At 37.9% G+C, this 144,179-nt stretch overlaps 5 protein-coding genes across 10 annotated transcripts in view; 2 read left to right on the top strand and 3 right to left on the bottom strand.

Moving 5' to 3' along the window:
- Window positions 1-21,581, bottom strand: part of zgc:77375 (uncharacterized protein LOC402927 homolog) — a 28,415-nt gene extending 6,834 nt beyond the window's left edge. Inside the window, exons 1-5 of one of the 2 annotated variants that reach the window (XM_062052720.1) lie at window positions 21,221-21,581; window positions 9,444-9,647; window positions 9,243-9,355; window positions 9,058-9,151; window positions 3,843-3,876 (exon numbers count right to left, since the gene is read on the bottom strand). In XM_062052720.1, coding sequence (XP_061908704.1) covers window positions 3,843-3,876; window positions 9,058-9,151; window positions 9,243-9,355; window positions 9,444-9,647; window positions 21,221-21,331 — 556 coding nt within the window. In that variant the 5' untranslated portion in view covers window positions 21,332-21,581. The remainder of the gene's footprint in view (window positions 1-3,842; window positions 3,877-9,057; window positions 9,152-9,242; window positions 9,356-9,443; window positions 9,648-21,220) is intronic. The other variant, XM_062052721.1, reaches the window with a different exon arrangement.
- A 270-nt stretch (window positions 21,582-21,851) lies between these two features.
- LOC133653452 (CCHC-type zinc finger nucleic acid binding protein-like) lies at window positions 21,852-39,788 on the bottom strand. Of its 3 annotated transcripts, XM_062052723.1 has the most exons (6): window positions 39,652-39,667; window positions 33,631-33,693; window positions 28,859-28,985; window positions 28,643-28,708; window positions 28,372-28,570; window positions 21,852-22,805 (listed from the first exon to the last, which is right to left on the bottom strand). In XM_062052723.1, exons 3-6 carry the CDS (start codon window positions 28,980-28,982, stop codon window positions 22,688-22,690), a joined length of 507 nt encoding a protein of 168 aa, XP_061908707.1. In that variant the 5' UTR covers window positions 28,983-28,985; window positions 33,631-33,693; window positions 39,652-39,667; the 3' UTR covers window positions 21,852-22,687. The 3 variants fall into 3 exon arrangements, with proteins under 3 accessions (XP_061908707.1, XP_061908706.1, XP_061908708.1); XM_062052722.1 differs by lacking the exon at window positions 33,631-33,693 and having other exon boundaries at window positions 39,652-39,788; XM_062052724.1 differs by lacking the exon at window positions 33,631-33,693 and having other exon boundaries at window positions 28,865-28,985; window positions 39,652-39,788.
- Window positions 39,789-48,817: 9,029 nt separating this feature from the next.
- Window positions 48,818-87,729, top strand: raf1a (Raf-1 proto-oncogene, serine/threonine kinase a). 2 transcript variants are annotated; one of them, XM_062052718.1, is made up of 17 exons: window positions 48,818-49,259; window positions 56,923-57,149; window positions 57,243-57,355; window positions 57,435-57,537; window positions 57,607-57,764; window positions 57,841-57,930; window positions 65,611-65,764; window positions 67,598-67,622; window positions 67,691-67,800; window positions 68,131-68,248; window positions 74,111-74,195; window positions 79,992-80,168; window positions 80,229-80,275; window positions 84,049-84,167; window positions 84,235-84,366; window positions 87,089-87,223; window positions 87,291-87,729. In XM_062052718.1, the coding sequence occupies exons 2-17, from the start codon at window positions 56,949-56,951 to the stop codon at window positions 87,429-87,431; spliced, it is 1,908 nt and encodes a 635-aa protein (XP_061908702.1). In that variant the 5' UTR covers window positions 48,818-49,259; window positions 56,923-56,948; the 3' UTR covers window positions 87,432-87,729. The 2 variants fall into 2 exon arrangements, with proteins under 2 accessions (XP_061908702.1, XP_061908703.1); XM_062052719.1 differs by lacking the exon at window positions 48,818-49,259 and adding an exon at window positions 67,381-67,500 and having other exon boundaries at window positions 56,937-57,149.
- Window positions 87,730-95,878: 8,149 nt separating this feature from the next.
- syn2a (synapsin IIa) lies at window positions 95,879-124,898 on the bottom strand. The gene is made up of 11 exons (XM_062051947.1): window positions 124,416-124,898; window positions 114,875-114,932; window positions 114,680-114,771; window positions 114,461-114,617; window positions 114,314-114,403; window positions 114,194-114,256; window positions 113,988-114,130; window positions 109,038-109,112; window positions 108,869-108,971; window positions 105,019-105,165; window positions 95,879-97,446 (listed from the first exon to the last, which is right to left on the bottom strand). Exons 1-11 carry the CDS (start codon window positions 124,736-124,738, stop codon window positions 97,312-97,314), a joined length of 1,386 nt encoding a protein of 461 aa, XP_061907931.1. The 5' UTR covers window positions 124,739-124,898; the 3' UTR covers window positions 95,879-97,311.
- A 9,173-nt stretch (window positions 124,899-134,071) lies between these two features.
- Window positions 134,072-144,179, top strand: part of LOC133653449 (transcription cofactor vestigial-like protein 4) — an 18,132-nt gene continuing 8,024 nt past the window's right edge. For both annotated transcript variants that reach the window (XM_062052717.1, XM_062052716.1), the window contains exons 1-2: window positions 134,072-134,229; window positions 134,627-134,979. In XM_062052717.1, the coding sequence (XP_061908701.1) occupies window positions 134,694-134,979 (286 nt within the window). In that variant the 5' untranslated portion in view covers window positions 134,072-134,229; window positions 134,627-134,693. The remainder of the gene's footprint in view (window positions 134,230-134,626; window positions 134,980-144,179) is intronic.

Here is a 144,179-nt window from a genome sequence, read left to right as displayed (position 1 = left end):
GTTCCATGACGGGTATGTCCGTAGAGCCACTTCTTCCGGAGAGTGAATTCACACTGCCCCACTGCCCTTGCTTCCAGAAACTTTTGCTTTGATATCAGGTCGTCATCTTGCGGTGGAGCCGTCGCTTTTTCTTGGCTGCTCTTCTGCGATGCTCTTCTGCGATGTTCGTCAAACCCAGTTTCATCCTCAGGCGTTCTGGTTATGATCTTGCTTGGTATAAATGCAGCCATGGCGTCTTGCAACAAGTTAGTGAGAGTGGTGCAGATTGTTTCAGGATCTTCTTCCTTGAAGACACTGGACCAATTCATGGAAGTTAGGTACCCTCTCATTTCCCAGAACTGAGCTTTGTCATAACTCCAGACTCTGCGCTTGTATGGCTTATCTCTGAAGACTAGTAGTTTTAGCTATATATTTACAAGGGTTATGGTCCCAGGAGCCAACATTTGCCAAAGTCTTTGTAGTTTCTGGGGTGTCTGATAGAACCCACATCTGCGGTGCTCTCTGAGGTTTCTCATTGTGCCCATTGGGTTGAGTTTTTTCTTGCCCTGATGTGGGATCTGAGTCGAGGATGTCGTTGTGGCTTGTGCAGCCCTTTGAGACACTTGTGATTAAGGGCTAAATAAATAAACTTTGATTGATTGATTGACTGATTGAATGAACTAGTCCATCACAGAGAAGGTGTTTCTGTCGAGGTAGTCTAAGACTTCATTGGAGGCACTTGGGGGGCGGTAAACAGCATTTATCAGCATCATCCTGGTCTTCAGAGCAACAGTGAACCACATAAGCTCAAAGTTTTCAGGGTCTTTGGATGGATTGTGGTAGATGGATACACCTTCTAGACAGTAGACTGATATACCGCCTCCGGCCGCCCCAGTGCCATCTCTGCGACAGCTGAGTGAGTAGCCAGGAATCTGCATCTCATCTGCCCCGCCTGGAATGGTGAAGTCCAGGAATGTCTTTACCAAGATGACATTCGATAGCTTCTTCTCTGAGCACAGGTTGGAGAGGTCCCCAATACTGCTGCCTAATCCTCGGATGTTAACTTCTACGATTTCCAGGTTATATTCGCTAGGTCGTAGACAGTGTTGGGTTAGTTACTGAAAACCGGTAACTAGTTACAGTTACTAGTTACTTTATTTTAAAAGTAACTCAGTTACTAACTCAGTTACTTACACCAAAAAGTAATGCGTTACTGTGAAAAGTAACTAGTTACTTTTTTTTTTTTTCTTCTTTTTTTTAAAGCTCCCATTAATGCCCTTTTAGCCTTCATTTCAGTACTGTTATTGCACTGGAGAATAATACAATCTGTTGATAAACTTGACATGCATTTGCATCACTGAACTCAGAAAGCAATGTGGTCTACATACAACACACAAAGACAAAGATATGTTTCAAAGGGCCAATTTATTTCAGGCCAGAACAAATTGACAAAACTATTTTAAACAGCTGCAACATAATGGCACTTTAACTTTAACTTTAAGTAGATAGGATCTTTGATCCAAGACACAACTTACATTTAACTAAAATGTTATTTTTTTTGTGCTCAACAAAAGAAAAGTATTGAGAATGTCTACATGTTAAGAAACTCGACTTCTGGCTTCGCCATGATGTCTTGTTAATTGTTATGAGAGTAGCGTATGTGTGTGTGGCCCTTTAAGATATGACAGCATGTGAGGTGAGTGACATCAGTGAGTGAGTGGGCGAGAGAGGTGAGGGAGCGGCGACAGTGTAACACAATAGTCCCAACACTGGTCGTAGACGAGGTCAGTGCAAAGGTCAGTGTTGGGTGGTCTGTCCGGTTCGAGGATTTCTTGTTAGTTTCCTAGCATGGGGTTGTCAGCAACAGGGGGAGCTAGTCCCTGAATCCTTGAGACACACCTGAGCAGTGCGGCACAGTTCAGTGCATACATGACCTAGTCTGAAGGTATCTTGCATGTGCAGAGGACTCACAACGGATCGGATTTCAGAAGAAACCACTTGGCCAAGGACGGGATGATCACACTATTAATGATCTCGACTACACGCACAGGTATTGTTATGTCTGTTACTACATTATACAGTATGTGTATATATATATATATATATATATATATATATATATATATATATATATATATATATATATATATATATATATATATATATATATATATATAACACTTTAATGTCACTTTTACATTCATGTACTAAAAATGTAACTTTAAACACTTTAATGTCACTTTTACATTCATGTACTAAAAATGTAACTTTAAACACTTTGATGTCACTTTTACATTCATGTACTAAAAATGTAACTTAAACACTTTAATGTCACTTTTACATTCATATACTAAAAATTTAACTTTAAACACTTTAATGTCACTTTTACATTCATGTACTAAAAATTTAATTTTAAACACTTTAATGTCACTTTTACATTAATGTACTAAAAATGTAACTTTAAACACTTTAATGTCACTTTTACAGTCATATACTAAAAATTTAACTTTAAACACTTTAATGTCACTTTTACAGTCATGTACTAAAAATTTTACTTTAAACACTTTAATGTCACTTTTACATTCATGTACTAAAAATTTAACTTTAAACACTTTAATGTCACTTTTACATTCATATACTAAAAATGTAACTTTAAACACTTTGTCACTTTTACATTCATGTACTAAAAATTTAATTTTAAACACTTTAATGTCACTTTTACATTAATGTACTAAAAATTTAACTTTAAACACGTTAATGTCACTTTTACATTCATGTACTAAAATGTAACTTTAAACACTTTAATGTCACTTTTATAGTCATGTACTAAAAATGTAACTTTAAACACTTTAATGTCACTTTAACATTCATGTACTAAAAATTTAACTTTAAACAGTTTAATGTCACTTTTACATTCATGTACTAAAAATGTAACTTTAAACAGTTTAATGTCACTTTTACATTAATGTACTAAAAATTTAACTTTAAACACTTTAATGTCACTTTTACATTCATGTACTAAAAATATAACTTTAAGCAGTTTAATGTCACTTTTACATTCATGTACTAAAAATGTAACTTTAAACACTTTAATGTCACTTTTACGTTCATGTACTAAAAATGTAACTTTAAACACTTTAATGTCACTTTTACATTCATGTACTAAAAATGTAACTTTAAACACTTTAATGTCACTTTTACGTTCATGTACTAAAAATGTAACTTTAAACACTTTAATGTCACTTTTACATTCATGTACTAAAAATGTAACTTTAAACACTTTAATGTCACTTTTACATTCATGTACTAAAAATGTAACTTTAAACACTTTAATGTCACTTTTACATTCATGTACTAAAATGTAACTTTAAACACTTTAATGTCACTTTTATAGTCATGTACTAAAAAATAGTTTTAAACACTTTGTCACTTTTACATTCATGTACTAAAAATGTAACTTTAAACACTTTAATGTCACTTTTACATTCATGTACTAAAAATGTAACTTTAAACACTTTAATGTCACTTTTACATTCATGTACTAAAAATATAACTTTAAACACTTTAATGTCACTTTAACATTCATGTACTAAAAACGTAATTTTAAAAATGTTGTCACTTTTACATTCATGTTCTAAAACGTAATTTTAAACACTTTAATGTCACTTTTACATTCATGTACTAAAAATGGAACTTTAAACACTTTAATGTCACTTTTACATTCATGTACTGAAAATGTAACTTTAAACACATTAATGTCACTTTTACATTCATATACTAAAAATGTAACTTTTAATGTCACTTTTACATTCGTGCACTTAAGTAAAAGTTTGATACGGACGTAAGAACAGAAGATTTCTCACCTTCAACCTTGGGAAGTTTTCCTACAGGACTGGCCTGCAATGGCAGCAAAGAAATATAATATTATACAAATAATAAAACAAATATATATATAATATTTATCGGTGTGTGCGACAGTAAGCATAACTCAGATATATTTACTAGCAAATAAACGCAGATGCGGTCACATATTTCAAATATTATCACACAAAAAGTAGCTTGTGTTTGGAATTGTACAAACTTTAGTAAATGTATTCAACATTTTTTCATGGATATTCAAAACATGATTTGAATAAAAAAATAGGCTGCAAAAGCGTTTCTTGAAAATAACATTGTCATAACTATCCTGTTGTTCATCTTTTCTTTTAAAATGACAAAAATTTCTTATTTTACATATATGAATACATGTGGAAACTAATGCAAATACAGATAGGAGTAAATCTCGAAATTTAGTAAACAAACGTAGAACAAAAAACAGGTATCATCATTCATATGTCCTGTCAAATAATGATCTCCATGTGTCATAATAATGATCTTCATGTGTCATAATAATGATCTTCATGTGTCATAATAATGATCTTCAAGTGTCATAATAATGATCTTCATGTGTCATCATTCATATGTGCTGTCAAATAGTGATATTCATGTGTCATAATAATGATCTTCATGTGTCATCATTCATATGTGCTGTCAAATAGTGATATTCATGTGTCATAATAATGATCTTCATGTGTCATCATTCATGTGTGCTGTCAAATAGTGATCTTCATGTGTCATAATAATGATCTTCATGTGTCATCATTCATATGTGCTGTCAAATAGTGATCTTTGTGTGTCATAATAATGATCTTCATGTGTCAAATAGTGATCGTCATGTGTCATAATAATGATCATGTGTCATCATTCATGTGTGCTGCCAAATAGTGATCTTCGTGTGTCATAATAATGATCTTCATGTGTGAAATAGTTATCTTTATGTGTCATAATAATGATCTTCATGTGTCACAATAAAGATCTTCATGTGTCATCATTCAGATGTGCTGTCAAATAGTGATCTTCATTTGTCATAATAATGATCTTTGTGTGTCATCATTCATGCGCGCTGTCAAATAGTGATCGTCATGTGTCATAATGATGATCTTCATGTACCATAATAATGATATTCTTGTGTCATAATAATGATCTTCATGTGTCATCATTCGTGTGCTGTCATAATAATGATCTTCATGTGTCATCATTCATGTGCGCTGTCAAATAGTGATCGTCATGTGTCATAATGATGATCTTCATGTGTCATAATAACGATATTCTTGTGTCATAATAATGATCTTCATGTGTCATCATTCGTGAGCTGTCAAATAGTGATCGTCATGTGTCATAATAATGGTCTTCATGTGTCATCATTCATATGTGCTGTCAAATAGTGATTTTCATGTGTCATCGTTCATGTGTGCTGTCAAATGGTGATCTTCGTGTGTCATAATAATGATCTTCATGTGTCAAATAGTGATCGTCATGTGTCATAATAATGATCTTCATGTGTCATAATAATGATCTTCATGTGTCATAATAATAATAATCTTCATGTGTCATCTTTCATAGGCGCTGTGAAATAGTGATCTTCATGTGTCATAATGATATTCATGCGTCATCATTCATCTGTGCTGTCAAATAGTGATCTTCATGTGTCATAATGATGATCTTCATGTGTCATAATAATGATCTTCATGTATCATAATAATGATCTTCATGTGTCATAATAATGATCTTCATGTGTCATAATAATGATCTTCATGTGTCATAATGATGATCTTCATGTGTCATAATAATGATCTTCATGTGTCATCATTCATGTGTGCTGTCAAATAGTGATCTTCATGTGTCATAATAATGATCTTCATGTGTCATAATAATGATCTTCATGTGTCATCATTCATGTGTGCTGTCAAATAGTGATCTTCATGTGTCATAATAATGATCTTCATGTGTCATCATTCATGTATGCTGTCAAATAGTGATCGTCATGTGTCATAATAATGATCTTCATGTGTCATAATAATGATCTTCATGTATCATAATAATGATCTTCATGTGTCATAATAATGATCTTCATGTGTCATCATTCATATGTGCTGTCAAATAGTGATCTTCATGTGTCATAATAATGATCTTCATGTGTCATCATTCATGTGTGCTGTCAAATAGTGATCTTCGTGTGTCATAATACTGATCTTCATGTGTCATCATTCATGTGTGCTGTCAAATAGTGATCTTCATGTGTCATAATAATGATCTTCATGTGTCATCATTCATATGTGCTGTCAAATAGTGATCTTCATGTGTCATAATAATGATCTTCATGTGTCATCATTCATGCGCGCTGTCAAATAGTGATCTTCATGTGTCATAATGAAGATCTTCATGTGTCATAATAATGATCTTCATGTGTCATCATTCATGTATGCTGTCAAATAGTGATCGTCATGTGTCATAATAATGATCTTCATGTATCATAATAATGATATTCATGTGTCATAATAATGATATTCATGTGTCATAATAATGATCTTCATGTGTCATCATTCATATGTGCTGTCAAATAGTGATCTTCATGTGTCATAATAATGATCTTCATGTGTCATCATTCATGTGTGCTGTCAAATAGTGATCTTCGTGTGTCATAATAATGATCTTCATGTGTCATCATTCATGTGTGCTGTCAAATAGTGATCTTCATGTGTCATAATAATGATCTTCATGTGTCATCATTCATATGTGCTGTCAAATAGTGATCTTCATGTGTCATAATAATAATCTTCATTTGTCATCATTCATGCGCGCTGTCAAATAGTGACGTCATGTGTCATAAAGATGATCTTCATGTGTCATAATAATGATCTTCATGTGTCATCATTCATATGTGCTGTCAAATAGTGATCTTCATGTGTCATAATAATGATCTTCATGTGTCATCATTCATATGTGCTGTCAAATAGTGATCTTCATGTGTCATAATAATGATCTTCATGTGTCATCATTCATGTGCTGTCAAATAGTGATCTTCATGTGTCATAATACTGATCTTCATGTGTCATCATTCATGTGTGCTGTCAAATAGTGATCTTCATGTGTCATAATAATGATCTTCATGTGTCATCATTCATATGTGCTGTCAAATAGTGATCTTCATGTGTCATAATAATGATCTTCATGTGTCATCATTCATGTGTGCTGTCAAATAGTGATCTTCATGTGTCATAATAATGATCTTCATGTGTTATCATTCATGTGCTGTCAAATAGTGATCTTCATGTGTCATAATAATGATCTTCATGTGTCATCATTCATGCGCGCTGTCAAATAGTGATCTTCATGTGTCATAAAGATGATCTTCATGTGTCATAATAATGATTTTCATGTGTCATCATTCATATGTGCTGTCAAATAGTGATCTTCATGTGTCATAATAATGATCTTCATGTGTCATCATTCATATGTGCTGTCAAATAGTGATATTCATGTGTCATAATAATGATCTTCATGTGTCATCATTCATATGTGCTGTCAAATAGTGATCTTCATGTGTCATAATAATGATCTTCATGTGTCATCATTCATGTGTGCTGTCAAATAGTGATCTTCGTGTGTCATAATAATGATCTTCATGTGTCATCATGCATGTGTGCTGTCAAATAGTGATCTTCAAGTGTCATAATAATGATCTTCATGTGTCATCATTCATGTCTGCTGTCAAATAGTGATCGTCATGTGTCATAATAATGATCTTCATGTGTCATAATAATGGTCTTCATGTGTCATAATAATATTCATGTGTCATAATAATGATATTCATGTGTCATAATAATGATTTTCATGTGTCATCATTCATATGTGCTGTCAAATAGTGATCTTCATGTGTCATAATAATGATCTTCATGTGTCATCATTCATATGTGCTGTCAAATAGTGATCTTCATGTGTCATAATAATGATCTTCATGTGTCATAATAATATTCATGTGTCATAATAATGATATTCATGTGTCATAATAATGATCTTCATGTGTCATCATTCATGTGTGCTGTCAAATAGTGATCTTCATGTGTCATAATAATGATCTTCATGTGTCATCATTCATATGTGCTGTCAAATAGTGATCTTCATGTGTCATAATAATGATCTTCATGTGTCATCATTCATGCGCGCTGTCAAATAGTGACGTCATGTGTCATAAAGATGATCTTCATGTGTCATCATTCATATGTGCTGTCAAATAGTGATCTTCATGTGTCATAATAATGATCTTCATGTGTCATCATTCATGCGCGCTGTCAAATAGTGACGTCATGTGTCATAAAGATGATCTTCATGTACCATAATAATGATCTTCATGTGTCATCATTCATATGTGCTGTCAAATAGTGATCTTCATGTGTCATAATAATGATCTTCATGTGTCATCATTCATGTGCTGTCAAATAGTAATCTTCATGTGTCATAATAATGATCTTCATGTGTCATCATTCATGCACGCTGTCAAATAGTGATCGTCATGTGTCATAAAGATGATCTTCATGTACCATAATAATGATCTTCTTGTGTCATAATAATGATCTTCATGTGTCATCATTTGTGTGCTGTCATAATAATGATCTTCTTGTGTCATAATAATGATCTTCATGTGTCATCATTCGTGTGCTGTCATAATAATGATGATCATGTGTCATAATAATGATCTTCATGTACCATAATAATGATCTTCTTGTGTCATAATAATGATCTTCATGTGTCATCATTCCTGTGCTGTCATAATAATGATGATCATGTGTCATAATAATGATCTTCATGTACCATAATAATGTTCTTCTTGTGTCATAATAATGATCTTCATGTGTCATCATTCGTGTGCTGTCATAATAATGATCATGTGTCATTATAATGATCTTCATGTACCATAATAATGATCGTCATGTGTCATAATAATGATCTTCCTGTGTCATAATAATGATCTTCATGTACCATAAAAATTATCTTCTTGTGTCATAATAGTGATCTTCATGTGTCATAATAATGATCTTCATGTACCATAATAATGATCTTCATGTGTCATAGTAATGATATTCATGTGTCATAGTAATGATATTCATGTGTCATAGTAATGATCTTCATGTGTCAAATAGTGATCTTCATGTGTCATAATAATGATCTTCATGTGTGTTGTCAGTAACGTCCTCTCACCGGCAGTTTGGGTCTGCGGTTGTGGTCCACCATGTCCAGAAGTGGGAAGGACTCCCTCAGCATGTCCACACTGATGACGTTCTTGAAGCCCAGACTGAAGACCACATGGATCACAAACATTTGTCATCGCTCATCGTGTCGACCAAAATGCACGTCTTCAAGTCAGTGACAAAGAAAGAAAATACTTTTTAGCAATTTCCAGAACTGGTCCTTGTCCGGACACCAAGACACACTTGTCATGGAACTTCTTGAACATCCTCAGTGGACTGTGAGACATGATGACCTGGTCCTGGCTGACCTGCAACACACACGTGTCATCAAGTACACCTAGTACTCGTGTGTTGAAGGAGTACACCTAGTACTCAAATAGTACACCTAGTACTCACTGGTACTCCCAGGATGTGAGACAACTGGTCTGCCTTCTTCTGTCTCAGACAGTTCCCAGCGTTGGTGACAAAGACCAAGGGCACCACAAAGTCTCCTCCTGGATCCACCAACTTCTGAACGGCCTTCTTGGCAGCCGGGATAAGCATCCTTCCCCGCAGCAACACTCCGTCAATGTCCAGCAGCAAACCGAACTGTGGCTGCGGCTGGAACACAACACACTTTGAGTGTAAGACGCTTCATGGTTATTATTATCAATAATATACAGTATTTAATTATATGAGTGTAAGACACTTTATGGTTATTATCAATGATATACAGCAGTGGTCCCCAACCTTTTTGTAGCTGGTCAATGCTTAAAATGTATTTATTTTTTTCATAAAGAAATACAATCATGTGTGCTTACGGACTGTACCCCTGCAGACTGTATTGATATGTATTGATATATAATGTATATATTGTGTTTTTATGTTGATTTAATTTAAAAAAAAAAAAAACATTTTAATTTCTGGCACGGGGCCGCGGCCCGGTGGTTGGGGACCACTGATATACAGTATTCAATTATATGAGTGTAAGACGCTTTATGGTTGTTATTATCAATGATATACAGTATTCAATTATATGAATGTAAGACACTTTATGGTTATTATCAATAATATACAGTATTCAATGATATTAGTGTAAGACACGTTATGGTTATTATCAATAATATACAGTATTCAATCATGAGTGTAAGACGCTTTATGGTTATTATCAATAATATACAGTATAACACTCATACCATTGAATACTGTATACTATTGATAATAACAACCATAAAGCGTCTTCCACTCATATCATTGAATACTGTATATTATTGATAACAACAACCTTAAAGCGTCTTATGCTCATATTATTGAATACTGTAAATTATTGGTAATAACCATAAAGCGTCTACCATTTATATAATTGAATCCTGTATATTATTGATAATAACAACCTTAAAGCGTCCAATGCTCATATTATTGAATCCTGTATATTATTGATAATAACAATCTTAAAACGTCTTACATTCATATTATTGAACACTGTATAATATTGATAATAACCATAAAGTGTCTTACACCCCTATCATTGAATAATGTCTATTATTGATAATAATAACCATAAAGCGTCTTACACTCATATTATTGAATACTGTATATTATTGATATTAACCATAAAGTGTCTTACACTCATATTATTGAATACTGTATATTATTGATAATAACCATGAAGCGTCTTACAGTCATATTATTGAATACTGTATATTATCGATAATAACCATGAAGTGTCTTACACTCATATTATTGAATACTGTATACTATTGATAACAACCATAAAGTGTCTTACACTCATCATTGAACACTGTATGCTATTGATAACAACCATAAAGCGTCTTACACTCATTGAATACTGTATATTATTGATAATAACCATGAAGCGTCTTACACTCATATTATTGAATACTGTATATTATTGATGATAATCATAAAGTGTCTTACACTCATATCATTGAACAGTGTATATTATTGATAACAACCGTAAAGTGTCTTACACTCATATCACTGAATACTGTATATTATTGATAATAAAGTGTCTTACACTCATATCATTGAATACTGTATATTATTGATAACAACCGTAAAGTGTCTTACACTCATATCATTGAATACTGAATATTATTGATAACAACCGTAAAGTGTCTTACACTCATATCATTGAATACTGTATATTATTGATAACAACCGTGAAGTGTCTTACACTCATATAATTGAATACTGTATATTATTGATAATAACATAGTGTCTTACACTCATATCATTGAATACTGGAAAATATTAATACTAATAACCATAAAGCGTCTTACACTCATATTATTGAATACTGTATATTATTGATAATAACCATAAAGTGTCTTACACTCATATTATTGAATACTGTATACTATTGATAAGAATAGTGTCTTACACTCATATTATTGAATACTGTAAATTATTAATAATAACCATAAAGCATCGTACAAGCATATCAATGAATACTGTATATTATTGATAATAACCATAAAGCGTCTTACACCCATAATATTGAATACTGTGTATTATTGATATTAACAACCATAAAATGTCTTACACTCATCATTGAATACTGTATATTATTGATAGTAATAACCATAAAGCGTCTTACACTCATTTCATTGAATACTGTATATTATTGATAATAACCATAAAGCATCTTACACTCATACCATTGAATACTGTATATTATTGATAACAACCATAAAGTGTCTTACACTCATATCATTGAATACTGTATATTATGGATAATAACCATAAAGCTAGAACTCAACACACTTTGAGTGTAAGACGCTTTATGGTTATTACTATCAATAATATATTGTATTCAATGATGCGTGTAAGACATTTTATGGTTGTTATAATCAATTATATACAGTATTCAGTATTATGGGTGTAAGACGCTTTATGGTTATTATCAATAATATACAGTATTCAATGATATGCGTGTACGATGCTTTATGGTTATTATCAATAATATACAGTATTCAATAATATGAGTATAAGACGCTTCATGGTTGTTATTATCAATAATATACAATATTCAATGATATGAGTGTAAAATGCTTCATGGTTGTTATCAATACATTATCATGACCAAAGCCTGTAGAAGCAGCAGAATGACACATTTATTGTACACTCGCCATGCACCAAAACAATGTGAACGTATTTTTGTTTTTGTTGTTGAAACAAGCACAAACAAAAGTCTTGTTCATCAGCCATGACACAGGTGTCAAACTCAAGGCCGGGGGCCATCTCTGGCTCACCACATCTTTGACGTGGCCCAGCTTGTCATTTAACATAGTTTAGTTTGACCCAATTATATGAGTGTAAGACACTTCATGGTGTTATTATCAATAATATACAGTATTCAATATTATGAGTGTAAGACGCTTTATGGTTATTATCAATAATATACAGTACTCAATAATATGAGTGTAAGAGGCTTTATGGTTATTATTATCAATAATATACAGTATTCAATGATATGAGTGTAAGACACTTTGTTATTATCAATATTATACACTATTCAATGATATCAGTGTAAGACACTTTGTTATTATCAATAATATACAGTATTCATTGATATGAGTGTAAGACACTTTGCTATTATCAATAATATACAGTATTCAATGATATGAGTGTAAGACACTTTATAGTTGTTATTATCAATAATAAACAGTATTCATTGGTATGAGTGTAGGACGCTTTACGGTTATAATCAATAATATACAGTATTCAATGATATGAGTGTAAGACACTTTATGGTTATTGTAAATAATATACAGTATTCAATAAAATGAGTGTAAGACGCTTTATGGTTATTATTAATAATATACAGTATTCAATTATATGAGTGTAAGACAGTTTATGGCTATTATTAATAATATACAGTATTCAATGATATGAGTGTAAGACACTTTATGGTTGTTATCAATAATATACAGTATTCAATGAAATGAGAAAAACACTTTATGGTTGTTATCAATAATACACAGTATTCAATAATATGAGTGTAAGACACTTTATGCTTATTATTAATAATATACAGTATTCAATGATATGAGTGTAAGACACTTTATGGTTGTTATTATGAATAATATACAGTATTCAATAATATGAGTGTAAGACGCTTTATGGTTATTATTAATAGTATACAGTATTCAATGATATGACTGTAAGACACGTTATGGTTGTTATTATGAATAATATACAGTATTCAATAATATGAATGTAAGACTCTTTATGGTTATTATCAATAATATACGGTAATCAATTATATGACTGTAAAACGCTTTATGGTTGTTATCAATAATATACAGTATTCATTGATATGAGTGTAATACGCTTTATGGTTATTATCAATAATATAAAGTATTCAAAAATATGAGTGTAAGATGTTTTATGGTTATTATTATCAATAATATAAAGTATTCAATAATATGAGTGTAAGACACGTTATGGTTGTTATCAATAATATACAGTATTCAATGATATGAGTGTAAAACGCTTTATGGTTATTATCAATAATAAACAGTATTCATTGATATGAGTGTAAGACACTTTACGGTTATAATCAATAATATACAGTATTCAATGCTATGAGTGTAAGACGCTTTATGGTAGTTATCAATAATATACAGTATTCAATAATATGAGAGTAAGATGCTTCATGGTTGTTATCAATAATATACAGTATTCAATGATATGAGTTTAAGACGCTTCATAATTGTTATCGATAATATACAGTATTCAATAATATGAGTATAAGACGCTTCATGGTTGTTATTATCAATAATATACAATATTCAATCTGATCTGTTGTGTAGGACTAGATGTTACAATCCCCTAATGCATACTTGAGACACCTATGCGACTTTGTGGGATGGTCAAGTGAGTGAAGGCATCCTCTGGGTTATCAAGTGGGCGCCCCCCATCCTCAGTGTTTCGCTGATAGGCCCACGACACCTCCAGAGGGTTCAGCAGTGAGTCCCAGCGTCCCAGGATCACTCCCTAGATGCCATCACTCACTTGAAAGCCCAGGTGGAGTCCCTTCGCTTGACCCACAGCCACTGACTCCCCTTTTCAGCGGCTTTTGAGAGGTCTTTCACTGCCTGCCGGTGGGCCTTCCCTCGCACTCCCATTTCCCTGAGGAGCCTGGATGTTGAGGTGGCCACGAATCCTCTGTAGCCTACTTCCACTGGGCGTACCCTCGCTTTCCAGCCTTGTTGTTGCGCATCGGCTGCAAGCTCAGTGTACCTCAACTTCTTGCGCTCGTAGGCCTCCTCCATTGCACTCTCCCAGGGCACCGTGAGCTCTATGATGTACACGAGCCTGAGCGAAGCTGACCACAGAACAAGATCTGGCCGCAGGTTGGTGGACGCAATGTCAACTGGGAAGCAGAGTCTCTGGCCCAGGTCTGCCAGCAGTCTCCAGTCCCGTGCCCCGTCTAGCTGTCCAGTGTCTGGTCTTGTGGGGGTGAGGTTGGCTTGACCCTCGCCCTCCCGGACAAATGTTGTTGCTTGCCAACGGGATGACGAAGGAGGAAGGGCATTGACACTTGTCCGTCGACTTTCCGGCACTGCTGCAAGACACTTTAGCACCTGGTTGTGCCGCCAGGTGTAACGGCCTTGGGTGAGGCTGGTCTTGCAGCCCACCAGGATGTGCTTCAGTGTTACTGGACTCGGACACAGAGGGCATGTGGGGTCTTCACCATACCACTGGCTGAGGTTTTTTGGAGAAGGCAGGACATCGTAAGGCAGCACTGATGGTAAAGCTTGCCCTGAATGCCTCTATCTCCCACAGCTCTTTCCAGGAGATCTTCCTCTTCTCTACTCCTTCCCATGTCATCCACTGCCCTTGTTTTGCCTGCGCCACAGCTTGTGCGCACCTTCTTGCTTCTTCTTCCCGACGAATCTCCTGGACCACCAGCTTGCGTCTCTGAGATGGAGTGGCCTTGCTCCAGGCTGGTGTACTGGCCCCAAGGCCAAGACCACTCCTCCCCTGCTGTACTCGGCCCACAATGTCTCTGTGCCTGAGTGCTGCTTTAGCCTGCTCCGTTGCAGCCAGTGGGGTCCACTTCCTCCCAGTAGCCAGGATGGGGGCAGCTTGGGCTACAAATGGATCACTCGAATCCAGTAGCATCATCTCCAGTCTGACTTTGGCGCACTTGAACTCCTCTGAGAGACTGGAAATGGGCAGTTCTAACATTCCTTTGCCGTAGAGTCCAATACTGCTGAGGCACCTGGGAAGGCCAAGCCACTTCCTTGCATATGAGCTAACCAGTCTCTCCAGCTTTTCCACCTTAGAGAGCGGGACTTCATAGAGGGTTAGTGGCCACAATGATGAGTGTAAGATGCTTCATGGTTGTTATCAATATATTATCATGACCAAAGCCTGTAGAAGCAGCAGAATGACACATTTATTGTACACTCGCTATGCACCAAAACAATGTGAACTTATTTTTGTTTTTGTTGTTGAAACAAGCACAAACAAAAGTCTTGTTCATCAGCCATGACACAGGTGTCAAACTCAAGGCCGGGGGCCATCTCTGGCTCACCACATCTTTGACGTGGCCCAGCTCGTCACTTAACATAGTTTAGTTTGACCCACCACATCATTTATTGTGGATGTCAATATCATGTATGTAGTCTGCCACATCATTTGAACTTTGCACCTATAACAGTCTGGATGGTTCTTTTCCTCTTTGGTCCGCAGGACACGACGTCCAGTTTCCAAAAACACTTTGAAATGTGGACTCGTCAGACCACAGTCCATCTTAGATGAGCTTGGGCCCAGCGAAGCCAACAGCGTTTCTGGGTGTTGTTGATAAATGGCTTTCGCTTTGCATAGTACAATTTTAACTTGCACTTACAGATGTAGCGACCAACTGTGGTTACTGACAGTGGTTTTCTGAAGTGTTCCTGAGCCCATGTGGTGATATCCTTTACACACTGATGTCGCTTTTTGATGCAGTACAGCCTGAGGGATCGAAGGTCACAGGCATTATCGCTTACGTGCAGTGATTTCTCCAGATTCTCTGAACCTTTTGATGATATTACAGACCGTAGATGGTGAAATCCCTAAATTCCTTGCAATAGCTGGTTGAGAAATGTTGTTCTTAAACTGTTGGACAATTTGCTCACGCATTTGTTGACAAAGTGGTGACCCTCGCCCCATCCTTGTTTGTGAATGACTGAGCATTTCATGGAAGCTGCTTTTATACCCAATCATGACACAATCACGGGGGGGCGTGGTGCAGTTGGGAGAGTGGCCGTGCCAGCAACCTGCGGGTTCCTGGTTCAATCCCCACCTTCTACCCACCTCGTCACATCCGTTGTGTCCTTGAGCAAGACACTTCACCCTTGCTCCTGATGGGTCGTGGTTAGGGCCATGCATGGCAGCTCCCGCCATCAGCGTGTGAATGTATGTGTGAATGTGGAAATAGTGTCAAAGAGCGCGATACAAGTATAACCCATTTACCCACCCGTTCTAAATTAGCCTGTTCACCTGTTCCAAATAAGTGTTTGATGAGCATTCCTCAACTTTCTCAGTCTTTTTTGCCACTTGTGCCAGCTTTTTTGAAACATGTTGCAGGCATCAAATTCCAAATGAGCTCATATTTAAAAATAAAAAAAGTTCTGCAGTTCGAACCATTAATATCTTGTCTTTGCAGTCTATTCAATTGAATATAAGTTGAAAAGGATTTGCAAATCATTGTTTTCTGTTTTTATTTACCATTTACACAACGTGCCAACTTCACTGGTTTTGGGGTTTGTATATGGTTCGCCACTTCAATTATTTGGCCTGTCACATCATTTTACGTGGTTCGCCACGTCTTTTAAGTGGCCCGCCACATAATTTACGCGGCCTGCACAAGTTTCGCTGCAAAAACTGAAATCTAAGATGAAATATCTCAAATAAAGGTGATATTTGCTTATTTTCTGTCTGATAAGATCATTCTTCTCACTAAGCAGATTTTATGTTAAGAGTGTTTTACTTGTTTTAAGTGTTTTGGTCCTAAATGATCTCAGTAAGATATTACAGCTTGTTGCTGAGATTTGATGACCTATATTGAGTAAAACATGCTTGAAACTGGAATATCAACTGTTACGTTAACATACCAGGCACGTTCTCAGTTGGTTATTTATGCCTCATATAACGTACACTTATTCAGCCTGTTGTTCACTATTCTTTATTTATTTTAAATTGCCTTTCAAATGTCTATTCTTGGTGTTGGGTTTTATCAAATAAATTTCCCCCAAAAATGCGACTTATACTCCAGTGCGACTTATATATGTTTTTTTCCTTCTTTATTATGCATTTTCGGCCGGTGCGGCTTATACTCCGGAGCGACTTATACTCCGAAAAATACGGTAAAACAGATGACAGCCAAATGGACTTTGTTGTTTTATTTTTTTGATTGATTGATTGAAACTTTTATTAGCTCCCGCCATCAGTGTGTGAATGTGTGTGTGAATGGGTAAATGTGGAAATACTGTCAAAGCGCTTTGAGTACCTTGAAGGTAGAAAAGCGCTATACAAGTATAACCCATTTATCATTAGTAGATTGCACAGTTCAGTACATATTCCGTACAATTGACCACTAAATGGTAACACCAGAATAAGTTTTTCAACTTGTTTAAAGGCCTACTGAAACCCACTACTACTGACCACGCAGTCTGATAGTTTATATATCAATAATGAAATCTTAACATTGCAACACATGCCAATACGGCCGGGTTAACTTATAAAGTGCAATTTTAAATTTCCCGCTAAACTTCCGGTTGAAAACGTCTATGTATGATGACGTATGCGCGTGACGTCAATCGTTGAACCGGAAGTATTGGTACACCATTGAATCCAATACAAAAAGCTCTGTTTTCATCTCAAAATCCCACAGTAATCTGGACATCTGTGTTGGTGAATCTTTTGCAATTTGTTTAATGAACAATGAAGACTGCAAAGAAGAAAGTTGTAGGTGGGAAGCGGTGTATTAGCGGCTGGCTACAGCAACACAACCAGGAGGACTTTGACTTGGATAGCAGACGCGCTATCCGACGCTAGCCGCCGACCGCACGGATGATCGGGTGAAGTCCTTCGTCGCGCCGTCGATCGCTGGAACGCAGGTGAGCACGGGTGTTGATGAGCAGATGAGGGCTGGCTGGTGTAGGTGGATAGCTAATGTTTTTAGCATAGATCTGTGAGGTCCCGTTGCTAAGTTAGCTTCAATGGCGTCATTAGCAACAGCATTGTTAAGCTCCGCCAGGCTGGAAAGCATTAACCGTGTAGTTACATGTATATGGTTTAATAGTATTGTTGATTTTCTGTCTATCCTTCCACTCAGGGGTTTATTTATTTTGTTTCTATCTGCATTTAAGCACGATGCTATCACGTTAGCTCCGTAGCTAAAGTGCTTCGCCGATGTATTGTCGTGGAGATAAGTCACTGTGAATGTCCATTTCGCGTTCTCGACTCTCATTTTCAAGAGAATATAGTATCCGAGGTGGTTTAAAATACAAATCCGTGATCCACAATAGAAAAAGGAGAGAGTGTGGAATCCAATGAGCCAGCTTGTACCTAAGTTACGGTCGGAGCGAAAAAAGATGCGTCCTGCACTGCACTCTAGTCCTTCACTCTCACGTTCGTCATCCACAAATCTTTCATCCTCGCTCAAATTAATGGGGTAATCGTCGCTTTCTCTGTCCGAATCGCTCTCGCTGCTGGTGTAAACAATGGGGAAATGTGAGGAGCCTTTCAACCTGTGACGTCACGCTACTTCCGGTACAGGAAAGGCTTTTTTTATCAGCGACCAAAAGTTGCGAACTTTATCGTCGATGTTCTCTACTAAATCCTTTCAGCAAAAATATGGCAATATCGCGAAATGATCAAGTATGACACATAGCATGGATCTGCTATCCCCGTTTAAATAAAAAAAAATCATTTCAGTAGGCCTTTAAGTCGGGGTCCACGTAATCAATTCATGGTATTGTTTTCAATGAAACAATAGAAAGTACGTACTCATATAGTGGTACAGTTGTTATTAGTGAGAATATACTTATTTTAAGGTATTTTTGGGTTCATTGCAGTTAGCTGATTTTACTTGTTTTGGAAAGTCTTGACAAGTTAAAATTTATTGTTCTATTGGCAGATAAATTTGCTTAGTTCAAATAAAATCCCGTATTTTCCGCACTATAAGGCGCACCTAAAAACCTCTAATTTTCTCAAAAGCTGACAGTGCGCCTTATAATCCGGTGCACCTTATATATGGACCAATATTGAGCCACAACAGGTCTCGCAACTACGGGATGCATAACATAACCCCAGCCTCTACTATAGCGTCTATTCTATGCGCCTTATAATGCGGTGCGCCTTATATATGAACAAAGTTTTAAAATAGGTCATTCATTGAAGGTGCGCCTTATAATCCGGTGCGCCTTATAGTGCGGAAAATACGGTACCCTTCATTTTTGTATTTTTTTTTCTTGTTTTTGAACACTGACTTTTTGCAATGTTGGAAATAATGAAGCAATTTCTTGCTTATTGTATTTGTTCTGTGAAAATGTTGACAGAACAATGTAATGCCTGCATTAGCATATGTTCTCCCCTTTAATATTTTCCGATTATGCAACAAGCATTTCTCTGTCGCGGTTATCAAAAAATTAACAAATATCTGCTTGTCATATTGACTAAATTAGAAAGCAAGTAATCTATTACTCTGTTCATAAAAAATACAATCATGCAAACAGTGCAAAGCTTTGTGTTCATAGAGCAGGGGTGTCCAAAGTGCGGCCCGCAGGTAATTTTTTAACGGCCCCGCGGCACATTCTAAAAATACGATATAAAAAAATTAAAAACATAAAAAGTGGTATAAAAGAGCAAACAGGGGAAATGTAGCAAGAACATGTTGCAATATTTACTCTAATAACACAAAGCTGCCATGCAGGCTGTTTCTTTCTTTAAAAAATAATAATGAATCAAAATCAATGTCATTATGAATTATTAACCTATTCAAACCTCCAATTACGTCACATTAAATATTCCACCTTGGAATATTTTGTGTCTGCCATATAAAAAACTAAGCTGTTTTGTTTAAAGGGCCTAAAACGAACAAACAAAAAACAAACAACAAAAGTTATAATTGACGGAAAGATATGAAGTTGATCTTGAGACTGTGTTAAAAGTGAAAAAAAAGTATGATTTATTTTTTATTACTTTACTGAGCAGGACCCTTTTGGATCCCCAAATAATTTTAGTGGGACTTTTTTTTTTTAAGTGTCTATTTAAGTTGCTCAAAAATAATACTGAATTGATGTTGTTAATGAGTTATGCTATGAACTCCAATTATTATATAATCTCAAATATTCCACTTTAAAATGTTATTGGGGGAAAATATTGCATATTTTGTGTTTTTCCTATAAAAAAAACTGGGTTTTCTTTGACAGAAAGAGCATACCACCTAAATCTTGAAAAAAAACACTTTATATTGACAGATAGACCTAATGTTGATCTGGAGATTTAGACCTTGAATAATAATAATACTAAATGTCACATTTTTTATATTTTTTTTACCTAAATCCTTTGGGGTCCCCAGGATGAAGCCTGAGTGGAGGCCTAAATGTATATATTTTTATACATATATTGTATTGTTTTTTTTTTTAAATAAATCTAAATCCTTTGGGGTCCCTAGGATCAAGCCTGAGTGGATGCCTAAATGTATATATTTTTATACATATATTGTATTGTTTTTTTTTAATACATCTAAATCCTTTGGGGGTCCCCAGGATCAAGCCTGAGTGGAGGCCTAAATGTATATATTTTTATACATATATTGTATTGTTTTTTTTAAATAAATCTAAATCCTTTGGGGTCCCCAGGATCAAGCCTGAGTGGAGGCCTAAATGTATATATTTTTATACATATATTGTATTGGTTTTTTTTTAATAAAAAATATAATGGCCCCGGCTTGCTTTGATATTTCAGTGTGCGGCCCTCAGTGGAAAGAGTTTGGACACCCCTATCATAGAGTATAATCACTGCTACCAATAGCGGCGTGGCCCCCATTTAAAATGAGTTTGACACCCCTGACAAACAAGCTGTGACATCTTCAAGTTACGAGCAACATTGAACGCAGCGGCAGGAAATTCAACTGCATTGTCAACAAATATTGTTTTCCAGTATCATACCTTATTAGTTCCACAAAACCCGCAGCGAGAACCGACAACCGCAGCGCTCGTCCTGGCGCGCCCGGTGCCCCCGGAGCGGAGGCCCCGGTACAGCGGGAAGAGCCCCCTCATTGCCCCGACGCCTCGCTAACCTTTGCGGGGGACAACTGCGCTCGTACGAGCCGGTGAGTCGCAGGTACCGGTTGCCTCCCTCCCGACGCTTGTTGGCTCTCGGAACGTCTCGTCTTCAAGCGACGCGGCCTGGTGACGTCAAAGAAGGCGGGGCTTCGCGCCTGACGCAGTTTGGTGACGACACAAGGGGCGGGGTCTCGTGCTGCGTCGGCAAAGTCGGAGCTGCCATTTTAAGACTGATTTTATTGTCTCAAAAGCAACTTACGACGCCGCCACGAAGCATACTAACCGTCTCCTTTTGTCACAATAATATACTCCCAAGTCGCACGATTATCTGCCACCGAAAGGTTAAGAGTCAAGCGGCTTCGACAGGGTTCTCCATTTTACTGGTTTGCCGCAGGGCAGCATGAAACGTGAGTCCTGTTCATTGCTCCATGGCGGCCTAAACACTCGCCTTCACCCCTTTTAGCCCCACGTGTGTGGCGTTATCCTGCAAAGGTGACAAAGAATTCGGACAACGTTCTCCCCGTGCTCCTCCAGCTTTATTGATAGTTTAAAATTACATTTCTATTTCCTAGGACTTCAGTTGCACTTTCCTTCCGACTTAAAAACTGAGTACAAGCAAATGGTATTTATACAGTAGTCTAAGTGATATTGTACAAAAATAACATTTTGATTTCTGTGAAAACATCTCACTCCCAAATAACTCCAAATTCTGCGTTTCTTACAAGTAGTCACGGCGTTTTTTATTTTGCCAAAGTAAAACAAATCCTATGCCTTTTTTTTTTTTTAAAGGAAAACGTACCTTGGACAACCCAAGTGACTTTGAAATTGTAAACAAATTTCTATAAAACAATTTTCTTCAATTCCTCAAAGAAATTTATCCTAACTGGAAACTGTCGTTTGTTGGTGCCCGCTTTGTGTGCATGTAGGACTGAAATGCATTATGATAAGAAATGTTTTCATGCCATTCTCCCTTGGCCAACTCATCCCACTAAAACCAAAATACCCAAGTTCGGTTTCCTTTCCTCCCTTCGTTCCGACTCACTTCCACAAGGTCAGAGGTCCTATAGATCCCCACACATTTAGTCCCATTTATTCATCTCTGATCGCCAGTGGCTTGGAAAGGGGGGTTCTTTAACAAAGCATTATACATAACACCGCTACCAAACTAAAACATTTTTGTATTGAATGCAGAAAGATTTTTTTCACCCCTTTCATTGTATTACATGTCGAAAGGCTCACTGGCCTGGGACTAGCCTCCGTTAGCCAACAGTTGGCCAGTGAAGAGGATTCAGAGAAAATAATACAACCAACCATCAATCTGAAAAAAGGAGGGGCAACAGAGGGCACTGATTATGCGGTGGCTTCGATGGTGCACTCTTTCGCCAGGTGGCCCGCCTTTCCACAGTTGTAGCAGTTGGTCTCGCTGGTTTTGGTGCAATGCACGGCGACGTGACCGATCTCGCCACACCTGCGGGAGACAATGGCGGCGTCAGAGCCCAGCAAGACCGCCACTCCAAAATCGGTTCACGTTCCAATCGCTCATTTTCAATCATCCCGATTCTAAATCGTTTCAAAAATTGATTTTCCCTAAAGAATCAACTTTAAAACACATTCTTAGACTAGATATAGCTTTCCTGACCTGTAATATGTTTTAAAGTTTCATTATAATTATTATAACAAATAATACGACTATCATTTCGAATGAAGAACCTGAAAGTTGCGAAGCGGTTCCATGTTTCTACACCAGGAAGTGTGTTCACATGCTAATAACTTGTGTAAGGGTCAAAATGTAGGCTTTGCAGGGTTTAACATAGAAAATTAGCAAAAGGACGACTATTATAAAAAGTTAGCGTACTTCCAAGATGGCACGCAGTATCAAAATCCATGTTTTTTTTTGTTTTATACAAATGAAATGAAATGTGCAAAAAAAGCCAGCATAAAACGTTAGCATTCTAAATCGAAATTGATCGAATGAATCGCTAATTTTCATTCATCCCGATTCTAAATAGTTGCAAAAATGTATTTATTTTCTCACAAGAGTAAACTTTAGAATACATTTTTAGACCAGAAGGAGCTTTCCTGACCTGTAATCTGTTTTGAAAAGTTTCCTTGTAATTATTATAACAAATAATACGACAACCGTTACGAATGGAGAACCAATTGTCGGGTCCATGTTTCTACACCAGGAAGTGTGTTCACATGCTAATAACTTGTGTAAGGGTCAAAATGTAGGCTTTGCAGGGTTTAACATAGAAAATTAGCAAAAGGACGACTACTATAAAAAGTTAGCGTACTTCCTAGATGGCACGCAGTATCAAAATCCATGTTTTTTTTTGTTTTATACAAATGAAATGTGCAAAAAAAGCCAGCATAAAACATTAGCATTCTAAATCGAAATTGATCGAATGAATCGCTAATTTTCATTTATCCCGATTCTAAATAGTTGCAAAAATGTATTTATTTTCTCACGAGAATAAACTTTAGAATACATTTTTAGACCAGAAGGAGCTTTCCTGACCTGTAATCTGTTTTGAAAAGTTTCCTTGTAATTATTATAACAAATAATACGACAACCGTTACGAATGGAGAACCAATTGTCGGGTCCATGTTTCTACACCAGGAAGTGTGTTCACATGCTAATAACTTGTGTAAGGGTCAAAATGTAGGCTTTGCAGGGTTTAACATAGAAAATTAGCAAAAGGACGACTACTATAAAAAGTTAGCGTACTTCCAAGATGGCACGCAGTATCAAAATCCATGTTTTTTTTGTTTTATACAAATGAAATGTGCAAAAAAAGCCAGCATAAAACGTTAGCATTCTAAATCGAAATTGATCGAATGAATCGCCAATTTTCATTCATCCCGATTCTAAATAGTTGCAAAAATGTATTTATTTTCTCACAAGAGTAAACTTTAGAATACATTTTTAGACCAGAAGGAGCTTTCCTGACCTGTAATCTGTTTTGAAAAGTTTCCTTGTAATTATTATAACAAATAATACGACAACCGTTTCGAATGGAGAACCAATTGTCGGGTCCATGTTTCTACACCAGGAAGTGTGTTCACATGCTAATAACTTGTGTAAGGGTCAAAATGTAGGCTTTGCAGGGTTTAACATAGAAAATTAGCAAAAGGACGACTACTATAAAAAGTTAGCGTACTTCCTAGATGGCACGCAGTATCAAAATCCATGGTTTTTTTTGTTTTATACAAATGAAATGTGCAAAAAAAGCCACCATAAAACGTTAGCATTCTAAATCGAAATTGATCGAATGAATCGCTAATTTTCATTCATCCCGATTCTAAATAGTTGCAAAAATTTATTTATTTTCTCACAAGAATAAACTTTAGAATAAATTTTTAGACCAGAAGGAGCTTTCCTGACCTGTAATCTGTTTTGAAAAGTTTCCTTGTAATTATTATAACAAATAATACGACAACCGTTACGAATGGAGAACCAATTATCGGGTCCATGTTTCTACACCAGGAAGTGTGTTCACATGCTAATAACTTGTGTAAGGGTCAAAATGCAGGCTTTGCAGGGTTTAACATAGAAAATTAGCAAAAGGACGACTACTATAAAAAGTTAGCGTACTTCCAAGATGGCACGCAGTATCAAAATCCATGTTTTTTTTTGTTTTATACAAATGAAATGTGCAAAAAAAGCCAGCATAAAACGTTAGCATTCTAAATCGAAATTGATCGAATGAATCGCTAATTTTCATTTATCCCGATTCTAAATAGTTGCAAAAATGTATTTATTTTCTCACAAGAATAAACTTTAGAATACATTTTTAGACCAGAAGGAGCTTTCCTGACCTGTAATCTGTTTTGAAAAGTTTCCTTGTAATTATTATAACAAATAATACGACAACCGTTTCGAATGGAGAACCAATTGTCGGGTCCATGTTTCTACACCAGGAAGTGTGTTCACATGCTAATAACTTGTGTAAGGGTCAAAATGTAGGCTTTGCAGGTTTTAACATTGAAAATTAGCAAAAGGACTACTATAAAAAGTTAGCGTACTTCCAAGATGGCACGCAGTATCAAAATCCATGATTTTATTTTGTTTTATACGAATGAAATGTGCAAAAAAGCCAGCATAAAACGTTAGCATTCTAAATCGAAATGGATTGAATCGTTATGTGCATTTAAGTGAGCGCCCTTTGAGAAAAACTGACGTAAAAAAGGAGGAAAATCGCCACCGAGTGCTGCCACGCAAGCCCTGAAAGAAAATGTAGAAAATCCAGACTAGGGCTGCAACTAACAACTAATTTGATAATCGATTAATCCGTCGATTATTACTTCGATTAATAATCGGATAAAAGAGACAAACTACATTTCTATCCTTTCCAGTATTTTATTGAAAAAAAACAGCATACTGGCACCATACTTATTTTGATTGTTTCTCAGCTTTTTATTTAAATGCTGCAGTTTATAAATAAAGGTTTATATTAAAAGGAGCATAGCATAGATCCAACGAATCGATGATTAAATTAATCGCCAACTATTTTTATAATCGATTTTAATCGATTAGTTGTTGCAGCCCTAATCCAGACTTGATTTGCTACAAGGGGGTGCATTTCTATATTATATTTTGATTTATTCTCAAATACCCAACCTCTTTTGGCTGTCATTTTGTTTTAAGTTTTTCCAAGTAGATCATTTACGCACATTATCATCATTGAAAATGTCTAATTATGTAACATGCGTGCAAAGAAGGCAGAAAGTTTGTAGCCACGCCCCCTCAGGTAATATACAGTACAGGCCAAAAGTTTGGACACACCTTCTCATTCAATGCGTTCTTTATTTTCATTGTAGATTGTCACTGAAGGCATCACAACTATGAATGAACACATGTGGAGTTATGTACCGTATTTCCCGCACCATAAGGCGCCCCGTGTTATTAGCCGCACGTTTAATGAACGGCATATTTCAAAACTTTGTTTACCTATTAGCCGCCCCGTGCTATTAGCCGCACCTACGCTACGCTAAAGGGAATGTCAACAAAACAGTCAGATAGGTCAGTCAAACTTTAATAATATATTACGGCGGTATAGCTCGGTTGGTAGAGTGGCCGTGCCAGCAACTTGAGGGTTGCAGGTTCGATCCCCGCTTCCGCCATCCTAGTCACTGCTGTTGTGTCCTTGGGCAAGACACTTTACCCACCTGCTCCCAGTGCCACCCACACTGGTTTAAATGTAACTTAGATATTGGGTTTCACTATGTAAAGCGCTTTGAGTCACTAGAGAAAAGCGCTATATAAATATAATTCACTTCACTTCACTTCACTTCATTACAAACCAGCGTTCTAACAACTCTGTTCACTCCCAAAATGTAATGTGCAAATGTGCAATCACAAAAATAGTAACACTCAAAATAGTGCAGAGCAATAGCAACATCAATAACTCAACGTTGCTCATACGTTAGTGTCACACAACACACAAAATAAACATTTAAAACTTACTTTCTGAAGTTATTACTCATCTACAAATCCCTCGAATTATTCTTCTTCGGTGTGCTTCACTTGTTTTTTGACACCATCGATGATGTGGATGCGCATGCAGTCGTAGATCAACAGGAACGGCGCTGCGTTAAAAAAGTCACCCGGTGTCTTCGCGTAAACGTCTATCAACCACTCGCTCATCTTTTCTTCATCCATCCATCCCTTCGAGTTAGCTTTTATGATGACGCCGGCTGGAAAGTTCTCTTTTGGCAAGGTCTTCCTTTTGAATATCACCGTGGGTGGAAGTTTCTGGCCGTTAGCATGGCAAGCTAGAACCACAGTAGGACGACTTCTCATTCCCTGTGGTGCGAATATTCACCGTACGTGTTCCCGTTGTATCCACAGTGCGGTTCACATGAATATCAAAAGTCAGTGGAACCTTGTACGCGTGTCTCTTAGTAGGAGACATTTTGTTGTCTTTACAGAAACACACAAATGAAATTAAATATCCGCGAGCTTCTTCTTCTACGGGGGCGGGTGCTCACCTTGGCGGTTGCTTACAGTAGAAGAAGAAGCGCTTCCTCTTCTATGGGGGCGGTTGCTTACCGTAGAAGAAGAAGCGCTTCCTCTTTCACGGGGAAAAAAGATGGCGGCTGTTTACCGTAGTTGCGAGACCTAAACCTTATGAAAATAAATATGAATATTAATCCATATATAAGGCGCACCGGGTTATTAGCCGCACTGTCTGCTTTTGACAAAAATTGTGGTTTTTAGGTGCGGCTTATGGTGCGGAAAATACGGTACTTAAAAAAGGTGAAATAACTGAAAACATGTTTTATATTGTAGTTTCTTCAAAATAGCCACCCTTTGCTCTGATTACCGCTTTTGCACACTCTTGATGAGCTTCAAGCACACCTGTGAACTGAAAACCATTTCAGGTGACTACCTCTTGAAGTTCGAGAGAATGCCAAGAGTGTGCGAAAAAGTAATCAGAGCAAAGGGTGGCTATTTTGAAGAAACTAGAATATAAAACATGTGTTCAGTTATTTCACCATTTTTTGTTTAGTACATAACTCCACTTGTGTTCATTCATATTTTTGATGCCTTCAGTGACAATCTACAATGTAATAAAGAATAAAGAAATGCATTGAATGAAAAGGTGTGTCTAAACTTTTGGCCTAAAATGTCAAATTCTGTAACATGCGTGCAACGAATGCATAAAAAGTTTGTAGCCACGCCCCCTCAGATTACATACATTTGGTGACCTCTGTTTACAATAAGTCGTGTCAAAAATGTACCTTCTCGCTGGCTACTAATAAATTGGTTGTAATCATCCAAATATGACAAGCAGCAAGTTGTGAAACAAACGAAGGCGAAAACAAGTAAGCCAGCTAAATTATGTTAACTAGTGAGCTTGTTTTTGTGTTCCTGCGGCTGAGGCAAGCGTACAACATATTTTGTTTCGATGCCATTTTTTGACATTTCATTGAAAAAAACAAGTGATATTTTGACGCAAAAATGAATGTTAAAAAAAAACACCCTGATTTCTGCATTTACGCGGCCATTTCACAGGGCAGCAGACACTTACCTGTAACATTTCACCTTGTCACAAAGCTTCTGGATGTGGCCAAAGCCGCCACAGGAGTAGCATTTCTGCTCGTTGGCGTGCTCGCACTCGCGGGCCATGTGACCGGCCTTGCCGCAGTTGTAGCACAGCTGCTCCCGCTCCCGCTTGGGCTCCTTGCAGTCGCGGGAAATGTGACCGCTCCTGTGGCAGTTGTAGCACGCTGGGGGACACAAAAGAGGTGAAGACACCTTCCCGACAGGAGCCGGTGTGTGTGTGTGCGCCAAATGCTCACCATCCTCAGTTTGGTCACAATCCCTCGCCATGTGGCCTGGGTCTCCGCACCGATAGCAGAACATCTCTATCAACACATACAGCCGGGGTAAGACGATAATACTAACCTGCAAGATCCACCAGCAGTTCTTTACGTTAACACACTAGCAAAACACCAGGTATCGCAATAATGGCAGACAAATCGGATGGTGGGTGTGGCCTAAATAGTATGTAGTACCCTTGCCTCGTCCCCTGCCTCGGCCACGTCCCCCCCGTGAGCTGTTAGCACTGGGGCAATCTTTAATCCAGTGCCCAGAGCGGCCACATCCAAAGCACTCGTTGCTGCTGCTGCTCATCTCCATTACCTGGACAGACAAACATAGCGTGTCCATGCTATCACCGGGTTCACTTGCACAAGGGTCATGTCAGTCAAGTGCAGCAACGAGGTCCCCCTTTGGTTATTCTGATTGGCCAGCTTTCAATCTAACACAGCTGTGGAACGCCCATGGCCGAGCAAAATAGGAGGAATATGTTTTCGTAAGAACTTTCATATACTAGAATGTCATGCCTTATTTGACTACCTTTCCCTTACGTTTCCAAACAACTGCGCAACTGATCAAGTCATCAAAACTACAGGATTGCTAACGTACCAACGCATCGCAAATACTTATATCGTGCAAAATGTATTTTATTTGATGACAGGATGATTTCACAGTCAATGCGTTGACTTACTCTTTTGTACAATATCAAACCTGACAAAATGTAAGTTTTTTTTGTTAGCTGTAAACTACAGTAAGAAAAACACATTCTTGAAACATTTGACTGTGTCTAATGAACCTAAAAGCAGTGGATCTTTACCGTTTGGGCCGCACAAAACTTTCTCAGCTCAGTTGTAATACACATTTCCACCACTTGTGGCGGTAATGATATCAAACAGACAGAAGTCTGCAACTTAAAGGCCTACTGAAATGATTTTTATTTATTTAAACGGGAATAGCAGATCCATTCTATGTGTCATACTTGATCATTTCGCGATATTGCCATATTTTTGCTGAAAGGATTTAGTAGAGAAAATCGACGATAAAGTTCGCAGTGCTCGCTGATAAAAAAAAGCCTTGCCTGTACCGGAATTAGCGTGACGTCACAGGAGTTAGTATTCCTCACAATTCCCCATTGTTTACAATGGAGCGAGAGAGATTCGGACCGAGAAAGTGACGATTACCCCATTAATTTGAGCGAGGATGAAAGATTCGTAGATGAGGAACGTTACAGTGAAGGACTTGAGAGGCAGTGATGGACGTATCTTTTTTCGCTCTGACCGTAACTTAGGTACAAGCTGGCTCATTGGATTCCACACTCTCCTTTTTCTATTGTGGATCACGGATTTGTATTTTAAACCACCTCGGATACTATATCCTCTTGAAAATGAGAGTCGAGCACGCGAAATGAACATTTAAAGTGACTTTTATCTCCAAGACAATACATCGGTGACACACTTAGCTACTGAGCTAACGTGATAGCATCGTTCTCAAATGAAGATAGAAACAAAAGAAATAAACCCCTGACTGGAAGGATAGACAACAATACTATTAAACCATGTAGATGTAACTACACGGTTAAAAATTCTCAGCCTGGTAAGGCTTAACTATGCTGTTGCTAACGACGCTAGGGCTAATTTAGCAACTTAGCAACCGGACCTCACAGAACTATGTACTCTCTCCTTTTTCTATTGTGGATCACGGATTTGTATTTTTAACCACCTCGGATACTATATCCTCTTGAAAATGAGAGTCGAGCACGCGAAATGGACATTTAAAGTGACTTTTATCTCCAAGACAATACATCGGTGACACACTTAGCTACTGAGCTAACGTGATAACATCGTTCTCAAATGAAGATAGAAACAAAATAAATAAACCCCTGACTGGAAGGATAGACAGAAGACCAACAATACTATTAAACCATGTACATGTAACTACACTGTTAAAAATTCTCAGCCTGGTAAGGCTTAAAAATGCTGTTGCTAACGACGCTAAGGCTAATTTAGCAACTTAGCAACCGGACCTCACAGAACTATGATAAAACATTAGCGCTCCACCTACGCCAGCCAGCCCTCATCTTCCCATCAACAGCCGTGCTCACCTGCATTCCAGCGATCAACGGCGCGACGAAGGACTTCATCCGTGGGTTTGGCGGCAAGCATCGGCTAGGCGTCTGCTTTCAGGGTAAGTAGTCCTTGTTGTGTTGCTGTAAGTATTGTACTTAGCCGCTAAGACACCGATCGATCACACCTACAACGTTCTTCTTTGCAGTCTCCATTGTTCATTAAACAAATTGCAAAAGATTCACCAACACAGATGTCCAGAATACTGTAGAATTTTGTCGAAGAAAACAAGAGGCTTTTCTATCGGGTCCAACCACTCCCGTTGCTTTTGTGACGTCACGCGCATAAATCATATCCAAAGGAGTTTTTCAACCGGAAGTGTGGCGGGAATTTTAAAATTGCACTTTATAAATGTCCAGCCACACTTCCGGTTGAAAAACTCCTTCGGATATGACTTATGCGTGTGACATCACAAAATCCACGGAAGTGGTTGGACCCCATCGGACCCGATACAAAAACCTCTTGTTTTCTTCGACAAAATTCCACAGTATTCTGGACATCTGTGTTGGTGAATCTTTTGCAATTTGTTTAATGAACAATGGAGGCTGCAAAGAAAAACGTTGTAGGTGGGATCGATCGGTGTATTAGCGGCTGAGTACAATACTTACAGCAACACAACAAGGACTACTTACTTAGCAGACGCCTAGCCGATGCTAGCCGCCAAACCCACAGATGAAGTCCTTCGTCGCGCCGTCGATCGCTGGAACGCAGGTGAGCACGGCTGTTGATGGGAAGATGAGGGCTGGCTGGCGTAGGTGGAGCGCTAATGTTTTTATCATAGTTCTGTGAGGTCCGGTTGCTAAGTTGCTAAATTAGCCTTAGCGTCGTTAGCAACAGCATTGTTAAGCCTTACCAGGCTGAGAATTTTTAACCGTGTAGTTACATGTACATGGTTTAATAGTATTGTTGATCTTCTGTCTATCCTTCCAGTCAGGGATTTATTTATTTTGTTTCTATCTGCATTTGAGACAGATGCTATCACGTTAGCTCATGCTACAGAGCTTCGTCGATGATGGGTGTCCGTCGCGCCGTCGATCGCTGGAACGCAGGTGAGCACGGCTGTTGATGTAACCGTGTAGTTACATGTACATGGTTTAATAGTATTGTTGATCTTCTGTCTATCCTTCCAGTCAGGGGTTTATTTCTTTTGTTTCTATCTTCATTTGAGAACGATGCTATCACGTTAGCTCAGTAGCTAAGTGTGTCACCGATGTATTGTCGTGGAGATAAGTCACTTTAAATGTCCATTTCGCGTGCTCGACTCTCATTTTAAAGAGGATATAGTATCCGAGGTGGTTTAAAATACAAATCCGTGATCCACAATAGAAAATGGAGAGAGTGTGGAATCCAATGAGCCAGCTTGTACCTAAGTTACGGTCAGAGCGAAAAAAGATACGTCCATCACTGCCTCTCTAATCCTTCACTGTAACGTTCCTCATCTACGAATCTTTCATCTTCGCTCAAATTAATGGGGTAATCGTCGCTTTGTCGCTCCGAATCTCTCTCGCTCCATTGTAAACAAAGGAAAATTGTGAGGAATATTACCTCCTGTGACGTCACGCTACTTCCGGTACAGGCAAGGCTTTTTTATCAGCGAGCAAAAGTTGCGAACTTTATCGTCGATTTTCTCTACTAAATCTTTTCAGCAAAAATATGGCAATATCGCGAAATGATCAAGTATGACACATAGAATGGATCTGCTATTCCCGTTTAAATAAAAAAAAATCATTTCAGTAGGCCTTTAAGAGTAGTTTTTTTAAGTGCAAAATTTATGACTAAACTGATGAAGTTGTATTTTCATTTGCACTTCATTCTATTGACAGTTTAGTTGAGAAACATTGATTATTAAAATTCCGTCAGTTACTTATTAGTCCTCGGTAGTAGATTTACTTCCTATGTGCCTGGATGAATTATCTATGGCCCCCGGGATGATATTAGATTAGTATTAAAACTGGCCCGCAGGCCACAGCCGCCTGCTGCAGTTTTGTACGCACTCCATCAGTGTTGGCGTTAGGAATTTTCAAAATGGGGTTCCAGGGACCCCATCAGGTCATAAAAATGGGGTCCCACTTTCTTTGTAACTGCTTTGAAAACAAATCATAAATGTATGCATTATCCTGTTACATTTCACATTCTACATTGTGTTTTGGAAAAAGGTTGTCATAAACATTAATTCATTACAAAAAATTATACAAAAGAAAACATTTTTATGCATATGTAAATTTATTCAGTTATTAACATTCATTCAGTTTCTTCTTTTCTTCATGGGTCTACGCTTACATGGGTTTACAGCTGACTGTATTTTTTCTGTATTTTTATAATAATATTTTCAGAATGTGTTTGTTCTATTTTTGGCCAAAATAAGACAAAGAAAACAATCTGAAGTTCTTTTTTTGTTCCATGCGGCCCCTGAGCTAAAATGAGTTTGACACCCCTGGTTTAGTTACTTACATTTCCAATCAGCCTGACCTAAGCCTAAGGTTGATGTTAAATCATCTTTGTGAAGAACACATGCTTTCATAACATTTGACAAGGTTGTAAACTAAGTAGGTTAGATATCATTATTGAATAGGATTCAAATCAAAAGTAAGATAACTAATTCAGCGTTAGTATTAGTGGGTTCCCAGGACCCTGTGTAGTGGAAAAGTTGGGGCCCTTGGTGGAAAAAGCTAAGAATCTCTGATCCAAAGTGAACAACTGAAATGAGCTTTGAGATATATCAATCAGGGAGCACATCTACAACTTGGGCAAAGACTTTCTAGTCGACTATGACATCCAGTGAAGAGGATTTTAGGAGAGGGAGGGGGGGGGCTTTGTTGGCATCTACAACTACTACACTAACTTACATCATGTTCCCAATGGAATCATGCGGTGACCGCCAATGGCCAAACTTCACTTTGCTGCCGGTGCTGAAGACATCAAGTGGTGAAGAACGCAAGTTAGTCAGTCGGTACGTGACAATCGGACGCTGACCTACGTGTGCCCATTGCAGCAGTGGCTCGTGCAGAGGTTAATGACATTTCTCGGAAGTGCCTCAAACTTGGAAATTCCCGGTGTGTTTTTTCATCGTGCCATTAATCACCATGCAAAATGTTACATCTCGAGATCATACAAAATTATACCCAAGGGTACGTCTGCAACGCTTTACTTATAGTTTAAGATAATTATATACGTATCTGTCCTCATAATCCTGAAATATGAAGTCAATCTCAGCATTGGAATGTGTTTTTTTGCTAAAACTGTCTAGGCCGCCACGAAACCCACAAATCGTTTTAAGATTTATCCAGAAAACTCCACTATGGTCAGATAGTATCATATTCAATCATTCACTCTAAATCAGACCTGGTCAAAATACGACCCGCCGGACGTTCTACATAATTTTTTTAGACCTTTAACATCTGTTAACTGTCGCCGCCATTATGATGTGCAGTGCCGTTTCTAAAGGACTAAGTCTTGAACTATAAAAAGTATTTCAGTGGTTGAAATCAGCACTTTTTTGAGTGTTATACGAGTTGTTACGGTAATCTACGTCACAGCAGCTCAGACGAGGAACAAAGCAGAGTTTGTTTTAGGAGCAGCCAGCCCCAAAGGCGTGTGTCATGAACAGATGTGGAAGCAGATTTTTACAAGAAATTTCTGCATAAAAGTGGTAATATATCATATTGTAGATGTTTATTACACTTTGCTCTTATATTTTGCCGTTTGTTATAGTTTAGTCGTGTTTTGCTTGATTTTAAAAGATACACAAACTATCGAGGAGTTGGTCTGAGAAGTAAAAGATGTTCATATGTTGTTAATATTCAGTGTTTTATTGTTCATAGTTAATATTGTAAATCCCACTCTATTTATTTTAATGTACCGTATTTTTCGGAGTAACCGTATTTTTCGGAGTATAAGTCGTACCTGCCGAAAATGCATAATAAAGAAGGAAAAAAACATAAGTCGCACAGGAGTATAAGTCGCATTTTTGGGGGAAATTTATTTGATAAAACCCAACACCAAGAATAGACATTTGAAAGGCAATTTAAAATAAATAAAGAATACTAAACAACAGGCTGACTAAGTGTACATTATATGAGGCATATATAACCAACTGAGAACGTGCCTGGTATGTTAACGTAACATATTATGCTAAGTCATTCAAATAACTATAACATATAGAACATGCTATACGTTTACCAAACAATCTGTCACTCCTAATTGCTAAATCCCATGAAATCGTATTCATCTAGTCTCTTACGTGAATGAGCTAAATAATATTATTTTATATTTTACGGTAATGTGTTAATAATTTCACACATAAGTCGCTCTTGAGTATAAGTCGCACCCCCGGCCAAACTATGAAAAAAACTGTGACTTATAGTCCGAAAAATACGGTTTATGTTGGGTGTCCCATTCAGCAAAAAACTGTAAAGTTCTATTTTGTTTCTTATACACACATACACATTGGCCCCCCAGACATTTTTCTCTCTCAATGTGGCCCCCGAATTAAAAATGTTGACTATTTCTAAGGTATGCTCTTGCCACTAATTAATAAATTAATCAAGTTTTTATTTTTTTCATTAAGTGTTTTTCTTTTGGTTACTTAACTAATCCATGTGCTTTTTATTTCATTTCATTTAAGACACAGGTATCAAACTCAGGGCCCAGGGGCCAGATCTGGCCCGCAAACACTTGGGAATGAAATGTGTCAATAAAGACTTAATATTTTCGCACTAAATGTAATTAATTTTTTAAATTTTGACACAAAAAAATATATGTACTGCTTGAAATTGCATACCTTTGAATCTTTAATAGTATCTAATATTGTAACAAATATCATACTTTCCAAACATGCTTTTGTCTAAGCAAAAATATTTAACTTTACAGCAAACTACCCATCAAATGAATAAAAATGACAATGCATTTTACATTGTTCTTTACAGAATATTGAAAAAAAACTACTGTTAAAATTCTGTTGACTGAGCTGCCGATTTTACAGTCAAAAACGTACGCTTTTTTTAACGGTGTATTAATGTAGATGGAAAGGCGGTACGTTTGTTTTTACAGCAGAAAAACTGGCAGCTACTCAGTGGCTTAGTGGTTAGAGTGTTCGCCCTGAGATCGGTAGGTTGTGAGTTCAAACCCCGGCTGAGTCATACCAAAGACTATAGAAATGGGACCCATTACCTCCCTGCTTGGCACTCAGCATCAAGGGTTGGAGTTGGGGGTTAAATCACCAAAAATGATTCCCGGGCGCAGCACCGCTGCTGCTCACTGCTCCCCTCACCTCCCAGGGGGTGAACAAGGGGATGGGTCAAATGCAGAGGACAAATTTCACCACACATAGTGTGTGTGTGACAATACTTTAACTTAAGTTGCCAGAATAAAAAAAGAACTTGTACTGTTTTTCCATTAACAATATAATGTTGTGAAAACCAAACACAAAAATTCTGGCAACGAAGCTGCCAGCTTTTCCCGTAAAACCCCCCACTAACCCAAAAAAAACAGTGGTACTGTTTTTCCATTCACCGTAAAATGTTGTAAAAAAACGAATTAACTATATCTAACAGTAAAATTTTGTAAATGTTAAGTTTTTTACTGTGAAATCGACAGTTCACTAGTGATGGCAACACCGATGCATCGACGCATGCGTCGAGCTCATAGAGCAAATCCCTGTGTCGGTGCGCGTACCGCTTTTAGAAAGTCACGCGACCGATCATGTGCTGTTTCGGTCACGTGACCGAACTGTGTCGCACTGACGCCTCCTCTGTGCCCTGTGAGCGGGTCTTTTCTACAGCCGGAGAAATAATAACTAAGAGAAATCGTCTAAAATGTAATACGTTGGAAAAACTCTTTTTTTAAATAAAAATTTGTAAAAATAAAAATCATTTCCCAGTCCACAAGCATCCTTATTCACAACACGTTCTCTTAGATTTCCATGTTATGATACATGTTCACATTATTTATTGACTGTATCTAAAAAAAGATAAAAATATATTTTTATTTAAATGAAGATATGAAATAATCCTAAATGAAATACAATGACTTGGTTTATATTATTGTATATACTACGTCCAGGCATGTGATTTGACCACAATGAAAAAGACTGAAAACATTTCCGGGGGTCTGGGGGACGAAGGCCAGGTCCAGGGCGGTGCCCTGGTGGGGGGGACAAGGGGGGCAACGCTCCCCGAAGCTCCTGGGTTTTCACCAATTTAACATGCTAAAATTAACAAAGACAGCACCATTTGAAGAAAATATTTTAGTGTTTAAAGACATGAAAACATCATTAATATAACATACATAACCCAATTATAATAATGAATCACTGTATATGGTTCAGTCCCAACAGTATTTAGTCACTAATATTTACATCTTGTGTTCATTTCACATCCACAGGTCTCACATTAATCAGTGATATTATCTACAGTTTATTTACAGTATTACCACATTACTTCAGTTCACTTCACACATTAGCTTTCTCGGAGAGCCCTAACATGAGCCTTCCTTGCAAATTTCTGAGCAGCCTGCATTTTCCTTTTGGTCTCTGCTTTTGTAGCTTCTTTTTTTGGATTTTTGGATAAATATAACAAAATACCAAATGTAAACATTTCATTATTTTCGCCAAAATAGTATATAAATTTATGAAAATAATTAAACATGTTTAGTATTGTTTACTCATATTTGAAAATAGGAAATAATAATGTGAGGACACTGACATATTGCATGAAACAAGTGTGAAAATATTTACCTTCAAGATTGTTACACCACTGACAATAGTTTCAAGAGACTACATAAGAACTTAATATTACAAAATAGTATTATATGCAAATTTATTTCAAATAAATTGTTAACTGGATTCAATAATGCGACTCTTTGAATTTCTGTAATTTCATAATATATTTTCACGTGGCTTTTTATTTTTAGAAAAACCCATTTATATTTCGCAAAGCAATAATTGGTTAATATTTAAAACAAACATGCGTATTTCGCAAGCAAATATTTTTTAGCTTACCTCATTATTAACAACCCTGTCTGCAACTGAAGTGGGTTGTGGGTGGATCTTTCCTCTCCATGTCACTTTCGGTTGACATCCAAAAGTACCAGCTAGTGAAAAGTTTGTTTTCCTTGCTTCAAGTTGTTTCATATGTTTTTGGCGTTTCGCATGTACTTCCAAAGCCTTGAAACCTTGTGATCCATAGTCAATATTATCATGACACCACGTGCACAAAACCTTTCCGGGACGATCGATTTTCCGAATAAAATCACCGAACAAAGTCGTAACTTCCTTCTTCCCAACAGTATCAGTGATTTCCCTTTCCATCCAGCCCCATCGAAACTTATTTTTGACATGTTTATCAATTTCTTTTACTCGTAAAGCGTCCTTTCTCTCGAGAACCGACATCGCTTACATATGGAAAATGGCGGTATGATGACGTTATTAACGTCATCATTCATTACATATGTCCTGATTGGTCGATATGTTCCTTGTGACCAATTAACTACGGCGTAATATAAACTATGTCTCGAATCTTGATTTAGGGTCGAAAAAAAAAACGGAAAAAGGGAAGTTTGTTTTTTTTCTTCCCGAGATTAAAAAAGACGGAATTCCGACTGTAGACGGAAAAATCACATGCCTGTAGGTCATAAAATCAGTGTCAGTTGAGTCGGTCCATAGGTTGCCTGTAGGGATTTTTCATGTCCAGCAGATGTCAGTATTTAGTGACACAGTATCGATACAGTTTTGCAATGTGTCAAAACGCTTCATGACGCCTCATCAACCCATCACTACAGTTCACTTAAAACAATTTATATAATTAATAATGAAATCCAGAGGCAAATTCATACATTATTCGCTGTTACAAGCGGCCCTCTGATGGCAGCCATAACTGCAATGTGGCCCTCAATAAAACTAGTTTGACATCCCTGATTTAGGACAATAAATGTTTTGAAGTTATTAAAGACAAAAATGCAACTGATTTTACACTTCAAAAAATTGGTAGTTGGCAACGGTTCAAGTACCATTGGAAAGTTTTTCCACAGGTATCAAAGATATTTTGCATGATATATAGTTTGTGCCGCACCTATAATATGTTATCAAGCTCCTCATGAGAAAATACTTGCCATTAACGAATTAGCCTGTTTATGGTCAGAGAGCAAAACGCAACTTGTTGACTCAAATGCGCAAGTTGGGCTAAATCTGGCCGACTGCAACGTCACAAATGTGGCAAAGAAGTTTATTTATTGAACAAGCCCTTTATAGCATGACAGCATGCCGTGGTTGCAGTATCAAACACACGCTCGCACGTGAAACTCGACGTCTTTGCCTGGACCAAAGGCGCCTTTGATCACTTCCAAAAAAAGTCCCTTTTGAACGATGAATGTGACAAAGAAGCCACCGGAGTGTGTCCAGAATGTAGAATTTACAAACAAAAAAAAAAGGTCGAGCTAGGACAACGTCGGCCTAGTCACGTTGACGCTCCTGCGCAGGCGCGAAACGCCATCGCTACATGCTCTACGACGCGCTAGCCACATGCTAACCACGCTAGCGCGAACAACAAGCGCGGTTCAGTCGACGATAGAACCCCCGTCTTCAACGGGAACACAGTTCCGCCTGCACAACGAGCAATACGCCGCCATAACGCATAGTTTGCGATGGGCTTCGGGGGAATTTGGCGGCTAAAATGAAATTTCCCGCGCAGGGACAAACACGCCGAGGTGGTTGTGACGGGCCTGATACTCCGAGCAGGCCGCGACGCTGCCGGATAAAAACCCTTCCGAATGGGAAATACTCCTGGGCAATTGCTTCACCCGCGTCATACTTTCGACATCCATTTGTATGAAATGTGCATAGAAATAGTTTATGGTGGGGTTTTAACGCTTACCTCTAGCTGTGAAGCACCGTCAGTGTTTACGCCTCCTTCTTTGCGCTACATGCGGTGCGACCAAGAGTTCCTGAATTGTCATTCACGGTAACCAGCCAAACCCGCGCGCTGATTGGCTGACAGCTCTGCTACTAGCCAATCACATACGAGGATGCGTGGACACGCCTCTATGAATGAACCAATCATCGAGCCGGAACTGCCCTTTTCTTCCTTTACGTTGACTGTCACTAACATGACTAATTAGCTGTTTTTTTATTGTTACAACTTTAAAAAAAAAAAAAAAAACACGTTAATGTTGTGAAATCAGAACATAATAGAATATAACACATTCTAAAAAAATACTACATTAAAAAGTGCAATAAAAGAGCAAAACAGGTGACATGTAACGAGGACAAGTTACAATGCTGACTCTGATCAAATAAAACTGCCATGCAGGCTGTATTTTTTCTTTAAACTGTCATTGTTCCAAAAAAAATAATGATAGATCAAAATCAATGTGTTTTTTAGACTTAGACTTAGACTTCCTGAATAATGTAAATAATGTAAATAATTCAATCAGTGGCGTGCGGTGAGGTTCATGGCTGGTGAGGCACTGACTTCATCACAGTCAGACTTACAAACATATGAACTAGAGATGCGCGGATAGTAAGGCTGAAACGACGCGTCGACGTAGTCGACGTCATCGGTTACGTAAATACGTCGACGCCGTTTTTGTGCGTCGACGCGTCGTATATTTACGTCACACTACCGTCATGGCGAAGCGCAAAGCAGACGATCAAAGCAGACGATGCGAGCGGTGCGAGCGAGGGGGGAAAAGTATGCCAAAAGTGGTCAAAAGTGTGGGAGTATTTCAATAAACGGCCTAATAATGTTGTTGTATGCACACTGTGTCGAGGGGAAATGGCCTATCATAGCAGCACAACGGCTATGAACGAACATTTGAAAAGAAAACCATCAACTAGTCAATCGTCCGCGCGAGCATACGTTGTCATCGTTACACAAAAACATGAATGTGTCATTTGTATCTGCTAGGGGTGTAACGGTACGTGTTTTGTATTGAACCGTTTCGGTACGGGGCTTTCGGTTCGGTACGGCGGTGTACCGAACGAGTATCTAAGCTAAAGCTAACTTTAGCTGCTAAAGTCTTAACAAGCTGCTTCGCTCCTCTGCCTCTGTCTCAGCATGCAGCATTGTCCCACCCACACAACCATCTGATTGGTACACACGCAGCATTGTCCCACCCACACAACCATCTGACTGGTACACACGCAGCATTGTCCCACCCACACAACCATCTGATTGGTACACACGAAGCATTATCAGCCAATCAGCAGTGCGTATTCAGAGCGCATGTAGTCAGCGCTTCAGCGTGGAGCAGATAGGTGTTTAGCAGGTGAGCATCAGGCAGCGGACTCTCCCCAAATGATAATAAACACCTCCCAGTCAACTACTAGTAGCATCACTATGAGCCCGTTGACCTTCTAGAAATATAAACTGCAGCTCAGCTCGCTCGCAGTCCTGGCTTGAGGTGAAGGCTAATTAGCTCTCAGTTCCAGCCACATCGACCCCTTCTGAGCGCCTATTTTCAGCTGCTGGGAATATTGTAAACAAGAAAAGAAGCAGAGCATGTAGACATGCTAACCTTTCTTCATTACAACTGTTAGTCACTGGAATGAGTAGAATTGGTTATTGTGTACTGTGTTGGACTGGATGTTTATTTTGCACATTTTAAAAGCAATACTTAATGTTTACAGTGCTCCAGAATATTTAGATTGGCACTTTTTTGCATTGGATGTTTATCTTTATTTTTGCACATTTTAGCAAATAAGCAATACTTTCACTTTTGTTGAAATGTTTACACTGTTGTTACAGAATATTTCGTTTTGCACTTTTTTGTATTGGATGTTTATCTTTAGTTTTGCACATTTTAAAGCAAAATAAGCAATACTTTTACTTTTGAAATGCTTATACTATTGCAGAATATTAAGATTTGCACTGGATGTTGACTTGTATATTTGCACATTAAAAAGCAAATAAGCTACTTTTAATTTTGTTAAATGTTAAAAGTTTTAAATGTTTACATTGTTACAGAATATTTAGTCATGTTGTTGTCAATGTTGACTGAGTGGCCATACTTATTTTTTTTTGTAAATAAAAGCCATGCCTTTTGAAAAAACGGGCCTACATTTATTTTTTCATCTTCATTTTGAATAAAAAAATAATCGGTAAAAGGAAAAATAATCTATAGATTAATCGGAAAAAATAATCTATAGATTAACCGATTAATCAAAAAAAATTATCTATAGATTAACCGATAGAAAAATAATCGTTAGCTGCAGTCTTAGCGGATAGGCAATTATTTCATCCGCAACCACATCACAAAAGTTGTCATCCACCCGCCATCCACCCGAACCAACATTTTATCAAAACCAAACCCACCCGCCACCGGCCTGTTGTTATATATCTAATATAGACGATGCAAGGCATTAGTGAGGTTAAAGAAAGGAGACTGATCCAATGCAGCAGAGACATTCAATGCGTGCACGCATTAATATCTCTTGCAGTTGCAACAAGCAGAACGATGCTTTTAAGAAGTTAAAAAAATGTTTTATAAAGACTAGGCCTATATTTTCGTTAGGTAAAAAAAATGTTCTGAATTTATTTCAATGAATATTAACTTGTTAACGTTAAAATGCTCAAATAGGGACGAGGGCGGGGTGCACAGTGAAACAGTGAACAATTTTGCGACAAAGATGAACCTTTATTGATTGATCTGCAGCCATGACAAAATATCAGACAATCTCCATTGTCAACGACAGGCAGGAAAATAAAGATGAACACATAGCCTATGTTGTAGGCATAGGCATAGGCTCATACGTTTTTAAGTTGAAATAAAAAAATAAATAAAAAATGTGCCTCATAAGCCTTAGGCTGTCAATCACGCGCGCAAACTTAAATTATACAATAACATATGTATGTCATCCCTATTTAAACAAAAATAAATTAAATAATAATAATTGAATTATAATGAAAATAGACGGTCGCGACAAACAAAGCAGGCTAAATAGCCTTACATTGTAGCCAATCGGAGATGCGCTTCACTTGAAAGCGAGGCCAAATAATTAACACACAGTAGTATATCTCCAATAGAAAAAAAACACAATAAACAACGCAATTGCCTTAATTCCTTTGCATTGTAGTGCGCCCAAACAACACGTAACCATCAAAATTATTCAGCTGACCGAACTCAATATAGGTTAGACATGGGCTTATTTGGTATAGCCTAGGTAACGTAGACTAATTCGTTTAACATATCCAACCGTATGTGTACTTACTTTTTTTTTTTTAGCACTATGCAGGAATAAAATGGCATCTACAGTGCCAGGATTCAGGCGAGAGCGCCTGGCCTCTAAAATGCGCCCTGCTGCGCTGAAGGAGCGCTCACTTGCGGCACTCAATTGTTGCTGGGACACATAGGATTCTCTTTATACATTTACTATGTATATATATTTCCGAATTGGTTCAACCGCCACCCGCCCGAATCTATTTGAAATCATTTTTTTTCGTCTTGCATCCGCCCGACCCGCGGATTACCCGCGGACTCCGCGGGTGTGTCCGCAAACCGCGCATCTCTAATATGAACCCTAAAGAGTATCTTATTCACCATTTGATTGGCAGCAGTTAACGGGTTGTGTTTGAAAGCTCATACCAGCATTCCTCCCTGCTTGGCACTCAGCATCAAGGGTTGGAATTGGGGGTTAAATCACCAAAAATTATTCCTGGGCGCGGTGCCGCTGCTGCCCACTGCTCCCCTCACCTCCTAGGGAATGAACAAGGGGATGGGTCAAATGCAGAGGACAAATTTCATTACACCTAGTGTGTGTGTGACAACCATTGGTATTTTAACTTAACTTTAACTTTACACATACAAACTGTAGCACACAAAAAAGCACATTTAATTAAAAAAACGTTATAATGGTCTTACCTTTACTTATAAATGAAGTCCATGCGCCGCTGTTGTTCCGGATAATGCACCCCCGCCGTAGAATGCACCCCCTGACGTGAGTGTTGTATCAACTAAAGCCCACACTTAAATTTTCCACGTGCAAGATTGAATCTATTTAAAAAAAGTTATTTAATAAGAAGCCAAAAAGTGCAAAAACAATAATGTTCGTGTTGGAGGAGTTGTGAATGACTGAAATATGAAATCCGTGCTGCAGTCTGCAGGTGTTCCTAATGTTGTGGCCCAGCAGTCATTCACAACTCCTCCAACAGGAACATTATTGTTTTTGCACTTTTTGGCTTCTTATTAAATAACTTTTTTAAATAGATTCAATCTTGCACGTGGATAGTTTAAGTGTGGACTTTAGTTGATATAACACTCCCGTCAGGGGGTGCATTCTATGGCGGGGGTGCCTTATCCGGCACAACAACGGTCTCACTGCACAGCAGGCCAGCAGTTAGCCGAGTCATTGCGCAATCCATGTTGAGGCACAACTGAGTGACGTGCCTCAACTGGCTGCTGATCACCTCAAGTCTCTTTTCAGTATTTGAACGGCAAATGTGAAAATTCAGCGATTTTGAATAAAAATAATCTAATCTAAAACTGGTGAAGTTAAATGGAAAATAACTTAATAGTATAATCACTGGATACATATAACAATTTAATGATTTTTTTTTCTTTTTAAATTTTTTTTCTTTCCATGATGGCACCTGCCTCCCCTGACTGCACGTCACTGAATTCAATGTATATACTCTGATGATTATCTTGTGTGATGACTGTGTTATGATTTTAGTATATATTTGATAGTATATATCTGTATCATGAACCAATTTAAGTGGACCCCGACTTAAACAAGTTGAAAAACTTAATTCGGGTGTTACCATTTAGTGGTCAATTGTACGGATGGCAGAGGGGTTAATGCGTCTGCCTCACTATACGAAGGTCCTGAGTAGTCGTGAGTTCAATCCCGGCCTCGGGATCTTTCTGTGTGGAGTTTGCATGTTCTCCCCGTGACTGCGTGGGTTCCCTCCGGGTACTCCGGCTTCCTCCCACCTCCAAAGACATGCAACCGGGGATAAGTTGATTGGCAACACTAAATTGGCCCTATTGTGTGAATGTGAGTGTGAATGTTGTCCGTCTATCTGTGTTGGCCCTGCGATAAGGTGGCGACTTGTCCAGGGTGTACCCCGCCTTCCGCCCGATTGTAGCTGAGATAGGCTCCAGCGCCCCCCGCGACCCCGAAGGGAATAAGCGGTAGAAAATGGATGGATGGATGTACGGAATATGTACTTCACTGTGCAATCTACTAGTTTCAATCAATCCATCAAACCTTTTAATTGTCATTCAAATTTGAACCTTACAGTACAGATAAGAACGAAATTTCGTTACATTAGCTCATGGTAGTGCAAGATAAAAAAGCAATAAGGTGCATATATAAATAAATAAATAGGTTACTGTACAGATAAATATATTGCACTTTTTCACATGTGTCCACATTTATGGATGTATGTTATATTGTCTTTTTTTATTCCAGCGAGTTAATCCATTTTGGGGGGAGTTGAGGGGATTATTATGATGCGTTCAAGAGTCTTACGGCCTGAGGGAAGAAGCTGTTACAGAACCTGGAGGTTCTGCTTCGGAGGCTGCGGAACCTCTTTCTTGGGTCCAGCAGAGAAAACAGTCCCTCACCTCACAGGGGGTGATCAAGGGTGATGGGTCTGCCCACTGCTCCCCTCACCTCCCAGGGGGTGATCAAGGGTGATGGGTCAAATGCAGAGAATAATTTCGCCACACCTAGTGTGTGTGTGACAATCATTGGTACTTTTACTTTAACTTTATCCGAGGTCGGGTCGCGGGGGGAGCAGCCTAAGCAGGGAAGCCCAGACTTTCCTTTCCCCAGTCACTTTGTCCAACTCTTCCCGGGGGATCCTGAGGCGTTCCCAGGCCAGCCGGGAGACATAGTCTTCCCAACGTGTCCTGGGTCTTCCCCATGGCCTCCTACCGGTCGGACGTGCCTGAAACACCAGGATGCCACACCGTTCGGGTGGCATCCTGACCAGATGACCGAACCACCTCATCTGGCTCCTCTCGATGTGGAGGAGCAGCGGCTTTACTTTGAGCTCCACCCGGATGCTGCAATTACTTCCTATCAAATGTTCCATTGAAATATATATATTTTTTGGGGGGGGGGGGGGGGGGAATATTGCATATTTTATGCATTTTGTGAAAAAAGTGCATAGAACAAAGAAAAACCAAACATATGATTGGAAACTTAAAAACGATGGATCATGAGATTTAAGTGTTGAAAGTCACACTTTTATGACTGGGGCCCTTTTGGATCCTTTTAGTGGGATATGAATGTGAATTATATTTATATAGTAGTATTTCTCTAGAGAGACTCAAATCACTTTACATAGTGAAACCCATTATCTACATTTAAGCTACATTTAAACCAGGGAGGAGCTAGACAAAGTCTGGGCTACTCTGCTTAGGCTGCTGTCCCCGCGACCCGACCTCGGATAAGTGGAAGACGATGGATGGATGGAAGGATGGATGGATAACGACAGTGACTAGGATGGCGGAAGCTGGAATCGAACCTGGAACTATCAAGTTGCGTACACGGTTGCTCTACCAACTTTTGAACAATAACATTGATATTATAATAGGGACACAGTTTTTAAACTGCTGCCAGGATATGACTCAATTGTGCAAACTATAGTGGACATTTTAATTCAGCTGAGTATATATGAATACTGTACGTATGAAGACATAAACCGGTGACATTCTGAAGTTTCCCTGTTGAAGTGATGAAGGAGAAAGACGGAGCACCATCAAATATCATCTTCACGGGTACAACATTTAGTTGAGATGGGTTGATTTCCATAAAGGGGAATTATATTGCAGAGTCATAGGTAGAATGAAAAGACCTCCTTCTGTCATAAAGCGCACTTCTGTTATACGGTGTCCAGAATAAACAAGAAATATCATGTTATCTTTCATAATATCCACCATTAACTCTAATAATGTATCATCAGTAAGCCGCTTCTAACAGTGAATACTATTATTACACAATTTTTTTGATGCATTTTATTAGTAGATTTTTTTTTTTTTTAAATATGGTAAGTTGCAATAATTTCACCTCAAAATTTAGTGTATATTACTGTAAATAGAAAAACAGTACTGCTGTTTTTGTGGTAAAAAAAAAAAAAAAAAAGCAGCTCAGTTACCAGAATTTTACTGTAAAATGTACATGTTTTTTTACTGTAAAAAAACCCCTGCAGTTTTACAGTAAAATTTTGGCACCCGAGCTGCCAGTTTTTTTATGTATTTTTTTTTAAAACCGCAAATCAACAACTGTAGATTTTTTTTATGTATTACTGTAAAGGCCAAAATGACACCACAGTTCATTATAGTAAAAAAAAAGTACTGTTTTTTTTTTCATTCATAGAAAAAAATGCTGTAAAAACCACAGTCAATTTCACAATTGTACCATGAAATCTATTGCTAGTTTTAGCTTGCACAATTTGATGGATAACTTGCTTTTAAATCATTATTATTAGTATTTATTTCCATTTAAAAAATGGTTTGAATGTTTGATTTTGCATAATTGGACGATATTTAAGTTAACATAATTTGCGATTACATGAAATACAAGTATTTTTTTCCCTTCCAAAATAGAAATAAATAATACATTTAGTAAGACAAGTTACAGTATTTTATTGATACATATTATTTCCAGGCTTTCGAGGGCCAAATAAATGGCGGGCCACATCTGGGCCCCGGGCCTTGAGTTTGACACTTGTGTTCTAAATGAACACGCTCCATGCTGTAAAAACTACTTTTCAACTGTAAACATTCTAGAAAATGGTTACAATACATGAAAAATATTACTTGACTCACATTGCATCTCCATAATTTAGATGGAGTTAGTTGATTTAAAAAAAAAAAAGAAGTGACATTTTAGACTGCGACCAATGAAATGCTGTGCAAGGTTTTGTGTACAGCTCTGGTAATGGGTACATTCGCACCCACCTGCACAAATGTACTTCAAAATGTAACAATCAAAATAAATACGAGGTTTTTTTGTTTACTAGGTCATGCATATATAATATGCATTAGTTTGACCATTTAAAATCAACGATAATAAAAAAGGAGATGCTTGGAAATAGCATAAAAATACCCGAAAAACTTGGAAAAACGCGATTCATAGCGTTACTTTTTTGGTGTAACCATCATGAGCCGTCTGTTCAGGTATATTTCTTTTATATTTTGATAAATCATCATATTTATGTATTACTACATTTAAATAGGTATTGATCAATCTTTAAGCTTTGTGTATTTGATTTCAGTTTGCTTTTGACATCTTATTTAAAATTGTAGTTGAAACTTTTACAACCTTGTGTTGTGCTCATGATGGCGTAACCGAACTAGATTTCATTTAATGATCTTATTTTGAATATTTATTCCCTTTTTTACATTTAGTATATTTAAATATTCATTTATAAACATTGAATACATTTCAAATATCTATAAAATGCAATTGCCTTCATCTTGTAGGGTAATGTTTAGTTACACCAAGTCATGAGCGTAACACTAAGCTTCATCACTTTGACTATAATATCTCTAATTCTGGTGGTGTTTTATGCTTTTTTCTTTTTGGAACATGTACTTTACATATAAAACAATAAAGTCCCATATAAAATTATGTTTCTAGCAATACTTTAATTTTTCCTTTGAAAGTAGCACTCCAATGTCCATTAGTGGAGCTGTACACTTTTGCAGTCCATTTGCTGAGCAGCACATCAAACTTGTTGTATTCTGTACATCAACAGTTTCACTTTTTGAACTGAACTCACGCAATACACCAACTTTTCAAATATATTGTAATTTATGGAGATGCTTAAGGTGTGGTTTAAAAAAAGACCACTGGCCACAATGTTGTCATGAAAAGGAGGTTGCACTGCCTTAAAGTCACCGCAAGATGGCGCACTTACTTTCTCACGAGCTGCTGCAAGCGAACCCTTTCCTCCCAAGAAGTGCGGGGATTTCTTTATAACATGTATTAAAATGCCGCCTTAAAGCTGTGGTGGACATAAAGAGTAATTCCCCGGGCTTTAAGAGCGTTGTGAGTACGAACCCATTTCAGTAGCCGTGTTACGAAGCAAGATGGCGGCGGAGTGGGAGGGGCTTATTCTTGCTAGTTTGGTGCCTGCGAGCTCTTCTTCCAATCTCTGTCGTCAGCAAAGGCGAGCTACCGAGTCAAACCTTTTCACCTTCTACCGTGCCCACGTAAATACTGCTCGTCACACGACGCAGGAGTCAGCAATGGAGGATTATTTCATTTTAAACGCGACCCTTTCGAGCTAGGAGACGAAGCCTCGTCGTGTCACTTTTGAAGCGTTTTCCAACCTTTTCTTCTTCGTTTTTTACTCATCAAACTTCTTTTTTTACAGCACCAGTGCGTGACCTTCACGTCCTACAACATTACGGAATCTTAAGCGCCACTTTTTTTTTTGCCTTTTCTTTGATGCGTTGCAAATATGATGACGTCACCGACGCCACTTTTTCCTCAACTTATGGCGGAACACAACTTTGAATTGTTTTGGTAAGACACACACACACACACACAAACATATACACGCACACACATACATTCATACACCCATAAAGCAAAGTAAATCATGTATACAGGGCTTCAATCTAAAGATATGTTTGAACAATATTTCAGAACAATTGTTATTGTTTGCTTGTGGGGGATCTACGTGTAACTTTGTTACTAACTATTTAACTATGTTACTAACTTTTTAATTGTGTTACTAACTATTTAACTGTGTTAATAACTCTTTCACTGTGTCACTAACTCTTCAACTATGTTACAAACTGTGTTACTAACTGTTAAACTGTTACTAACTTTTTAACTATGTTACTAACTATTTAACTACGTTACTAACTATTTAACTACGTTACTAACTATTTACCTGTGTTACTATCTATATAACTATGTTACTAATTATTTAACTGTTACTATCTCTAACTATTATAATAACACTTTAACTATGTTACTAACTATTTAACTGTGTTACTAACTATTTAACCATGTTACTAACTATTTAACTGTGTTGCTAACTGTTTAACTATGTTACTAACTATTTAACTATGTTACTAACTATTTAACTAGGACGGCGTGGCGAAGTTGGTAGAGTGGCTGTGCCAGCAATCGGAGTGTTGCTGGTTACTGGGGTTCAATCCCCACCTTCTACCTTCCTAGTCACGTCCGTTGTGTCCTTGGGCAAGACACTTCACCCTTTGCTTCTGATGGCTGCTGGTTAGCGCCTTGCATGGCAGCTCCCGCCATCAGTGTGTGAATGTGTGTGTGAATGGGTGAATGTGGAAATACTGTCAAAGCGCTTTGAGTACCTTGAAGGTAGAAAAGCGTTATACAAGTATAACCCATTTATCATTTATTTATTATTTACTCGTTAACTATGTTACTAACTATTTAACTGTGTTACTATCGCTTTAACTATTAGGCTAACTCTTGAACTGTGTCACTAATCTTTAACTGTTACTGTTTTATTATGGTACTATTTACTATGTTACTAACTATTTAACTGTGTTACTATCTCTTTAACTTTTATACTAACTCTTTGATTGTGTTACTAACTATTTAACTTTGTTATGAACTATTGAACTATGTTATTAACTAGTTAACTGAGTTAATAACTATTAAACTATTATACAAACTCTTTAACTATGTTACTAACTCTTTAACTGTGTTACTATTTAACTATTATACTAAATCCTTAACTGTGTTATGAACTCTTTAACTATTTAAACATGTTACTAACTCTTAAACTGTGTTACTAACCCTTTTACTCTGTTACTAACTGCTAAACTGTGTTACTAACTCTTCAACTGTGTTACTAACTTATATCTGTTCCTAACTCTGCAACTGTGTTGCTAGCTCTTCAACTGTGTTACTAACCCTTAAAGTCTGTTACTAACTCTCCAACTGTGTTACTAACTCTTAAAGTCTGTTACCAACTCTTCAACTGTGTTACTAACTCTTAAAGTCTGTTACTAACTTTTCAACTGGGTTACTAACTCTTGAAGTCTGTTGCTATCTCTTCAACTGTGTCACTGACTCTAAAAGTCTGTTACTAACTCTTCAACTGGGTTACTAACTCTTAAAGTCTGTTCCTAACTCTGCAATTGTGTTACTAACTCTTCAACTGTGTTACTAACTCTTACAGTCTGCTCCTAACTCTGCAACTGTGTTACTAACTCTTCAACTGTGTTACTAACTCTTAAAGTCTGTTCCTAACTCTGCAACTGTGTTGCTAACTCTTCAAATGTGTTACTAACTCTTAAAGTCTGTTACTATCTCTTCAACTGTGTTCCTAACTCTTCAACAGTGTTAATAACTCTCCAACTGTGTTACTTACTCTTCGACTGTGTTCCTAACTCTTCAACTGTGTTACTAACTCTTAAAGTCTGTTCCTCACTCTGCAATTGTGTTGCTAACGCTGCCACGGTGTTAGTGGACAGTGGTCCAGAGTGGGTCAAGTGTGACCACACCACAGGACCAAAGTGACGTCACCAAACGTGTCTCCTTGCGACACAACTTTTAGGAAGTTCCTGACGTCTTTTCTAAGATGTATGTCTTGTTATAACTCAGCTGCTTGTCAGAAAGTGTGCCTTTCACACACTCCGTCCAACTGGAGGCCTGACTTGACCGCTGCTTAACGGCCAACGTTATTTGTTATTCGGCGTGGCGAAGTTGGTAGAGTGGCCGTGCCAGCAATCGGAGTGTTGCTGGTTACTGGGGTTCAATCCCCACCTTCTACCATCCTAGTCACGTCCGTTGTGTCCTTGGGCAAGACACTTCACCCTTGCTCCTGATGGCTGCTGGTTAGCGCCTTGCATGGCAGCTCCCGCCATCAGTGTGTGAATGTGTGTGTGAATGGGTGAATGTGGAAATACTGTCAAAGCGCTTTGAGTACCTTGAAGGTAGAAAAGCGTTATACAAGTATAACCCATTTATCATTTATTTATTATCTACAAAAGTCAACGCTAACTAGAGACACACACTTCTTAAAGGTTGTTTTGTAAGATTGTCCTGTGGCCCAAGGTGTGCAGAGAGTGAATTTGTCCTGATCATTTATTCTCAACATGGGTTGGAGCCAACAATTGTAAAAAATAAACCTGTCCAATATTCAGGACCGATAGTCTTCATGTCCGTGGTACAGCCGAGTCATCGCCAAGTGAATCGTGACGTGGTACACAAAGTAGCCAATCAAGAAGTTTAAGTTTGAGAACAAACTCACCCTTAGCTTGTACAGTTGATTGTAAAGTCTCCGTTCACAGTGTCTACATAACTTCCTCCACAGTCTTTTCTTTTTTTACTTGAGGATTTGTCCGTCAAAAATAGTCCCGAAAACCATCCCTCCTCTTTCTATATTCAATGTTTTCCTGCTTGTTGCTACGGTGGTTGCTATGTTTCTTCTTCCGTTTTCTTTGATCACATTTGTTCACACGAGATTGTGGGCTTGGAGGACTGGAGTCTGGCTCGGTGTCGGGACGGAATGGTTACGTGTTTGCTGTGTTGATATGATCCTCGCAAACCATACACGGAACCATCAAAGCTGTTTAATGCCTGGTTTTGAAGAGATCAACCATCTCGTCAGATTTACTGAGTGCAACACAATTTGCTGTATTTGAGTTAATATGGTTAATATGAGTATATGTAGACATTTAAGTACAACTTTGACATCTGCAATGGCCTTTTCTTTGAAATATCCAATAGCGTTGAAAAGATCCTACGTTCTTAAGCCCACTCATACATTTGAAATCTTCCGTTCAAGATGATTATTATTGTATTGTACAGTGGAGGTATTTGTTTGCGTGCCTTATCTATTTGCTTGAGCTAACTTTCACTGAACTTGGTCAAAGGTCACAGGACAACATGTTCAATGGAGTTTTTTATATATTGACAATAAGAGGAACCCCCCCCCCCCCACAAATGAGTCCGGAGCACACCTCTTTCTTCACCTACTGTTTTCAGAACGTTGAGTGTGCACACTGCAGAGCTGTGCACGTTAGCAAGTTATTTAGTTTCTTTCAGATGGATCATTTTACACGCTAAATGCAACCTAGCACTTCAAAAACGGCTCTCACTTTCAGCTCTATTTGAGACACATTCACTGTGTCTGTTTCCACTTGGATTATATTCCACTTTTGTCAAAATGGGCCATTCATGATTGCTTAGTGAGCACATACTGGGTATTGGCATTATCCACTCTTGTGTACATGCCAGAAGGGAGAGTCTAAAAGTACACACTGCAAATAACTGCGGTGGCCTAAAAACCTCCTGGTCTAGTTGGAATAATGTGAGTCCATAGCCTGGCTGCTCTATGGTCTGTATACTTTTAGACCTTGATCTCACTGCAGGTCAACTCCCATGTTTTGTGTCAGATTTTTTCATGTCAATGTAAACGGTGCAATTTGGAATTTTTCAAATCCTCTTTATAAATCGGACATGAAGGCGATCCGGCTGTAGTCTGAAAGATCGGGTCGCGTTCATCCGACCGATACGTCTTTAAAAAGCGACGAGAGCCAAAATAGAAGGTTTGAAAAATAAATAGTTGACAAATGTCCCACAAACTGCGAGAGCCAAAATACTTGCCATCTTCCTTCTTTTGTAAGGGCTAAAATTCCGTTCAGAAAATGTTGACTTTGATTGCACAAAATCCTGGGAATTGTCACAAATGTGCCAGGTCTTAGACTGACTAGAGTGGAAGCCATTTTTACTTCTGTAAGAACTAAAGCCCGTGTGATGCCAGGGGTCAGATTGCGTTCAAATTAGACATCACCTTTTTCACATAATGTGAATGACTACATTAAAAGATCGGATTTGACCAAAAAAAACCAGATTGGACATCCTACATTGTAGCATGTACGTAGTCCAGGACCAAGCTTGACCTTGAGGAACATGAAATACTTTGTTGTGCTTCCTGGCACGCGTGTGGAAGGCTTTTGTTTTTTTGTCAAACATGACGCTGTAACCCACATCTCAACAGGTCCCTTAAAGGCCTACTGAAATGATTTTTTTTTATTTAAACGGGGATAGCAGATCTATTCTATGTGTCGTACTTGATCATTTCGCGATATTGCCATATTTTTGCTGAAAGGATTTAGTATAGAACAACGACGATAAAGACCGCAACTTTGGTATCTGATAAAAAAAGGCTTGCCCCTACCGGAAGTAGCGTGACGTAGTCAATTGAACATACCCGCAAAGTTCCCTATTGTTTACAATGATGGCCGCCAGAAGTGAGAGATATTCGGACCGAGAAAGCGACGATTTCCCCATTAATTTGAGCGAGGATGAAAGATTTGTGGATGAGGAAAGTGCAAGTGAAGGACTAGTGGGGAGTGGAAGCGATTCAGATAGGGAAGATGCTGTGAGAGCCGGGGGTGACCTGATATTGAGCTGGGAATGACTACAACAGTAAAGAAACACAAGACATATATATACTCTATTAGCCACAACACAACCAGGCTTATGTTTAATATGCCACAAATTAATCCCACATAAAAACACTGAGGTGTTTGTTATGCTAGCTCCTAGCTACTAGCTTGAGCTAGTTATAGCTCGAGCGGGTTATACGGACGGGATCCCGTCCATAAAACCCGCCAATACAATTCAAACACCTGCACAACACACACACTCACTCAGCCCAAAGGACCGTTCACCTAACCCAAGGTTCATAAAGCTTATATATTTAACCAAAGTTACGTACGTGACACGCACGTACGGGCAAGCGATCAAATGTTTGGAAGCGCACGGGTGGGACCTGATATTCAGCTGGGAATGACTACAACAGTAAATAAACACAAGACATATATATACTCTATTAGCCACAACACAACCAGGCTTATATTTAATATGCCACAAATTAATCCCGCATAAGAAACACCGAGGTGTTTGTTATGCTAGCTCCTAGCTACTAGCTCGAGCTAGTTATAGCTCGAGCGGGTTATATGGACGGGATCCCATCTATATAACCCGCCAATACAATTCAAACACCTGCACAACACACACACACACTCAGCCCAAAGGACCGTTCACCTAACCCAAGGTTCATAAAGCTTATATATTTAACCAAAGTTACGTACGTGACACGCACGTACGGGCAAGCGATCAAATGTTTGGAAGCGCGCGGGTAGGACCTGATATTCAGCTGGGAATGACTACAACAGTAATTAAACACAAGACATATATATACTCTATTAGCTACAACACAACCAGGTTTATATTTAATATGCCACAAATTAATCCCGCATAACAAACACCTAGGTGTTTGTTATGCTAGCTCCTAGATCCTAGCTACTAGCTCGAGCATATTATAGCAAGCGATCAAATGTTTGGAAACGTACTCACGGTATCGCGTCTGCGTCTGTGTATCCAAATCAAAGTCCTCCTGGTAAGAGTCTCTGTTGTCCGAGTTCTTCGATCTTGACTGCATCTTTCGGGAATGTAAACAATGAAACACCGACTGTGTTGTGTTGCTGACTTCCCTCGCAAAATACTCCACTTCGCACCGACAACTTTCTTCTTTGCTTGCTCAGCTTTTCTCCATAATGCAATGCAAAAATTGCAACAGATTCACCAACACAGATGTCCAGAATACTGTGGAATAATGAGATGAAAACAGAGCTATTTCGTATTGGCTTCAATGGGGAAGCCATACCTCTGTTAAACTGGCTACGTCACGCGCATACGTCATTCTCCAAAGGCGTTTTGAACCGGAAGTTCCCCGGGAAATTTAAAATTGCACTTTATAAGTTAACCCGGCCGTATTGGCATGTGTTGCAATGTTAAGATTTCATCATTGATATATAAACTATCAGACTGCGTGGTCGATAGTAGTGGGTTTCAGTAGGCCTTTAGTCTATTGTGACTGACACTCACTGAAGGTGCGGGCAGTAGAAGAAGAACACAGAAGCTGACATTTTTTTGGATAAAAGCAGAAAAGTGCAAAGGAAGGAAGGAACTGGTAGTTGAACATTTTGTGTGAAAACCGCAATCATCTTGCCTTGCCAGTGAGTCAAGTTCTTGCTGCGGTTGTTTGGCTTCGCGTTCATCATTAGCAAGTGAGAGAACATCTCCAAGTGAGAGTGTTGAGTAAATTGTTGTATTTTCCCCAATGCTCTTAACATCAGTCTACTTGTTGGAACTGTGACGTCAACAAAACCCACCCTCAGTCCAAAAGCCCAGAACCATTTCTCCAAGATCACCCGTCACATTCGACTGACATTTTCTGATCAACTTGGAGGACAAGGCACCAGTAATGTCAATTAGAAATTAACGGGGAATAACAAGTTCCTGCAAAGGTTGTTTTCTGCTTGGATGTGGACATTCTGACATGTTTTTTTAGTCCACAAACTTTCTAAAGGTTCAATCGACAAACAGAGTAACACACTCCATTTGTCTTCAGTTTTCAAGGTCCAAGTAGTAAAGATGTTGTCGTGCATGCACACACATCTCATCTATTTTCCTGCACTGCAACTAGTTGTGTATGATGCCCCTCTTTCCACTTACTGACAGTGTTCCTCACAAATGGGCTTCTGCTGTATGTAAATCCACTTTTTAAACCAGATCCAGACCTGGAAGTGGTTCATCAAAGTTTGAGTTTGTATCACATCCAAATAAATGTGCAGGATTTATTTTCATTTGACTTTCTTCTGTGAAGCAAAACCATAACGCTTCTTTGGATCTGAGTCTCCTGATAGGAGTGTGACTGGTGGTCTGTCCTGGTAGGTTGAGCCTGCTTTGAACCAGATCTGTCCAGGGTCTATGTAACCTCTCGCCCAATGCCTGGTGAGAGGCCCCATTTGAAACGCTTCATGAATCATTTTCACACGTAAAAGTTGTTGTGATCGTAGCATCGAGGAACACCGCACCAGATCCACTCAGGAATGTTGTGAAGCAGCAATGTAAATGCAAACCACGATGCTATCAGTCAGTAGCTACCAACATGTCTAAAACTTGAATGTTTGCCATGAAGAATTAAGGCTAGGAAGATGCCAGTGCTGCAAAATAAAGGGCCAGAGATCTACTTGCCGGTTATTTGGATACACATTGGAGTCTTTAGGCAGCCCCCCTCCCCTCCAGAGGACAGACAACTAATGTAGTATTGATTAAGCCAGCTGATGATGTGAGCTTTTAGCGCATTCAAAGTTTGCGTATGCTTCATTTTTTCCAGACCATCGAGAGCACTTGGCTTTACTAATGGAGCACCTCCAGGGAGCGTGGAAGACCCTGAGCAACGGCTTTGGAATGAAGGACTCTGCTTTCGAAGGTCCGTGCCTTTCACCAACTATGGTCCAGGGATTTTCCTGCCAGCGGCGCTCCTCAGATGACAGCAAGATACCCGACTCAAAGGCTAGCAGCACCATCCGAGTCTACCTCCCAAACCATCAGCGCACTGTGGTAAGCCCATTCTTTCATGCATAGGAACACTCCCGCTGACTATGGAGCCATGCTACCAGACCAAAGAAGTAGCAAGTACTCTATCTTTTTCAGGTAAATGTACGGCCAGGTATGACTCTGCAGAGCTGCCTGATTAAAGCCTTGATGGTGCGAGGCCTGCAACCTCAGTGTTGTGCAGTTTTCCGGCTGCATCCTGGACAGAGAAGGTGAGTGGACATCATGAAGTACTTCCTGCTCTGGTCTTATTCCGTCATCGCAGTAGAGCCTTCTACTCTTTTTGTACAGCAAAAAGCTACGGATGGATTGGAATACAGACTCCAACTCCCTGATCGGGGAAGAGTTGTTGGTGGAGGTTTTGGACCACGTTCCTCTGACCACGCATAATTTTGTAAGTTTCTACGCTCACGTTCAAGTGTCCCCAAATAAGAATTAAGTCTTCTTTCTTCTTGTGTCTTAGGTGCGGAAAACATATCTAAAGCTAGCGTTCTGTGACATTTGCCAGAAGTTTCTTTTAAACGGTTTTCGTTGCCAAACGTGCGGCTACAAGTTCCATGAGCACTGCAGCACCAAAGTACCCACAATGTGCGTGGACTGGAGTAATATTCGACAACTCCTGTAAGTTCATGCGCTGGTACAAGTCAAGAAAATGCTTCATTTCAAAGTGGAGTGACTCTTGTGTTTCTTTTCTCAGTTTGTACCCAACCCCTGGCGAGAGTGGCGCCCCGTCACTGCCCCCGCTGACGTCTCGGAGGATGAGAGAATCTCTAACTCGCTTTCCAAGGTATTGATCCGTCTATTATGTAAACATGTCATCAATTAGTCATTTAGTACTTCAATGAGCGGTTTGTCGTCATTTAGACATGAATCTGTTATCAGCGGCATAATTTGGCATTTTGACGTACAGTATGTCGATATCGACCTCTTTTTACCGGTATTGTTGCGCGTGACCAGTCTTCCTCTCAGGGAATAAAACATACTGGTCACTCCCAAGTTCTTTTGGATGACATATATGTTGAGTAAAAAGGACCACCGAGACAGAATAGTACTAGCCAAGTTTTACTAAAGCTTTAGGAGACCAGCCCTTACGACGCAACAACAGCATCGCCAAGAGAGAGGTCTAAAAAATAAGACAAAAGAAGTTAACTCTTATAGTGAGAAGGCAGCCCCCCTTACAGAGAGGGATGCACCTGCTGATAAGAAGAGGGACCGTGTCCTTTACGGAACGGAACTGGCTCAAACCTCCCTTTTGAGGAGTGATTCATCATGTTTGTGCAAGACACTGGACGCTCGAGGACCAAATATGGAAATTGACAATATATAATAAGGCAACGGAAGTATACCGGCCGCATGAACATCTCCAGAGCGGAAAAGTACCAATAGCATGATCACACAATACAATGTTATACTAAAGCAGGGGTCGGCAACCTTTACCACTCAAAGAGCCATTTTGGCAAGTTTCACACATTAAAGAAAGTAATGGGAGCCACAAAAATGTTTTTAAAATTTGAAATGAAAAACACCGCATACAAAGCTTGAATGCTTTGTGCTATGTTAACCAGGGGTCTCAGACACACGCACCGGCACGCACTTTAATGTGGAAATTTGATGATAGTGCAGCCCGCGAGTTTTGATTGAATGTCGCTTGATAGCGTCACACTTGCCAACCCTCTCATTTTTCCCGGGAGACTCCCGAATATCAGAGCGTGATGACAATGCATTTGGTGCCCTCTACAGTCTGCCCAATCAGTGTACCTGCTCGGCCACAAGTGGAATGCAGCTTTAGCTTGCTCACATAAGAGACAGCAAGGCTACTAACTCAGCAGCCACACATCTTACACTGACGGTACCAATACCCAGAATCCCATGCAGCCCTAACTCTTCCGCTCAACCAACGCACGGAGAGGGGGGGGGGGTTGATGTGTGGGGGGATTTGGTGGTAGCGGGGTGTATAATGTAGACCGGAAGAGTTAGGGCTGCATGGGATTCTGGGTAATGGTTGTGTTGTGTTTATGTTGTGTTACAGTGGGATGTTCTCCAGAAGTGTGTTTTTCATTCTTTTTTGGTGTGGGTTCACAGTGTGGCGCATATTTGTAACGTAACAATGTCAAAGTTGTTTGATACGGCTACCGTCAGTGTAAGCTGTGTGGCTGATGAGTAAGAATGCTTTGCTGTCTCCTGTGTGAGCAAGTAATAACAACATGTGACATGTGGCTGGACTGGCATGCTGTATGTAAATGCTACAGAGGACAATTACTGCAGTGCAATTAGGGCATGCCCTTTATATAGTAATTAGAGTGTAAGTAGGATTATTTTTCCCTGAGAGTAGTCTATGAGAGACACTGACATCCATAAGTCTCCTGGGAAAATCGAGGGGGTCGGCATTTATGTAGCTGAGCCGCATCAGAGTGGTCAAGGAGCCGCATGTGGCTCCGGAGCCGCGGGTTGCCGACCCCTGTACTAAAGCATCAAAGTATATAAAAAATATATGCATTCTCCACTCAGTATGTGTCTTTTTTTGAACAACTACAAGAGAAGTACACCAACAGATGCACTGTATACACATTTGATACCAGTGATTAGTATTTAAAAAGGAAATAATTAGTCAAGTAGATAGTAATAAACGCAGTACTCACGTGACAACTGTGGGTGCAGTGGAACCTCCATTTTGGGGACAACACTTCCTGTAAAACGCCATTTTGAAAAGGCGGCCCGCCGGCGTCACTTTCTGTTTACAATTTGTGATGAGTAAACGACTACGGTGGCGCCAATGGCACATGGACTGGCTCCCAAATATGGAATAGCAGTTACAATAGCAGCCTTGGTCATTTCTATGCTTGCTGACTTTGCCGAAGGAGTTTAATAACTTCGCAAGGGGGGAGAGAAAGTACAAGAGCAGGGGGAAAAGTTGTTGCTAGTGTAGCTAAACGAGAAGCAGCTAGCCGGCGAAAGCGTTTTTGAGGCTATCATTTGAGAGAAGGCTGGCCATTTATGTTTATATTTATTATTATATATGGAGACTTGATGTCTAAAAGTGAGCGTGAAAAACATTTTAAAACGGACAGGAAAAGTTTCAAAAGTAAGGCCAGTCTTTCATGGCGTGGGTGCAGCATGGCCGCGCAGACAAAGCTGCCGCTTCAAGGATTTTATCGGCGAAGGTTTTTTTAACCAATCATTTTAACTGAGATAAGACCATACTTTTGTGGAAAATATGCCAGAGGGGACCTTTATTACAGCAAAAGAGAATGCAATACCAAAACACAAGCGTCTTATCTGTTCATTTTTGTTTGTTTGGCCACTGCAACAATCAAACCTCCATTAAAGGTGCGCCACCAGTTTCATGTTCCGTAATTCCATCAAATAGCGTGACAGAGATGGATCGACATGAAGACGACAGAAAAGATGATAAAAATGCAAACTTTTTTGTAAATATCTTGACAAATATGAGATGATTATATAAGTATAAAAGAGCAGGCAGCAGCTCACACATTGTCATACTTTCTGTAACATCCAGGAAGAAATGATGTCGGCCATCTTGAAAAACGTCTCAACTATAATCGACGTGAAGGAGACCAGAATTGTTTTTATTTACGAGGAAACCTAAATCCATGAAGTCTTATAAAATGGAGTAGATGAGTTATTTTGATGTAGAAAAATGTCATATTTTTGTATTTTGAAATCAAATTTTGATGCTCCTCTTAGACCAGGGGTCGGCAACCCAAAATGTTGAAAGAGCCACATTGGACCACAAATACTAAAAAGTAATCGGTTTGGAGCCACAAAAAATTAAAAGACTTATATAAGTCTTATAATGATAGCAACACATGATGTAAGTGGCTAATTAGCTATTTTAGCCTACTACCAAAATGACTTTAAAAGTCTTACATAAGTGTTATAATGAAGACAACACATGATGTAAGTGTCTATATTAGCCTACTATCAAAATGTGTTGCAGGCTAATGCAAATTTTCGTTGACAGAAATGTTGAGATATTTATTCAATACATTTTTACAACAATGGTAAACATTATTAAAACTTCTCAGAGGGTGCGATAACTCCTGGAAATTACTGTCTTAAAATGGCCAAAGGTATAGATGTGTGTGTCCATGTTAAAGGAAACTGCAGCCTGTCTTCTTCTAATGGATTTATTACAATCTTTGCGAGATGGGAAACGTTTGCTGTGGTCTGGAACAACATGGCACACAAACAATTATCAGAAATGTAGCCAATATTACATACAGATAATGTGTCCTGAAACAAAAATAAACTAAATACACAGAGGACATAAGTAAAGGAAATTAAATTACCTCAAATATACCTACAAATGAGGCATATGATGCAATATGTACATACAGCTAGCTTGAATAGCATATTAGCATGTATTAGCTTGCAGTCATGCAGTGACCATATATTCCTTATTAGCACTCCATAGCAAGTCAATAACATCAACAAAGCTCACCTTTGTGCATTCACACACAGTATAAAACGTTTGGTGGACAAAATGAGACAAAGAAGAAGTGGCATAAATCTTTATGTGGCAGCGTCGGAGAAAGTTATACATGTAAACAAACTGTCGAGTCAAAATCCACACAATGGTGAGTTCAAGGGCCGCTGAAAATAGTAGGACAAAACGGGTCACACCAAATACTCTCATCAGGGAAGCACAAACATATTAAACAGTGGGCTTTCTAACAATTAGGAAGGTTTGTGTCATGTGTGTCCTCCTACAGAAACCATATTAAAACAAAAAACTATTTTTTCCATTTCCATACATTTTTGAAAAAGCTCCATGGAGCCACCATGGCGCCATAGCGCCGCTAAAGAGCCGCATGTGGCTCCGGAGCCGCGGGTTGCGGACCCCCGTCTTAGACACACATAATAAATGTGTTTGATGTTTTTTGCTGACAAATTAAACACAACATCAAACATTATGTCTTACCTTTCCTAAAAAATACTGTTAAAAAACAACTTAAAGCCTTGTCCAGATGTTTACTGACATATAATATTCATCTTTAAATAACTTTTACTGCGAAGAAGTATTCGTTATCGACCTCCTTGACTGCTAATAATCGTTATCTGTATCGGCCCTGACGTCTATTATGGTTCTGTTCTGTGATGGCGATAGAATGTGCTGCAGCAGCATATTTATCTGTCACTTCTTTGTCACGCTTGCGTGGAAGGTGGTGTCGTCGTGTTGCGCTTACCAAAGAGCCTTAATCACAATTCACCTCAATCCTGTTTTTAATGACGTCCTGGGCTTTGCAGGAGCTTAGCGGTCCAACGTAACAAGAGATGTGTTGTTTGAAAGGGTTTCAAATGACCACATTCACACTCAAGAGCAAGTTGTGCACTTTGACATGAGTGGGACCGGTCTCAAACGTCCAAGGGACAAACACTTGACAGGAGTGAAGACCAGTCTCAAACATCTAAGGGACAAACACTAGACAGGAGTGGAGACCTGTGTCTAACACATTCAAAGGACAAACACGAGACAGGAGCGGAGACCAGTCTCAAACATCCAGGAGACAAACACTAGACAGGAGTGGAGACCAGTCTCAAACATCCAAGGGACAAACACTAGACAGGAGTGAAGACCAGTCTCAAACATCCAGGAGACAAACACTAGACAGGAGTGGAGACCAGTCTCAAACATCCAAGGGACAAACACTAGACAAGAGTGGAGACCTGTGTCTAACACATTCAAGGGACAAACACAAGACAGGAGTGGAGACCGGGCTAGAACATCCAAGAGACAAACACTAGACAGGACTGGAGACCAGTCTCAAACATCCAGGGGACAAGCACTAGACAGGAGTGGAGACCAGTCTCAAACATCCAAGGGACAAACACTAGACAGGAGTGGAGACTAGTCTCAAACATCCAAGGGACAAACACTAGACAGGAGTGGAGACCAGTCTTAAACATCCAAGGGACAAACACTAGACAGGAGTGGAGACCAGTCTCAAACATCCAAGGGACAAACACTAGACAGGAGTGCAGACCTGTGTCTAACATATCCAAGAGACAAACACTAGACAGGAGTGGAGACCAGTCTCAATCATCCAAGGGACAAACACTAGACAGGAGTGGAGACCTGTGTCTAACATATCCAAGAGACAAACACTAGACGGGTGTGGAGACCAGTCCCAAACATCCAAAGGACAAACACTAGACAGGAGTGGAGACCTGTGTCTAACATATCCAAGGGACAAACACGAGACAGGAGACCAAGGAATGAAGCTGTTCCTCTCTCAGGCATCATTTCAACACCCATTGTTTCCTCTTCCCCTTAACTGTAAAAGTCGAAATGTTTTTATTGTCCGGCACCCCATAACAAACCTATTTTTTCAGACTTTCAGGATTTTCTAAAGACACGCCAAGTGTCAGTCAAAGCCCTGAAGTTGTTAGTCCAGTTTTGTGTAGTCCAGTTCCACACACAACACTGCTGACTCTGCAACTCTCGGATCACACTCGAGTGATGACGTGACAAACTTTGTACAGTTCATTCACTTCAATAATAATGTAATATACAGTACATTAATAACAACTATACAGTCGTGGTCAAAAGTGTACATACACTTGTAAAGAACATAATGTCATGGCTGTCTTGAGTTTCCAATAATTTCTACAATTCTTATTTTTTTGTGATAGAGTGATTGGAGCACATGATTGTTGGTCAAAAAAAACATTCATGAAGTTTGGTTCTTTTATGAATTTATTATGGGTCTACTGAAAATGTGAGCAAATCTGCTGGGTCAAAAGTATACATACTGCAATGTTAATATTTGGTTACATGTCCCTTGGCAAGTTTCACTGCAATAAGGCGCTTTTGGTAGCCATCCACAAGCTTCTGGCAAGCTTCTGGTTGAGTTTTTGACCACTTCTCTTGACAAAATTGGTGCAGTTCAGCTAAATTTGTTGGTTTTCTGGCATGGCAGTGTTTCCCACACATTCATTTATTTGTGGCGGCCCGCCACGAAAGAATTACATCCGCCACAAATAAAAACTTTTTTTTCTTTTCTTTGTCCTGTCCAGCTTCTCAGGCAAATCATATAGTTGATGTAGATGCCCATGTAGGCTGTTCAGATTTACTTTACAAAAGAGAAGTGTAGGATACTTCTCTTGTTGCCTTATTTGTATTTAACCACTACTGTTTTCTGTTTATTTGTTACTGACTGTAGCAGGACACCTCTGCCTCTGTTTCACTTTATGTTGCTGGTAAATAATATGGTTGTAGTAGTAGGCTAAAGTTAAATTATTTAGTATGCACTAATTAAAGGGGCAGAGCTTTAAGAGACATTTTAGCTTTTATATTTTATAAGATATATTTTTTGTAAGAACCACAATTAATAAATATATTTCAGTGAATAACTTATTGTTCAAATCTGTATATAAATATGTACATAAAGTGTTGTAATTATATTGTAAAATGGATGGATGGATGGACGTTTAAAACAAAACTGTTATTATTAATTAGTAAGTATACATTTTTTGAGCCTTTTTAGAGAAAATCATATCATTGTAGTAAATTATGCAAATTACTCGATGATGTCATGGTGACCACGCCCATAGCCACGCCCCCACCGCCACAGGTATCTTGGCAGTTTATGGGAAACACTGCATGGACTTGTTTCTTCAGCATTGTCCACATGTTTAAGTCAGGACTTTGGGACGGTCATTCTAAAACTTTAATTCTAGCCTGATTTAGCCATTTCTTTACCACTTTTGATGTGTGTTTGGGGTCATTGTCCTGTTGGAACACCCAACTGCGCCAAAGACCCAACCTTCTTTGTCGCGCTTGCGTGGAAGGCAACGTCAAAAGTGGTAAAGGAATAGTTAAATCAGGCTAGAATTAAGGTTTTAGAATGGCCTTCGCAAAGTCCTGGTTTAAACGTGTAGACAATGCTGAAGAAACAAGTCCATGTTGAAAACCAAAATTTTAGGTTGTCCTAAGATTTTGGAGGTAATGCTCCTTTTTCATTGTCCCATTTACTCTCTGTAAAGCACCAGTTCCATTGGCAGCAAAACAGGCCTAGAGCATAATACTACCACCACCATGTTGACGGGAGGAATGGTGTTCCTGGGATTAAAGGCCTCACCTTTTCTCCTCCAAACAAATTGCTGGGTATAGTGGCCAAACAGCTCCATTTTTTTTCATGTGACATCACATGGACAAAGATAAGACCTTCTGGAGGAAAGTTCTGTGGTCAGATGAAACAAAAATTTAGCTGTTTAGCCACAATACTCAGCAATATGTTTGGAGGAGAAAAGGTGAGGCCTTTAATCCCAGGAACACCACGCCTCCCGTCAAGCATGGTGGTGGTAGTATTATGCTCTGGGCCTGTTTTGACTGTAAATATTTTTAAGACATTTAACTGACCTTAATATTAATATTTGCATGATGTGATGTAATAAATACAAACAGTTGTGAGTCTTCATCTTCCACTGTCTCTGTCCTTCCAAGCTCCGCCCACAGGTATTCGACGCCCCACCCCTTCAACTATGCCACGCCCTATTCGCCCACGGGTGGCGGTCTGTCCCAAAGACAGCGCTCCTCTTCCACGCCAAATGTGCACGTGGTCAGTACCACCCTGCCTGTGGACAGCAGCGTTATCGAGGTAAGGAGCTTCTGAAATATGTCCTGGCCCAATTTTGGGGGGGGAGATGGGTGGGATATAAACACAAATATTTTGACATTTAGGGCAGACAATAGATATATGATTTATGTGAATATGATGTAATGGATATGAATGTCTGATGCTGGATGTCAATAAAAATAAAATTTAAAAAAAAAGAAATATGTCCTGGTCCTCATAGAGACCTGTCCAACATTCTACTTCCTGCCTAACATTCTACATCCTATCCAACATTTTACTTCCTGCCTAACATTCTACTTCCTGTCCAACATTCTAGATCCTGTCCAACATTCTAGATCCTGTCCAACATTTTAGATCCTATCCAAGATTCTACTTCCTGTCCAACATTCTACATCCATCCAACATTCTACTTCCTGTCCAACATTGCACATCCTATCCAACATTCTACTTCCCTTCCAACATTCTACTTCCTGTCCAACATTCTACATCCTATCAAACATTCTACTTCCCTCCCAACATTCTACTTCCTGTCCAACATTCTACTTCCTGTCCAACATTCTACATCCTATCAAACATTCTACTTCCCTCCCAACATTCTACTTCCTGTCCAACATTCTACATCCTATCAAACATTCTACTTCCCTTCCAACATTTTACTTTTTGTCCAACATTCTACTTCCTCTCAAACATTCTACTTCCTATCCAACATTCTACATCCTGTCCAACATTTAACTTCCTGTCCAACATTCTACATCCTATCAAACATTCTACTTCCCTTCCAACATTCTACTTTTTGTCCAACATTCTACTTCCTGTCCAACATTCTACATCCTATCAAACATTCTACTTCCTATCCAACATTCTACATCCTGTCCAACATTTGACTTCCTGTCCAACATTCTACTTCCTGTCCAACATTCTACATACTATCAAACATTCTACTTCCCTTCCAACATTCTACTTTTTGTCCAACATTCTACTTCCTATCCAACATTCTACTTCCTATCCAACATTCTACATCCTGTCCAACATTTAACTTCCTGTCCAACATTCTACATCCTATCAAACATTCTACTTCCCTTCCAACATTCTACTTTTTGTCCAACATTCTACTTCCTCTCCAACATTCTACTTCCTATCCAACATTCTACATCCTGTCCAACATTCTAAATCATGTCCAACATTCTACTTCCTATCCAACATTCTACTTCCTGTCCAACATTCTACATCCTGTCCAACATTCTAAATCCTGTCCAACATTCTACTTCCTATCCAACATTCTACATCCTGTCTAACATTCTACTTCCTGTCCAACATTCTACATCCTGTCCAACATTCTGCTTTCTGTCCAGCACTTAACTTCCTATCCAACATTCTACATACTGTCTTAACATTCTACTTCCTATTCAACATTCTACATCCTGTCCAACATTCCACATCTTGTCCAACATTCTACTTCCTATCCAACATTCTACATCTTGTCCAACATTCTACATCCTGTCCAAGTCAAGTGGATGAGGCAGGGCTGTATTTGTGAAATGAACATGGTTTCTTCTTGTTCCCTCCTGTTGTCTTCTTCCCTTCCTCACCTTCTCCTCTTCTGCCTGTCGTTGTGGTCGCCCCCTGCTGGGGAGTAGCTAGACTGCCCGAGCACCTTGCCCACGTCCTGGCGCCGTAGATTGTGCCTGAAGAAGAGAGTAGGTATAGTCCACTTCTGCCCGTCTTTTGTTGACACCTCATCCCAGAGTCCAGAGCAGGTTAGAGGTGGTCACGTGTTATGGCTAGCATGCTAACTAGCAGGATAAGTGCTTTACATCAACCTTGCACATTGTCACGGCTCTTTTTTCTCCCCAGGATGCAATGCGGGATCACAACTCGGGTAAGTTTGTTTGTCTTTTCATGGCCGAGTCCTTCCTTCTGATGACGTCGCTTGCCTTCTTGCCACAGCGGGGAGTTCCCCCGACCACAGTCCCACAGGCTGGGCCCAGAGCAAAACACCTGCGCCCGCTCAGCGCCAGCGGGACACCTCCTTCAACTCTCAGGACAAGAACAAAATTGTACGTTGTGTGCACCTGTGTGTATGTGTGTTATGTGTGTAAGTGCTTAATTGTGCATGCGTTTGCTTCATGACGCTTAACTTGTGTGTTGAATAACATGTGTGTGTGTTTAGTAACATGCATGTGTGTGTGTTTAGTAACATGCATGTGTGTGTGTTTAGTAACATGCATGTGTGTGTTTGGTAACATACGTGTGTGTGTGTGTTTTGTAACAAGCGTGTGTGTGTGTGTTTGTTTAGTAACATGCATGTGTGTGTGTGTGTGTGTGTGTGTTTAGTAACATGCGTGTGTTTAGTAACATATGTGTGTGTGTGTGTGTTGTTGATGCAGAGGCCTCGAGACAAGCGTGACTCCAGTTACTACTGGGAGATCGAAGCCAGTGAGGTGTATCTGCACTCCCGCATTGGTTCTGGCTCCTTTGGGACCGTTTACAAAGGGAAATGGCACGGTAGGAAAGATTATTATACATTATTATATTATGTTGTATTGTATTATATTATATACATTTTATATTATATTGTATTGTTGTGTATTGTATTACAATATAATAAAATAAATATATTATATTATATTTATTTTAATATATTTTATTGTATCACATTATTTTATATATTAGTATACTATATTATACTATATTATTTTTTTTTAGTATTGTATTATAATGTAATATATTAGCCATCCATCCATTTTCTACCACCCTTTCGGGGCCGCGGGGGGTGCTGGGGCCTATCTCAGTATATTATTGTATTGTATTATATTTTAATATACTATATTATATTACATTACATTATATTATATTTACAATATTATATTGTATTGTATTTTATATAATTTTATACTATATTTTGTTATATCATATTATACAATATTATATTTTATTTTACTATATTGTATTTTATTATACTATATTATTTTGTATTTTATTTTATTATACAATATTATTTTATATTATATTATTATACTGTATTATATTATATTACATTAGATCATATTGTATTATATTATATTTTATTTTACTATTTTGTATTGTATTATACTATATTGTTTTATATTGTATTATATTTTATTATATATTATTATATTATATTGTATTATATTATTTTTATGTTATACTATATTACATTGTATTATATTATATTATACTATATCATACCATATTATGTTATATTATATTGTATTATAATATTTTTATTTTATATTATTTTATATTGTATTATATTTTATTTTACTATATTGTATTGTTTTATACTATATTGTTTTATATTGTATTATAGTATATTATACAATAAGGGACAAGCGGTAGAAAATGGATAGATGGATAATATATTGTATTATATTATATTATACAATATTATATTGTATTATATTATTTTATATAATACTATGTTGTATTATATTATATTATACTATATTATATTGTAGTATACCATATTCAATGTTTCCCATAAACTGCCAATATACCTGTGGCGGTGGGGGCGTGGCTATGGGCGTGGTCACCATGACATCGAGTAATTTGCATAATTTACTACAATGATATGATTTTCTGTAAAAAGGCTAAAAAAATGTATACCGTACTTACTAATTAATAATAACAGTTTTGTTTTAAACGTACATCCATCCATCCATCCATCCATTGTACAACATAATTACAACACTTTATGTACATATTTATATATACAGATTTGAACAATAAGTTATTCACTGAAATGAAGTGTGAAGTGAAGTGAATTATATTTATATAGCGCTTTTTCTCTAGTGACTCAAAGCGCTTTACATAGTGAAACCCAATATCTAAGTTACATTTAAACCAGTGTGGGTGGCACTGGGAGCACGTGGGTAAAGTGTCTTGCCCAAGGACACAACGGCAGGATGGCGGAAGCGGGGATCGAACCTGCAACCCTCAAGTTGCTGGCACGGCCACTCTACCAACCGAGCTATACCGCCCCAATATATTTATTAATTGTGGTTCTTACAAAAAATATGTCTTATAAAATATAAAAGCTAAAATGTCTCTTAAAGCTCTGCCCCTTTAATTAGTGCATACTAAATAATTTAACTTTAGCCTACTACTACAACCATATTATTTACCAGCAACATAAAGTGAAACAGAGGCAGAGGTGTCCTGCCACAGTCAGTAACAAATAAAGAAAACAGTAGTGGTCAAGTACAAATAAGGCAACAAGAGAAGTATCCTACACTTCTCTTTTGTAAAGTAAATCTGAACAGCCTATATGGGCATCTACATCAACTATATCAGGGGTCGGCAACCCAAAATGTTGAAAGAGCCATATTGGACCTAAAAAACAAAAACAAATCTGTCTGGAGCCGCAAAAAATTAAAAGCCATATTACATGTGTCATGAGACATAAATTTAATTAAGAGGACTTAAAGGAAACTAAATTAGCTCAAATATAGCTACAAATGAGGCATAATGATGCAATATGTACATATAGCTAGCCTAAATAGCATGTTAGCATCGATTAGCTTGCAGTCATGCAGTGACCAAATATGTCTGATTAGCACTTCACACAAGTCAATAACATCAACAAAACTCACCTTTGTGCACTCATGTACAACGTTAAAAGTGTGGTGGACAAAATGAGACAGAAAAAGAAGTGGCATAAAACACGTCCTAGAAAGTCGGAGAAAGTTATGCATGTAAACAGACTATACGGTGAGTTCAAGGACCGCCAAAATAAGTAGGACAAAACGGCGCTCGCCAAATACTTGAATCAGTGAAGCATATTTAATATAAACAGTGTGATTTATAACAATTACAAAGGTTTGTGTCATGTTTGTCCTCCTACAGAAACCATACTAAAACAAAAAAATTTATTTTTTTTCCCCCTCATCTTTTTCCATTCTTCATACATTTTTGAAAAATCTCCAGAGAGCCACTAGGGCGGCGCTAAAGAGCCGCATGCGGCTCCAGAGCCGCGGGTTGCCGACCCCCGAACTATATGATTTGCCTGAGAAGCTGGACAGGACCAAAAAAAAAAAATAAAAAAAATAAATTATTTTTATTTGTGGCGGACGTAATTCTTTCGTGGCGGGCCGCCACAAATAAATGAATGTGTGGGAAACACTGATATTATATCATACTATATTATATCATATTATATTATATTATATTGTATTATATTATTTTTATGTTATACTATATTATATTATATTGTATTATATTTTATTTTACGATTTTGTATTGTATTATACTATATTGTTTTATATTTTATTATACAATAAGGGACAAGCGGTAGAAAATGGATGGATGGATATTATATTGTATTATATTATATTTTACAATATCATATATTATTGTATTATATTATTTGTATATTATACTATATTGTATTATATTATATTATACTATTTTATATTGTATTATATCATATTATATTATACTATAGCAGGGGTCACCAACCTTTTTGAAACCAAGGGCTACTTCTTGGGTACTGATTAATGCGAAGGGCTACCAGTTAGATACACACTTAAATAAATTGCCAGAAGTAGCCAATTTGCTCAATTTACCTTTAACTCTGTTATTATTAATAATTAATGATATTTATCTTTGTGGAAACACTGATCATCTTAATGATTTCTCACAATAAATATATATAGAAACAGATAAATATCAATATGCAACACTTTATTTTTATATTTTCTCTAAGTGCACATTTTTCAAATTGAACATTTTCAAATGATCACTTCTAAGACAGTCTTGTGAAATCACAATATCCCATTTTAACTAGCTAGCCACTAACATTTTTTAACAAATCATGAATTACTTTGCACCATGTTTGTACAAATAATAACTCATGTAAAATACAAAAGTAAACTCTCCAATTTTTAAATCATGTCACACTTTGAACTGGACACCAAATCTGTTATTTGTTTCTTTGTCAGTTAGTGGGAAGCCTGGCATTGCATGCTGTTAACTAGTGTGTTGTACTCTGGTGTGTAACTTGACACTGCAACTCTGAGTGAGTCTTGCAGATGTGCATCAGTGAGGCGTGTTCTGTGTTTGAAAGGTTTTGTACAAAGAGTGTGAATATGGGGGCCTGAAACTTCTCAACCTTGAAGCTATGTGTCTGTCTTTAAAAGCATCAATTGTTCCAAAGATGTATTTAAACATTGAGTGGTACACAAATGTCCTGTTGGACAAAAAACATGTACTGTATCAAAAGAAATTGTATCCTTTTTTACAAGTGATCCCCTCCCAGAGAGTCTGCTGGGAAACATGGCGGGGTTCATAAAGGAAACAATCCACTCATAGTGGTGTTTTCAATTTTATGTGCCAGAAAAAAGAGACGATATTTTGCAGCAGTTAATATGGATGAACTCTAATATTGTAATAGATGGAAAGCCTTTCTTTTGGAAAAATATGTTTGAAAGAAGAATCATTTTTGTCAATGATATTATCAATGAGAATGGTAAAATTATGAAGTATGATGAATTTAGAGCTATGTATGGTGATGCTTGCTCAAGCTTTTCATTTTATCAACTAACAGGAGTAATTGGGAAAAGATGGAAACAAATAATTAATTATGGAACTACTAAATTATTAGTTTGTAAACCTCTAATAAGAAATTATAGTTGGCAAAAAGGAACTAAAATAAATAGAAAAATATATAATTTTTATTTAATAAAGAAATCTTTGAAGGCTGCCTCATACAACACAAATGGAAAATGGGAGGACTTTTTTGACTGCCCGTTGCCATGGGATGCCATATTCAAACTAATCTATAAAACCACTATCGATGTGCAAAATCGTTATTTTCAAATTAAAATTATTTATAGCTTCTTACCCACAGGGAAAATGTTAAAATTATGGAATATGACAGAGTCAGATGATTGCCGATTTTGTTGTCAGGAGCCTGAATCCACCCTGCATTTGTTTTGGTATTGTCATATTGTGTCTTTGTTTTGGGTGGAAGTTGAAAAAATGTGTTTAAGGATTGGTTTGTTTATGAAGCTTAATGTGGTTTCTGTTATTTTAGGAGAGTTCATTGACAATCATGATTTAGTCAATTTAATTATAGTACTCTGTAAAATGTTTATTTTTAAGGCCAAAAACAGATATTCACTTAGTATTACTTTCTTTAAAACATTTATTCAGTATTTTCTAACTTTAGAAAGTTACATGGTTGAAAACGATAATGATGCCAAAAAACATTAAAAAAAAGATGAGAAGTCCTCAAAGGCTTATTTTGAAAGTATAATTATGTTTATAGATTATATGATATCTGTTGTTGTGTTTCCTAATTTGAGTGACCTGGACATAATCTGGACTGTACATAAATGCTTATTTTGAAAATGTAATTTTGTTTATAAATTATATGCAATCTGTTGTGTTCCCTAATTTTTTTCTGTGTACATGAATGAAGGTGTGTGTTGCTGAGTCCGACTTGGACATTATCTGGACTGGGCCTGGTTTAAAAAACCCTTTAAACAAATCTAATTTCATTGACAACCTTGTCTGTTGAAGATAAGGCCCTTTTTTAAAAAATAAAATAAAATAAGATAAATAAATAAAAAACATTTTCTTGGATAAAAAAGAAAGTAAAACAATATAAAAATAATTACATAAAAAATAGTAATTAATGAAAATGTTAGTGGACCAGCAGCCTATACAATCATGTGTGCTTCAGGGACTGTGTCCTCTATGTTGTGGGAACCAGAATATTGGTAGCAGAAAGAAATAACCCCTTTTGTGTGAGTGTTGTTTGGGTTGATGCACTGATTGAAAGTGTATCTTGTGTTTTTTCTATGTAGATTTAATTTAAAAAAAAAAAAAAAAAAATTTTTTTATTTTTTTATTTAAATTTTTAATTTTATTTTTTTTTTAGAACAGGCCCGCGGGCGACTCATCTGGTCCTTACGGGCGACCTGGTGCCCGCGGGCACCGCGTTGGTGACCCCTGTACTATAGTATATCATATTATATTATACTATATTATATCATATTATAGTATATCATCCATCCATCCATTTCCTACCGCTTGTCTCATTCGGGGTCGCGGGAAGTGATATTATATTATATTATATTATACACTACAGTAGGGTACGGTTGTATTATATGCCTCATTACTGTGAGAATCCTGCATGTTAACAAAACATTAAGGAGTGGGACTATCCAAGTCTAGCTGCAGTGTGCTCAAACAACCAGCAGGTAGCGTCTGTGAGCAGATAATACTGCATCATCTTTTTCCCTGATCAGGTGTGCGGTGCATTCTTCTCCGGCTGTAGTGACGAGACAAAAGTCATGAGTGTAAAAGTCCCGGTGACATCCTCTCCTTGTGGTCTGTGTGCAGGCGACGTCGCCGTGAAGATCCTGAAGGTGACCAATCCCACGCCAGAGCAGTTTCAGGCATTTAGAAATGAAGTAGCGGTGCTAAGGTACGTCATATTACTCATGAATATTGACATGTTGTCATCAGACATGAGAGCAAGGTGATTATATGGATGACAGCCATGTTATCATCAATAGTACACAATAACGAAAGTCCTCCTGTGTCTGAGGAATTCTTCTATGATTTATTAAACATGAACAATGATGTTGTGATTGATCATATCTGATATACCAACATTCCTTTTAATATCCTCTACAACTCTTATTCACCACTTCCTGTTCACATCTGCCTACTTCCTGCTGTAACTTCGACCATTTTGTGGTTGCTAGTACTGAAGAGATGAGGAAGCAGCAAGTTGTTAATTGTCATGACAACAGACTTACTCGCTGAGTGACATGTTTACGCCTGCTAGTTCTTACTCACTGTGTAACATGTTTATGCCGGCTAGTTCTTATTCGGTGTGTAACATGTTTATGCCGGCTAGTTCTTATTCAGTGTGTAACATGTTTACGCCTGCTAGTTCTTACTCTGTGTGTAACATGTTTATGCTGGGTAGTTCATACTCTGGCTGGGTAGTTCATACTCGCTGTTTAACATTTTTATGCCTGCTAGTTCTTACTCGCTGTGTAACATGTTTATGCCTGCTAGTTCTTACTCGGTGTGTAATATATTTATGCCGGCTAGTTCTTACTCGCTGTGTAACATGTTTATGCTGGCTAGTTCTTACTCTCTCTGTAACATGTTTATACTCGGTGTGTAACATGTTTACGCCGGGTAGTTCATACTCTGTGTGTATCATGTTTAAGCCGGCGAGTTTTTACTCTGTATGTAACAGGTTTATGTAGGCTAGTTCTTACTCGCTGTGTAACATGTTTATGCCTGCTAGTTCTTACTCTGTGTGTAATATGTTTATGCCGGCTAGTTCTTACTCGCTGTGTAACATGTTTATGCCGGCTAGTTCTTACTCGTTGTGTAATATGTTTATGCCTACTAGTTCTTACTCTGTGTGTAATATGTTTATGCTGGCTAGTTCTTACTCTCTGTGTAACATGTTTATACTTGGTGTGTAACATGTTTACGCCGGGTAGTTCATACTCTGTGTGTAATCATGTTTAAGCCGGCGAGTTTTTACTCTGTGTGTAACAGTGTAACATGTTTATGCCTGCTAGTTCTTACTCGGTGTGTAATATATTTATGCCGGCTAGTTCTTACTCGCTGTGTAACATGTTTATGCTGGCTAGTTCTTACTCTCTCTGTAACATGTTTATACTCGGTGTGTAACATGTTTACGCCGGGTAGTTCATACTCTGTGTGTATCATGTTTAAGCCGGCGAGTTTTTACTCTGTATGTAACAGGTTTATGTAGGCTAGTTCTTACTCGCTGTGTAACATGTTTATGCCTGCTAGTTCTTACTCTGTGTGTAATATGTTTATGCCGGCTAGTTCTTACTCGCTGTGTAACATGTTTATGCCGGCTAGTTCTTACTCGTTGTGTAATATGTTTATGCCTACTAGTTCTTACTCTGTGTGTAATATGTTTATGCTGGCTAGTTCTTACTCTCTGTGTAACATGTTTATACTTGGTGTGTAACATGTTTACGCCGGGTAGTTCATACTCTGTGTGTAATCATGTTTAAGCCGGCGAGTTTTTACTCTGTGTGTAACAGTGTAACATGTTTATGCCTGCTAGTTCTTACTCGTTGTGTAATATGTTTATGCCTGCTAGTTCTTACTCGGTGTGTAATATGTTTATGCTGGCTAGTTCTTACTCTCTGTGTAACATGTTTATACTTGGTGTGTAACATGTTTACGCCGGGTAGTTCATACTCTGTGTGTAATCATGTTTAAGCCGGCGAGTTTTTACTCTGTGTGTAACAGTGTAACATGTTTATGCCTGCTAGTTCTTACTCGTTGTGTAATATGTTTATGCCGGCTAGTTCTTACTCGTTGTGTAATATGTTTATGCCGGCTAGTTCTTACTCGCTGTGTAACATGTTTATGCTGGCTAGTTCTTATTCTCTGTGTAACATGTTTATACTCGGTGTGTAACATGTTTACGCCGGGTAGTTCATACTCTGTGTGTATCATGTTTAAGCCAGCGAGTTTTTACTCTGTGTGTAACAGGTTTATGTATGCTAGTTCTTACTCGCTGTGTAACATGTTTATGCCTGCTAGTTCTTACTCGGTGTGTAATATGTTTATGCCGGCTAGTTCTTACTCGCTGTGTAACATGTTTATGCCTGCTGGTTCTTGCTCGCTGTGTAACATGTTTATGCTGGCTAGTTCTTACTCTCTGTGTAACATGTTTATACTCGGTGTGTAACATGTTTACGTCGGGTAGTTCATACTCTGTGTGTATCATGTTTAAGCCGGCAAGTTTTTACTCTGTGTGTAACAGGTTTATGTAGGCTAGTTTTTACTCGCTGTGTAACATGTTTATGCCTGCTAGTACTTACTCAGTGTGAAACATGTCTACGTCGGCTAGTTCTTACTCGGTGTGTAACATGTTTATGCCGGCTAGTTTTTACTCGCTGTGTAACATGTTTATGCTGGCTATTTCTTACTCTCTGTGTAACATGTTTATACTCAGTGTGTAACATGTTTACGCCGGGTAGTTCATATTCTTTGTGTATCATGTTTAAGCCGGCGAGTTTTTACTCTGTGTGTAACAGGTTTATGTAGGCTAGTTTTTACTCGCTGTGTAACATGTTTATGCCTGCTAGTACTTAGTGTGAAACATGTTTATGTCGGCTTGTTCTTACTCGCTGTGTAACATGTTTATGCCGGCTAGTTTTTACTCACTGTGTAAAATGTTTATGCCTGCTAGTACTTAGTGTGAAACATGTTTACGTCGGCTTGTTCTTACTCGGTGTGTAACATGTTTATGCCGGCTAGTTTTTACTCGGTGTGTAACATGTTTGTACCGGCTAGTTTTTACTCGGTGTGTAACATGTTTACGCCGGCTAGTTTTTACTCGGTGTGTAACTTGTTTATATAGGCTACTTCTTACTTGGTGTGTAACATGTTTATGCCAGCTAGCTCTTAATCGTTGTGTAAACATGTTTATGCCGGCTAGGTCTTACTCCCTGTGTAACATGTTTATGCCGGCTACTTTTTAGTCAGTGTGTAACATGTTTACGCCGGGTAGTTCATACACTGGCCGGGTAGTTCATACTCTGTGTGTAACATGTTTACGCCGCCAAGTTTTTACTCTGTGTGTAAAATGTTTTTGTAGGCTAGTTCTTACTTGGTGTGTAACATGTTTACGCCGGGTAGTTCATACACTGGCCGGGTAGTTCATACACTGTGTGTAACATGTTTACGCCGCCAAGTTTTTACTCTGTGTGTAAAATGTTTTTGTAGGCTAGTTCTTACTTGGTGTGTAACATGTTTATGCCAGCTAGCTTTTACTCAGTGTGTAACATGTTTATGCCTGCTAGTTCTTACTCGCTGTGTAACATGTTTATGCCGACTTGTTCTTACTTACTGTGTAACATGTTTATGCTGGCTAGTTCTTATTCTCTGTGTAACATGTTTATACTCGGTGTGTAACATGTTTATGCCGGGTAGCTCATACTCTAATGTGTATCATGTTTATGCTGGCTAGTTCTTATTCTCTGTGTAACATGTTTATTTAGGCTAGTTTTTACTCGGTGTGTAACATGTTTATGCCGGGTAGCTCATACTCTAATGTGTATCATTTTTAAGCCGGCGAGTTTTTACTCTGTGTGTAACAGGTTTATTTAGGCTAGTTTTTACTCGCTGTGCAACATGTTTATGCCTGCTAGTACTTACTCAGTGTGAAACATGTTTACGTCGGCTAGTTCTTACTCGGTGTGTAACATGTTCATGCCGGCTAGTTTTTACTCAGTGTGTAACATGTTTATACCGGCTAGTTTTTACTCGGTGTGTAACATGTTTACGCCGGGTAGTTCATACTCTGTGTGTAACATGTTTACGCCGGCGAGTTTTTACTCGGTGTGTAACTTGTTTATGTAGGCTACTTCTTACTTGGTGTGTAACATGTTTATGCCGGCTAGTTCTTACTCACTGTGTAACATGTTTATGCCTGTTAGTTGTTACTCGCTGTGTAACATGTTTATGCCTGCTAGTTGTTACTCGCTGTGTAACATGTTTATGCCGGCTACTTTTTACTTGGTGTGTAACATGTTTATACCGGCTAGTTCTTACTCTGTGTGTAACTTGTTTATGTAGGCTACTTCTAACTTGGTGTGTAACATGTTTATGCCAGCTAGCTTTTACTCGGTGTGTAACTTGTTTATATAGGCTACTTCTTACTTGGTGTGTAACATGTTTATGCCAGCTTGCTCTTAATCGTTGTGTAAAAATGTTTATGCCGGCTAGTTCTTACTCCCTGTGTAACATGTTTATGCCGGCTACTTTTTAGTCAGTGTGTAACATGTTTATACCGGCTAGTTTTTACTCGGTGTGTAACATGTTTACGCCGGGTAGTTCATACACTGGCCGGGTAGTTCATACTCTGTGTGTAGCATGTTTACGCCGCCAAGTTTTTACTCGGTGTGTAAAATGTTTTTGTAGGCTAGTTCTTACTTGGTGTGTAACATGTTTATGCCAGCTAGCTTTTACTCAGTGTGTAACATGTTTATGCCTGCTAGTTCTTACTCGCTGTGTAACATGTTTATGCCGGCTAGTTCTTACTCGCTGTGTAACATGTTATGCTGGCTAGTTCTTATTCTCTGTGTAACATGTTTATACTCGGTGTGTAACATGTTTGTGCCGGGTAGTTCATACTCTAATGTGTATCATTTTTAAGCCGGCGAGTTTTTACTCTGTGTGTAACAGGTTTATGTAGGCTAGTTTTTACTCGCTGTGTAACATGTTTATGCCTGCTAGTACTTACTCAGTGTGAAACATGTTTACGTCGGCTAGTTCTTACTTGGTGTGTAACATGCTTATGCCGGCTAGTTTTTACTCAGTGTGTAACATGTTTATACCGGCTAGTTTTTACTCGGTGTGTAACATGTTTATGCCGGGTAGTTCATACTCTGTGTGTAACATGTTTACGCCGGCGAGTTTTTACTCGGTGTGTAACTTGTTTATGTAGGCTACTTCTTACTTGGTGTGTAACATGTTTATGCCGGCTAGTTCTTACTCACTGTGTAACATGTTTATGCCGGCTAGTTCTTACTGGGTGTGTAACATGTTTATGCCTGTTAGTTGTTACTCGCTGTGTAACATGTTTATGCCTGCTAGTTGTTACTCGCTGTGTAACATGTTTATGCCGGCTACTTTTTACTTGGTGTGTAACATGTTTATGCCTGTTAGTTGTTACTCGCTATGTAACATGTTTATGCCTGCTAGTTGTTACTCGCTGTGTAACATGTTTATGCCGGCTACTTTTTACTCGGTGTGTAACATGTTTATACCGGCTAGTTCTTACTTGGTGTGTAACTTGTTTATGTAGGCTACTTCTAACTTGGTGTGTAACATGTTTATGCCAGCTAGCTTTTACTCGGTGTGTAACATGTTTATGCCTGCTAGTTCTTACTCGCTGTGTAACATGTTTATGCCTGCTAGTTCTTACTCGCTGTGTAACATGTTTATGCCTGCTAGTTCTTACTCGCTGTGTAACATGTTTATGCCTGCTAGTTGTTACTCAGTGTGTGACATGTTTATGCCGGCTAGTTCTTACTCGGTGTGTAACATGTTTATGCCTGCTAGTTCTTACTCCCTGTGTAACATGTTTATGCCTGCTAGTTGTTACTCAGTGTGTGACATGTTTATGCCGGCTAGTTCTTACTCGCTTTGTAACATGTTTATGCCTTGCCAACTTGATGTTGTCTTGTCTGGTGGGGGACAGGAAGACGCGCCATGTCAACATCCTGCTGTTCATGGGCTACATGACCAAGGACAACCTGGCCATCGTCACCCAGTGGTGTGAAGGCAGCAGCCTCTACAAGCACATCCATGTCCTGGAGACCAACTTCAAGATGATCCAGCTCATAGACATCTCCAGGCAGACGGCACAGGGCATGGAGTAAGTCGTCATTCACAAACAGCAATCAACGATGTCATCAAACGTCTTCTTCTCTCGCAGCTATCTGCACGCCAAGAACATCATCCATCGCGACATGAAGTCCAACAGTATCCTTCATCTTCCAGTCCATGTGTTGACACAACCGTCCACCTTCTAGTGCTTGTTTGGTCCCAGAAGGTCTCACTCATAAACATCTCACAAACACAACATATATTATTCTTTCTTTTGGATTCACTCCAGTGAAAACATTTTGTCTATGTTTTATTTATGCCCTTTTTCTTCAAGAAAACCCTGTTTTTATGTCAAACACACAAAATATGCAATATTTGCCCCGAAAATGTCAAATATGTAATATTTGATGTGAAGGGATTGGAGTCTTAAATAGATCGATAATTCATAATAACATTGATTTTGATTCATTATTCTTTTTTGAGCAATGGCAGTTTTAAAGAAAAAATCAGCCTGCATGGCAGATTTGTTTTATTAGAATCAACATTGCAACTTCTTATTGTTACATTTCATCTTTTATTACACTATATTTCTTTTTTGTTATTAGTTAAGTTAAGTTAAAGTACCAATGATTGTCACACACACTAGGTGTGGTGAAATTTGTCCTCTGCATTTGACCCATCCTTTTGTTCACCCCCTGGGAGGTGAGGGGAGCAGTGGGCAGCAGCGGTGGCCGCGCCCAGGAATCATTTTTGGTGATTTAACCCCCAATTCCAACCCTTGATGCTGAGTGCCAAGCAGGGAGGTAATGGGTCCCATTTTTATAGTCTTTGGTGTGACTCGGCCGGGGTTTGAACTCACAACCTACCGATCTCAGGGCGGACACTCTAACCACTAGGCATGCATGTACGTATGTATACATCTATGTATGTATGCATGCATGTATGTATGTATACATGTATGTATGTATACATATATGTCTATGTATGTATACATATATGTATGTATGTGTGTATGTATGTATGTATACATGTATGTGTGTATGTATGTATGTATGCATGCATGCATGCATGTATGTATACATCTATGTATGTATGTATACATGTATGTATGTATACATATACACTACCGTTCAAAAGTTTGGGGTCACATTGAAATGTCCTTATTTTTTAAGGCAAAGCACTGTATTTTTCAATGAAGATAACTTTAAACTAGTCTTAACTTTAAAGAAATACACTCTATACATTGCTAATGTGGTAAATGACTATTCTAGCTGCAAATGTCTGGTTTTTGGTGCAATATCTACATAGGTGTATAGAGGCCCATTTCCAGCAACTATCACTCTAGTGTTCTAATGGTACAATGTGTTTGCTCATTGGCTCAGAAGGCTAATTGATGATTAGAAAACCCTTGTGCAATCATGTTCACACATCTGAAAACAGTTTAGCTCGTTACAGAAGCTACAAAACTGACCTTCCTTTAAGCAGATTGAGTTTCTGGAGCATCACATTCGTGGGGTCAATTAAACGCTCAAAATGGCCAGAAAAAGAGAACTTTCATCTGAAACTCGACAGTCTATTCTTGTTCTTAGAAATGAAGGCTATTCCACAAAATTGTTTGGGTGACCCCAAACTGTATGTATACATATATGTATGTATGTGTGTGTGTATGTATGTATACATGTATGTGTGTATGTATGTATGCATGCATGCATGCATGCATGTATGAATACATCTATGTATGTATGTATACATGTATGTATGTATGTATACATACATGCATGTACATATTAAACATTAAAGATTAAAGTACCAATGATTGTCACACACACACTAAACTCCTGAGATCGGTAGGCTGGAGTTCAAATCCCAGCCGAGTCCTACCAAAGACTATAAAAATGGGACCTGTTTCCCTCCCTGCTTGGCACTCAGCATCAAGGGTTGGATTTGGGGGTTAAATCACCAAAATGATTCCCGGGCGCGGCGCCGCTGCTGCCGTATGTATACATGTATGCATGTATGTACTGTATGTGTGTATGTATACATGTTTGTATGTATGTATTGTACATGTTTGTATGTATGTATGTAAGCATACATGCATGTATTTATGTATACATGTATGTATGTATGTATCTATGCATGCATGCATGTGTGTATGTATGTACTGTATGTGTGTATGTATACATGTTTGTATGTATGTATTATACATATTTGTATGTAAGCATACATGTATGTATGAATGTATACATATATGTGTGTATGTATGTATACATAATGGTTTGTATGTATACATGTATGTATGTATGTATACATGTATGTGTGTATGTATGTATGCATGCATGTATGTATGTATGTATACATGTGTGTATGTATGTATACTGTACATGTATGTACTGTATGTGTGTATGTATACATGTTTGTATGTATGTATTATACATGTTTGTATGTATGTAAGCATACATGCATGTATGTATGTACAGGTATGTATATATGTATGCATGCATGTATGTATGTATGTATGTACTGTACGTGTGTATGTATACATGTTTGTATGTACTGTATGTATTATACATGTATGTATGTATGTATGTATCTATGCATGTATACATCTATGTATCTATGTACGTACATATGTATGTATGCATGTATGCATGCATGTATGTACTGTATGTATGTATGTATGCATGTATACATGTATGTATGCATGTATACATGTATGTATGTAAGTATGTATGCATGCATGCTTGCATGTATGTATGTACTGTATGTGTGTACGCATACATGTTTGTATGTATGTATTATACATGTTTGTATGTATGTATGTAAGCATACATGCAGGGACAGCGTGGCGAAGTTGGTAGAGTGGCTGTGCCAGCAATCGGAGTGTTGCTGGTTACTGGGGTTCAATTCCCACCTTCTACCTTCCTAGTCACGTCCGTTGTGTCCTTGGGCAAGACACTTCACCCTTTGCCTCTGATGGCTGCTGGTTAGCGCCTTGCATGGCAGCTCCCGCCATCAGTGTGTGAATGTGTGTGTGAATGGGTAAATGTGGAAATACTGTCAAAGCGCTTTGAGTACCTTGAAGGTAGAAAAGCGCTATACAAGTATAACCCATTTATTTATGTATGTATGTATACATGTATGTATGTATGTATGCATGCATGCATGCATGTATGTATGTACTGTATGTGTGTATGTATACATGTTTGTATGTATGTATGTAAGCATACATGCATGTATGTATGTATGTATGCATGTATACATTTATGTATGTACGTACGTACATATGTATGCATGTATGTATATATATATATATATATGTATGTATTCATGTATGTACGTATATCTGTCTGTATGTATGTTTACATGTTTGTATGTATACTTGTATGTATGTATGTATCCATGTATGTATGTATGTATATATATATATGTATTCTAGGGCTGCAACTAACGATTAATTTGATAATCGATTAATCTGTCGATTATTACTTCGATTAATAATCGGATAAAAGAGACAAACTACATTCCTATCCTTTCCAGTATTTTATTGAAAAAAACAGCATACTGGCACCATACTTATTTTGATTATTGTTTCTCAGCTGTTTGTACATGTTGCAGTTTATAAATAAAGGTTTATATTAAAAAAATAAAAAAAATATATATATATATATTTTTTTAAATAAAAAAAAATTGGCTCTGCGCATGCGCATAGCATAGATCCAACGAGTCGATGACTAAATTCATCGCCAACTATTTTTATAATCGATTTTAATCAATTTAATCGATTAGTTGTTGCAGCCCTAATGTATTCATGTATGTATGTATATCTGTCTGTATGTATGTTTACATGTTTGTATGTATGTGTGTATGTATTTATGTATTGTTAATGTTTTGGTTCAAGTTTTAGTTGTGAGTCCTTGACAAGATGACAGACATATTCCTGCATGAAGGGCTGACAGTGAAGATTGGGGACTTTGGTCTTGCAACAGTGAAGGCCAGGTGGAGCGGCTCCCATCAGGTGGAGCAGCCTTCAGGATCCATTCTGTGGATGGTGCGTGCACAAGTGACAAATCAGAATTTGGGGCCACGTCACGGTCCTCTGCGGGCGTCTCTTGCAGGCCCCTGAAGTCATCCGCATGCAGGACAACAACCCTTACAGCTTCCAGTCCGACGTCTACTCCTATGGAGTTGTCCTCTTCGAGCTGATGACCGGAGAGCTGCCGTACTCGCTGATAGCCACCAGAGATCAGGTACTAAACACTCGGAGGAACGTGATTACATTCAGTGTGTATAGCATGTTAGCGCATGCTAAGCACGCTAGGTGGATTGCATGAGGACAGCGTGTACAAATGGGACGTTTTAGTCCGTAGAAAATCTCGATCAGGGATCAAAACTTTTTGTTTTAGTTATATTGTAAAACTTACAAAGTCATGAATGAAGAATCCGTTCGTGTAGAAACGCTATGGATGACTAGAAGTTGGAACAACCCATCTACTTTTGGTTCAAGGTGGAGTTCAGATGCATACTTGCCAACCCTCCCGATTTCCCGGGAGACTCCCGAATTTCAGTGCCCCTCCCGAAAATCTCCCGGGGCAACCATTCTCCTGAATTTCTCCCGATTTCCACCCGAACAACAATATTGGGGGCGTGCCTTAAAGGCACTGCCTTTAGCGTCCTCTCTCACCTGAAAATGAGACTATTATATATGTCTCCGTTATCCATAGGTTTATCTATAACCCATAAGGTAGGCAGGCACGGAGCTATTTCTCAGCGTGTGTTTATTCCAGCCGGCACGTTAATACACTGACACACGACATCCGGATTCCCACCATGCATTGCTTCAAAACTACGGCAAGTAGTAATGTCCAAAAAACATAACGGAGACGAAACAGAAGAACGAATAAGAGACATGGCGACAACGGGTAAGAAGAAGAAGCACGCTTGCAAGTTCCAAAATGATTGGAAAAAAAAAAAATTTCAGTTCATCCAGGACAGCTCGAAGGGGAATGGGTATGCTGCCTGCACATTTTGTAGATCAGACTTTTATGTGTGTGTATACAGTATGTGTAAATAAATGAACACTGAAATTCAAGTATTTATTTTATTTATATATATATATATATATATATATATATATATATATATATATATATATATATATATATATATATATATATATATATATATATATATATATGTATATATATATATATATGTATATATATATATATATATACATATATATATATATATAATAAAATAAATATATATATATAGTTAGAATTCACTGAAGTCAAGTATTTCTTTTATATATATATATATATATATATATATATATATATATATATATATATATATATATATATATATATATATATATATATATATATATATATATATATATATATATACATATATATATACATATATATATATATAGTTAGAATTCACTGAAAGTCAAGTATTTCTTTTATTTATTTATATATATATATATATATATATATATATATATATATATATATATATATATATATATATATATAAAATATATATATATATAGTGGCGAAGTTGGTAGAGTGGCTGTGCCAGCAATCGGAGTGTTGCTGGTTACTGGGGTTCAATTCCCACCTTCTACCTTCCTAGTCACGTCTGTTGTGTCCTTGGGCAAGACACTTCACCCTTTGCCTCTGATGGCTGCTGGTTAGCGCCTTGCATGGCAGCTCCCGCCATCAGTGTGTGAATGTGTGTGTGAATGGGTAAATGTGGAAATACTGTCAAAGCGCTTTGAGTACCTTGAAGGTAAAAAAGCGCTATACAAGTATAACCCATTTATCATTATTTATTTATATATAGCTAGAATCCACTGAAAGTCAAGTATTTCTTTTATTTATACTGTATATATATATATATATAAATAAAAGAAATACTTGAATTTCAGTGAATTAGTAAACATTTTGTAGCTCAGACTTTTATGTGTGTATATGTGTAAATAAATGAACACACATATATATATATATATATATATATATATATATATATATATATATATATATATATATATATATATATATATATATATATATATATATATATATATATATATATATATATATATAAATAAAATATATATATATATATATAATAAAATACATATATATATATAGCTAGAATTCACTGAAAGTCAAGTATTTCTTTATTTATATATATATATATATATATAATAAAATAAATATATATATATATAGCTAGAATCCACTGAAAGTCAAGTATTTCTTATATATGTATATATATATATATATATATATATATATATATATATATATATATATATATATATATATACATATATATATATATATATATATATATATATATATATATATATACTTGAATTTCAGTGAATTAGTAAACATTTTGTAGATCAGATTTTTATGTGTGTATATGTGTAAATAAATGAACACTGAAATTCAAGTATTTATTTCATTTATATATATATATATATATATATATATATATATATATTTAAAATAAAATAAATATATGTATATATATATATATATATGGCTAGAATTCACTGAAAGTCATGTATTTATTTTATATATATATATATATATATATATATATATATATATATATATATATATATATATATATATATATATATATATATATATATATATATATATATATATATATATATATATATATATATATATATATATATATATATATATATATATAAGAAATACTTGACTTTCAGTGAATTCTAACTATAAATATACTCTTAACCCCGCCCCCCCCATATCTCCCAAATTCGGAGGTCTCAAGGTTGGCAAGTATGTTCAGATGGGGCCATAGCATTTAATGACAACTCTTTGCATCCGAGACAAATCCATAGATGAGCCGCACCATTCTACAAGCCGCAGGGCTCAAAGCGTAGGAAAAATCTCGTCCTGTTTTTGTTGTGCCAGATCATCTTCATGGTGGGACGAGGCTACCTGACCCCGGACCTCAGCAAGCTGTACAAGAACTGTCCCAAAGCCATGAAGAGGTTGGTGGCGGACTGCATCAAGAAGTCCAAGGACGACAGGCCTCTCTTCCCACAGGTGAGCTCCCCGCCGCCGGCTCGGGTCGCCTCGCGAACACGTCAGCCAGCCTGCTCTTCTCCCCAAGATCCTGTCCTCCATCGAGCTCCTCCAGCACGCCCTGCCCAAGATCAACCACAGCGCGTCCGAACCCTCGCTGCACCGGGCGGCGCACAGCGAGGACATCCACGCCTGCACGCTCACCTCCAGCAGGCTGCCCGTCTTTTAGGGGGCCGCCCCTTCTGATGGAACCAAAGAACGAGGAGAGGTGGAGGCGGAGCCTGCCCGTGTAGCGATCCAAGCGCACATTTAGCCAACGTGAAGGAACGCGACACAAGTTAGTTTTGTGTGGAAGTCAGCAGATGATATCTTCTGCTCTTGTCTTAAGAACCAAGATGAACTTGCACATTTTGGCAACGTCTCAAATGTCCACACTAGAACATTATTGTCTTAAATATTTAACGTTTTTCATTCTTGATCAGGTCAAACGTCACTATTTGAATAAAATTCACTTCATTCTTTGCCAACTTGACTGGAAAAGGCTTTTTATTTCTCTTCTGTCTACTTTTTGGTCATTGAATCAATGTTTGTACACACGCCGACAGTAGAGGGCGCTGTCCTTCCAATGCAGGCCTGGGCAATTATTTTGACTCGGGGGGGGGGCACATTTAGAGAAAAAAATGTGTCTGGGGGCCGGTATATCTAATACTAATACAAAACCTCACAATAATGTCTGATTGAATGCTAAAAACGTCATGACAGACCGCCTTAAAAAACGTAATGGAATTTTACATTTTTCTATGAAGGATAAAACACTGAATATTGACAACATATGAACGTCACACCCCCTTTCGATCGACATATTTTACAATCAACTGAAACGCAACAAAAATGTAACAAACAGTGAAATATGAACGCGAAGGGTACAAAATAAACCAAACTACAATCGGATATATCTGATACATCACTAAGCTGTAGAACTTTGTTGTGAAAATCTCCTTCTGCGTCTGTGGAAACGCTCCCCACCCACACTGCTTGGTGCCTCGTCTGAGCTGCTGTGACCTCGATTACCATAGTAACTAGTTAGATGACCATAGTAACTAATTAGTAGGGTTGGGGGAAAAAATCGATTCGGATTCGAATCGCGATTCTGACGTTGTGCGATTCAGAATCGATTCCAATTTTTTTTTTAAAAATCGATTTTTTATTTATTTAAAGGCCTACTGAAATGAATTTTTTTTATTTAAACGGGGATAGCAGATCTATTCTATGTGTCATACTTGATCATTTCGCGATATTGCCATATTTTTGCTGAAAGGATTTAGTATAGAACAACGACGATAAAGATTGCAACTTTTGGTATCTGATAAAAAAAAGGCTTGCACCTACCGGAAGTAGCGTGACGTAGTCAGTTGAACATATACGCAAAGTTCCCTATTGTTTACAATGATGGCCGCATGAAGTGAGAGAGATTCGGACCGAGAAAGCGACAATTTCCCCATTAATTTGAGCGAGGATGAAAGATTTGTGGATGAGTAAAGTGCAAGTGAAGGACTAGTGGGGAGTTGAAGCTATTCAGATAGGGAAGATGCTGTGAGAGCCGGGGGTGACCTGATATTCAGCTGGGAATGACTACAACAGTAAATAAACACAAGACATATATATACTCTATTAGCCACAACACAACCAGGCTTATATTTAATATGCCACAAATTAATCCTGCATAAAAACACCTGCGTGTTTGTTATGCTAGCTCCTAGCTCCTCTGCTAGCTCCTAGCTCCATAGAACACGCCAATACAATTCAAACACCTGATCAACACACACAATCACTCAGCCCAAAAGACCGTTTACCTAACCCAAGGTTCATAAAGCTTATATATTTTTAAAAAGTTACGTACGTGACGCTGACGCGCACATACGGTCAAGTTATCAAATGTTTAGCAGCCAAGGCTGCATACTCACGGTACCTGATATTCAGCTGGGAATGACTACAACAGTAAATAAACACAAGACATATATATACTCTATTAGCCACAACACAACCAGGCTTATATTTAATATGACACAAATTAATCCTGCATAATAACACCTGCGTGTTTGTTATGCTAGCTTCTAGCTCCTCTGCTAGCTCCTAGCTCCATAGAACACGCCAATACAATTCAAACACCTGATCAACACACACAATCACTCAGCCCAAAAGACCGTTCACCTAACCCAAGGTTCATAAAGCTTATATATTTTTAAAAAGTTACGTACGTGACGCGCACGTACGGTACGGTACGTGTTATGCTAGCTCCTAGCTCCTCTGCTAGCTCCTAGCTCCATAGAACACGCCAATACAATTCAAACACATGATCAACACACACAATCACTCAGCCCAAAGGACCGTTCACCTAACCCAAGGTTCATAAAGCTTATATATTTTTAAAAAGTTACGTACATACGCAAAAAAAAGCCAAAGCTGCATACTCACAGTAGCACGTCTGCGTCTTTGTCATCCAAATCAAAGTAATCCTGGTAAGAGTCTGTGTTGTCCCAGTTCTCTACAGGCGTCTGTGTATCCAAGTCAAATGTCCTCCTGGTTAGAGTCTCTGTTATCCGAGTTCTTCCATCTTGACTGCATCTTTCGGGAATGTAAACATGTACTGTTGTGGCTGACTACGTTCGAAAAATACGTCCTTTTCGCACCGACAACTTTCTTCTTTGCTTGCTCAGCTTCCTTCTTCATAATGCAATGAACATGATTGCAACAGATTCACGAACACAGATGTCCAGAATACTGTGGAATTATGAAATGAAAACAGAGCTTTTTCGTATTGGCTTCAATGTGGAAGGCATACCCGTGTTCCCCGGGCTACGTCACGCGCATACGTCATCCTCAGAGGCGTTTCGAACCGGAAGTTTAGCGGCAAATTTAAAATGTCACTTTATAAGTTAACCCGGCCGTATTGGCATGTGTTATAATGTTAAGATTTCATCATTGATATATAAACTATCAGACTGCGTGGTCGGTAGTAGTGGGTTTCAGTAGGCCTTTAAATTAATTATTTTAATTTTTATTTTTTTTAAATTTTTTTATTAATCAATCCAACAAAACAATACACAGCAACACCATAACAATGCAATCCCTCATTGATATTATCATTAGACATTAAAATAAAAAAGAACAATAGTGTCACAGTGGCTTACACTTGCATCGCATCTCATAAGCTTGACAACACACTGTGTCCAATATTTTCACAAAGATAAAATAAGTCATATTTTTGGTTCATTTAATAGTTAAAACAAATGTACATCATTGCAAACAGTTGATAAAACATTGTCCTTTACAATTATAAAAGCTTTTTACAAAAATCTACTACTCTGCTTGCATGTCAGCAGACTGGGGTAGGTCCTGCTGAAATCCTATGTATTGAATGAATAGAGAATCCTTTTTAATCTTGGCAAAAATCTTAGCCACGCGATTATCAAATGTAATAGGAAAATTAATTCATACTGACCAAACTGGCTTCATGGAAGGTCGACAATCTTCAGACAATACAAGGAAATTGTTTAATGTTATTTACTATGCTAGAAGTCTCCCTTATCCCACAGCAGTATGTACTGTTGATGCGGAGAAGGCATTCGACCGCATAAACTGGTCATTTATGTTTTGCACGTTACGTAAATTTGGATTTGGAGATAATTTTATACAATGGATTAAGATGCTTTATACAAGGCCCATGGCATCAGTCAAAACCAATAATCATATTTCAGAACCTTTTTCGTTAAAAAGAGGAGTAAAACAGGGATGTCCTGCATCTGGATTATTATTTAATTTGGTTATTGAACCCTTAGCTGCAAAAATAAGAAGTGAAAATAATATTCATGGTATAAATATTGGCTCTCAGTATAATAAGTTATCGATGTATTGTGACGACATAATTCTCTACCTGTCACATGTTAACTCCTCTCTTCTTTATATCAATAATGTCATCACTGAATATGGCTGTTTATCAGGATATAAAGTTAATTGGGACAAATGTGACATATTACCACTTAATAAACACTGCAAGAAATCACAAGTTCAGAACTCCAAAATTAAATTGTATTGCATTATTATGGTATTGTTGTGTATTGTTTAAAAAAAAAGAAAAAATTGTTTTTGAATCGAGAAACGTTTTGAATTGAAAAAAAAAAAATCGATTTTGAATCGAATCGTGACCCCGAGAATCGATTTTGAATCGAATCGTGGGACACCCAAAGATTCCCAGCCCTACTAATTAGATTACCATAGTAACTAGTATATCATCCAAAAGTGCAGATTCCAACCATTGAAATACTTAGTATAGTTGAAGACTTACGGTCATTAGAAAACATCACTGCACATCATAATGGCAGCTACACTCTCCATCTTAAACATCTAAAAACAATTATTTAGGAATGTCCGGCGGGCCAGATTGAAAAGCTTAACGGGCCGCATGTGGCCCCCCGGGCCTTAATTTGCCCAGGTCTGCTCCAATGTGTTGTAAGCATTATGTCACACCTCATTATGTAACAGCTAATAATGTCATTATGTAACAAACATAGATAGTGAATAATGTAATTATGTAACAAACACACGATAGCTAATAATGTCATTATGTAACAAACATAGATAGTGAATAATGTCATTATGTAACAAACACACGATAGCTAATAATGTCATTATGTAACAGCTAATAATGTCGTTATGTAACAAACAGATAGTGAATAATGTCATTATGTAACAAACACACGATAGCTAATAATGTCTTCATGTAACAAACATGATAGCTAATAAATGTCATTATGTAACAAACACGATAGCTAATAAACGTCATTATGTAACAAATACACAATATATAAAAATATAATTATGTAACAAACACGTTTGCTAATAATATCATTATGTAACAAACACGATAGCTAATAACGTCATTATGTAACAAACAGATAGTGAATAATGTCATTATGTAACAAACACACGATAGCTAATAATGTCATTATGTAACAAACACGATAGCTAATAACGTCATTATGTAACAAACACACGATAGCTAATAATGTCTTCATGTAACAAACATGATAGCTAATAAACGTCATTATGTAACAAACACGATAGCTAATAAACGTCATTATGTAACAGACACGATAGCTAATAAACGTCATTATGTAACAAACACGATAGCTAATAAACGTCATCATGTAACAAACACACAATATCTAAAAATATAATTATGTAACAAACACGTTTGCTAATAATATCATTATGTAACAAACACGATAGCTAATAACGTCATTATGTAACAAACACGATAGGTAATAAACGTCATTATGTAACAAACACGATAGCTAATAAACGTCATTATGTAACAAACACACAATATCTAAAAATGTAATTATGTAACAAACACATTTGCTAATAATATCATTATGTAACAAACACGATAGCTAATAACGTCATTATGTAACAAACACGATAGCTAATAACATCATTATGTAACAAACACACAATATCTAAAAATGTGATTATGTAACAAACATGTTTGCTAATAATGTCATTATGTAACAAACACGATAGCTAATAACGTCATTATGTAACAAACACGATAGCTAATAACGTCATTATGTAACAAACACGATAGCTAATAGCGTCATTATGTAACAAACACGATCGCTAATAATGTCATTATGTAACAAACACGATAGCTAATAAACGTCATTATGTAACAAACACACAATATCTAAAAATGTAATTATGTAACAAACACATTTGCTAATAATATCATTATGTAACAAACACGATAGCTAATGACGTCATTATGTAACAAACACGATAGCTAATAACGTCATTATGTAACTGTACTGAGCAGAACTAAGATGTAACAAATAATTTTAGCAGAACTAAGATGTAACAAATCATCAGATTATAACTAAGATGTAACAAATCATTTTAGCAGAACCAAGACGTAACAAATCATCTTAGCAGAACTAAAATGTAAGAAATCATCTGAGTAAAACTAAGATGTAACAAATCATCTTAGCAGAACTAAGATGTGACAAATCATCTGAGCAGAACTAAGACGTAACAAATCATCTGAGCAGAACTAAGATGTAACAAATCATCTGAGCAGAACTAAGACGTAACAAATCATCTGAGCAGAACTAAGATGTAACAAATCATCTGAGTAGAACTAAGATGTAACAAATCATCTGAGCAGAACTAAGACGTAACAAATCATCTGAGCAGAACTAAGATGTAACAAATCATCTGAGCAAAACTAAGACGTAACAAATCATCTCAGCAGAACTAAGACGTAACAAATCATCTGCGCAGAACTAAGATGTAACAAATCATCTGAGCAAACTAAGACGTAACAAATCATCCGAGCAGAACTAAAATGTAACAAATAACCTTAGCAGAACTAAGACGTAACAAATCATCTGAGCAGAACTGAGATGTAACAAATCATCTTAGCAGAACTAAGATGTAACAAATAATCTGAACAGAACTAAAATGTAACAAATCATCTGAGCAGAAGTGAGATGTAACAAATAATCTTAGCAGAACTAATATGTAACAAATCATCTGAACAGAACTAAGATGTAACAAATCATCTGAGCAGAACTAAGACGTAACAAATCATCTGAGCAGAACTAAGATGTATCAAATCATCTGAGCAGAACTAAGACGTAACAAATCATCTGAGCAGAACTAAGATGTAACAAATTATCTGAGCAGAACTAAGACGTAACAAATCATCCGAGCAGAACTAAGATGTAACAAATCATCTGAGCAAAACTAAGACGTAACAAATCATCTGAGCAGAACTAAGACGTAACAAATCATCTGAGCAGAACTAAGATGTAACAAATCATCTGAGCAAAACTAAGACGTAACAAATCATCTGAGCAGAACTAAAATGTAACAAATAACTTTAGCAGAACTAAGACGTAACAAATCATCTGAGCAGAACTGAGATGTAACAAATCATTTTAGCAGAACTAAGATGTAACAAATAATCTGAACAGAACTAAGATGTAACAAATCATCTGAGCAGAAGTGAGATGTAACAAATAATCTTAGCAGAACTAATATGTAACCAATCATCTGAACAGAACTAAGATGTAACAAATCATTTGAGCAGAAGTGAGATGTAACAAATAATCTTAGCAGAACTAATATGTAACAAATCATCTGAACAGAAGTAAGATGTAACAAATCATCTTAGCAAAACTGAGATGTAGCAAATTATTTTAGCAGAACTGAGATGTAAAAAATCATCTGAGCAGAACTAAGATGTAACAAATCATCTGAGCAGAACTAAGATGCAACAAATCATCTGAGCAGAACTAAGATGTAACAAATCGTCTGAGCAGAATTTGACGGCAAACAACTTTCTACTTGCTTTAGTGCAGACCAAAATAAATATGCAAAAATTAAGAATGTTTGCTGTGGTTGATCAAATGTGATGTTATTGTTTATGTTATTGTTGTGTTTATGTGTTTGTTGTTGTTTATGTTATTGTTATGTTTATGTTATTGTATGCTATTGTTTTGTTTATGCTATTGTTTATGTTATTGTTTATGTTTATGCTATTGTTTGTTTATATTATTGTTTATGTTGATGTTGTTGTTTATGTCATTGTTTATGCTATCGTTTATATTTATGTTATTGTTTATGTTATTTCTTATGTTATTGTTTGTGTTTGTTATTGTTTGTTTATATTATCATGTTTATGTTATTGTTTATGTTATCGTTTATATTTATGTTATTGTTTATGTTAATGTTAAGGTTTATGTTATTATTTATATTTATTTAATTGTTTATATTTATGTTATTGTTTGTTTGTTTATGTTATTGTTTGTTTATTGCATTGTTTATGTTTATGCTATTGTTTATTTTATGTTGTTTATGTTTATTGTATTGTTTATATTTATGTTGTTGTTTATGTTATTGTTTTATTGATGTTATTGTTTATGTTAATATTATTGTTGTTTTTTGTATATGTTTGTTATTGTTTATGTTCATGTTATTGTTTATATTTATGTTATGGTTTATATTGTGTGTTATTGTTTGTTTATGTTATTGTTTATATTTATGTTATGGTTTTTATTGTGTGTTATTGTTTGTTTATGTTATTGTTAATGTTAATGTTTGTAGCTATGTTATTGTTTATGTTGTTGTTTATGTTATTGTTCATGTTTATGTTATTGTTTATATTTATGTTATAGTTTACATTTATGTTATTGTTTATATTTATGTTAAAGGTGCAAGAAGTTGACTCTACGGTCTTCCCAGTGTGCGACTCACAAAGACACACAAGTCAGTTGTGTGTTTAAGGGAACTTTATTGGCAACGACAACTTTGTGTACCTTTGCACAATTCCAACAGCAAATATCGCTGAGTCGTCACATTGCTTCCACGCTGTTGTGTATTCTTCTCACACGTGTCATGGCGGCAACACAAACAACACAAACAACAAGTACACACAACACTTTTTCTGTCATGCAAACTTCTGAACTTTTCAAGCGATGCAAACAAGTTAGAAATATTGGAATGTCTGAAAGAAAAGTCTTCGTATTTACCTTTTGTTGTCATGAACTGTAATTAATACCATCAATATTCAATAATCACCAATATTGAATTCATTTATTCAGTCTTTGGTTGGAAATCATACAGTGTGTGTGTGTGTGTGTGTGTGTGTGTGTGTGTGTGTGTGTGTGTGTGTGTGTGTGTGTGTGTGTGTGTGTGTGTGCAAACACTGAATGGGAGCAACACACGTCTGACAAAAGACGACAACGCCTCTGATGAGTTTCACTCATGCAAAATGGAACATTTATGAAAATAATTTGCAAAGACGTTAAAAATATTTGCCACAGTTTGACGACAGTAAAGATAAAAAGTATAAAATGTCTTCCTTGAGCCACAGAAGCTTGAAAGAAAATTCACACAACTTTAAAGCACAAGCGGCCAAAACGAGCACAAAGAGCAATAATCCCAATTTAACTCTGCATGGAGTTAATATATTATATTAATATTAATGTTTAATATTCACTTATATTCAATGTAATACTAAATATTAATGTTTAATATTAACTCATCTTGGATATAATACTAAATATTAATGTTTAATATTAACTCATCTTGGATATAATACTAAATATTCATGTTTAATATTCACTTATCTTCAATGTAATACTAAATATTAATGTTTAATATTCACTTATCTTGAATGCAATAATAAATATTAATGTTTAATATTCACTTATATTCAATATAGTACTAAATATGAATGTTTAATATTAACTCATCTTCAATTTAATACTAAATATTAATGTTTAATATTAACTCATCTTCAATGTAATACTAAATATTAATGTTTAATATTCACCTATCTTCAATATAATACTAAATATTAATGTTTAATATTAACTTATCTTGGATATAATACTAAATAGTAATGTTTAATATTCACTTACCTTCAATGTAATACTAAATATTAATGTTTAATATTCACTTATCTTCAATGTAATGCTAAATATTAATGTTTAATATTCACTTATCTTGAATGTGATACTAAATATTAATGTTTAATATTCACTTATCTTCAATGTGATAGTAAATATTATTGTGTTTAATATTCACTTATCTTGAATGTGGTACTAAATATTAATGTTTAATATTCACTTATCTTCAATGTAATAGTAAATATTAATGTTTAATATTCACTTATCTTCACTGTAATACTAAATATTAATGTTTAATATTCACTTATCTTCAATGTGGTACTAAATAGTAATGTTTAATATTCACTTATCTTGAATGTGGTACTAAATATTAATGTTTAATATTCACTTATCTTCAATGTAATACTAAATTTTAATGTTTAATATTCACTTATCTTCAATGTAATACTAAATATTAATGTTTAATATTCACTTATATTCAATGTAATACTAAATATTAATGTTTAATATCAACTTATCTTGGATATAATACTAAATATTAATGTTTAATATTCAATTATCTTCAATGTAATACTAAATATTAATATTTAGTATTCACTTATCTTGAATGTGATACTAAATATTAATGTTGAATATTCAGTTTTCTTGAAGAGTTTTAGGTGTGACAGCAGCTCCGTTACAATCCAGGATGTACTGCAAGCAGCCTTGAGGAGGACGAGAACAACCATTCTTCAGGTTCTCCATCACTTCTTCTCCTTTCTCAGCCACACCCTGAAATCATACAACAATATTTATATACTTGGTATGCTACATAATACAACAATATTTATATACTTGATATACTACATACTACAACAATATTTATATACTACATATACTACATAATACAACAATATTGATATCCTACATAATACAACAATATTTATATACTACATATACTACATATTACAACAATATTTATATAATTTATATACTACATAATACCACAATAGTTATATACTTTATATACTACATAATACAACAATATTTATATACTACATAATACAACAATATTTATATACTACATATTACAACAATATTTATATACTTTATATACTACATAATACAACAATATTTATATACTTTATATACAATAAAATACAACAATATGTCTACACTTTATATACTTCATAATACAATAATTATTAACTACTTTATTTTCTACATAATACAACAATATTTATACACTACATAATACAACAATATGTATATACTACATATACTACATATTACAACAATAGTTATATACTTTATATACTACATAATACAACAATATTTATATACTTTATATACTACATAATACAACAATAGTATATACTACATAATACAACAATATTTATATACTACATATACTACATATTACAACAATATTTATATACTTTATATACTACATAATACAACAATATTTATATACTTTATATACTACATAATACAACAATATTTATTTACTACATAATACAACAATATTTACATACTTGATATACTATATAATACAACAATATGTATATACTACATAAAACAACAATATTTATAAACCACATAATACAACAATATTTATATACTCGATATACCACATAATACAACAATATTTATATACTTTATACACTATATCATACTACAATATTTATAAACTACATAATACAACAATATTTGTATACTTTATATACCACATAATACAACAATATTTATATACTACAAAATACAACAATATTTATATACTTTATATAATACATAATACAACAATATTTATGTACTTGATATACAACATAATACAACAATATTCATGTACTTTATATACTACATAATACAACAATATTTATGCACCACATAATACAATATTCATGTACTTTATATACTACATAATACAACAATATTTATACACTTTATATACCATATAATACAACAATATTGATATACTTTATATACCACATAATACAAAAATATGTATATACTACAAAATACAACAATATTTATATAATTTATATAATACATAAAACAACAATATTTATATACTACATATTACAACAATATGTATATACTTTATATAATACACAATACAACAATATTTATGTACTTGATATACTACATAATACAACAATATAAATGCACTACATAATACAATATTTATGTACTTTATATACTACATAATACAACAATATTTATAAACTACATAATACAACAATATTTATATACTTTATGTATTACATAATACATCAATATGTATATACTTTATACACTACATAATGCAACAATATTTATATACTTCATATGCTACATAATACAGCAATGTTTATTCCTGCAAGTCTATCTATCCATCCATCTACTTCCGCTTAGCCGAGGTTGGGTCGCGGGGGCAGCAGCCTAAGAAGGGAAGCCCAGACTTCCCTCTCCCCAGCCACTTCGTCCAGCTCCTCCCGGGGCATCCCGAGGCGTTCCCAGGCCAGCCGTGAGTGATAGTCTTCTCAACGTGTCCTGGGTCTTCCCTGTGGCCTCCTACCGGTCGGACGTGCCTGAAACACCTCCCTAGGGAGGCGTTCGGGTGGCATCCTGACCAGATGCCCGAACCACCTCATCTGGCTCCTCTCGATGTGGAGGAGCAGCGGCTTTACTTTGAGCTCCTCCCGGATGGCAGAGCTTCTCACCCTATCTCTAAGGGAGAGCCCCGCCACCCGGCGGAGGAAACTCATTTAATCCGCTTGTACCAGTGATCTTTTCCTTTCGGTCATGACCCAAAGCTCATGACCATAGGTGAGGATGGGAACGTAGATCGACCGGTAAATCGAGAGCTTTGCCTTCCGGCTCAGCTCCTTCTTCACCACAACGGATCGATACAGCGTCCGCATTACTGAAGACGCCGCACCGATCCGCCTGTCGATCTCACGATCCACTCTTCCCTCACTCGTGAACAAATCTCCGAGGTACTTGAACTCCTTCACTTGGGGCAAGATCTCCACCCTTTTCTGGGCGAGAACCATGGACTCGAAATTGGAGGGGCTGATTCCCATCCCAGTCGCTTCACACTCGGCTGCGAACCGATCCAGTGAGAGCTGAAGATCTTGGCCAGATGAAGCCATCAGGACCACATCATCTGCAAAAAGCGGAGACCTAATCCTGCAGCCACCAAACCAGATACCCTCAACGCCCTGACTGCGCCTAGAAATTATGTCCATAAAGGTTATGAACAGAATCGGTGACAAAGGACAGACTTGGCGGAGTCCAACCCTCACTGGAAATGGGTCCGACTTATGCGGACCAAACTCTGGCACTGATCATACAGGGAGCGGACCGCCACAATAAGACAGTCCGTTACCCCATACTCTCTGAGCACTCCCCACAGGACTTCCCGGGGTACACGGTCGAATGCCTTCTCCAAGTCCACAAAACACATGTAGACTGGTTGGGCAAACTCCCATGCACCCTCAAGGACCCTGCCGAGAGTATAGAGCTGGTCCACAGTTCCACGACCAGGACGAAAACCACACTGTTCTTCCTGAATCCGAGGTTCGACTATCCGGCGTAGCCTCCTCTCCAGTACACCTGAATAGACCTTACCGGGCATTCTGAGGAGTGTGATCCCACGATAGTTGGAACACACCCTCCGGTTCCCCTTCTTAAAGAGAGGAACCACCACCCCGGTCTGCCAATCCAGAGGTACTGCCCCCGATGTCCACGCGATGCTGCAGAGTCTTGTCAACCAAGACAGCCCCACAACATCCAGAGCCTTAAGGAACTCCGGCTGGATCTCATCCGGGGGCCTTGCCACAGAGGAGCTTTTTAACTACCTCAGCAACCTCAGCCCCAGAAATAGGAGAGCCCACCACAGATTCCCCAGGCACTGCTTCCTCATAGGGAGACGTGCTGGTAGGATTGAGGAGGTCTCCGAAGTATTCCCTCCACCGATCCACAACATCCGCAGTCGAGGTCAGCAGAACACCATCCTCACCATACACGGTGTTGATAGTGCACTGCTTCCCCTTCCTGAGGCGGCGGATGGTGGTCCAGAATCGCTTCGAAGCCGTCCGGAAGTTGTTTTCCATGGCTTCCCCGAACTCCTCCCATGTCCGAGTTTTTGCGTCCGCGACCGCCGAAGCCGCACACCGCTTGGCCTGTCGGTACCTGTCTGCTGCCTCCGGAGTCCTTTGAGCCAAAAGAGCCCGATAGTACTCTTTCTTCAGCTTGATGGCATCCCTTACACCAGCGGGTTCTAGGATTACCACCACGACAGGCACCAACTACCTTGCGGCCACAGCTCCAATCGGCCGCCTCGACAATAGAGGTACGGAACATCGTCCACTCGGACTCAATGTCCAGCACCTCCCTCGTGACATGTTCAAAGTTCTTCCGGAGGTTGGAATTGAAACTCTCTCTGACAGGAGACTCTGCCAGACGTTCCCAGCAAACCCTCACAATGCGATTGGGCCTGCCAGGTCTGTCCGGCATCCTCCCCCACCATCGCAGCCAACTCACCACCAGGTGGTGATCGGTAGAAAGCTCCGCCCCTCTCTTCACCCGAGTGTCCAAAACATGAGACCGCAAATCCGATGACACAACTACAAAGTCGATCATGGAACTGCGGCCTAAGGTGTCGTGGTGCCAAGTGCACGTATGGACACCCTTATGTTTGAACATGGTGTTTGTTATTGACAATCTGTGACGGGCACAAAAGTCCAATAACAAAACACCACTCGGGTTCAGATCCTGCAAGTATTCCTGCAAATATTGAAGTATTGCTGCAAGTAATCTTGCAACTATTGAAGTATTCCTGCAAGTATTGCTGCAACTATTGAAGTATTACTGCAAGTATGGAAGTATTGCTGCAAGTATTCCTGCAAGTATTTAAATATTGTTGCAAGTGTTCCTGCAAGTATTGAAGTATTCCTGCAAGTATTCCTGCAAGTATTGAAGTATTCCTGCAAATATGGAAGTATTGCTGCAAGTATTAATGCAAGTATGGAAGTATTGCTGCAGGTATTACTGCAAGTATTAAAGTAGTCCTGCAAGTATTCCTGCAAGTATTGAAGTATTCCTGCAAGTATTCCTGCAAGTATGGAAGTATTCCCGCAAGTATTCCTGCATGTGTTGAAGTATTCCTGCAAGTATGGAAGTATTCCTGCAAGTATTCCTGCAAGTATGGAAGTATAGCTGTAAGTATTCCTGCAAGTATGGAAGTATTGCTGCAAGTATTGCTGCAAGTATTGCTGCAAGTATTCCTGCAAGTATGGAAGTATTGCTGCAAGTATTGCTGCAAGTATTGCTGCAAGTATTGCTGCAAGTATTGCTGCAAGTATGGAAGTATTGCTGCAAGTTTTGCTGCAAGTATGGAAGTATTGCTGCAAGTATTGCTGCAAGTATTCCTGCAAGTATGGAAGTATTGCTGCAAGTATTGCTGCAAGTATTCCTGCAAGTATGGAAGTATTGCTGCAAGTATTGCTGCAAGTATGGAAGTATTGCTGCAAGTTTTGCTGCAAGTATGGAAGTATTGCTGCAAGTATTCCTGCAAGTATTGAAGTATTCCTGCAAATATGGAAGTATTGCTGCAAGTATTAATGCAAGTATGGAAGTATTGCTGCAAGTATTGCTGCAAGTATTCCTGCAAGTATGGAAGTATTGCTGCAAGTATTGCTGCAAGTATTCCTGCAAGTATTGAAGTATTCCTGCAAATATGGAAGTATTGCTGCAAGTATTAATGCAAGTATGGAAGTATTGCTGCAAGTATTGCTGCAAGTATTCCTGCAAGTATGGAAGTATTGCTGCAAGTATTGCTGCAAGTATGGAAGTATTGCTGCAAGTTTTGCTGCAAGTATGGAAGTATTGCTGCAAGTATTCCTGCAAGTATTGAAGTATTCCTGCAAATATGGAAGTATTGCTGCAAGTATTAATGCAAGTATGGAAGTATTGCTGCAGGTATTACTGCAAGTATTAAAGTAGTCCTGCAAGTATTCCTGCAAGTATTGAAGTATTCCTGCAAGTATTCCTGCAAGTATGGAAGTATTCCCGCAAGTATTCCTGCATGTGTTGAAGTATTCCTGCAAGTATGGAAGTATTCCTGCAAGTATTCCTGCAAGTATGGAAGTATAGCTGTAAGTATTCCTGCAAGTATGGAAGTATTGCTGCAAGTATTGCTGCAAGTATTGCTGCAAGTATTCCTGCAAGTATGGAAGTATTGCTGCAAGTATTGCTGCAAGTATTGCTGCAAGTATTGCTGCAAGTATGGAAGTATTGCTGCAAGTTTTGCTGCAAGTATGGAAGTATTGCTGCAAGTATTGCTGCAAGTATTCCTGCAAGTATGGAAGTATTGCTGCAAGTATTGCTGCAAGTATTCCTGCAAGTATGGAAGTATTGCTGCAAGTATTGCTGCAAGTATGGAAGTATTGCTGCAAGTTTTGCTGCAAGTATGGAAGTATTGCTGCAAGTATTCCTGCAAGTATGGAAGTATTGCTGCAAGTATTCCTGCAAGTATGGAAGTATTGATGCAAGTATTCCTGCAAGTATGGAAGTATTCCTGCAAGTATGGAAGTATTGCTGCAAGTATTCCTGCAAGTATGGAAGTAATTGCTGCAAGTATTCCTGCAATAATGGAAGTATTCCTGCAAGTATGGAAGTATTCCTGCAAGTATTCCCACAAGTATGGAAGTATTGCTGTAAGTATTCCTGTAAGTATTGAAGTATTCCTGCAAGTATGGAAGTATCGCTGCAAGTATTCCTGCATGTGTTGAAGTATTCCTGCAAATATTCAACTATTCCTGTGAATGTTCCTGCAAGTTTTGAAGTATTCCTGCAAGTATGGAAGTATCGCTGCAAGTATTCCTGCATGTGTTGAAGTATTCCTGCAAGTATGGAAGTATTCCTGCAAGTATTCCTGCAAGTATGGAAGTATAGCTGTAAGTATTCCTGCAAGTATGGAAGTATTGCTGCAAGTATTGCTGCAAGTATTGCTGCAAGTATTGCTGCAAGTATTCCTGCAAGTATGGAAGTATTGCTGCAAGTATTGCTGCAAGTATGGAAGTATTGCTGCAAGTTTTGCTGCAAGTATGGAAGTATTGCTGCAAGTATTGCTGCAAGTATTCCTGCAAGTATGGAAGTATTGCTGCAAGTATTGCTGCAAGTATGGAAGTATTGCTGCAAGTTTTGCTGCAAGTATGGAAGTATTGCTGCAAGTATTCCTGCAAGTATGGAAGTATTCCTGCAAGTATGGAAGTATTGCTGCAAGTATTCCTGCAAGTATGGAAGTAATTGCTGCAAGTATTCCTGCAATAATGGAAGTATTCCTGCAAGTATGGAAGTATTCCTGCAAGTATTCCCACAAGTATGGAAGTATTGCTGTAAGTATTCCTGCAAGTATTGAAGTATTCCTGCAAGTATGGAAGTATCGCTGCAAGTATTCCTGCATGTGTTGAAGTATTCCGGCAAATATTCAACTATTCCTGTGAATGTTCCTGCAAGTATGGAAATATTCCTGCAAGTATGGAAGTATTCCTGCAAGTATTCCCACAAGTATGGAAGTATTGCTGTAAGTATTCCTGCAAGTATGGAAGTATTCCTGCAAGTATGGAAGTATTGCTGCAAGTATTCCTGCATGTGTTGAAGTATTCCTGCAAATATTCAACTATTCCTGTGAATGTTCCTGCAAGTATGGAAGTATTTCTGCAAGTATAGAAGTATCGCTGCAAGTATTCCTGCAAGTATTGAAGTATTTCTGCAAGTATGGAAGTATCGCTGCAAGTATTCCTGCATGTGTTGAAGTATTCCTGCAAGTATGGAAGTATCGCTGCAAGTATTCCTGCATGTGTTGAAGTATTCCTGCAAATATTCAACTATTCCTGTGAATGTTCCTGCAAGTATTGAAGTATTCCTGCAAGTATGGAAGTATTCCTGCAAGTATTCCCACAAGTATGGAAGTATTGCTGTAAGTATTCCTGCAAGTATTGAAGTATTCCTGCAAGTATGGAAGTATCGCTGCAAGTATTCCTGCATGTGTTGAAGTATTCCGGTAAATATTCAACTATTCCTGTGAATGTTCCTGCAAGTATGGAAATATTCCTGCAAGTATAGAAGTATTCCTGCAAGTATTCCCACAAGTATGGAAGTATTGCTGTAAGTATTCCTGCAAGTATGGAAGTATTCCTGCAAGTATGGAAGTATTGCTGCAAGTATTCCTGCATGTGTTGAAGTATTCCTGCAAATATTCAACTATTCCTGTGAATGTTCCTGCAAGTATGGAAGTATTCCTGCAAGTATTCCTGCAAGTATTGCAGTATTCCTGCAAGTATTCCTGCAAGTATTGCAGTGTCTGTGTGTAAGTACCTGTGAGGGCTGCAGGGTGGTGACTCTGTGTCCTTGGTCTTGGTGCAGGTGTGCCAGCTGTGTGAGTCTGCTGAGCACCAGGTCACAGATGAGCTGGCGGTCCTCCGCCTGGTGCTCGCCCACTAGTGGCATGGAGGATCCCACCACCTGCATCACATGACCAGATATTACACACCAGATCACATGACCAGATATTACACACCAGATCACATGACCAGATATTACACACCAGATCACATGACCAGATATTACACACCAGATCACATGATGCTAAAACATATCATATTATATAAGGCTCTCTTGGCTCTTATTTTGAAGGTACAATTCCCAAATACACGTTCAACTGGAGCAGTACTTCAGTTCTCATGTTTTGTGTTTTATTTTGAAGGTACAATTCCCAAATACACGTTCAACTGGAGCAGTACTTCAGTTCTCATGTTTTGTGTTTTATTTTGAAGGTACAATTCCAAAATTCACGTTCAACTCCAGCAGTACTTCACTTCTCATGTTTTGTGTTTTCCTACAAAATTTAGGACCAAATGGTCTTCTGTGTATATACTTTCACATCTACATATACTTAGATATGTACATTGTAGTACATGTACTCTATACATGGACATGTACAATGTATTACATGTACTCTATATTTGGACATGTACATTAGTACATAGTAGATGTACTATATACTTAGACATGTACATTAGTACATAGTAGATGTACTCTATAGTTGGACACGTACAGTAGTAAATAGTAGATGTACAATATAGTTGGACACGTACATTAGTACATAGTAGATGTACTCTATACTTAGACATGTACATTAGTACATAGTCGATGTACTCTATAGTTGGACACGTACATTAGTACATAGTACATGTACTCTATACTTAGACATGTACATTAGTACATAGTAGATGTACTCTATACTTAGACATGTAAATTAGTACATAGTAGATGTACCCTATAGTTGGACATGTACATTAGGAAGTAGTAGATGTACTTTATACTTAGACATGTACATTAGTAAATAGTAGATGTACTCTATACTTAGACATATATATTAGTACATAATAGATGTACCCTATACTTAGACATGTACATTAGTACATAGTAGATGTACTCTATAGTTGGTAGACGTACAGTACTAAATAGTAGATGTACCCTATAGTTGGACACGTACATTAGTACATAGTACATGTACTCTATAGTTGGACATATACATTAGTACATAGTAGATGTACTCTATAGTTGGACATGTACATTAGTACATAGTAGATGTACTCTATACTTAGACATGTACATTAGTACATAGTATATGTACTCTATACTTAGACATGAACATTCGTACATAGTAGATGTACTCTATAGTTGGACATGTACATTAGTGCATAGTACATGTAATCTATAGTTGGACATGTACATTAGTACATAGTAAATGTACTCTATAGTTGAACACATACTGTAGTACATAGTACATATACTCTATAGTTGGAAACATGCATTAGTACATAGTACATGTACTCTATACTTAGACATGTACATTAGTACATAGTAGATTTACCCTATAGTTGGACATGTACATTAGTAAGTAGTAGATGTACTTTATACTTACACATGTATATTAGTACATAGTAGATGTACTCTATACTTAGACATGTACATTAATACATAGTAGATGTACTCTATAGTTGGAAACGTACATTAGTACATAGTAGATGTACTCTATAGTTGGACATGTACATAGTAGAGGTATTCTACATTTGGACATGTACATGAGTACATAGTAGATGTACTCTATAGTTGGACATGTACATTAGTACGTAGTAGATGTACCCTATAGTAGGACATGTACATTAGTACGTAGTAGATGTACCCTATAGTTGGACATGTACATTAGTACATAGTAGATGTACTCTATAGTTGGAAACGTGCATTAGTACATAGTAGATGTACTCTATACTTAGACATGAACATTAGGACATAGTAGATGTACTCTATAGTTGGACACATACATTAGTACATAGTAGTTGTACTCTATACTTAGACATGTAAATTAGTACATAGTAGATTTACCCTATAGTTAGACATGTACATTAGTAAGTAGTAGATGTACTCTATACTTAGACATGTACATAAGTACATAGTAGATGCACTCTATACTTAGACATGTATATTAGTACATAGTAGATGTACCCTATACTCAGACTTTTACATTAGTACATAGTAGATGTACTCTATAGTTGGAAACGTACAGTAGTACATAGTAGATGTACTCTATAGTTAGACATGTACATTAGTAAGTAGTAGATGTACTCTATACTTAGACATGTACATTAGTACATAGTAGATGTACTCTATACTTAAACATGTATATTAGTACATAGTAGATGTACCCTATACTCAGACTTTTACATTAGTACATAGTAGATGTACACTATAGTTGGAAACGTACAGTAGTACATAGTAGATGTACTCTATAGTTGGACACATACATTAGTACATAGTACATAGTACATAGTACATGTACTCTATAGTTGGACACTTTCATTAGTACATAGTAGATGTACTCATTAGACATGTACATTAGTACATAGTAGATGTACTCATTAGATAGACATGTACATTAGTACATAGTACATAGTATATGTACTCTATAGTTGGACACGTACATTAGTACATAGTAGATGTACTCATTAGATAGACATGTACATTAGTACATAGTAGATGTACTCATTAGATAGACATGTACATTAGTACATAGTAGATGTACTCTATAGATGGACATGTACATTAATTAGTACATAGTAGATGTACTCTATAGTTGGACACGTACATTAGTACATAGTACAAGTACTCTATACTTAGACATGTACATTAGTACATAGTAGTTGTACTCTATACTTAGACATGCAAATTAGTACATAGTAGATGTACCCCTATAGTTGGACATGTACAATAGTAAGTAGTAGATGTACTCTATATTTAGACATGTACATTAGTACATAGTAGATGTACCCTATACTTAGACATGTACATTAGTGCATAGTAGATGTACTCTATACTTAGACATGTAAATTAGTACATAGTAGATGTACCCTATAGTTGGACATGTACATTAGTACATAGTAGATCTACTTTATACTTAGACATGTACATTAGTACATAGTAGATGTACTCTATACTTAAACATGTACATTAGTACATATAGGTTGTACTTTATAGTTGGACATGTACGTTTGTACATAGTAGTTGTACTCTATAGTTGGAAATGTACATTAGTACATAGTAGATGTACTCTATAGTTGGACATGTACATTAGTACATAGTAGATGTACTCTATACTTAGACATGTACATTGGTACATATTAGATGTACTCTATAGTTGGACATGTACATAAGTACATATTAGATGCACTCTATAGTTGGACATGTACATAAGTACATAGTAGATATACTCTATAGTTGGACATGTACATTAGTACATAGTAGTTGCACTCTATAGTTGGACATGGACATTAGTACATAGTAGATGTACCCTATAGTTGGACATGTACATTAGTACATAGTAGATGTACTCTATAGTTGGACATGTAAATTAGTACATAGTAGAAGTACTCTACAGTTGGATATGTACATGAGTACGTAGTAGACGTACTCTATAGTTGGACATGGACATTAATTAGTACAAAGTAGATGTACTCTATAGATGGACATGTACATTAATTAGTACATAGTAGATGTACTCTATAGTTGGACATGTACATTAATTAGTACATAGTAGATGTACTCTATTGTTGGACATGTACATGAGTATATAGTAGAAGTACTCTGTATTTGTAGTGCTTTGTACCTCGGTGATGTAATCGTTGCCATCTTTTCCATGAATGGCTTTGACAGCACAGACTTCCAGACCTCCAAAGATGTCCGAGCAGGTGTCGACCCAGAGTTTGTATCTGAGGAGAACAAGACCGCATTTTACTTTCACTTTCACTTTGTGGCATTCAGGAGGCGACACTCACCTGTCCGTCATGGCCACGCGTTCCAACATGGCCGACCCGATGTTGCTCTTCCAGTTCCCAGACATGGAAGTTCTCCTGCAGGATTATTGTCATGATTTCATCATTCACTTCTTCAACACGACAGTGGTTCTCGAGTACCACTAGTAGTACGCGGGCTCCATCTAGAAGTACTCCATTAAAGTACAGTGTTTCATTGTCCTGTAGTCAAACACAGTGTTACTGTTCAAACTGTGTGCAATGTGACAGTGTGCAAAATATACAAACCCCGTTTCCTTATGAGTTGGGAAATTGTGTTAGATGTAAATATAAACGGAATACAATGATTTGCAAATCATTGTATTCCGTTTATATTTACATCTAACATAATTTCCCAACTCATATGGAAACGGGGTTTGTACATGTTAAATAAAACCTCCGCCTGTTTTTAATGAATACTTGGGCCTACTAGGCTACTGTGCCGTCATGTTGCTCAGGTTGGAGAAGCATTGCCGGCAGTTCTTGAAGCTGAATACGCGGAAGGCCCCCGGGCCGGATGGTGTCTCCCCCTCCACTCTCAGACACTGTGCGGACCAGCTGGTTCCTGTCTTCACTGACATTTTTAACACCTCTCTGGAGCTATGCCGCGTGCCGTCCTGCTTTAAGACCTCTACCATTGTCCCTGTCCCCAAGAAAGCACGGATCACATGACTAAATGACTACAGGCCGGTCGCGCTGACGTCTGTGGTCATGAAGTCCTTTGAGCGCTTGGTCCTGCCTCACCTCAAGGACATCACCGCCCCCCTCCTGGACCCACTGCAGTTCGCCTACAGAGCCAACAGGTCTGTGGATGATGCAGTGAACCTGGCCCTCCACTTCATCCTGGAGCATCTGGACTCCCCAGGAACCTACGCTAGGATCCTGTTTGTGGACTTCAGCTCTGCCTTCAACACCATCCTCCCTGGACTGCTACGAGACAAGCTCTACCAGCTCAGCGTGCCCGACTCCCTCTGCAGTTGGATTAATGACTTCCTGACAGACCGAAGACAGCACGTAAGGCTGGGGTAGATTGTCTCGGACAGTCGAACCACAAACACTGGTACTCCTCAGGGCTGTGTACTCTTCCCCTGGCTCTTCTCCCTGTATACAAACTGCTGCACCTCCAGTCACCAATCCGTAAAACTGCTCGTTTGCGGATGACACCACCCTCATCGGGCTCATCTCGAATGGCGATGAGTCCGCCTACAGGAGAGAGGTAGACCGGCTGACGTCCTGGTGCAGCCTCAATAACCTGGAGCTGAACGCCCAGAAAACAGTGGAGATGATCATGGACTTCAGGAAAGTCACAGCCCCACCATCCCCCCTCACCCTGATTGACTCTCCCACCCCTGTCCCCATTGTGGACTCCTTCCGTTTCTTGGGCACCACCATCACCCAGGACCTCAAGTGGGATCTGACCATCAGCTCCCTCATCAAGAAGGCCCAGCAGAGGATGTACTTCCTGCGGCAGCTGAGGAAACTTAAGGTGCCGACCGAGATGCTGGTGCAGTTTTACTCAGCCATCATAGAGTCCATCCTGACCTCCTCCATCACAGTGTGGTTCCCCGGCGCCACAGTCCAGGATAAGAATAGACTGCGGCGCATCGTACGTGCTGCGGAGAAGGTGATTGGCTGCAAGCTCCCATCCCTCCAGGACTTGTTCTCCTCCAGGACCAGGAGGCGTGTGGGTCGGATCACAGCCGACTCTTCTCACCCTGGACACACACTATTCTCCCCTCTCCCCTCAGGCAGGAGACTACGCTCCATCCAGACCCACACCTCCCGCCACCTGAACAGTTTTTTCCCCTCGGCCATCAGGCAAATGAACAAGAACTCCTAACAGCAGCTCCTTGAATTCCTTGAATCCCTTCTAAGTCTATCTGATAGCTCAGTCACAGCTCTTTTTATACCAAATATGTGTTATATGTGTTTTATGTCGCACGTTTGCACCAAGAAAAATTCCTAGTTTGTGAACCCGTTCTCAAACAATGGCAATAAAACTATTCTGATTCTGATTCTGATTCTGATTCTATGAAACAATGTTACAGTGTCCAAAATATACTTGTTAAATCAGGGGTGTCCAAACTTTTTCCACTGAGGGCCGCACACGGAAAAATGAAAGCATGTGGGGGCCATTTTGATATTTTTCATTTTCAAACCATAACAAAATATATGCATTTTTTATTTAATTGACCATAAAGGGTCTCAGTCATTAAAATGTTAAAAATAAGTCAGATTATTATTTTTTTAAAATTATTTAACGCTTACAGTAAATCTCTATATCAACTTCAAGTTGATATAAAGTAATACAAATTTTAAAAAATGTTTTATGGCTTTTCTGTCAAAAACAACTTAGTTTTTTTTATAGTAAAACTGAAATATGCAGTATTTAGTAATTAGAGCCCTGAAAGATCAATAATGCAGGACACCATTGATTTGAACTCTTTCATATTTTTGAGTAATCACAGTGAAAAGATAAATAAAAAATCACTAACTATATTTGGGATCCAAAAGGTGCCCCCCTCATAAAGTGATACATTTTTATTAGGTTTTTCTTTTACTTTCAACACTTAAGTTACGAGATCAACTTCAGATATATCTGTCGATTTTATGCTAAAACTATTATTTTGTTTGTTTTATGCGCTTTTGTCAAAGAAAACTTTGATGTTTTTATATGGCTACTACACAATATATGCAATATTTACCACATACAACATTTTAAAGTGGAATATTTGAAGTAATTGGAGCCCTGAAAATAATTCATTATAACATGGATTTTTTTGTCATCATTTTTTTTTTTTGAGCAATGGCAAAAAAAAGAAAAATGAAGAAAGAGAAAAGAAAAAAAAAACAGCCTGCATGGCAGCTTTTGTGTCAACATTGCAACTTTTTCTCATTAGATTTCACCTTTTTCCACTTTTTTTTAATGTTCTTTTTTATTTTTACAATAGTATTTCCAGAATGTGTGGCGGGCCGGTAAACAATTAGCTGCGGGCCGCAAATGGCCCCCGGGCCGCACTTTGGACACCCCTGTGTTAAATAAAACTTCTGCCTGTTTTTAATGAATACTTGGGCCTACTATGCTCCTGTGCCTTCATGTTGCTCAGATTGGAGAAGCACTGCCATGAAACAATGTTACAGTGTCCAAAATATACTTGTTAGATAAAACATCTGCTTGTTTTTAATGAATAATTGGGCCTACTAGGCTACTGGGCCTTCATGTTGCTCAGGTTGGAGAAGCACTGCCATGAAACAATGTTACAAAATATACTTGTTGAATAAAACCGCTGCTTGTTTTTAATGAATACTTGGGCCTACTATGCTACTGTGCCTTCATGTTGCTCCCATTGAGAAGCACTGCCACGAAACAATGTTACAAAATATACTTGTTAAAGGCCTACTGAAATGAATTTTTTAATTTAAACGGGGATAGCAGATCCATTCTATGTGTCATACTTGATCATTTTGCGATATTGCCATATTTTTGCTGAAAGGATTTAGTATAGAACAACGACGATAAAGTTCGCAACTTTTGGTCTCTGATTAAAAAAAAGTCTTGCCCCTACCGGAAGTAGCGTGACGTAGTCAGTTGTTCGCCTCCTCATATTTTCCTATTGTTTTCAACGCAGCTAGAGCGATTCGGACCGAGAAAGCGACGATTACCCCATTAATTTGAGCGAGGATGAAAGATTCGTGGATGAGGAACGTTAGAGTGACGGACTAGAATGCAGTGAAAGACATATCTTTTTTCGCTCTGACCGTAACTTAGGTACACGCTGGCTCATTGGATTCCACACTCTCTCCTTTTTCTATTGTGGATCACGGATTTGTATTTTAAACCACCTCGGATACTATATCCTCTTGAAAATGAGAGTCGAGAACGCGAAATGGACATTCACAGTGACTTTCATCTCCACGACAATACATCAGCGAAGCTCTTTAGCTACGGAGCTAACGTGATAGCATCTGGCTCAAATGCAGATAGAAACAATATAAATGAATCCCTGGCTGGGAGGATAGACAGAAGATCAACAATACTATTAAACCATGTACATGTAACTACACGGTTAATAATTCTCAGCCTGGCAAAGCTTAACAATGCTGTTGCTAATGACGCCATTGAAGCTAACTTAGCAACCGGACCTCACAGAGCTATGATAAAAACATTAGCGCTCCACCTACGCCAGCCAGCCCTCATCTGCTCATCAACACCCGTGCTCACCTGCGTTCCAGCGATCGACGGCGCGACGAAGGACTTCATCCGATCATCCGTGCGGTTTACGGCTAGCGTCGGCTAGCGTCGGCTAGCGTCGGCTAGCGCGTCTGCTATCCAAGTAAGTCCTCCTGGTTGTGTTGCTGCAGCCAGCCGCTAATACACCGATCCCACCTACAACTTTCTTCTTTGCAGTCTCCATTGTTCATTAAACAAATTGCAAAAGATTCACCAACGCAGATGTCCAGAATACTGTGGAATTATGAGATGAAAACAGAGCTATTTTGTATTGTTTTCAATGGGGTACCGATACTTCTGTTTGACTGGCTACGTCACGCGCATACGTCATCATCCAAAGACGTTTTCAACCGGAAGTTTAGCGGGAAATTTAAAATTGCACTTTATAAGTTAACCCGGCCGTATTGGCGTGTGTTGCAATGTTAAGATTTCATCATTGATATATAAACTATCAGACTGCGTGGTCGGTAGTAGTGGGTTTCAGTAGGCCTTTAAATACAACTTCTGCCTGTTTTTGATGAATACTTGGGCCTACTAGGCTACCATGCCTTCATGTTGCTCAGGTTGGAGAAGTACTGCCATGAAACAATGTTACAGTGTCCAAAATATACTTGTTAGATTAAACGTCTGCCTGTTTTTAATGAATACTTGGGTCTACTAGGTTGAGAACCACTGCCATGAAACAACGTGCGTGTGTGACTGACATGTAAGCTTTGTAGTCAGCAGCGATCTTCTGGATCCTGATGTCGTATTTGGACTCGATGAGCGGCTCGCTGGTGGTGTAGGTCTGAGTGAGCGCCACCACACTGACTATGTCCTGGAACTTGCTGTGGTTCTCCACCTTCACCTGCAAGAACACCACGTGGGTCATCCTCACAACACTCCGGAGTCTTCACGCGTGCACGCCAACCTTTCCGATGCCAGAGTGGGCGTGGCCAATCTTGATCACCACGGGGAAAGACGGCATGCTGGACTGGAGGAGAAGAGACTATGAGCGGATATCTTCTGGGTTAGAAACGGAGGTTCTCACCATCTCCTTGTAGTTCGGGTAGAAGGTTTGTTGGATGAGGGGAAACTTGTCGGCGCCTAACTTCCTGTGAGTGTTGATGAGCTGAGCGAACTACAGATTGAGGGGCATTAGAAATACTGTTGGTCTCCATGGCAACCGTCTGCTTACCGCCCAGGGCTTGTCACACAGGTTGTAGATGGACTCCAGAGAGTTGATGCTGGGGACTCCCGCGTACTGAAGAGCGATGACCAGGTTACGGAAATCTTCATTTTGTGTCATGCTGTAGGCGTGTTGGCGAATTAACACAAAGTCCGGCTTGAAGGACCTGAGAACACACTCTCGTTAGAACCCTTTAAGAACCGTACGTGTGTGTGTGGGGTGGCCTACCTGACCATCTTGCTTCCATTCCTGAACCCCTGCACGCTGACGTTGCAAACTCCATCAGCCTGAGCCGTGATGTTGATCTCACTGAACTCAGCCTGCACAGTTGGAGATTTCATCAACTTTCGAAAGTCCTGGACTTGGAAACCTTCTTGGATTGTCTGGTCAGTTGTTGACAAACATGAAATCACATCTACTGACCTGCTCCACTTTGATGTCATAATCTTCGGCGATCTTCTTCCCACGAAATAACTTTGCCCTGCATGGACACAAAATATGAAAATCCTTCTACAACTGCTGCATATAACTTAGTTATTTCTGAATCATGTTTATGCTGCGTATTTGTATTTGTTAGGCTTTTTACAATCTACAAAACCCCAAACAAGTGAAGTTGGCACATTGTGTAAATGGTGAATAAAAAACAGAATACAATGATTTGCAAATCCTTTTCAACTTACATTCAATTGAATAGACGGCAAAGACAATATATTTAATGTTCCAAATGGTAAACTTTGTTATTTGGAATGTGATGCCTGCAACATGTTTCAAAAAAGCTGGCACAAGTTGCAAAAAAGACTGAAATGCTCAGTCATTCACAAACAAGGATGGGGCGAGGGTCACCACTTTGTGAACAAATGCGTGAGCAAATTGTTTAAGAACAACATTTCTCAACCAGCTATTGCAAGGAATTCAGGGATTTCACCATCTACGGTCTGTAATGTCATCAAAAGGTTCAGAGAATCTGGAGAAATCACTGCATGTAAGTGGCAAGGCTGAAAACCAACATTGACCGTGACCTTCGATCCGGTACTGCATCAAAAAGCAACATCAGTGTGTAGAGGATATCACCACATGGGCCCAGGAACACTTCAGAAAACCACTGTCAGTAGTTGGTCGCTACATCTGTAAGTGCAAGTTAAAACTCTACTATGCAAAGGGAAAGCCATTTATCAACAACACCCAGAAACGCCCCCAGCTTCGCTGGGCCCGAGCTCATCTAAGATGGACTCATGCAAAGTGGAAAAGTGTTCTATGTTCTGACGAGTCCACATTTCAAATTGTTTTTGGAAACTTTGGACGTCATGTCCTCCGGACCAAAGAGGAAAAGAACCATCCGGATTGTTATAGGCCCAAAGTTGAAAAGCCAGCATCTGTGATGGTATGGGGGTGTATTAGTGCCCAAGACATGGGTAACTTACACATCTGTGAAGGCACCATTAATGCTGAAAGGTACATACAGGTTTTGGAGCAAACATAGGTTGCCATCCAATCAACGTTTTTTTCATGGACGCCCCTGCTTATGTCAGCAAGACAATGCCAAGCCACATTCTGAATGTGTTACAACAGCGTGGCTTCGTGGAAAAAGAGTGTGGGTACTCGACTGGCCTGCCTGTAGTCCAGACCTGTCTCCCATTGAAAATGTGTGGCGCTATATGAAGCCTAAAATACGACAACGGAGACCCCAGACTGTTGAACAACTTAAGATGTACTGTACATCAAGCAAGAATGGGAGATAAAAAATGTGTCTCCTCAGTTCCCAAACGTTTACTGAGTGTTGTTAAAATGAAAGGCCATGTAACACAGTGGTAAAAATGCCCCTGTGACAACTTTTTTGCAATTTGTTGCTGCCATTATATTCTAAGTTAATGATTATTTGCAAAAAAAAAATTAAGTTTCTCAGTTGGAACATTAAGTATGTTGTCTTTGCAGTCTGTTCAATTGAATATAAGTTGAAAAGGATTTGCAAATCATTGTATTCTGTTTCTATTTACCATTTACACAACGTGCCAACTTCACTGGTTTTGGGTTTTGTACTTGTGGAGTCCTCTCAACATGTCTGAAGGAGGAACCCAAACAAAGTCTCCCTGTGAAAGCTCTTGGACGCTGCTGGTGCACTAAAAGCGAGGACTTGTTCCCTGGGAAGCCAAGAAGGACTCGATGAGACACTCCCAGTGGAGTCCAAGTCATGCTCTGCCTCCAGAGGGTGGACAAAGTGTCACACACAGCCTAAAACTCAATAATATTGTGTCTTTTCCAAGACTCTGTGAAGACACCTGCTATGGACTTGGTGCTAAACCGAAGCCGAGTCAGGACGTTAGTATCCATGGCCGACAGTTAACAGATTTTTACCAGATTGAATATCACAAAGAGAAAGAAGTTAGCGTCAGACAGACACAGCAAGTGTGCCAATTTCCAAGGTCCAAGACACGCTTCTGCTTGGAGACGGAGTCATATCTAACGTGAACATAAACAGAGTGGTCACATGATTCTACATGTGGGTGTCGTGGACCTCAGAAACCACCAGTCTGAAATCCTGAAGAAAGACTTCAGTAAACTATTAGAGAGTGTTGAGAAAGTGGAAATATCTACACTCATCAGTGGACCTCTTCCAAACATCGACAGGAGGATAAACACATTCAGCCGGCTGCTGCAGACGAAGACATGGTTGGCCAAGGTCTGTGAGTCCAGAGGACTGCAGTTTAGTGACAACTTCCATCTCTTCTGGCACAGTCTTCATAAGCCGGCTGCTTCAGATGAAGACATGGTTGTCCAAGGTCTGTGAATCCAGAGGACTACAGTTTAGTGACAACTTCAATCTCTTCTGGCAAAGTCTTCATCAGCTGGCTGCTTCAGATGAAGACATGGTTGTCCAAGGTCTCTGAGTCCAGGGGACTGCAGTTTAGTGACAACTTCAATCTCTTCTGGCAAAGTCTTTATCAGCCGGCTTCTGCAGATGAAGACATGGTTGTCCAAGGTCTGTGAGTCCAGAGGACTGCAGTTTAGTGACAACTTCAATCTCTTCTGGCAAAGTCTTCATCAGCCGGCTGCTGCAAATGAAGACATGGTTGTCCAAGGTCTGTGAGTCCAGAGGACTGTAGTTTAGTGACAACTTCAATCTCTTCTGGCAAAGTCTTCATCAGCTGGCTGCTTCAGATGAAGACATGGTTGTCCAAGGTCTGTGAATCCAGAGGACTACAGTTTAGTGACAACTCCAATCTCTTCTGGCAAAGTCTTTATCAGCCGGCTTCTGCAGATGAAGACATGGTTGTCCAAGGTCTGTGAGTCCAGAGGACTGCAGTTTAGTGACAACTTCAATCTCTTCTGGCAAAGTCTTCATCAGCCGGCTGCTGCAAATGAAGACATGGTTGTCCAAGGTCTGTGAGTCCAGAGGACTGCAGTTTAGTGACAACTTCAATCTCTTCTGGCAAAGTCTTCATCAGCTGGCTGCTTCAGATGAAGACATGGTTGTCCAAGGTCTGTGAATCCAGAGGACTACAGTTTAGTGACAACTTCAATCTCTTCTGGCAAAGTCTTCATCAGCTGGCTGCTTCAGATGAAGACATGGTTGTCCAAGGTCTCTGAGTCCAGGGGACTGCAGTTTAGCGACAACTTCAATCTCTTCTGGCAAAGTCTTTATCAGCCGGCTTCTGCAGATGAAGACATGGTTGTCCAAGGTCTGTGAGTCCAGAGGACTGCAGTTTAGTGACAACTTCAATCTCTTCTGGCAAAGTCTTCATCAGCCGGCTGCTGCAAATGAAGACATGGTTGTCCAAGGTCTGTGAGCCAAGAGGACTGCAGTTTAGCGACAACTTCAATCTTTTCTAGCAAAGAGAGGTTCTGTTTCAAGGGAAAGGCCCACACCTGAACAGAGGTGGAGTGAGTCGACTGATGGATGACCTCCTCCACGCTCTGAGGCCTCAGAATAGGCCTGGACCAGATCCTGTGCTGCCACAGAGGAGAGAGAAGGGGAGTGGAAGAAGAACTCCTCCGATGCCATGCAGGAACCCAGCAAAGGACTCAGCCACAGCTACCAAAGCACCTCCTGAATCCCGAACACAAGTCCTCCATCATAATCACCTTCATCATGGCCCTCACCCCAAACCTGGATCCCGCCTGCTGCATCTACACCCTCCAGAGATGCTTCACAGTCTTTCTCCTCTCCATCATCACCCATGAGACTTCCTGACCCTCTTCAAAATTTGTGAGCTCAGGGATTAAAAGTATTCCCCTTACTCCGGACATGGCCCGACCAAGGATTTTGTCATCAAAAAGATATCCACTCCATTAATAAAGCTGCTCCAGCTTGGCCTCCTCCAGCGAGGCCCAAAAAGGAAACACTCTCTTCTAAAACAACAACTACTATCACAGCACATAGATTAGTTAAAAGGCAAACAGTTTAATTCCTTTGAAGAACACCATGTCCAAATATACATATGGATGTAGTCAATGACATAATTAAATGTACATATAGATGTAGTCAATGACATAATTAAATGCCACGTAGATGTAGTCAATGACATAATTAATTGCACATATAGATGTAGTCAATGACATAATTAAATGCCACGTAGATGTAGTCAATGACAGACTTAAATGTACATGTAGATGTAGTCAATGACAGACTTAAATGTACACATAGATGTAAATGACAAACTTAATTGTCATGTAGATGTAGTCAATGACAGATTTAAATGTACATGTAGATGTAGTCAATGACAGACTTAAATGTCATGTAGATGTAGTCAATGACATAATTAAATGTACATATAGATGTAGTCAATGACATAATTAAATGTACATATAGATGTAGTCAATGACATAATTAAATGTACATATAGATGTAGTCAATGACATAATTAAATGTACATATAGATGTAGTCAATGACATAATTAAATGCCCCATAGATGTAGTCAATGACAGACTTAAATGTACATGTAGATGTAGTCAATGACAGACTTAAATGTACACATAGATGTAGTCAATGACAGACTTAAATGTAATGTAGATGTAGTCAATGGCAGACTTAAATGTCATGTCGATGTAGTCAATGGCAGACTTAAATGTACATGTAGATGTAATTGACAGACTTAAATGTCATGTAGATGTAGTCAATGAGAGACTTGAATATACATGTAGATGTAGTCAATGAGAGACTTGAATATACATGTAGATGTAGTCAATGACAGACTTAAATGTACACATAGATGTAATTGACAGACTTAAATGTCATGAGAGACTTAAATATACATGTAGATGTAGCCAATGACGGACTTAAATGTACACGTAGATGTAGTCAATGACAGACTTAAATGTAACGTAGATGTAGTCAATGAGAGACTTAAATATAATGTAGATGTAGTCAATGACTGACTTAAATGTACACGTAGACGTAAATGACCGACTTAAATGTCATGAGAGACTTAAATATACATGTAGATGTAGCCAATGACGGACTTAAATGTACACGTAGATGTAGTCAATGACAGACTTAAATGTAACGTAGATGTAGTCAATGAGAGACTTAAATATAATGTAGATGTAGTCAATGACTGACTTAAATGTACACGTAGATGTAGTCAATGACAGACTTAAATGTAATGTAGATGTAGTCAATGACTGACTTAAATGTCATGTAGATGTAGTCAATGACAGACTTAAATGTCATGTAGATGTAGTCAATGACAGACTTAAATGTCATGTCGATGTAATTGACTGACTTAAATGTCATGTAGATGTAGTCAATGAGAGACTTGAATATACATGTAGATGAAGTCAATGACAGACTTAAATGTACATGTAGATGTAGTCAAAGACAAACTTAAATGTACATGTAGATGTAATTGACTGACTTAAATGTCATGTAGATGTAGTCAATGAGAGACTTGAATATACATGTAGATGTAGTCAATGACAGACTTAAATGTACATGTAGATGTAGTCAATGACAGACTTAAATGTACACATAGATGTAATTGACAGACTTGAATGTCATGAGAGACTTAAATATACATGTAGATGTAGTCAATGACAGACTTAAATGTACATGTAGATGTAGTCAATGACAGACTTAAATGTTACGTAGATGTAGTCAATGGCTGACTTAAATGTACATGTAGATGTAGTCAATGACAGACTTAAATGAACACGTAGATGTAGTCAATGACAGACTTAAATGTACACGTAGATGTAGTCAATGACAGACTTAAATGTACACGTAGATGTAGTCAATGACAGACTTAAATGTACATGTAGATGTAGTCAATGACATAATTAAATGTACATATAGATGTAGTCAATGACATAATTAAATGTACATATAGATGTAGTCAATGACATAATTAAATGTACATATAGATGTAGTCAATGACATAATTAAATGTACATATAGATGTAGTCAATGACATAATTAAATGCCCCATAGATGTAGTCAATGACAGACTTAAATGTACATGTAGATGTAGTCAATGACAGACTTAAATGTACACATAGATGTAGTCAATGACAGACTTAAATTTAATGTAGATGTAGTCAATGGCAGACTTAAATGTCATGTCGATGTAGTCAATGGCAGACTTAAATGTACATGTAGATGTAATTGACAGACTTAAATGTCATGTAGATGTAGTCAATGAGAGACTTGAATATACATGTAGATGTAGTCAATGAGAGACTTGAATATACATGTAGATGTAGTCAATGACAGACTTAAATGTACACATAGATGTAATTGACAGACTTAAATGTCATGAGAGACTTAAATATACATGTAGATGTAGCCAATGACGGACTTAAATGTACACGTAGATGTAGTCAATGACAGACTTAAATGTAACGTAGATGTAGTCAATGAGAGACTTAAATATAATGTAGATGTAGTCAATGACTGACTTAAATGTACACGTAGACGTAAATGACCGACTTAAATGTCATGAGAGACTTAAATATACATGTAGATGTAGCCAATGACGGACTTAAATGTACACGTAGATGTAGTCAATGACAGACTTAAATGTAACGTAGATGTAGTCAATGAGAGACTTAAATATAATGTAGATGTAGTCAATGACTGACTTAAATGTACACGTAGATGTAGTCAATGACAGACTTAAATGTAATGTAGATGTAGTCAATGACTGACTTAAATGTCATGTAGATGTAGTCAATGACAGACTTAAATGTCATGTAGATGTAGTCAGTGACAGACTTAAATGTCATGTAGATGTAGTCAATGACAGACTTAAATGTCATGTCGATGTAATTGACTGACTTAAATGTCATGTAGATGTAGTCAATGAGAGACTTGAATATACATGTAGATGTAGTCAATGACAGACTTAAATGTACATGTAGATGTAGTCAATGACAAACTTAAATGTACATGTAGATGTAATTGACTGACTTAAATGTCATGTAGATGTAGTCAATGAGAGATTTGAATATACATGTAGATGTAGTCAATGACAGACTTAAATGTACACATAGATGTAATTGACAGACGTGAATGTCATGAGAGACTTAAATATACATGTAGATGTAGTCAATGACAGACTTAAATGTACATGTAGATGTAGTCAATGACAGACTTAAATGTTACGTAGATGTAGTCAATGGCTGACTTAAATGTACATGTAGATGTAGTCAATGACAGACTTAAATGAACACGTAGATGTAGTCAATGACAGACTTAAATGTACACGTAGATGTAGTCAATGACAGACTTAAATGTACACGTAGATGTAGTCAATGACAGACTTAAATGTACACATAGATGTAGTCAATGACAGACTTAAAAGTAACGTAGATGTAGTCAATGACAGACTTAAATGTAACGTACATGTAGTCAATGACAGACTTAAATGTACATGTAGATGTAGTCAATGACAGACTTAAATGTAACGTAGATGTAGTCAATGACAGACTTAAATGTAACGTAGATGTAGTCAATGACAGACTTAAATGTACATGTAGATGTAGACAATGACAGACTTAAATGTAACGTAGATGTAGTCAATGACAGACTTAAATGTAACGTAGATGTAGTCAATGACAGACTTAAATGTAACATAGATGTAGTCAATGACAGACTTAAATGTAACGTAGATGTAGTCAATGACAGACTTAAATGTAACATAGATGTAGTCAATGACAGACTTAATACATACAGATGTTGTTTCATACATACAGATGTTGTTGTTTAATACTTATGTTGTTGCTTCATACAGATGTTGTTGCTTCATACATATGTTGTTGTTTCATACATACAGATGTTGTTTCATACATGCAGATGTTATTTCATACATGCAGATGTTGTTGCTTCATACATACAGATGTGGTTTCATACATACGGATGTTGTTTCATAAATACAGATGTAGTTGCTTCATACATACAGATGTTGTTGCTTCAGACTTACAGATGTTTCATACATACTGATGTTGTTGTTTCATACATACAGATGTTGTTGTTTCATACATACATATGTTGTTTCATACATACAGATGTAGTTGTTTCATACATACAGATGTTGTTTCATACATGCAGATGTTGTTGCTTCATACATACAGATGTGGTTTCATACATACGGATGTTGTTTCATAAATACAGATGTAGTTGCTTCATACATACAGATGTTGTTGCTTCACACTTACAGATGTTTCATACATACTGATGTTGTTGTTTCATACATACAGATGTTGTTGTTTCATACATACAGATGTTGTTTCATACATACAGATGTAGTTGTTTCATACATACAGATGTTGTTTCATACATACAGATGTAGTTGCTTCATACATACAGATGTTGTTGCTTCTTACATACAGATGTTGTTGCTTCATATATACATATGTTGTTGCTTCTTACATACAGATGTTGTTGTTTCATAAATACAGATGTTGTTGTTTCATACATACAGATGTTGTTGCTTCATACATACAGATGTTGTTGTTTCATACACACAGATGTTGTTTCATACATACAGATGTAGTTGCTTCATACATACATATGTTGTTGCTTCTTACATACAGATGTTGTTGCTTCATACATACATATGTTGTTGCTTCTTACATACAGATGTTGTGCCATACATACAGATGTTGTTGTTTCATACATACATATGTTGTTGCTTCTTACATACAGATGTTGTTGCTTCTTACATACAGATGTTGTTGCTTCATACATACATATGTTGTTGCTTCTTACATACAGATGTTGTTTCATACATACAGATGTTGTTGTTTCATACATACCGATGTTGTTTCATACATACAGATGTAGTTGCTTCATACATACAGATGTTGTTGCTTCTTACATACAGATGTTGTTGCTTCTTACATACAGATGTTGTTGCTTTAGACATACAGATGCTGTTGTTTCATATATAGAGATTTTGTTGCTTCTTACATACAGATGTTGTTGCTTCTTACATACATATGTTGATGCTTCATACATACAGATGTTGTTGTTTCATACATACGGATGTTGTTTCATACATACAGATGTAGTTGCTTCATACATACAGATGTTGTTGCTTCTTACATACAGATGTTGTTGCTTCTTACATACAGATGTTGTTGCTTCTTACATACAGATGTTTTTGCTTTAGACATACAGATGCTGTTGTTTCATACATACAGATGTTGTTGCTTCTTACATACAGATGTTGTTGCTTCTTACATACAAATGTTGTTGCTTTAGACATACATATGTTGCCGTTTCATACATACAGATGTTGTTGCTTCATACATACAGATGTTGTTGCTTCTTACATACAGATGTTGTTGCTTTAGACATACAGATGTTGTCGTTTCATACATACAGATGTTGTTGCTTCTTACATACAGATGTTGTTGCTTTAGACATACAGATGTTGTTGTTTCATACATACAGATGATGTTGCTTTATACAGATGTTGCTTCGTACAGATGTTGTTGCTTCATACAGATGTTGCATATGGAGCTCACCAATCCTGTTGAGGTTCGTCGATGACCAGCAGAGTCTTGAACTTCTTGGGCGTGGTGATGGAGGTTTGCTCCACCAGTCCTGCCGAGGCCGCCGTCTGCTTGACCACGTTGGTGATGGAGCTGAAGAATCCGGCTCCAGTGGACTGAGGAGGCTGAGGAGAAGTCGCGGGAGGAGCAGGCCCCGCCGTGGGGGACTTGGCGAGGGCGGCGGAGGCGGGCACCGGAGGCTGAGCGGTGTCGGGCCTCTGGAGGTCCGTCATGTAGCCGTTGGGCAAGTTGGAGATGAAGGTGCTGTCAGAGAGACGCCGTCGCAGGTAATTCATGGCTGCAGAGAAGGAGATCAAGCGCTCAGTGAATGTGCTTCCTCTCAGCTCTGAGGAACATCCTGCCAGCTCCTCCTCGCCGGCTGGTCACGTGGCCGCGTCCTGCAGCCAATGGCCTCCCTCTCTGCACGCCGCCCAGCCATTCTGAGGATGCTCTCACGATTGCTTTTTTGCCACCCCTCCCCCACACACTGCTGCTTCGCACAGTCTCTGCACCATTGTGGTTTCTCTGCACCGAGAACATGAAGATGCCCACAATCCTCTGCACTTTTTTGACGTCTCACACCTTCTCCCAGGAGGCGTGTGTGCATATGAGTATGTATGTGCATGTATGTGCGTGTGTGTGCGTGTGCGTGTGTGTGTGTGTGTGTGTGTGTGTGTGTGTGTGTGTGTGTGTGTGTGTGTGTGTGTGTGTGTGTAAAATGGCTGATTAAGGACAAGCGGTCATTCACAATCCACACACACTATTGATTTATTCATGTGCACAGTCTAATTTGTAATATTTATTCATTAACATCTGAATGTAAAATGCAAATAGTCCAGAAATTCTTGATTCTTATTCTTTTTTGGCTTTTAATGATGAAACTGCATTTATCCAAGTGCCGTGTATTTGATATACTGTCGCTGTTCTTCTTCATTCATCAGTCAGCAGCTGACAGAAAAAGGGATTTAAGGCATATCAGAAATCACGATACCGAATGGTGGAAAAGACTGATAAGAACAACAATAATAATATCAATTTAATAATAATATTCACAATAATCACATTAATAATAACATTTATTAGAATAACGGAAAGACAGAGGTATTACTAAACCTCATCATATTATTCAAGTACACTCCTTTGAACCGTTCAATTAATTAGTTGATCAATATCATTTGTTTTTATTTGATCTCTTTAAAATAACGCTGTAAAGAAATCTGAAAGTATGTCTTTTAATAGCATGAACTGGAAGATGCACGTTTTAATCAATATAAACAATTGAGAAAAAAAAAGAAAATATTTTATGGAATAATACATTAACATTATACTAGAAATGCAAATGATGCATGTGTTCGGAAATGGATGATCGACTTACCGTATTTTTAAGACTGTAAGGCACACTTAATAGCCTTTCATTTTCTCAAAAATTGACTGTGCACCTTTTAACCTGGTGCGCCTAATGTACGGTATAGTTTTGGTTGTGCTTGCCAACCTCGAAGCTATTTTATTTGGTACACGGTGTAATAAGTGTGACCAGTAGATGGCAGTCACACATAAAATATACGTGTAGACTGCAATATGACTCAAGTAAACAACACCAAAATGTTATATGTTCCATTGAAAATACAGAACATTACACACGGCGCTCAAAAATGTATCAAAATGTTTTAGTACGACTTTGGTAAGCTACGAAGCCGCACCGCTTGAAGGATTGTACTGTGCTTAAACATACCAGTATTATTATGGTGTGTGTATAAGGTAAGACATATTATCTGGCGTTTTGTTTCGCAATATTATGCAAAAGCAACTTTTAATACCTTCTGGTCCCTGCTGGTCTGTATTTGGGATCTGCATAAGTCCTGAATATTTGCGCGTGTCCGCCTTTGCAGTCCATGCCAACACCATAATCGATAAGCTTCTTCTTTTTCTCTACCTTCTTGTTATGGGACATTCATCCTCCGCTGTTGCCATTTCTAATATAAAGTAGTGTAAAGTGCTAACTTATATCTGTCAGTAGACTCGCCAGGAAAGCGCTAAAACATCCCAGTGTGGTATCGCATTGTTGGCGGGTTTTGTATGGTTATTTAGAGGGTTTTGTGGGCAAAATAGAGAGCCCACATTGACTCCAGTGTTAGCAGATTTTTTATGTAGTGAGCGTCTCTTCAGGATGCGCCGTTTTGTGGGCGGTCTCATTTACGTGGCTCACATTCGGCAGCGTCTACTCCCCGTCATCTTTGTTGTAGTCATCATTGTGGCGTGCAAGGGCGGGAGTGGAAGAAGTGTCAAAATATGGCGCTAACTGTTTTAATGACAATCAGACTTTACTTAAATCAACAACGGAGCAGCATCTTCTCATCCGGAAACAACATCAAGGACTGAAATGTGTCCCGTGAAAAAAACGTCCGACCGGAACTCTCTGATAACTAAAGTTCCTTGAGTGAATTATGTAAACTCACTACACCGGTAGTTTTTAGCGCTTTCATGGCGGGTCTACTGACAGATATAAGTAAAAACTTTACACTACTTTATATTAGAAATGGCAACAGCGGATGATGAATGTCTCATAACAAGATAAGACAAAAAGAAGCTTATCGATTACGGCATCGACACGGACTACAAAGGCGGACACGCGCAATTTTTCAGGATTTATGCAGATCCCAAATACACATCAGCAGGTACCAGAAGGTAAGAAAAGTTGCTTTTGCATGATATTGCGAAACAAAATGCCAGATAATATGCCTTACATTATACACACACCATAATAATACTGGTATGTTGAAGCACAGTACAATCCATCAAGCGGTGCAGTTTCATAGCTTACCAAAGTCCTACTAAAACATTTTGATAGAGTTTTGAGCGCTGTGTGTAATGTTCTTTATTTTCAATGGAACATATAAAATGTTGGTGTTGTTTACTTGAGTCATATTGCAGTCTATACGTATCTCTTGTGTGTGAGACTGCCATCATATTGCAGTCTACACGTATCTCTTAGGTTTGACTGCCATCTACTGGTCACACTTATCACCACACCATGTACCAAATAAATCAGCTTCGAGGTCAGTAAGTAACCAGAATTATTCGGTACATTAGGCGCTCCGGGTTATAAGGCACACTGTTGAGTGTTGAGGAAAAAAAAGGATTTAAAGTGCGCCTTATAGTCTGGAAAATACGGTACTTTGCGGATTGTAACTGGTACTTTAAAGGTTCATAGAAGGTTCCAGAGGAACCAGGGCCGGCCCGTGGCATAGGCCGTATAGGCAAACGCTAAGGGCGCCGTCCATTAGGGGGCGCCACGCCAGTGCCACAAATTTTGGAGGAAAAAAAAAAAAAAAAGTTGGTACTATTATTTCTAAATACATAAAATAATCCCACGTTAATTAAAATGCAAAGTAAAGCCTATTTAATAGAAATATTATTTGTTACAACATTACGCCCCCCCCTCCCCCGGCACGGTGCGCCCCCTCCCTTCCTGTATCATGACTCTTTTTGGACGTCACCACATCAAAAAATCAACACAAGATGTCAAAACGGCCAAAACTGTCAGGTGCCCAGGGAAGAAAAAAGAGAAAAGAAGAGGAGAAACGAGAAAAAGACAGAGGTAGCAGGTAGGTAACGTTAGCCTACATGAAATTATTTGTCTGTTACAGAATGTGATAGTAACCTGGCTTTTTAGCATTAAGCTAATGTTACATGATTCGGCAATTGCTAATCAATAAATAGCTAGTTATGTTTTAACGTCGGGTTAATATTGTGGAGGGGGCTAAATTGTTATGGAAAATAATAATGTAACGTTAGGTAATTACAGTACTCCCTGGTGTACAGTAATTTGTAAGTCATTCTAGTTAATGCAATATTAAAAAGCACAAATAGAGAACTCTGTAGGATCCCCTTTTTTGTAATATAGTTGTTAAAGTCATACTGGTTTGATATCTTGTTTTGTGCAGTGCCTTATTTATATTGTATTTTTAATTTATTTTATGCAACTTGTTGACACGTTTTATTTTGTGTTTATGTATGTAAAAAATATTGTATTTCACATATTCATTTTTTATTTTTTGTATTTATTTATTTATCCATATTTTTTTTATCTTGTTAACTATTCTGATTGTTAATTTGCTTTCTTTAAGTAAAAAAAAAGGTCAAAGACAAAGCTATTCGGTTTCTTGTGAGTATATACACTTCACTGCCGATGTGGGGGGGCGCCACCTAAAATCTTGCCTAGGGCGCCAGATTGGTTAGGCCTGAGAGGAACCGCTCGGGGTTATTTTCGACCTTATTTCTGGAAGAGTGGGTAGTGACACAAGAACGGCAATTTCTTGAAATGAATGAAAGAAGAAATACAAATGCAGATGGCCTCATGTTACAAACGTGTTTTATGAGGAATACCTAAAATATGAAAGTATTACAACTCTTCATTTCAAAGTTTTTGAAGAACAACAACCCAATTTATTGCAAAATGCATTGATTTTAATTGGGATCATTTTTGACCCCACTCGTGGAAGAGTAGGTATTAGTCATGTCATTAGGTACACCCGTATGAAGGACTGTTTCAAACACACTTAACTACCCTTAAATAGTTATATGACCCGAGTAGTCGACTCATTATTATTACGTCACATACAGTCGTGGTCAAAAGTTTACATACACTTGTGAAGGACATAATGTCATGGGTGTCTTGAGTTTCCAATAGTTTCTACAACTCTTATTTTTTTGTGATAGAGTGATTGGAGCACATACTTGTTGGTCACAAAAAACATTCATGAAGTTTGGTTCTTTTACGAATTTATTATAGATCTACTGAAAATGTGACCAAATCTGCTGGGTCAAAAGTATACATACAGCAACATACATTATACAATTTGGTGATGTACAAAAGTTACCATCAAATCAAATTAGCTTCATGGCATGGCCTCTTAACTTCATGTGAGTGATTATAATTGACGACACCTGTTGACTTCTCTGAGTCCATTTAAATAGGGCTCATGTGATGCAGTCATTAGACTCGGTTACAAACGCGACAATGGGAAAGTCAAAGGAACTCAGCACAGATCTGAAAAAAACTATATCATTGACTTGAACAAGTCTGGAAAGTCACTTGGAGCCATTTCAAAGCAGCTTAAGGTCCCAAGAGCAGCTGTGCAGACAATTGTTCGTAAGTATAAAGGGCATGGCACAGATTTGTCACTGCCACGATCAGGAAGAAAACACAAGCTGTCACCTGCTGCTGAGAGAAAGTTGGTCAGGAGATCAAGAGTCAACCGAGAACCACCAAAAAGCAGGTCTGCAATGTATTGGAAGCTGTTGGAACACAGGTGTCAGTGTCCACATTCAAGTGTGTTTTACATTGCCATGGACTGAGATGCTACCATGCGAGAAGGAAGCCTTTGCTCCAGAAGCGACACCTTAAAGTTCGTCTAAAGTTTGCTGTTGATCACATGGACAAAGATAAGACCTTCTGGAGGAAAGTTCTGTGGTCAGATGAAACAAAAATGTTTGCTGTTTGGCCACAATACCCAGCAATATGTTTGGAGGAGAAAAGGTGAGGCCTTTAATCCCAGGAACACCATGCCTACCGTCAAGCATGGTGGTGGTAGTATTATGCTCTGGGCCTGTTTTGAAAAAGGATTACCTCCAAATTCTTCAGGACAACCTAAAATCCTCAGCCCGGAGGTTGGGTCTTGAGCGCAGTTGGGTGTTCCAACTGGACAATGACCCAAAACACACGTCAAAAGCATACTTGCCAACCCTCCCGATTTTCCCGGGAGACTCCCGAATTTCAGTGCCCCTCCCGAAAATCTCCCGGGGCAACCATTCTCCAGAATTACTCCTGAATTCCACCCGGACAACAATATTGGGGGCGTGCCTTAAAGGCACTGCCTTTAGCGTCCTCTACGACCTGTCGTCACGACCGCTTTTCTTCCATACAAAAAGCGTGCCGGCCCAGTCACATAATATAGGCGGCTGTCACACACACATGAGTGAATGCAACGCATACTTGATCAACAGCCATACAGGTCACACTGAGGGTTGCCGTATAAACAACTTTAACACTGTTACAAATATGCGCCACACTGTGAACCCACACCAAACAAGAATGACAAACACATTTCGGGAGAATATCCGCACCGTAACACAACATAAACACAACAGAACAAATAACCAGAACCCCTTGCAGCACTAACTCTTCCGGGGCGCTACAATATACACCCCCCGCTACCACCAAACCCCGCCCACCCATCTCCCTAATTCGGAGGTCTCAAGGTTGGCAAGTATGGTCAAAAGTGGTAAAGGAATGCCTAAATAAGGCTAGAGTTAAGGTTTTAGAATGGCTTTCCCAAAGTCCTGACTTAAACCCCATTGAGAACATGTGGACAATGCTGAAGAAACAAGTCCATGTCAGAAAACCAACAAATTCAGCTGAACTGCATCGATTTTGTCAAGAGGAGTGGTCAAAAATTCAACCGGAAGCTTGCCAGAAGCTTGTGGATGGCTACCAAAAGTGAAACTTGCCAAGGGACATCCATCCATCCATCCATTTTTTACCGCTTGTCCCTTTTGCGGGTCGCGGGGGGTGCTGGAGCCTATCTCAGCTGCGTGGTTAGGGGCGTGGTTAAGAGGAGAGTATATTTACAGCTAGAATTCACCAACTCAAGTATTTCATATATATATATATATATATATATATATATATATATATATATATATATATATATATATATATATATATATATATATATATATGTATAATGAACCAAAAATATGACTTATTTTATCTTTGTGAAAATATTGGACACAGTGTGTTGTCAAGCTTATGAGATGTGATGCAAGTGTAAGCCACTGTGACACTAGTGTTCTTTTTTTTATTTTTTTTTTTATAAATGTCAACAATGCCTTGTTGGAGGTACCGAACTCCACCAGTTTCATATGCGCATTCACCGAACCCTTCTTTAGTGAAAAATATATACATATATATTTTTTTTCAAATTCAAGACAAAGTTATATGTTTTTGGTAACACTTTAATATGGGCAACATATTCTAAGTAACAAATGTCATGTCTGTGTTGATCATGTTTTTGTTTGGCCATGTGCTGTTTGTTTTTTAGACACTTTTTAGTTCCTGGTTGTGCACTTTTGTTTGTTTTGTCACCATAGCAACCCATTAGTTTTCACCTGTCATGTCACACACCTGTTTCACGTTTTGAGTCACGCACCTGTTTTCACTGATCATGTCACTATTTAAATCTGTCTGTTTCTGTTGTTCGTCCTGGCGACATCACACTCTGTTTACCTCTGCGCACTTCATGCCATGTCAAGTTTTTTCTATTCATGCCACAGTTAGCGACTTTTGTTCATGTCCTTAGTTTTTTGCCCACGTGCAAGTTTTTGTTTCATAGTCAAGTTTTGTACCTCCGCTGTGAGCGCTTTTTGTGTGTACTTTTTTGAGTAAATTAAATCATGTCATTACCTTCAAGCCATGTCCGCTCCAACTTTTATTGCATCTCGGGAAAACAAACAACCCTTAGTCCACGTTATGACATTATGTCGCCAGCACAAAAAAGTACAAACAAAAAGCGCTCACAGCGGAGGTACAAAACTTGACTATGAAACAAAAACTTGCACGTGGGCAAAAAACTAAGGACATGAACAAAAGTCGATAACTGTGGCATGAATAGAAAAAACTTACTTGACATGGCATGAAGTTTGCAGAGGTAAACAGAGTGTGATGTCGCCAGGACGAACAACAGAAACAGACAGATTTAAATAGTGACATGATCAGTGAAAACAGGTGCGTGACTCAAAACGTGAAACAGGTGCGTGACATGACAGGTGAAAACTAATGGGTTGCTATGGTGACAAAACAAACAAAAGTGCACAACCAGGAACTAAAAAGTGTCCAAAAAACAAACAGCACATGGCCAAACAAAAACATGATCAACACAGACATGACAACAAAGACTTAATTTAGAGTTTTTTGGACACTAGGGGAACATATTCTAAGTAACAAAGACTTAATTTAGAGTTATTTGGTTAGGGTTAGGGTTAGAGGGTTAGGGCCAGGGTTAGAGGGTTAGGGTTATAATAAGGCCATGCTGAATAAGGCATTAATAAGTACTTAATAATGACTAGTTAAGAGCCAATATGTTACTAATTTGCATGTTAATAAGCAACTAATTAATGGTGAATATGTTCCCCATACTAAAGTGTTACCATGTTTTTTTTACTGGTGCACAAAATGAACCGTGCATGAACATAACCTTGTTCAAAGAACAAAACCAACACAGTGCATAAACTCACAACAAATTACACACCTGCAAATCAGTGTGGCTTCTGCTGTTGCCGTATCCGTAATACGCCGATAGGGGGAAGTTTTTATTTACACGATGAGTCGGGTGTGTCTTGACCTCCGCCGAACCCCTGAGCCCGACTCAACGAACCCCTAGGGCAGTGGTTCTCAAACTTTTTTCAGTGATGTACCCCCTGTGAACATTTTTTTTAATTCAAGTACCCCCTAATCAGAGCAAAGCATTTTTGGTTGAAAAAAAGAGCTAAAGATGTAAAATACAGCACTATGTCATCAGTTTCTGATTTATTAAATTGTATAACAGTGCAAAAATATTGCTCATTTGTAGTGGTCTTTCTTGAACTATTTGGGAAAAAAAGATATAAAAATAACTAAAAACTTGTTGAAAAATAAACAAGTGATTCAATTATAAATAAAGATTTCTACACATGGAAGTAATCATCAACTTAAAGTGCCCTCTTTGGGGATTGTAATAGAGATCCATCTGGATTCATGAATTTAATTCTAAACATTTCTTCACAAAAAAATAAATCTTTAACATTTTTTTATGGAACATGTCCACAAAAAATCTAGCTGTCAACACTGAATATTGCATTATTGCATTTCTTTTCACAGTTCTTTTTGACAGACATTTTAGTGAGGGTCAAACGATCATGGCATGGGGGAAACTCTGAGTTTATGGTAATGAATGGAATAGCCTACTTGATTTGATGTTCAGTTTATAACCTTACTGTACATTCATATTTTGTTGAAGTATTATTCAATAAATATATTTATAAAGGATTTTTGAATCGTTGCTATTTTTAGAATATTCAAAAAAAATCTCACGTACCCCTTGGCATACCTTCAAGTACCCCCAGGGGTACGCGTACCCCCATTTGAGAACCACTGCCCTAGGGTTCGATCGAACCCAGGTTAAGAACCACTGCTCTAATGATAATGTCAATGAGGGATTTTTAATCACTGCTATGTTGAAATTGTAACTAATATTGATACTGTTGTTGATAATATTCATTTTTGTTTAACTGCTTTTGGTTTGTTCTGTGTCGTGTTTGTTTCTCCTCTCAATTGCTCTGTTTATTGCAGTTCTGAGTGTTGCTGGGTCGGGTTTGGTTTTGGAATTGGATTGCATTGTTATGGTATTGCTGTGTATTGTTTTTTTGGATTGATTAATTTAAAAAAATAAAAATAAAAAAAATAGATTTTTTAAAAATGGGAATCGATTCTGAATCGCACAATGTGAGAATCGCGATTCGAATTCGAATCGATTTTTTTCCCACACCCCTACTAAGTAGTAATGATTTTGAGGAGGTTGCAGTGCAGTGTTTTGTCCAGCAGGGCGCCGTAGAGTCTTTGTCCACACTGACAAATAAACACACCGTTGGGTTAAAAAGCGTGTTCTTGTAAAGCGCCCACTTGTGTAAAAGTTCCACTGAGGGTTTGAGCTACTTTTGCCGCACACCGTGGACGCGCTGCAGCTTACATGTAAGTTTTTTGTTAGTTTTTTTTGCGTGTATTCGCATGAAACAACACAATGTTGACGACTAGCTAGCGGCTAGTTTGTTAGCGCGCTAGCTAAAGTTGGCTAACTAGTGTGACTCTTGTACAACTTGTGAAACCAGCTAACTGATATTGTTTAAGTGTATTATTCTTATAGTAGCAACACATTGACCTCTGAAATTTGTACCCAGGTAATATAACAAAGTGAATATAAGAACATTAGCGTCAGTCAGTCAGCTTAGCATGTGTTCGTAGGACGTCTCAAAGCGTTCACTCCGCCGACGTCCAGACAACGTCGGCAACTTGTCTTAAAGTGCTTTAAGTATTGTTCTAAGATCTTTATACTCTTACTAATTGATTCATAGAATGTCACCTTTTTCAGGACATACGTTTATCTTCGCCGCTGTTGCCTGCTAGCGTCCATGTTAGCAGCTAGCACGTTGGCGTAAATGCTGTTGCCTGCAATGGACCTGTTGGACCCCCAGTACCTGGACAAGGTGAACAATAAGGTAACTGCAATGGACCTGTTGGACCCTCAGTACCTGGACAAGGTGACCAATAAGGTGCCTACAATGGACCTGTTGGACCCTCAGTACCTGGACAAGGTGAACAATAAAGTGCCTACAATGGACCTGTTGGACACTCAGTACCTGGACCAGGTACCTACAATGGGCCTGTTGAACCCTCAGTACCTGGACAAGGTGAACAATAACATCGGGAGACTTCACTATGGAGGTGACATTCTCAATCTTTCAAACCTCTGTGTCACTATTTGTTAGACGGTTGTTTTGATCTGACAGGGCAGCACGGTGAGACTGAAATTGATTGAATTAAACTTTTATTAGTAGATTGCACAGTTCAGTACATATTCCGTACAATTGACCACTAAATGGTAACACCCGAATAGGTTTTTCAACTTGTTTAAGTCGGCGTCCACGTAATCAATTCATGGTAATAAGACAGGGGTTAGTGCATGTGCCTCGCAATACGAAGGTCCTGAGTACCGTATTTTTCGGACTATAAGTCGCAGTTTTTTTCATAGTTTGGCCGGGGGTGAGACTTATACTCAGGAGCGACTTATGTGTGAAATTAATTACACATTACCGTAAAATGTCAAATAATATTATTTATCTCATTCACGTAAGAGACTAGACGTATAAGATTTCATGGGATTTAGCGATCAGGAGTGACAGATTGTTTGGTAAACGTATAGCATGTTCTATATGTTATAGTTATTTGAATGACTCTTACCATAATATGTTACGTTAACATACCAGGCACGTTCTCAGTTGGTTATTTATGTGTCATATAACATACACTTATTCAGCCTGTTGTTCACTATTCTTTATTTTGTTTAAATTGCCTTTCAAATGTCTATTCTTGGTGTTGGATTTTATCAAATAAATTTCCCCCAAAAATGCGACTTATACTCGAGTGCGACATATATCTTTTTTTCCTTCTTTATTATGCATTTTCGGCCGGTGCGACGTATACTCCGGAGCGACTTATACTCCGAAAAATACGGTATGTAAACATACTTAATCATTTCAACAATCTAGTCAAGTTAAAATTGGTTTAACCGTTGTTTATTGGTCATTCATTGTGTTATTACAGATCACTTTTACTTTTTAATACTTGTTTAATTTGTTTACACTGCAACATTCCATCATTCACAATCCTTACGTAAGACAAGATCACATGTTTTTAATTTTTTTTTTTTAGCTTTCTAAATCATAAATAAACATCAACAAAAGTCCGCTCACAATGGAGCCAATGTGAGTTGATCTATTCCGCCTATAAAGCGCTCAAAAAACATCCAAAAACCTCCGTCAAGGTTTTATATACATGCTGTAAGAATAGATGTAGTATTTAGTAACATTCATAATAACATGTAATATTTACATATTTTCATCATACTGTAAGTATATATGTAATGTAGTAACATTCATAATATTTAATATTTACATATTTTCATCATACTGTAAGTATATATGTAATGTAGTAACATTCATAATAACATGTCATATTTACATATTTTCATCATACTGTAAGTATATATGTAATGTAGTAACATTCATAATAACATGTCATATTTACATATTTTCATCATGCTGTAAGAGTATATGTCATGTAGTAACATTCATAATAACATGTAATATTTACACATTTTGATCATTTTAAGCATACAGCGGTGTATTAATTTTACAGACGCATCACCGTGCTCACTTTCCCTTCAACAACAACAACAAGACTACTAATCATGGCAGACTTGATGAGAGACAAAAAAGACTATTCTGGGACAATTGATGATCCAGAAACTTCTATTTTTGAGCCTGAATATAAAGAGGATGATCTACAAAGCTTTAGAAGCTGTGTGCTAAACCGATGCAGCTTTAGTCAAACACTAAGCATCACGTAGCAGTATTGCTAAGTGCTAAACAAGATATACAAACATAATAAAACAATCGCTTACTGTACAATGTTTGCTCTCACTGGGAAATGAAGATAATTATATTTATATAGCGCTTTTCTCTAGAGACTCAAAGCGCTTTACATAGTGAAACCCATTATCTACATATTTAAGCTACATTTAAACCAGTGTGGGTGGCATTTGGAGCAGGTGGGTAAAGTGTCTTGCCCAAGGACACAGTGGCAATGATTAGGATGGCGGAAGCGGGGCTCGAACCTTGAACCTTTAAGTTGCTAGCATGGCTGCTCTACCAACTGAGCCGCGCCACCCCGGGATGAAGACTGATGGGATGTTTACATCTTACCATTTACATGAACAATTCATCATAATCCTCACAAAAGGTTAAAAAAAAAGGTGGTCACAAACAAGCGTCTTTCTGGCCATCTCTGGGTGTAAGTTGGATGTCAAAGTTGACCAACTTGTGGGTTTATGTCCACAACCTTCTACTATCCAGGTGAGAGGCATGATTTATAATCAAGAATTAACTTTCACCAACTCAGAGGCGATACAGCAACTCAATATGTCAACATAGCAGCATAAGCTAGTTAGCTCTGCTAAAAGTAGTCCCCTCTGTTAGCGCTTGTAATAACAATATTACTAATACTTGTTAATGTTCAGGTCACGATATGTAAATGGAGTATTGTTGGTACTTTTTCTATGTTGTTTAAAGGGCTTTATGCGCGCACTAGTATACTCCTGTTAGCTGCATTGTTAGCCACCTAGAACGGGCCAATTATTACAAATGACATTACGTAAAAAGAGAAAAAAACATGTGTTCTTGTCTCACAATAGTATTGTGAATGCATTTAAGAAAAAGTTCAGTTCTTCTTTTTAAAATGAGAAGTTTATGCTTGGCGGTAATAATAATCCCAGCATACATCTTAGCCTATTTCTGTGTGGCTGTCCCTTTCAGGCTCCTGCAAATGCTAAATGAAACGACTGAGAAAATGTACTTGAATCTAAATGATAATTGGCATTGCTGTGAGATGTCATAGTACCAGACTTTAGCCCTTGTAGACCCGTTTGTGCTGTGGAGTGTGTTCCCACTTGAAGTCCGGCACTCTTAAAGGCCTACTGAAATGAAATGTTTTTATTCAAACGGGGATAGCAGATCCATTCTATGTGTCATACTTGATCATTTTGCGATATTGCCATATTTTTGCTGAAAGGATTTAGTAGAGAACATCGACGATAAAGTTTGCAACTTTTGGTCGCTGATAAAAAAAGCCTTGCCTGTACCGGAAGTAGCGTGACGTCACAGGTTGAAGGGCTCCTCACATTTCCCCATTGTTTACAATGCAGCGAGAGCGATTCGGACCGAGAAAGCGACGATTCCCCTATTAATTTGAGCGAGGATGAAAGATTCGTGCATGAGGAACATGAGAGTGAAGGACTACAGCGCAGTGCAGGACGCATATTTTTTCGCTCTGACCGTAACTTAGGTACAAGGGTTCATTGGATTATACACTTTCTCCTTTTTCTATTGTGGATCACGGATTTGTATTTTAAACCACCTCGGATACTATATCCTCTTGAAAATGAGAGTCGAGAACGCAAAATGGACATTCACAGTGACATTTATCGTTATCATTCAAAGTCAAGGCTAACAATTGTTACTGCAGGTGAAACTACGAATTTATAATTTCTATGACTGTTTACTTCCGCTGTACCCTAGAACAGGAAGTGGAGCGGGAAACGGTCGCCTGTGATTGACTGTTGTCACGGACATGTTTGATCAAAGTACCGTATTTTCCGCACTGTAAGGCGCACCGAATTATAAGGCGCACCTTCGATGAATAGCATATTTCAAAACTTTGTTCATATATAAGGCGCACCGGATTATAAGGCACACCTATGTAAGGCTGCAGCTAACGATTATTTTTCTATAGATTAATCTATAGATTATTTTTTCGATTAATCGGTTAATCTATAGATTATTTTTTCGATTAATCGGTTAATCTATAGATTATTTTTTCGATTAATCTATAGATTATTTTTCCTTTCACCGATTATTTTTTTATTCAAAATGAAGATGAAAAAATAAATGTAGGCCCGTTTTTTCAAAAGGCATGGCTTTTATTTACAAAAAAAAAGAAGTATGGCCACTCAGTCAACATTGACAACAACATGACTAAATATTCTGTAACAATGTAAACATTTAAAACTTTTAACATTTAACAAAATTAAAAGTAGCTTATTTGCTTTTTAATGTGCAAATATAAAAGTCAACATCCAGTGCAAATCTTAATATTCTGCAATAGTATAAGCATTTCAAAAGTAAAAGTATTGCTTATTTTGCTTTAAAATGTGCAAAAATAATGATAAACATCCAATACAAAAAAGTGCAAAACAAAATATTCTGTAACAACAGTGTAAACATTTCAACAAAAGTGAAAGTATTGCTTATTTGCTAAAATGTGCAAAAATAAAGATAAACATCCAATACAAAAAAGTGCCAATCTAAATATTCTGGAGCACTGTAAACATTAAGTATTGCTTTTAAAATGTGCAAAATAAACATCCAGTCCAACACAGTACACAATAACCAATTCTACTCATTCCAGTGAGTGTCTAACAGTTGTAATGAAGAAAGGTTAGCATGTCTACATGCTTTGGTTCTTTTCTTGTTTACAATATTCCCAGCAGCTGAAAATAGGCGCTCAGAAGGGGTCGATGTGGCTGGAACTGAGAGCTAATTAGCCTTCACCTCAAGCCAGGATTGCGAGTGAGCTGAGCTGCAGTTTATATTTCTAGAAGGTCAACAGGCTCATAGTGATGTTACTAGTAGTTGACTGGGAGGTGTTTATTATCATTTGGGGAGAGTCCGCTGCCTGATGCTCACCTGCTAAACACCTATCTGCTCCACGCTGAAGCGCTGACTACATGCGCTCTGAATACGCACTGCTGATTGGCTGATAATGCTTCGTGTGTACCAATCAGATGGTTGTGTGGGTGGGACAATGCTGCGTGCTGAGACAGAGGCAGACGGAGCAAAGCAGCTTGTTAAGACTTTAGCTTTAGCTTAGAAACTCGTTCGGTACACCCCCGTACCGAACCGAAAGCCCCGTACCGAAACGGTTCAATACAAAACACGTACCGTTACACCCAATAGCAGATACAAATGACACATTCATGTTTTTGTGTAATGATGACAACGTATGCTCGCGCGGACGATTGACTAGTTGATGGTTTTCTTTTCAAATGTTCGTTCATAGCCGTTGTGCTGCTATGATAGGCCATTTCCGCTCGACACAGTGTGCATACAACAACATTATTAGGCCGTTTATTGAAATACTCCCACACTTTTGACCACTTTTGCCATGCTTTTCCCCCCTCGCTCTCACCGCTCGCATCGTTTCTTTGATCGTCTGCTTTGCGCTTCGCCATGACGGTAGTGTGACGTCATTATGCGACGCGTCGACGCACAAAAACGGCGTCGACGTATTTACGTAACCGATGACGTCGACTACGTCGACGCGTCCTTTCAGCCTTACACCTATGCATCCATTAGATGGAGCTGCGCTAAAGGGAATGTCAACAAAACAGTTAGATAGGTCAGTCAAACTTTATTAATAGATTACAAACCAGCGTTCTGACAACTCTGTTCACTCCCAAAATTAATAAACAGCTGTTTTATTATTTTGCCCGAGGTAAAGTCAGTGACGTGGTGTTTTGTTTATCACAACAGCAAGGTATAACGCCATCAGTGTGTGAATGTGTGTGTGTGTGAATGTGGAAATAGTGTCAAGGCGCTTTGAGTTCCTTAGAAAGGTAGAAAAGCGCCATACAAGTTGGCGGCTGTTTACCGTAGTTGCGAGACCTAAACTTTATGAAAATGAAGTTTAGGTTTGTTGTGGCTCAATACTGGTCCATATATAAGGCGCACCGGATTATAAGGCGCATGTCAGCTTTTGAGAAAATTTGAGGTTTTTAGGTGTGACTTATAGTGCGGAAAATACGGTAACCGCTGATCAGCGGGATCCACCTGACATCCCAATCATTGATCGTATCATCAACCAGCTCTACTCAGGACGACAGTCCGCTTTCAGGCAGACCTAAGGTCAAGTCTCAAGCAGTCTCGGTCTACCTCTTTGTTCCAGTTGCGGGCCCAATGCCCTGCGTCGACACTTGACCAACCACTTGACCACTTGTTCCTGCCCAGCAAGAGACCTAGAGTTTCTTTTAATGACACCGCTAAGGGCGGTCATTTTTGTCCTCGTAAAACAAAGTGGTCCGGTTGCTAGGCTGGTACGGTTTGGTCTGGATATGCCTGCACGTGTGAAGGTCATCAGAACCAACGCAGCAAAACAGTTTTGATGACAGCAAGTAACCAAGTAAAGAAGAGCAGCTGAGAGCAAATCATCCCCAAAGTGTAGAATAATTTAACTTCCTAAGAGTGTGTTGCTTGCTGCACATCTCCAGGAACTTTTTAATGCACTTTGTTGCTTCTCAGATGCTAAACATGCCACCATGGAAAAAAGTGGTGAAGACATGTGATTTGACCTGATTGGACAACGAACACACTTTATGCATATGATGAACTGCTAACCATGATGTCAACTATTGATATTTAGTATTGTAGTGGACCATATGTTATTCTGCTGACCATGATGTCAACTATTGATATTTAGTATTGTAGTGGACCATAAGTGTTATTCTGCTGACCATGATGTCAACAATTAATATTTAGTATTGTAGTGAACCGTAAGTGTTATTCTGCTGACCGTGATGTCAACTATTGATATTTAGTATTGTAGTGAACCATAGGGATGATGTTTGATAAGAAATTATCGAGTTCGAGTCTATTATCGAATCCTCTTATCGAACCGATTCCTTATCGATTCTCTTATCGAGTCCAGATAGGTTGTTGTATATGGAAAAAAACACACACTATTTGGTTTAACAAAAGCTCACTTTTATTATATTAGAAAACAATTTAATCTAAAAAATAAATAAATATTGACTGCTACCCCCCTAAAAAAATAAAATAAAATAAATAAATATTGACTGTTGTTATCCAAAGTATATTAAGTGGGATTTTTCATAAAAACAAATATATTCAGTAACACGAAAACAACCTGTCTCTGTGATCACTATAGGTGTATAAATAATAATATAGTGTTAAATAAAATCAGTCCCTTGGGCACAAAACTGAAAATAAAACAGCTCTCCAAAAAGTGCACTTCTGCTGCTATTTGACATAACTGTTTGTTATGATGCTTGACATTTTTGCACTTTATTTCTTTATTGAAAGAAAATTCTATGAAGAGAAAAGTTGTTTGCAAATGTGGTTACAATGCTAAAAATGAAAAGTTAAAGCTAAAAAAAGAAATACACTTTATTGAGTTAACATTATTTCTTTATAGGGGGGAAGATGTGATGAGCTAGGGAATACAACAACTACACTACCCAACATGCAACGGGAGTGACGAGCATGCGCGGTAGCCCCGAAAAGTGTTGCATGTTGTCACCCGTGAAAGTAAACGTCAAGAACTCAGCCAACACGCCTTGTCTGCATTATTTATAATTAGACAGACAACACATATACAGTGTGATTTTGTTTTGTTTACAAGGAAAGAAAAACAAAAGTTAAAAAAGGGAGATATATGTTGTGTATATATATGTATGTGCTGCGGTTGCTTTAAGAACGTTGCGACAGCTGCCGTAAACGAGGTGCGTTGCTAGCCTGGTTGCTATGTTTCCGGTTGTTCGTAAAAGTGTTCATGTGTTTGTACCCTGCTCAAATCTCTCTGTAAAGTTATTCATTGGATTATACCTTTTGTTTTGAACTTTATTACACCTTTGAGCGCTTTTTCCCGTCCATTTTTTTCCTGCTTTCGCTATCTGCGCCTAATGACTGAGCTACGTGACGCCATTTCTTGTGATGTCACGCGGAGCATTTCTGGTCGGGACAGGATTCGTTCCGAGGGATTCGAATAAAGAACCAACTATTTTCTTTACTATAGTGGTCTCGATAACGGGTACTGGTTCTCAAAAAGGGAATCGAGTTCTTTTCTTATCGAACAACCGGGAAAACCGGTTTCGAGTATCATCCCTAGTGAACCATAAGTGTTATTCTGCTGACCGTGATGTCAACTATTGATATTTAGTATTGTAGTGAACCATAAGTGTTATTCTGCTGACCATGATGTCAACTATTGATATTTAGTATTTAGCGGACCATAAGTGTTATTCTGCTGACCATAATGTCAACTATTGATATTTAGTATTTAGCGGACCATAAGTGTTATTCTGCTGACCATAATGTCAACTATTGATATTTAGTATTGTAGTGAACCATAAGTGTTATTCTGATGACCATGTTGTCAACTATTGATATTTAGTATTTAGTGGACCATAAGTGTTATTCTGATGACCATGATGTCAACTATTGATATTTAGTATTGTAGTGGACCCTAAGTGTTATTCTGTGGACCATGATGTCAACTATTGATATTTAGTATTGTAGCAGACCATAAGTGTTATTTTGTTGACAATGATGTCAACTATTGATATCTAATATTGAAGCGGACCATATGTGTTATTCTGCTGACCATGATGTCAACTATTGATATTTAGTATTGTAGTGGACCCTAAGTGTTATTCTGTTGACCATGATGTCAACTATTGATATTTAGTATTGTAGCAGACCATCAGTGTTATTTTGTTGACAATAATGTCAACTATTGATATTTAATATTGTAGCGGACCATATGTGTTATTCTGCTGACCATGATGTCAACTAGTGGTATTTAGTATTGTAGAGCAGTGGTCCCCAAACACCGGGCCGCGGACCGGTACCGATTGGTACCGGGCTGCACAAGAAATTAAAAAAAAAATAATTTTTATTTTTTATTTTTATTTTTTTAATGAAATCAACATAAAAAACACAATATATACATTATATATCAATATAGATCAATACAGTCTGCAGGGATACAGTCCGTAAGCACACATGATTGTATTTATTTATGTTAAAAAAAATTTTTTTATTTTTTATTTTTTTTTAAATACACCCCCCCCCCCCCACCCCCACCGGTCCGTGGGACAAATTTTCAAGCGTTGACCGGTCCGCAGCTACAAAAAGGTTGGGGACCACTGTTGTAGAGGACCATATGTGTTATTCTGCTGACCATGATGTTAACTATTTATATTTAGTATTGTAGTGGACCATAAGTGTTAATAATAATAATACATTTTATTTAGTATAGCGCTTTTCAGAGCACTTAAAGACGCTTTACAGGATAAAAAATTAAAATACGAAACAGTTTAAAGTAATAATATAAAATACAGGAAATATAAAAGCAGATCTGAATAGGTGTGTTTTGAGAAGGCTTTTGAAGGTGAGACGGTTTGGGAAGAGTGTTGCAGAGGGTGGGAGCAGCGATGGCGAAGACTCTGTCACCCCAGGTCCGGAGCTTGGTTCTGAGTGGTGGGGAGAGGAGGTTGGCATCAGAGGAGCGGA

This window comes from Entelurus aequoreus, linkage group LG07, assembly GCF_033978785.1.
Source record: "Entelurus aequoreus isolate RoL-2023_Sb linkage group LG07, RoL_Eaeq_v1.1, whole genome shotgun sequence".
NCBI classification, from domain to species: Eukaryota; Metazoa; Chordata; class Actinopteri; order Syngnathiformes; family Syngnathidae; genus Entelurus; species Entelurus aequoreus.
The sequence above is the reverse complement of the archived record's forward strand: the minus strand, read 5'-3'. Positions and strand labels throughout refer to the sequence as shown.

What these genes read in the sequence shown, in the direction of transcription:
- LOC133653452 (XM_062052722.1), bottom strand. Translation starts at nt 28,982, where the DNA reads ATGGAGATGAGCAGCAGCAGCAACGAGTGCTTTGGATGTGGCCGCTCT. An exon ending in TTGTGACCAAACTGAGGATG is followed by an intron (nt 28,571 to 28,642) that starts GTGAGCATTTGG and finishes TGTGTCCCCCAG; the next exon opens with CGTGCTACAACTGCCACAGG. An exon ending in GACAAGGTGAAATGTTACAG is followed by an intron (nt 22,806 to 28,371) that starts GTAAGTGTCTGC and finishes TGTCTCCCGCAG; the next exon opens with GTGTGGCGAGATCGGTCACG.
- raf1a (XM_062052719.1), top strand. Translation starts at nt 56,949, where the DNA reads ATGGAGCACCTCCAGGGAGCGTGGAAGACCCTGAGCAACGGCTTTGGA. An exon ending in CAAACCATCAGCGCACTGTG is followed by an intron (nt 57,150 to 57,242) that starts GTAAGCCCATTC and finishes TATCTTTTTCAG; the next exon opens with GTAAATGTACGGCCAGGTAT. An exon ending in TCGCGACATGAAGTCCAACA is followed by an intron (nt 80,276 to 84,048) that starts GTATCCTTCATC and finishes ACAAGATGACAG; the next exon opens with ACATATTCCTGCATGAAGGG.
- syn2a (XM_062051947.1), bottom strand. Translation starts at nt 124,738, where the DNA reads ATGAATTACCTGCGACGGCGTCTCTCTGACAGCACCTTCATCTCCAAC. An exon ending in GACGAACCTCAACAGGATTG is followed by an intron (nt 114,933 to 124,415) that starts GTGAGCTCCATA and finishes GTGTCCATGCAG; the next exon opens with GGCAAAGTTATTTCGTGGGA. An exon ending in ATGACATCAAAGTGGAGCAG is followed by an intron (nt 114,772 to 114,874) that starts GTCAGTAGATGT and finishes CCAACTGTGCAG; the next exon opens with GCTGAGTTCAGTGAGATCAA.